General features: G+C 39.5%; 2 protein-coding genes across 2 annotated transcripts in view; both read left to right on the top strand.

The window, feature by feature from the left end:
- Positions 1-2588, top strand: part of b2m (beta-2-microglobulin) — a 3271-nt gene extending 683 nt beyond the window's left edge. Inside the window, exons 2-4 of the mRNA XM_008401554.3 lie at positions 221-493; positions 1769-1800; positions 2212-2588. Coding sequence (XP_008399776.1) covers positions 221-493; positions 1769-1782 — 287 coding nt within the window. The 3' untranslated portion in view covers positions 1783-1800; positions 2212-2588. The remainder of the gene's footprint in view (positions 1-220; positions 494-1768; positions 1801-2211) is intronic.
- Positions 2589-7856: 5268 nt separating this feature from the next.
- Positions 7857-99006, top strand: mpped1 (metallophosphoesterase domain containing 1). The gene is made up of 7 exons (XM_008401555.3): positions 7857-8213; positions 25973-26318; positions 27862-28043; positions 49923-50148; positions 82517-82632; positions 96100-96213; positions 97597-99006. Exons 2-7 carry the CDS (start codon positions 26140-26142, stop codon positions 97713-97715), a joined length of 936 nt encoding a protein of 311 aa, XP_008399777.1. The 5' UTR covers positions 7857-8213; positions 25973-26139; the 3' UTR covers positions 97716-99006.
- The last annotated feature ends 22890 nt before the right edge of the window (positions 99007-121896 follow it).

A 121896-nucleotide genomic window follows, 5' to 3' on the forward strand; every position in this document is an offset into this window, starting at 1 on the left:
CATAGTATAACCTTTTTGATGTTTAAGCGAAATAAAAGTCAAGCTTTTGAGGATCTCTGGTTGTATTGAGAGTTTATTTTATATGTTAGCAGCCTGACAAGCTTTTTCATTACCTCAAAGTCTAAACTGAGACACTGAGAAGGAATTATTTGCAGAAGTAATGTGAATAACTACCATAATCCTGTAAAATGACAAAAATGTTTTGCCCTGTTGCCTCTAGCTCCACCCAAGGTTCTGATCTACAGCCGTAACCCTGGAGAGTACGGGCAGGAGAACACTCTGATCTGCCATGTGAGCAACTTCCACCCCCCTGACATCACCATCGAGCTCCTGTGTGATGACAAGCCGCTCCCCAACCCCGTGCAGACCGACCTGGCCTTCAAACAGGACTGGCACTTCCACCTGACCAAAAGTGCTACCTTCACTCCAGAATCTGGCAAAACATGCATCTGCAAAGTCAATCATGCGGGAACATCCAAGCCATACACTTGGGGTGAGTTGGTCATTTAAAATCTTTCTGGAATAGATATTGTTTTGAATCAGGACCAAAGTCCAGGAATTCCCCTCAGTCTGCTTTCGATTTCCCTCTCTGCGACATGCCTGGTCACATGACTGCAGCCAACAGAAACCTGCAGGGAGAACAATGGTTTCATAAAAACAATCATTTAAACCTGGGGAAATGTACACACATATTGTTATATCTAATTTATTAAACCTCTATGATAAAAGTATACCCATTAGTGATGGGGCTTATGGCTCTTCAGGATCAGTTCATTGCAAAGAGCTGTTCAAAGTATCCATTTTTGAAAATGTAAATTTTACAATTAACAAACCATCTTATTCACAATATAGTTTTATTTTAATTGCTTTTGAGGGTAAAGTTTACAAACAAGATGAATCATCTGTAATAAGTAAATAACCAAAGTATGCTCTTACAGAATATATTATGTATATATTTTCCTACAACATAAAATTTCAAAATATACTTGTTAAATACTCATGTAGCTTTTTAAATCAATGTTGTGTGTATTCATAATGTTTTAGTGCTTTTTGTAATATTGAAACAAAATTTAAAAAATATTTAACAACGTAGAAGGAAAAAGTTGACTACAGATGCTGTGGCAGAAAACACAAATCCTCTTCTGGACTATTAAATATAAGAATTAATGTGACTATACACATTAACCAAAGAGCAACAAGGAAGAATAAACCAGGAAGAAGGGAGCGTCCTCGTCCTCTCTGCCGCTGCATGAAGCCTGTCATGCAGAGGCACAGCCGCCATGACACGACGAAAACAAACCCAGAGCGAAGTGCTCTTAAACAAGGACTTTCCTCTGTTTTATTTATTTGTTGGTTATATAAATATATTTTACATTAAATATTATAATAAGAGCTGCTGCAGTGTGTACAGAGCACTGTTAGCAAGTTAAGTTATGAAAAAAAAAAACAGCTCCCAGTCAGACCTGAGTAACGCCGTTCCTAGTAAAGAGCCGTTAAAAGAGTTGGATTGTTCGTGAACGTCACATCACTGATGACCATACCTAAATGATATCTACAGAACCTGGAGAGCAACGTTTCCGGCTTTTATTTTTTTCAACATTTGTTGCTGTTGTGCATACAATAACCATGTCAGAAAACCAAAAATGTTTTGCTGAAAAGTATTGTCCCCAGTAGAGCATTCTGGGAATGTGTTTTTTTTCTGGACATCAACCTGGAAACTCTCAGAAACTCCTCAGATGAGTAACAGTTGCTGTGTTGTGTTTTACAGAGCCCAACATGTAACTACTGAAACCCAGACAGGTAAGTTTCCTCATGTTAATCCACAGTAAAATCATCAGATAAAGTTCATTACTAGGTTATTATTTCATTATCACCAACGTTTTTCACACTGAAAAATTCTGTTTATTCATATTTGATATTTGTAATTTTGGTAAAATCCTGTTCAACACGCTTTGACTAACTTCAAGATCAGATTCAGCTTGATTACTTTTCAAAACGTTTCTTATGCATTTTCAGATAGATTTTAAAAAATACGTTTCTGAAATTGAAACTTGGAGAACTAAATTCTGCAGCATGTGTCCTAGTGAGAACATCGTTTTAAAAATGTTGAAGTTGAAACTCTTTGTGAAAACAACATAGAAATAGATCAGAAAGAGTTTTTATCTTGACTGCAGGATCATCTCTTATTAATGCTGTCATGTTTCTTTTCAGAATGTCCTCTGCTGCAGAATCATCTGTTCACCATCCCATCAATCAGCAGCATCAGTTTTCTTCAGTTTGCCTCGCCTCTTGACTGTCTATTGAATATAGTTGGGTAGAAAGGTGGTGGGTCATTTTCAGTCTTGTTTTTGTTAATACAAACAAGTCTGCAGCTTATACAACATGTCGTGATTTAAGTATGCTGTGTTTGATTTCTGTTTTTCATCCTGTAAATGATTGTACCCATGTTAAATATGTAAACTCTGTAAGTGAAACTTTTTATTTCATAATTGGCCAAATTGTCTGGGAGGTTTTTCTGTTTTTCTTACTGATTTATGGCTTGAAGTGATTGTCAAAATCCTGTACTAAATAAAAGCCTCTCAGTAAGACTTTTCTGTCATTAATTAAGAAACATTACAATAGTTACAAAATTATAGCTTAATATAAAACAAAGTACCTGTAAACTGTTGCTTTATTTGATCCCAAAGGGAAAATATATCATAACTCAGAGCTGTTAGTTGAAGATATTTAGTCAAATATCTTCAGAGAATTCTGTCAGTGTGAATTTATTCATAAAGTACTTTAAAAACAACTGTTAACCCGTTAAATCCCAATTTTTTTCCTGCAAAATAAGTGCATGCATTTCAATCCTTGGACCTCCCTAACACATGATATTTATGAATTATTACATTTTATGTTGGTTATGTTAGTGAAAATACAGGTTGCTGGTGGGAAACAGCATAGTATGAATTACACTAATCTGGCCTATTTATACATATAAAAAATAGGAAAAATCATGACATGCATAACCTATTATAACAAAGAATGGTTACAGGAGTGTTCAGAAATATTTTAGAAACATAAAAATTCAATGCCACATCCAGCAGATGTCATTGTCTCAATGTGCTGAGTGACCTTTGACCTCATTTAGTCATTTCATCAATGAGGCAAAATCAGGTAAAACTGTCATCTGAGAGGACATTGTCCCTGTTCCACCAGACCAAGCAGTACACCTTGGCTCTGACCTAAACAGTTGGTGAATTCTGCTTCACAATGATAGGAAGAGCCGACATCGAAGGATCAAAAAGCGACGTGGCTATGGACGCTTGGCCGCCACAAGCCAGTTATATCTGGTAACTTTTCTGATACCTCCTGCTTAAAACCCAAAAAGTCAGAAGGATTGTGAGGCCCTGCTTTCACGGTCTGTATTCATACAGACGGTGCCTTGGCTCTGTCCTAAACAGAGCCAAGGTGTTGGCTCTGTTGTGATGCCACTACAAGTCGTGGCATCATGAATTAAGTGTGGCATCATCTTGTAGTCGTCATTCAATACATAGGCCACATTTTGTGGAAAGAATTGCCTTTTGGAGGGATGAAACGGGAGGGTTTCAACTGTGGGATGTAGAAGACTTCATTTTGAGGTTCCTTCAGGTCTAGAAGATCTAAAACATTTGATATTTTTAAGCTGTATGTGAACAGTAAAGTAGATAGAATAAACAGCAAAGTTATGGACATGTATGTACTGCTGTCTATGTATTCTGCTAGCGGCAACAATTGTTGCCACACTTATATTTACCCTTCTTATGATCAAAAGATGAATGAAGGGATACAATTTTCTTTACTTATCAGTAGAAGACACTTGAAAGAACATGTGTTCAAAATATTTTATTTATATTTGTTAATTTAAATATTTTACTGACTTCCTCTTGTACAGGTTTGTGACTGACATTTACGTCCAGCGTCACAGGCAGGAAGTAAAGAGGTCTGGCCATGTGACCTTTCACACTAGATACATGAAATTGACATTGCTTTGAGTAGACACTCTATTATTTGATTTAATAATTTCAATTAGTTGCTAAAAGTCAAAACAATTCTTCTAGAGGTTCCAGAAGTTAGAAAAAATGTCTGGCAACAATTGTTGCTAGTGGGATTAAACGGGTTAAGTACACCAATATGCTGTACAATAATTCCTACAATTGCGGATGCTAATGGAGGGAGGATCTCCAGTAACAGTCAGTCTTTCAATGAATGAGAAGAGTCCTCTGACTGAAGACCGTTGTTGTCTGACAGTCATGACATGCTAACAGCAGAGCTGGTCTTCCACAATAACACATCCAGGGTGACGCCATCAGTTGTTGGCAGCTCTGCTGATCCATCTCCTTTGCTTCTGCTGCTCTTCAGGTTTCTGTCTGGCCGTTTGGTCAGGAAGCTGTTCAGAGAGATGTTGCACTTTTGGATCTGACCCTCGCCTGTTATGATAGATGGAAGAGTTTGAACTTCCTCCATGTCTCTGCTCCCTGCAGATTCTGTTTTAACTCCTCTGGGATGTGGGGTCAGAGTTCAGATGTTAGTTAAGCTTTTGAGAACTTAATTAGCAATAAAAATGACACACCATGACAGCTGTGTCTCACTGTATGTGAACTTCTGGTTTCAGTTATACTTAAGTACTATGAACTCACTAAATAATGTTAAGGCATATGACTACCTGGGTTTACTGGACTAACTGTTTTAGCTTTGTCTTGATCCCACAGCCTGTAGTTTGTCTCTGATTGACAGAGGGAGTCTTTATCAGTGAGGCAGAGTTACAGCCTGAATCGTACTCTAACCGCTCCGATGTTCTGCTGTAACTCATTCAGCATGTTTGACTCAGAGCAGAAATCTCCATGATACTTCCAGTCAGATGTTACATTACACATACTTTGAAGAGTAGGCATCATCTTTTCTGTCTCCACAGTCCAAAAGATGATTTTCCCTCAGTAACATGGAGTTCATTTTCATCATTCATGATTCAGCAGTCCAGTGGAAAGGAAACAGTTATGAAAAGGTTTCATATTTTAGTTGTATTTCATAAACTGTGAATGCGTCTCAGGATATGGAATCATCTTTTTTTAAAAGTTTTATTGGATCTAGTGGCCTTTATCTGAGAGTTGTCAGACAGAAAAGTGGGTAGAGAGAGAGAGAGGGAGGGGTCAGAAGTCATCAGGCCAGGACTCAAACCTGTGATGTTGGGGTTGAGGACTAGTCCTCCATGTGTTGTGCGTTACTGCTGTGCCACCGCAGCATTTCATTTTAGGCCATATCAAGATCATGAATGTCCTCAAAACATGGCAGAACGTATTAATAAAACTACTCATTAACAAATGGTTCAAATATTATAGAAGTCTCTGCATTTGAAATTTAAATAATATTGAGCAAATTTCTTATATTGATGTAGTAATATTTAAGCACATAAACTGTCATGTTTATAGTTCCTTCTCATGTGGCCCTTTAGCCCATCCAAACTTATTGCAGGTAACAGCGTCCAGGTCTGCCGGGGTTCAAGCACCAAAACGTTTTCATTCATGGTAAATAAAACTTTCTCATTGCAGTTTTTTCAGTGTGTGAGTCTCCCCTGGGTGAATTAAAAACTCCTTTACGCTGCACGTGACATACAGTACACTGATTGACAAATGAGTATCAGTATAGGGTTCAGTGCTCAAGAATAATGCAGCATGTCAGGGAAAGAAGTCCAGTCAAAGTAACAAGTGAACTAAAATTGAAAATTGCCAATTCTTCCCAGGACTGTGTGGATGAAAAATCTGATTTGTCAAGCTCTGCCTCTGTAGTTTGTTAAGGAAGGATCATAGTAGAGCATGTGCTGCAGGGCACAGCTGGACGTCCCAGCAACTTCCTCCCACACTCAGAACAATCATTTAAAGACCGAATAGAGATATGATGGAATCTTCAGTCCAAGATATATTTTATTACGAAGTACTCCACGGTCTAATTTTCTACAAAAAACAAAACCACACAAAAACAAAATCTGAATCAAGTATAAATGAAATGAGAGAGGTGACCAAATGAAAAGGGGTCAGTTTTATGTGGGAGGAGGTGAAGCAAGATGAAGGAGCTTTAGATCTTGCATAATCCATCTCCAATTGTCAGTTCTGCATTTCCAATATGTCCACCAGATGGCACTCTCGTCCCGGCTCCTGATTCAGACCACTTCCATTCTGAAGGTGCTTGTTATGGGAGCGTGGCTTTGAGCTTCAGATTGGGCTCTCCTGATTGAGCTCATTACCAGCTGCTGACCTGCTGGTTGATGGAACAGAGGAGGTGATGTGCTGTAATTGTGTGATTTGGCTGATTATTCCTGTAACTGTTCAGAAGCGCTTTGCTTCAGACTTGGTGTTTCCATCTGAGCTCAGAATAAAATTATTTTTTTAACTCGTTCTGCAAAAAAACTAACTACCATCCGATAGGATGGTAGTTGGACAACAGTAATTATTAAATGTTATTGTATAAAGCTTATTGCATTGGTTGAAAGTCCATGTACTTACATTTAGAATTTTTGAAGTTTAAACTATATATATAAATATAAAGTTCATTTTCATAATTCTGGCTTGCAGTTAATGTAAACCTAATATTCAGTTTATCTGAAACTTACAATATTACATCAGACAAACAGGCAAAAATGTGTTAACATAAATGTTTACCTGCTATGTTAATGGTTTATTCACCACAAAAAAGGAAACTAAACCTGTTCTAAAATGCTGGTGTGACAGTATTGGTATGAGAAAGCAGGCTATGTGAAGCGATCCGAGGCAGTTGCAATTATAGACGTTTACAGTAAAAAGTAAATTATGTAAACCAAAGTGCAGAATGCTTTTACATCCAGCAATGACTGTAAATTCATGGTTTTCCTTTCCCTTTTTTCAGTAAAGCATTAAAATTCATGGGCAGGTGTTTCTGTGCTTCATGTACACGGTTAGAATACCAGATGAAAAATATATTTTATGTTCACTTAATATAATTCCTCAGCTGCTGCGTGAAATGACTGGATCAAGCAACAGCAGCATAATACTTCAGAATCCAGGAAAGATGTGATGGAATGAAATCATCCTAATCCAGCCTGTTCAGGATTATCAAGTCACTGACTTCTAACCTGAGGTGGAACAACCCAAACAGCTGTCTGTCAGAACACCATTATTTATTAGTCTAAGTGAAAACATGAAACTAAAATATCTGCTAATTGTGTGACTTAGTGATTCAGTGAAATTAACCGATTTAAAAAATGGTGAATAGGCAAATTCTCCACCAATAATTTAGATTTATATTCCACACAAAAAAATAAATAAACAAATAAATAAATAATAAAAACGAACAGGTGAATCAGTGAATGAGGGTCCAAACATGTTGTTTGTGGCTCAGTGGGAAAAGTGGACAAGGAGCTTTTAATGCCCCAGGATGGGGCATGCTGCCGGTCAGAGCTTTGTGTGTGTGTGTGTGTGTGTGTGTGTGTGTGTGTGTGTGTGTGTGTGTGTGTGTGTGTGTGTGTGTGTGTGTGTGTGTGTGTGTGTGTGTGTGTGTGTGTGTGTGTGTGTGTGTGTACTGGAGGAGCTGATGCTGCAGGTCATTGACAAACTTTTTAATCAACTTTCAATCATTAATTGAGCTCATATGGTCAATTGGAATGTATATGACTGAACTGAAATTATTTTTTTTAATCACGTGCCTTGAGAAGTGAATTGGTGCTCTATAATTGAGTCCGTCTGTTTTGCATGACTCCGTCCAAATGCAACTAATGGAGTTCAAATTGCAACCCAGTTATTCCCCATGTGTCCCTCTATGATGGACACGTCCTCATGGGAAGGAACTCCTCGTGAGAAACTCGGACAGAGACCGGGTGAAAATGTCCAGATATCCCAGCAGCAATGTTGCTGCTGCCCTCTGTCTTCATCTCTGTGTCTGTTGGATGAACTTCAGGACTTCAGCCTGTGCTGAGTTCTGTGGAGATGCCGCGGTCTGTCCTTCCTCCTCCTCCTCCTGGTTCTCTTCCTCCTCCTCCTCTTCCTCCTCCTGCTCCTCTTTATTGTGCAACTAAATCCGTGGCGGATGTCCCTTTAACAGGCAGAGGCAGCCAGCAGCAGAGAGGAAGCAGCACTCTCCTCCTTCAAACTGACCAGCGCGTCTTTCTGGCTTCTTCCGGCCGGCGCGGACCAGAGCATCCAGTCTGCAGCTCTCCCCCACAAGCGGTACGTTTCCTCAGCATCTTCCTCGCCGTGTGTAAGCCCGGGCCATGCCCGGCAGCTCCGTGTCTCACGTTGTGAAGATGTTGCGCTCCGTGTCCGTGTTTTATTCACGTGTCTTTGTGGGATTCTGCGCTGGACTTGAGTGCTTTTCATGTGCAATATGTAAAGGCATCTAAAGCTCGGATGTGTCAGATTTTGCTCTGAACGCTGTCCAGTCCGGTCCGTCACGTGCCAAGCACAAGGACGACATTTGGTGGGACCAAATGGTTGGAAAGTTGAAATCTAGATGAGTGAACGGCTGTGGAGGCAGGGATCTTCTGCAAAGTGAGCAGGAGGGTGATCTTTGACTAGAGCAGTTCTCAAGTTGTGTTTGAACTCTGCAGGGGAATCAATACTTAAAGTAACTGAGGAGCAGAATTAGATGGAAATGAGATTAAAAAAAATAAAAATAATAATAATAAACTACAGGTCTATTTAGGATAAATACAGGCGGGTGTATTAAACAGAGATCAATTTAAAATTTACAGTTTCTCTGACATTACTTATAGATGTTTTAGTAAAATAGCCATTTCTGTTTAATTTGATGAAAAATTAATCATTAAATTATTTCAAATATTTATTTGGAATATGACCTCATATAATGCGAAGAGGGCTATCTGATATTCAGTCTTTAAAACACAACAGTGATGTTTCAGAAATCAGTGTGTGGAGGAAGAATCCAGATTTTCATCCTCTTCTCTCCTGATCGCTCAGCAGATCCATCCGTAATAAATGTAGAAAATGTTGGAAGTAATTTCATTATTTTTCCAGAACCGGATTTTTTCCACTATGGATATTTGGTTCCTTTTAGTCTATTTATTTGATTTTATAAATATATTGTCACTTAACTGTTCCATGTAGAGTTACTGCTCTTGATTTATTTTATTTTATTTTATTTCTTTTGTGTACGCATGTAATAGGAAAAAGTGATCAACCAGAAACAACATACATTATTATTTCATTCAACTAATATACAAATTAAGATTTGAAATGTTGAGAAATTCATAACAAAGAGAAGCAGTAGGTCTGATGAGCCGTTTACTGACACATCTGTCAGTAAACAGCTTTTTTACCTATGGTAAAAATATTACCGATGGTAAAAATATGAAATATTATACAAATGATTTAAAACATTTATAACTAGTGAAAAATAAAAGCATAAAATAAAACAGATGAAGGAAGCTGTCAGAAAGGAGTTCTGACCAGAACTGGACTTACAGAAAGGAGTTCTGACCAGAACTGGACTTACAGAAAGGAGTTCTGACCAGAACTGGACTTACATCAGAGACAATCAGACAAGTTAGAAAACTTCTAATCTGGCATTTTCATACTCAGTGTAATAATCCCAATATAAAACGTGCAAATCTAAAATTATTAAAAACATTTACAACCGATAAAGATATCCATCAGTTCAGCTGTGAAATAACTTGATCTGTGAAAAAAATGTTCACGCTTATTTCTTTAGATGATAAAAACTAGGATTTAAAAAAACAAAAACAACAAACCACGGTTATGTTTGATCAGAATCTGATGCAGTATAATTACTACTGACACTTAAAGGTAAACCGACATTTTGTCAATATTAGTAGATATTTAATTGAACAGTTCTGCAATATTTCACAATTTTATATTGACTTTGAAGTCAGTGTTTACATGCTTTTTAATTTTTATATGCATATATTCTCTTATATATAAATACATATTCTCACTCACACACACACATGCGCACACGCACACACGCACACACTCACACACACACACACACACACACACACACACACACACACACACACACACACACGCACACACACGTGCACACACGCACGCGCACACACACACACATATATAAATCATTTTGAAAGTAAGTAAGTTTTTGGTTTTTCTCTTGTTTGTTTTAAGTTCTGATATTTGAGCTGATCAAAGAAATGAACTCATTTGTATGACAGCAGTGAGAACACATAGGAAGTTGAAATAAGTGTGCGGATCAGAGTTCTGTATTAAACAGCAGCCGAGCGTAAAACAAAGAGAAGAAGATTAGTTCTTTCATTAATAAGGCGCTGCAGGACTCTGCCGAAAACACACACATTCTTGTTTCCTTCAATTCAAGAAACCATTTAAATGAGAAAAATAAAGAACATGCAGAACTAAAAAGTCAAGCAGTGAAAATAAATCATAAATGAATAACAGCGTGATAGTAGATGGGATAAAGATCTACATGCATGTTGCCAAACCCGGCTGGCAATGCAGCCGCCGTCCTCTCGGCCGGACAAGGAATTCCATAACAGGAGAGGAAGGAAGTCAGCTCTTATTATATGTTTCTATTATAAGGGCTGCTGCAAATGTTGATGAAAAGAAAAGTGTAACAACGATTCTGCCTCATTTATTATCAGAGCAGCATTGTCAGTCAACTTTATCAGATTAGTTGCTGTTTTCTCAGGTCTTCTACAGCACAGTTCTGTTTCATACCTACAGACAGTTTGATTTATTCTGCTGTATTTTTTCTGTTTTGGGGAAATTCTCCCGTCAAGAATTCAGCAGCTGCCTTGTTTTCATTACTGCCATAAAAACAGACCAAAAGTACCTGCATTTAACTTAGAACTCATTTAGATTTTGATTCAAGGATGCAAGTAAAGAGTGAGAGCAAACAGGTGTGTGTCACATATTGTTGCCATGGTATTGAAAATATTAGCTATTGTTTAGATTAATGTGGAAAGCCTCATTTTATCTGAGGTATTGAAAATGAAAATGAGTGTCATCAGGTTTCTGCTGGAGAGAAGCCCAGGTTATTAATTCCACCTCAGCAGTCAGCTGGTTACATTAACTACACAAACTGTGTCTCTCATGGCTTCTTTATGATGTCGAGTTCAAAACAGCGTTTCTTTAGAGGGGTCAACGGGTGGTTCTCTTCTGATAACCAAACCATCGCTATGGGTGTTTTTTGCTACCAGAAACAGTTTCAAACAGAGCGCTTTGCTTTTATAACTCCATAACATCTGTTCTGAGACTGAGGCTTTTTTCAGAATATGTTTCTAAATAGTCATCAGTGGTGAAGCAATGCCGTCCACGTTGTCTTCCCTGCTCTTTCTGACTGCGTCCCCTTCCACTGGCGGGTGCCATCGTCATTAATGTGCTTTTGTTGCTGTCATTTTTATCATGGCTCCATATTGTGGTCTGTTAGTTCAGGCGGGGAGCTTTTTCACCTTCTATCATAATATTAGTGAGGATGAGGACAGCAGAATCAACCTGACCAGGCATCCTTTCCTGCTGAAAGGAGCACAGGTTTGCTCTCTCTCCTGTTTTAAGGAATGAAAACAGACCTTTCTGAAATGATGCAGAACCCAGTTTTGGTTGGTTTAAGATGGAAAATCAGCGGGTCTTCTCTCTTTAAAGAGGCAAATTTTATTCATTCAGGTAGAAAAATGTAACTTTTGCAAGGGAGATGCGATTGCCTCAGCTTTGTTATCGCCATGGAAACCTGTGTCTACATAAGAAACAAACACAGTGACACAGCTCTGCTATCAGGCAAGACTTGAAGGTATGGATCATCTTAGTAGTGTTAAATGTTAATTTAAGAAAATATTTTCGAATGTGTTAAAAGAATGAGCGCTCACTCTGGGTCACATTCATCAGACAAATGAAGCTCTTCACGATCCTAATGTGTTAATCCATATTTAAAGTCAGAATACAAATTACAAATTTAACTTATTTGTAATTTTTCATTGTGAACTGCATTTCTGATAAATTATCCTGTAATAAAGACACATTTTCCTTAAAGATATCATTCTGCTAATAATATTAGAGATGTATTAATTTTTATTGCTTGTAGTCATAATTCTCAGCTTCACTCTGCAGAATTTTTTAGATAATTTTGGTCACCTATGAATAACGGGTGTATAATAAATGGTAAATGGACTGATTCTATACAGAACTCTTCTAGTCATCCTGACCACTCAGAGCATTTCATAATCCAGCCACAATTACATTCATTCCTTAGTCTAGTGCCTTGCCCAGGGGCCCATAGACATGACAGGAGAAATCTGGAATCAAACCTACAACCTTCCAACCTTCCAAATGTAGGACAACCACTCCATGCCCTGAACCACCAGGTGCGCCTAATAACCAGTAAAATATTATGTTAATTTAATGAAGTTAAAGTAAATGTGGTAAAACGTAACCACATTATAAGTCAGTGTGGTTTGGAGTCATTCATCTGAAATGATTATGCTTCTTATTTCATCATGTTTGGTAAAAAAAAAAAAAAAAAAAAAAACCCTGACATTTCCTTTAGTATGCATTATGTGTCGTAAAAACATAAATCCACACTGAGAGCTCCTCAGTCGTGCAGCTGATCTGATGACCTGTGTAAGCAGGCACCTTTTCACCGCAGCTCCTCATTCATTTTCCTTCACCAGAAACCACAAGGCCACCGTGCCTGGAGAAACTGAAACGGCATTTTAATGAAGCATCTCCAAATTAAAATCATTTTAATTCAGGCAAAACCTCGTAAATTAAATGAAGTAAACTTGTGATTCATTTGCTGTCAAAAATAATTAAAAACACAGCGCCGCGCAATTCGTTTCTGTTAAAAAACGTAATTGCCTGAAAGCCGTACTGTTTTATTTAAAAGCTTAATTTTTCAGAGCCAAGATGTGCAGCAGAAAGAAAAAAGATTCAGCTGAATGTTAATGGGACATAAAAAAGAAGCGGGCTGCGGTGCGGCAGTGGCGCTGGGGTCCTCAACTCAGCCACCGGCTCTAACGAAACCTTTAACAGAAGGTGTTCTAAAACTCAACATGTTGTCTGATGTCCTGAACAGGCTCAGAATGAGAAGTGCAGCAGGGCCACTGCAGCTTCTGTAGAAGCTAGAGGGGCTCAGGGCTCCGATGGCCGGCCAGCTTGCTGCTGGTCACACTGTTGCCATGCTTCCATCCTGTTGTCATGCAAACTTAGAGCAACCTTTTAAAATGTTGTGAAAAAAATAAAATAAAAGTTAATTAGGTGCTTTTCCATGTACGTATGAATCAATCAGGCTACGCAAAACGTGATTTCATCAGATGTTGACGCCATGCATGGTTGTAAAAAAATAAGATGTAGAAAGTTGTAGACATTTTTCTGAGTTTTGTACACAAACCCACCAGTGGATGGGAAAGTTTGCTATATCAGAACTTATTTGGCAAATGTGTTTCCATCCGGCTTTCAGCACATGAACTCTTTTTCATAAGAGCCAAAAAAACGTGTCAAATGAGCATAAAAACTCTTTGTGAAATCGAGTAAGTTTTGTTTCAAAGTTTGCTGTTTCCATCAATTTTTTCTAATGTAACATCTCAACATGCGCATAATAAACACAATTAGTAGCTCTAGTAGCAAATTCAAATTTTTTTACTGCTTGATCATTTGGAACAAACAATGCAGAAAAATCCATAAAGCATAATAAAAATAAAGTCAGGATTTCCCTCTGACTTCTCTTTAGCCAACAGGTTTGTTTGAGCTGTGGCTCGGGGAGGAAGGAGATTGGTCTGTCAGCAGCTTCACCATCACGTAACAGTTCCACAGTTTGTGAATGTATGACCACGGACCAACCATGTGGGATATATGGATCATTTTATTGCAAACATACAAATGATCTCAAAGTTCTTTCACAGAATAGATTGGTTGGGAAGCTTTTCACTCTTCAAACTGAAGTTTTAAGCACATTTTAAACACAGTGCTAAAAGTGTGTGAATGAGTGTGTTTCCAGGTGTTAAAGACATCTTTGATTTCAGGCACTTGCCCGTTTTGAAGCAGACAGCTACAGAATAAAACCCCGGCTGCTGAGAGCAGCATGTTTCGAGCTGCAGCGCCAACCTGCCGCGTCTGGAAGTGAAAAGAAATCTGGGAAAACTGATGACAGCTTTGGTTTCTCCTATGGGTTATTTTCTGTTTACAGTATCTTACTAAAGTATTCACACTCCTAGAACTTTTCCCATTTGCCCCATTACAGCTACAAACTAGAGCTGAAACGATTCCTGGAGTGATTTGAGTAACTCGATTATTAAAATTCCTCGAGGAAAATTTATCTGCCTCGAAGCCTCGTTAAATTCTGTTTTATTATTTAGCGCACAGTGTTCCGGCCGGGTCGTTATTTGCGTTCCGCTGCGCTCTCACTTCCGTCTGTGTTGTTGACTAAAGCTAAGTGTTAGCAGCATAACGTCCAGCTTTCAAGTTCGGCCTGGGAGGATTTTACTGATTTATGATAACGTCCGGGTTTTGTCTTTTTTCGGGGGACCAATACACATCCTTAAAATGATGGAAGCAATGCTTGGAATACGGCAGCTTTTCTCCTCCCGGAGCGGCTGGTTCAGATCGAATGGTGGGATTATTTATACAGGTTAGCGGATAGACTGAACACTGCGCAGCTTTTGCTTTAGATGCGTAGCTTCAATGAAAATACCGGAAAATAAATTTCATATCATCCCGGTCGCAACAAATGGGTGGCGAAGAGCATCGTGACGTTACATACCAGGGAGATGAGTTTCTGTGTGTGACAAATGCAGACCGTGTCAAATCCCGTTGTTAACATAAACACAAACACTATTAATGGCTGGGCAAGGTGAGAGTTCATCTATTAAACTGACAAGATTAATACATAATCCAAAAGCCAGAGAATAGACATTTTTTTATAATAGCCTCCTCACAAATTGGCTATTTGTGAGGCTGCCTCTTTATTGTTAGGGAAGCTCAAATGTGGAAAAATTGGACTGATATTGATATGTGATAGTAATACTGCTGTTATGTTAGATTTACCAATGTTTTATTTGATCTTTTTTTATCCGATTACCCGATTAATCGTAAGAATAATTGATAGATTACTCGATTACTAAAATATTCGTTTACAACAGCCTTACTACAAACCTTTGGGTATTTTATTGGGATTTTATGTAATGCTATGCATAATTGTATAAGACAAGGAAAAATTTTGCCAAAATGATTTTACAGATAAATCCTTTTGATCTGTACTGTGTTCAGTTCCTTTACTGTAACACCACTAAATAAAACTAGTTGCCTCCAGAAATCACCTAATGAGGAGGCACAGTCCACCTGTGTGTATACCACATGTGCATCTCTCTCTTTGTGTTGGTCTGTCACTTAATATCTCAGTAAAATGATTTAAGGCTTATGGCTTTAAAACAAAAACAGGAAGCAGATCAAGGGCTTTGATTCATTTTTATTCACTCTCATAAATTAGAACTAAATGCCAAAAGGTCACTCTGATACATAGTAATAGTATTGGGACTAGAATTATTTCCACTCATCCAGGAGATGATAACAAAAAAACAAACAAATAATTACAGTAATAAGGTAAGACAATGGAACCACAGAACTAGGTATGTTGCAATAAACAATAAATCAATTATGTGATCAATTAAAACTCAGTAATCTTTATTTTCATAATTTATAGTTTTTCTCTTTTCTCTCTTTCTACCAAAAAACTGGATGATAAAAGTCTTCAGTCTGGTGCTTTTGTCTTAACTAGTCCCTTGTTTGAAGAACAATCTTGTTTACAGAGACTTCATTATTCATTTTATTTGTTGTTTTCTTTGTTTTGTCTTTTTATTTTGGGTATTTAAAATCTCTCCCAGTTCCAGTGTGAAACCTTCATTAGAATTGAAAGCTTCTGGGATCATTTATGAACTTGTTATTGTGGCAGGCCTACAGAACACATTTCATCAGATGTTTTTTCTTACTTTAATTAGAGATATGGAATAATTCAAGTTATTCTATCAGGCATCAAACAGGATTAAATTACAAGAGACATAGAGGAAAATATCTGCTTTCTAGAACATCAACTTGCAATAAGGTGAAAACATTCAGCAAAGAATAGTAAGATTCCAGTATCCATAAACAAGACAATATACTTCCAGTATTTAATTATACAGATGGTGTTATGTTTGAGTCCAAAACTGATTTTCAAAATGACTTAAACCTGGGAGGAGAGTTGACATGGGAGTCTGTAAAACCAAGATTCAGTTGTTCTGAGTCGCGTACGTGATCAAGACAGCTGCATCTGAGCCCAGAGTGTTAGACACTCAGCATCTGCTAATGCATTTCTCTGTCTGACACTAACAGTGTGAGGGACTGTCACTGTCACATTCATGACAACAGAAACACTTTTAAATATGCATGCACAGGCCTTCATGCTCATCCGCTGTGCACAGAATGCACACACACACATCCACCAGCCATGCTGGGATTCGCCTGTGACAAACAACCGCAGTGTGAAGTGTGAAGTGTGTTTCTGTCTCATCAGTGGGCTGTCAGTGTGTGAGGTTGCAGTGAATGATGAATCGAGATGGCACGCCGACATCGCGCGGCGGTCCAGGTGGACTCCGCCAAGCCGCCTGTCCCCAAATTATCGCCTCCTTCTTACACTGTTGCCATCATTCAGCACCTCTCAGTAGCTGCGCTCTGCTTCCAGCAGCCGGTGAAAAATGAGCTGCAGGATTGAATCTGTGTCTTAATAGATGAGACGCACGTAGACGGGCCTAACTCCAGGGACAGGCAGCGAAATCTACCAAATCCTGTTCAGGCTCTAGATTGTCAAAAGCTGTATTCACAGGAACTAAATGTTGCTGCAAATTCATAACATCTTAGAAAAATGTGAAAGCATTCATTAAAACATCTGTAAATATGAAATCATTTGAGAGCTGAATAAATTGCTAGATTTATTTTTCATTCAGTTGGTCGAGTGAAAATATGGAAGGTTGTGCTTTCTGAGTGACTGAAAATGTAGCTGCTGTTAAACCTTTTATTTTTTATTTTTCTACTTGTACACTTGTAATGGAAGACAGCAGCAAAATCCGCTGAATTTAGTTATAAACTTTATATTAATATCAGAATGACACTGAAAGCTGATATTACCAAAATACATATTTTCAACTTAACAAACATACTACTATTGATAACATTATTAATACTAATGTTATTAAATGGGAAGCATACAATCTTTCAATGAACTGACTAATCAAGGGAAACAAGATTCTGAATAATAACTCGGAACAGGCACGTGCAGGGTGGCTGGGGGTGCTTGACCACCTACCCCTTTTGCTCCTTGCCCCCAAGTGCCCTTTTGGTCAATTTCTTTTTTTTTTGTTTTGTTTTTTTTTTTGTATTATTTTTCTAAGCCCTCTTCTGACACATAATAACATGTACTAAACATTTTTGTTTTTTGTTGGGGTTTTTTTGTACAACATAATAAGCCCTCCGGTCACCTTGTTACTTTTGACCTTTTGCACGTGACGCATGATGCAATTGCCTCTCGCAGTGAGATGAGGCGGCTTACTGAAGCTCAAGGTAGCAAACGTTCCAGATTACAGAACAGTTTTTAGTGAATTAAAAAAAAAGTTTTTGGTGAATAAAGTGGAGTAGACTTGCTACTTGTCAGATGACGGAAAACGTTGAAGTATCGTTTCTGCTTCAGCACGGAGTAGCGGTTTAAGCAGAGAGGTAATGAAATACAACAGACACTGACAGGCCTCTGCGTCTGCCTTTCTCCGAAGAACTACTGAGCGGGAGGAGACAGCCAGGTGAGGAAAAACTGTTCTTATCTATCGATTCAGTATTTTTATCAAACATATGTTAGGCTGTTGTTGTGCTATTAGCTAGCTGCTAGCTAATGACTTTGCTAACAAAGCAAGATAACTAAAAAGCTTCTTCCCTGTATCGTTAATGATAGCAGTCATTCTTCAGTATCGCTTATACAATAAGGGCACATCCAAACCCCGATCATCTCCATAATGGACATATGTCTTCTAACTTCCTTTGCTGCATATTGTACATGTTATTTATTCTGGCGTTAGGTAAATGTATCTTGAAGGAGGATAGCACTTAAATAAAAGTCCAACAAGGATATTCATTTAGAATTTAAAATAACTCACCCTGACCTTAACAAACATACTACTATTGATGACATTATTAATACTAATGTTATTAAATGGGAAGCATACAAGACATAATGTAAGTAATAAAAGCGTGTCATTAATGAAGGGGAAAAATCTCGATCCAGACTTTAAGTAAGTTTAGGGACTGGTTCGCAGAGTATGAAGTTAATTGTTTTTCCCCCAGTTATTCAAGGAAAAAAAAAGGTTAACTAAAATTTTATTTTACTTAACCTGAGTTTAATCAAAACCTTTGGAATTGTAATGATTTATTTATTTTTTTTAAACAAAACGTTTTGTTTAATTTTTTAAAATTAAATAACTCATTTTTGTCTTGTGAACTTAAAAAGTTATTTGCTAAACATAAACTTTTATTTGCACACATCAAAAATCTTTTGTTGTGATTTTAGGCCCCACCCACGGCGTCATGTGAGAATCACAAGCAAAACTTTGAGTCACAAACAAAAACTTAGAATAGCAAGAAAAAATGTATGACAAGCGCAAATAATTTTGTTTTGAAAATAATTTTTTCACTTCATGAAACAAAAATGTGTGATTTTAATTTTTATAAAAGTTTTTTAAGCTTTTAAGCTGATTTACATATCTTGCTAAATTGAATATTGCAATACTTTCCTATAACAAAATAGACCTGCAGAAAGAAATTACTAAAAATATCTTACATGTGCATAGTTGTATGCTTTATATAGAGATTTTTAGAGATGTGCCGATCAGGTTTTTTCCTGCCGATACCAATCACCCATGATCACTGATACCGATCACATAATTATTATTATTATTTTTTTATCATAAACACTACCGGTTACATTATGTGGAAAAAGGAACCATGAATTCACCTTAATTTAGACAAAAACTTGTTTTTAATAACTTTTTCCAAGAAGAAAACTAAACAAAACAGGCATTCTGCAAATTGTACTGCTATCAGTAATACTATCTTTAACAGACTGATAACATATGAAGGCTCTGAAGAGGCTAAATAATGCAAAGAGCCAAAATAAAACCTCTCAACATTGCCAAAAAAAATTCAAGTATAAAACTAACATTCAAAGGCAAATACAGGTTCCATTACAGTAAACAATTCTGAGTTACTGAATGAAAACTTCCTGATAGCATGGCGGCTAGCTGATTACTGCTAGTTCTGATTGGCTGTTTCTGACTGAACGGAGTAATTATGCAGAACAGGGATGAGATTGATTCTTTTTTCAGAGATTACCTGTCTCATGTTAGGACAGCGAAAGTTTTAATACGTATGTAAAAGGTATTTTTTTAGGTTAGATGCTGCAGCTTTAAACAGAGGTTCAGTGTGAGAGTCACTACCAGGTGGAGCAGAAGCGGCGCTCCATCTGTGAAATAGCGCGTAGCAGCGGTTCAACAGCGAGAGCAGAACCAGCGTCTTACATCGCAGCTCGAAGACTTTAATAATTTTGCGGGTTATTTGTTTAGCTTTCTGACCGTCATGCTAATCCGGGTGAGTGTTTGTAGCTGTGCGCTGCTTTACCTGCTATCTGATCCTCCATGTCTTTTTTACTGCAATGAGCCTCGATGTAGCCAAACTCCTTCAAGTATGGCATTGTTTTTATGTCTTATTAGTTTTGTTGTGTTGATGCATTTTGACGTGCTTCAATTTTCCTCCGCAACACGCAAACGTCCCCATTCACTCAGTGCGTTATAGTTACCCATCACTTAGGATTTGTTGCTGCGCGTTTGCGCAGTGTGAAGGAAAGAGGAGACCAGCGGCACAGGCAGGCTGCGAAAAGAGATGCAGGTGATTGGTATCGGCAACAAGAGCCAATGATCGCCGATCACTGATCATGCACTTTTTCACGAAAATCGGCCGATTATGATCGGTGACCGATCGATCGGCACACCTCTAGAGATTTTCCTTAGCTTTGATTGTATATCTCACAATTTTGTGATTTATCATTGTTTATTAAACTCTGAAAGCTGTGTGGCTTTGTTAATATTCTGTCCTAGAAGGCGGTTAGATGTGCCCTTTTTTTTGAGCACCTGCCACTTTAGTGGTCTCTGCATGGCCCTGACTCAGAAGGGGAGCGGGGTTTTCAGATGGATGAATGGTCAGTTCAGACACAGAGCACCAGTAGAGTTAGTAGGAAATCAGTGGACTTGCGTCAAACACAAGGACTCTGAAGAAAAGTGGTGCTGATAAGGTTTGATGTGATGAGATGACAAAGAAAGCAGAATATTAGAAAAGAATGTAAAACTGAAAACCTGACAAATACAGACTGGAACAGTAACAATGGAGACAGCTCACAGGTGCAAAACAAGAAAAAGGAAAACAAAAAAACTGAGGTATCAGAACAATCAAGGAATCTGCAAAGGTATTATTCATCATGTCTGCCTGTCATATGGAATGAATCACTTTTTTATAGCAGCTTGTCAATGTTCACTGCTGCCAGGGCTGCACAATGTATTGCAAATTTATTGTTATGGCAGATTCATTCTACCCAATATGCATGTTGCAAACAATTGCAACAACTTCAAATAACTGTTGGATAAACATTTAAGGACCACACATTCAGATTTTCTGTGCTTATGCTGAGTGGTGCTCAGCATAAACTGGTGGAGCTGGTCGTTCATAAGAGTTTAAAAATGTTTAGAAGATAAAAAGGTGATCAGATCACTTAAAACTGCGACTAATTTCACTGCAAAAACAGCAGATGTAACCAACAACTTCTCTTCTTGACATTTCCAAAAAACATATTGCTGAGATGAACATAATTAATTTTACTGTATTTTTTCCAGTAGCTGGACATCATATGTTGTTTTGCAAATATCATGGAAACTCTTCTATTCAAAAGTTTATTTTCATGCAGAAAAATAAGCATATAGAAATAAACTGTTATTTTAAATCAGATCTAAATTTACATTAGAAATTAGTATAAAATGCCAAGACTGGGAATGAGAAGGTACGATTATAGGGTGATTCAAGGAACTCGGGAATTCAAAAATGAAAGGCTTCTTGTATCTTTCTCTGAGTGAGTATTCCTTTGCTTTTGTTGTTGATGAAAGACTTCTTCAAAATACCACTGGAGACTAAAGGATTTCTCAAACATGCATGAAAGAATCAAGGCAACATTTCGGATGTGTTTTTGATGAGGGAATAACACTATAACATGATGTGAAGCTATAGCAAATAACAGTCATATATCCAAGCAGAACTTGTGGACACCTTTCAAAGTTCTTCTTTTTGCGTCTGAAGAATGTGTGTGTTTGGACCAGTGACGTGCGGTGAGGTTCATGGCTGGTGAGGCACTGACTTATGACTTCGACACCATGCATGTTGTTGGACCTATGGAAATTTCGCGCATGCATACAACGCTGGGGGGCAAAAAGATTAATCTTTTACATGTCATCCATAGCCGCGTTAACTCAGTAAAACTTAAAAATGTAGGTATTAATTTCGTGCTATGATCCACAGCAAAAATGATCTGTATTCGCCAAGCTACGCAGACTCGTTGCCATAGCAACTGACATCAATGCCACTTCATGTTTTAGGATTTAACACCAAAAACATTCAATAATTTTGCATACAGAACAGAACATTTAGTCTGTTGTTGTAGTACGTTTTAGGCTTAATGTTTTATTAATAAATAATTGCTGTGGTAGATTAGCTACCACTTCTACTTTACTGAATTATTTAAACATTATCTGTGGCCCACAAAACGCACATTTAATTAGAAAAACAAAACAAAAACATCGTATTGCTGTCTTACCTATACGTATCAATGAAATCCACGCACTGCTAATTCTGCCCAAAAAATACCCGTTCATCCAAAGCCAACTCTATCCTCGGCATGTCTTTTCTACTCTGTTTGAGAATCATCAAACTGTCTTGAAGTAAAATTTCAGCTCCGGTGTTGGTCTTCCTTTAGTTATCATCTCCTGCTTCAATTGAAAATCCACTTTAGAAAACTATTTAAGTGTAGAAATGTCTTTCATGTTGACGTCGGAAGAGAGAAGAAAACAAATATATCGCTGTATTTACTGTGTGGCTAGCTCCATGGATACCTCACTGTTTCTTACTCTGCAGTTGTGCAGTCACAATGTCTGGGATCATTGTGACCCAGACATTGTGACTGCACCCTACAGGGTGGTCTGTTTCATCCTCTGAGCTCGGGTCCTCTACAAGAGGCCTGGGAGCTTGAGGGTTCTTGGCTGTGCCTAGAACGGCACATTTCTGGACTGAGATGTCTGATGTTGTTCCTGGGATCTGTTTGAGCCACTGCTCCAGTTTGGGGGTGACTGCCCTGAGGGCCTTGATGACCACAGGCACCACTGTGGTCTTCACCTTCCAGGTCTTTTTCAGTTCCTCCCTGAGGCCCTGGTATTATATATATATATATATATATATATATGTAAAACTGTAAAACAAGGGGAACGGTATCTGATGGGTGGTTTTAACATAGGGGGAACGGTATCTGATCGGTGAAATATGGCCATCACATAGGGTTCCCCCACTGTAAAACAAGGGGAACGGTATCTGATGGATAGTTTTAACGTAGGGGGAACGGTATCTGATGGGTGAAATATGGCCATCAGATACTGTTCTCCAACTGTAAAACAAGGGGAACGGTATCTGATGGGTGGTTTTAACATAGGGGGAACGGTATCTGATGAGTCAAATATGGCCATCAGATAGGGTTCCCCCACTGTAAAACAAGGGGAACGGTATCTGATGGGTGGTTTTAACATAGGGGGAACGGTATCTGATGGGTGAAATATGGCCATCCGATAGGGTTCCCCCACTGTAAAACAAGGGGAACCGTATCTGATGGGTGGTTTTAACATAGGGGGAACGGTATCGTATGAGTGAAATATGGCCATCAGATAGGGTTCCCCCACTGTAAAACAAGGGGAACGGTATCTGATGGGTGAAATATGGCCATCAGATACCGTTCCCCAACTGTAAAACAAGGGGAACGGTATCTGATGGGTGGTTTTAACATAGGAGGAACGGTATCTGATGGTGAAATATGGCCATCAGATAGGGTTCCCCCACTGTAAAACAAGGGGAACGGTATTTGATGGGTGGTTTTAACATAGGAGGAACGGTATCTGATGGGTGAAATATGGCCATCAGATACCGTTCCCCCACTGTAAAACAAGGGGAATGATATCTGATGGGTGAAATATGGCCATCCGATAGGGTTCCCCCACTGTAAAACAAGGGGAATGGTATCTAATGGGTGGTTTTAACATAGGGGGAACGATATCTGATGGGTGAAATATGGCCATCAGATACCGTTCCCCCACTGTAAAACAAGGGGAATGATATCTGATGGGTGAAAAATGGCCATCCGATAGGGTTCCCCCACTGTAAAACAAGGGGAATGATATCTGATGGGTAATATTGAGCATTAAAATGCATTGCCCTGTTTATATACATATATATACATTTATAATAATTATAATATAGGTGACATATGTGTTTATCATTACTATTATTTTGTATTATTATTATTATTATTATTATTATTAGTAGTTGTATTACTATTAGTTTCCTGCAAAAACGTGAAGAAAGTGTAACAACTTTGCCGAAACATGTAGTTTGAGCTTTCACGGTGTCCGTAGTTCCTCAGACAAGCGCAGAAGAAGCGTGTGCTTTCTCAGTGCTCATCACGAGCACGCGCGTATTTTGCCGCGTGGGCGGGGCGGAGCGGCAAGAAGACGCCGGGGGAACCGTATCTGATGGGGAAACGCGGGTTGACGTAACACCGGCATACAGACAGGAGGAGCATGCTCTAATAGAATGGCAGCCAGTGCAGTTAGCGTGAGGTTGCGCAATCGCAGGTGAGCCTCAGCTCCCTGCTGCCTCGCTTCTGAGCATTTGAATGGGAAAATGCGACAATACAGCGATTTTTAAGAAAAAACTAATCAGAATTGGTTGAGCTAAGTAAAAACTTTATAGTACAAACCACAGGGTGAAAATAGCAATATAAATGATTTTATTATTATATATTATCTTTCCATGATAACCGGTGAGGCTCTGCCTCACCTGCCTTCCCTGACCACACGTCACTGGTTTGGACGGCCAGGAGGATAATCAGCACACATCTCACCCGAGTCGCACTGGGTATATTGGGAATGTCATAAACCATTCACCTCGTGCTTTACTCTACAATCCTGTTAAGACTGTGATTACGTCTTGTTGAGGGTGTGGTTAATACACCACAGCTTTTCCTTTCATTAAACCTTATATTAGCATGCCTACAGAGGGCCGACTAGTTTAGCAGTCAGGATGTTCTCAGACAGCTTAAGGGAATCATTGGCAAACAAATGGAGTCAAATGATGCAATATAAAGATATTTTGTGTGTTCTTCAGTAACTGTTTAGAAATAAGAGGAACTTCATTAATCTTTTTAAACATGTAATCAGTACAGTGAGGTAATTTGCAAAAAATTAGTCATTCTGGTTGTAGAACAAGTCGCCCCATATTAAACATGCAGAGCTAGTTTTCTGTCGTGCTCTAAAAAGAAGCAGATACCAGGATCACCTCCTGTTCTGCCACTTTTCTGGAGTGACTCTTGTATTGGTTCTGATTTGTTCTGTTTGTTGACTTTTCATGGTTGCTTTGGTTGATTCATTGCTTGTTTGGACCGTTCTTGACTTTGCTTTTGGATGCTGTGCAACTGGAAGGATGAGCAGCGCCTCCATGGCTGCAGCCCCAGGCACCTGTCTCCCTTTGGATGGGCTCTGAAATGAAATTGTGTTGTGCTTCTGCAAAACTAAATGAAGCACTCTATTCTATTCTATTCTATTCTATTCTATTCTATTCTATTCTATTCTATTCTATTCTATTCTGTTTTGCTCTTACTTTGTTTAATTTACTTTTGAACAGTTATGTTGCATAACCAAGAAAACAAGGTATTGCTTTTACAACTGGGAGCTGCTGATTTGTATCTCAACAACTTAACTAACACGTGACCTCTGACCCCAAATCTTCAAACCATCTCTTCCATCCATCATGATGGACCAGTCAGTCTTTCTAACCAAACAGCCAGACAGAGATTTAAAGAGGAGGCGGATTAGCATTTCTTGATAAATGGGGGTAAAAGCAGGACATTGTCATTGAACAATATTTGCTGCTCAGATATTAAGCTATTAGCATGTTGTGACAATGATGAAACTGTTATACAGCAGCAGTCTTGGTTGTAACACTGACTGCTACTGAAGATCCTTCCTGCCCACAGCATCACCATCCACAATGACGGAAGATAACTGGATGATATGAATTACAACATTTTATTATGAAATTATTTTTGACTTGAATTGACTTGCTGGGACTAAGTGTGCCTTCTACCACCAAAGGGTAGAAGATACTCGTATAATACTGCACAGACAAACCGCACTTCAAGAGACTGAGGGGCAAAACTATGGTCATAGTTCTTAGAATAAAAAGTCACTGTTATTCATCGGTAAGCAGGGTTTGTATAAAACATGTTTGGGTCCACATTTGGTTCACATTTATCCCATCCATTATGAATGAAATTCAAATTTAAAAATACTTTATTGATCCCACAGGGGTATTAAATGTTGTAACTCATATGATGATGAAGGCAGACATTCAGGGCTGAAGGAGTGGCCCAAGAATTTGGCATAATTAGTGTAGCAGCCATTACTAAATAGTTATTTTAAAACTTCAGCAAAACTCCAGTTTGTCCCAGAAATGTGTTTGTGTTTTGGGAAATACCCTCTCATGTAAGTGTTTAGCTACAGATCCCAGCTATCCAAAGCTCGGTGGGTGAATTCTGTTCTTTGTAATCCCTTTAGGTGCTGAGGAGCTGCAAGTAAGCAGAAAAAGAGACCATGTTCCCGCCACAGATCACAGCCACAGTGAGCTCTGCGTGTGTTTGAGGACAGGAGTCTCCCCTCTGGCCCGTTCAGTCCGCTCGCTGTCCAGAACCAAAAGCACCAAACAGCTGACACCACAGACAGCCATGGCCTTCACTCTGTCGGAAATCATGGCGGCAAGGCGGCAGCAGTCCCAGGCCCAGTCACACACTCAGAGAGGCAGCAGGGCAGCTGTGGAGGTAGATGAGTACAGCACCAACCCCACACAGGCCTTCACCTTCTACAACATCAACCAGGGCCGCTTCCAGCCACCGCATGTACACATGTGAGTAGACTGGAGAAGAAAAACTGCCGCCATGTTGGCCACCAAGACAGGATACCACTGCAATGGGTTTCCAAATATTCCACAGTCAGCTGTTAGTGGTATTATGATGAAGTGAAAGTGATTGGTAACAACATCAACTGTGCCATGCAGTGTTAGGCCTCAGAACATGACAGAGCAGTCAGAGGATAACAAGTTACAGTCCTCCAAGTTTCTTGTAGTCTTCACATAGATAAAAAAAAAACAGCAGAGAGCTTCATGGAAAGGATTTTTACTGCTGAGTCATTTCCAAGCCTTACATCACTGAGTGCTCTCTGTCCATCACTGGACTCTGGAGCTGTGGAAACATGTCATGTGGAGGAGTCAGGGTTTGGACGTTAGCAGCAAAAATGTGCTGGGCTGAGTAAGTGAGTATGGTTTGTATGGGGTTACTGCAGGAGGCAGACCTTTTATTACAGTAAAAAAAAACTTTTAATGTTTCTGCTTATAAAGAGACATTTTGGGTAATTCCTCTGTTGTAGGGATGCACTAGTTGCAGTTCAGCAGACCCATCCAGCAACTGACTCGTCCTCTCTTGACGGTGCTAAGGCCCTCCTCCTGACTCTGATTGGTTGTTTCTGACTGGGTTTCTGTAGAAGGCAGTAGAACCAGAGAGAGGAGACAGAGTAGCTCGTGTCTTTCTGACTCATTCCATGCTGTCAGGACATGGTGGTTTCAACACATATCTAAAAGACATATTTTTTATAAAAGTTACTGCAGGCTAAGAAATGATCTAATATAGTTAATAGAGTCTGAAGCAACCATTGGAGAATCTGCCAGTGTCTGTGTAATGAAAGTAATTACAGACAGAATAAAAAAATATATATTTGATGTGAGAAAGTAATTCTGCCAGTTAAGGCCTGTGTTCATTAGCATGTGAGTGGAAAGAGAATGTTAAAGTGAACTTTAGCCTTTTCTTACTGCGCTTAGTTTACTTGTCATGACTGTCTGAGATTCATGTAGAAGATATCTGCTTTTCACCAACACCCTGTTTCTTACATTCTAGAAGCTGGATGGTGGGTGGTGGTGATGGGGGGTTAGGGTGGTGGGACAGCAGTGTGGAGGAGAAAGGGCTGTGTGGAACCGTACCTGGAGGAAACTTCCTAAAGTGGGCCATGGTTATTCACCAACTCCCTGGTTCCCTGGAGACCACATGAATGTACCAGCTCACTGAAAATCCCATAGGACTCTACACTTTTCTATATCTGTACTTTATTCTTTTTCTATTTTTGTACATTTGCCTCAGTGTGTCTCTGTACTGTGCTTTTATTGTGGCCCCTCGTTCCCACCTCTTCCCAAGTCTCCTGCTTCCTTTGCTTCCTCAGTCTGTGGGGATGTTTTTTTTTTTCTTTTGGTTGGATACTAATTTAAACTTCTTTTCCTGTCAGCCTGCTACTGCAGAACGTTTGCGAACACCGTTATTTACCTGCACACATTACACATGCAGTGACACTTTTATCATGGCCCTCAAACTCAACCTTGACTTTGCTCATCTTTTCTTTCTCAGGGTGGACCCGATGCCCCACGACACTCCCAAACCTCCAGGTTACACACGCTTTGTGTGTATTTCAGACACTCATTCACGCACAGATGCCATCCAGATGCCGTACGGAGACGTGTTCATTCACGCCGGAGACTTCACCGAGCTTGGGCTGCCCTCTGAGGTCAAAAAGTTCAATGACTGGCTAGGTTAGTAAAGACTAGTAAGCACTACTTTGCCTCAGGTGTGAATTTCACCACTAGGATTATCATGGGTAGTTTAAGTACAGATCACATGCAGCACCTTTTAAAACTTTGGAAGTTAAACAAAAAATCACTGTTTATTTCAGTGCATTTTCTCAGCATGATGTAGTTTCTTGTGTATTTTGTAAGTTCAGCTCTTATCTGATTTTATTTATTCTGTTATAAGCTCAAGGACATATGAGTATGCTCAGAGAATTTTTAGATTCAGGGCAGAATCTCTGATTTCTTATATTCTAAACCTTTAAACAGAAAAAAAAAACCTTTGTTGCATCCAAACCTCTCAGATGTTCACTGACTGAACTGAAATGACCTCAGTTAACAGTGAAAACTCTAACAAAAGGTTTACAAAATGCTCAGTTTGTTGAGCGTATCATTGTTGGCTGAAATGTGAACCTTCAGGTCAGATTTTAGCTGGTGTCGTTCATGGGCACGAACGTCAGATGAACTTTAGGCTTTTAAGAATCAGTTTAAGTCAGATTTCACTTGATTTTGCCTAATTGGAATTCATTTCACTCCAGTGGATTTACAGTTGAATCTGTTTTGCATTGTTTTACAAAATGTAAGCATATTTCAATACTTAATTAAATCCAGTTGACCAGTTTAGCAAACATGTAGCAAGAGAAGAGTGTGCCGAGGGTCCCAAGCAGGCAGGTGGCAGTTCAAACAGGATCAACAGTTTTTAGCTCTGGCCAATATTTGAATGGTGGACCAAGAAAGACAATTAAAAATGTTATGAGTGAATGTGTAAAGAGCAGGAGGATCCCAGTTTTATGAATGCCTTAACATTTCTAATAGGAGTTTGTTGTCTCTAAATATTTTGTGAATTTTTTTTGTAGTTTTGAGAGAATGCACTCAGAGCTTTGATTTTAATTCCATTTCAGCCTTCTGCTCTGTGGTCCTCCACCTAGAAGCATCTCATCTCCACTGAGTTAGCAGCTGCTGGAAGTTTATCAGCTGTCAGAAATGAAGAGTCTTTGAACAAAACTGGGTTACAAACTGGAAAATGAAACAGCAGCAGCTCGATCATAATTATTGCTGCCTCAAAAACCTTCCCAGGTCTGTTATGTGAGAGTCTGTGTGCCTCTATGTGTTCATCTCGTTCTCTGAGGGAGGAGGGGGGGAGGGGGGGTCATCCTGTCCTTCCCCTGTTTACCCACTCACGTATATAAGAGCTGCAGGGAGTGCGAGTTGCTTGGTGAGTTGCTGTGCTCCAGCAGCAGGCCAGCCAATGGGAGAGATGGGGATAAGAAGGTAAAGTGAGCCAAAAGCACCTGCTGTCACTTCTGAAGTTCCACTCATCTCTCTCTCCTTTCCTTCATCGCTCCTCTCCTTTCCTATTATTTCCTCCTCCCCTGCAACTCTGCCGTCTTCCTCCTCTCATATAAATATTTATGATGTGACTCTGTTCGCTGCTTTTTCACTGATGAATGCGACTCCTGCTGCTTTCTGTGCAGAATAGATTCAGAGTGATCAGCTGTAGTCTGACCCTTAACCCCGGTCACAAATGATTCTGCTCCTAAACTTTTTTACCTTCTCCTTACTTTCATTGGCTTTTCTCTTTTCCACCCATTGTCTCTCCTTTTCATTCTCCTGTCTCTACCTCCTTCATTTTTTATTTTCCGTAGATTTTCTATTTTTCCATTCCTCTTTCTCCCTCACATTTTCCAGCTAGCTTCCTCCCAGTCCAGTCCTTCCCCATTCTACTCCCTCTCACTTGGTACAATTCTTCTTTTGGCTTTTATTTTTAGCAGGAAGTCAGCCGGCGCTGAGGGTGGGGGAGCAGGGGGACTGGCATCCACTCAAGGCTTTTGTCAGGGGATGGCAGCTTTGCTGGAGAGGCAGGCAGAGAGAGGAAGGAGAGGATGAGTGAAGAGGTAGGAGTTGAAATTTATGCAGGGACAGTGATTGGACATGGAGGAGATGTTGGGACTGTGGAGGTAAAGTAAGTCTGGTCTTTTTTTGTATGTGAAGGAGCTCAGAGTTTTAAAACCTAGAGGTTGATTCCATGATCCCCCAACCCCTATCTTTGTCACTGTCACAGAAAACCATATAGTTACTGCTGTCAGTCACTGAGAAAAGGACACCGTCTGGGTGTGTGTGCGTTTAGCATTTCTCACTTGGAGGCCCATTTTTCTGTCAAATGTTATGTTGTGAGGACCAACTTCACCTTATGGGGCCCAAAATCTGTTAAAAAGAGATTATGTTTGTTTCTGGGTCAGGGGTTAAGGAAATGTGCATTGGCACAGTTCTTGTGAAGTTAGAAAGATATTCTGTATGTGATGTTATAGCATTCTGGGCTTCTGGCTGTTGAGAAACAATTGCTTCCTGGAGGCATGGACTGTGTTGAAGTTTAAAATTGTACCTAATCTCTAACGTTTGTCCGTGATGTATGTAATGCACCAGTTTGATGATATAAAACTTGTTCAGCGCTCTTATCTAGAGAACTACGGATCAGCCCCGGCTCCAGAGAAGTTTAACAGGGGGGCATCGACTTATTTTGGGGGGCAAAATGAGTCTACGTAGCTGAACATAGACAACAACACCAGCAGCCTACAGGCTACTTGTTAACAAGCTTAACGTGCTGTATTTATATTAGCTAGTCATCTTTTAGCTATCATCACCTGCATCCAACAGCTTTACTCAACTCAGTCGGTTAGTTCGGGGAAAAACTGTGCCAAGTTATTTACTTTTTGCTGGTTTGCTGCCATGATTCTAACACACCTGCGCAGCAGCAGGTCTCCTTCGCTGCCTCACAGGTGTAAACCCAGTGCGAGCGTCTCAGCTTTCATGTTGCGTTTGAAGGCGGCTCGGAAAAACAAGTTACGACTTGTTAGCAACGGATTAAACTGTTTTAACTGCTGAAAAATGGAACAGAGGAGACAGATATGGGACATGCGGGAACTCCTATTTTATCAAATTGATATAGGAATAACAGACTGTTGGCCATTCCAAGGTAAAAACAATAAACAGCTTCCAGTCCGTGGCTCGCTACAGATACCGTGAAAGCTCAAACAAGGTGTTTCAGCAAAGTGATCCCACTTTTTGCAACTGCATGAGCCCTAATCAAATGCACACAATGCGTGTTTTCTCACGCAAATCCACATGCCTTCAAGTACAACTTTTTTTTAAACACGTGCACTTTCAAAGTTTCAAAGAACCTAGCACCAACTAGGCGCAGCGAGAGCATTACACGTTTTCGAAGTGTACCGTTACTGTGTAAACACGGATCGTAATTAGAACGTTATCGTGTAAACGATCCAACAAAAACGGAACAAAAGTGCCGTTTTTGTTGGATCGTTGTCGCGTAAACGCCCCCTTAGATAATTAGTTAGTTAGAAGTTATCAACTTCATTGTTCACAACTTCAGTAAGAATCAATCAGAGAATTTGACCTATTGACTCAAATGGGTTTGACTCAAACCCATTTGACTCAATTTATTTTTAGTGGAACTGCAGAGGTTAGTTACACTTTAAACAGTTTCATTTGATGAAACAGCCTGATTTCAAAATAATGGCTGTTGATTTTTATCAGTTTAATGGCTTCCTATTAATATCTATCAATCTATGGATTGTTTGTATCTATAGATCTATATGGATACATATCTATCTATCTAGGCAGCCACACAGCCACACAGACACACCCACTAGAAGGAAACAAAAGTGTTCTCAAGGACCAGGAGGCTCCCACCACACAGTACATTACCTTCATTATACTGGCTGGAACCAAAGCTACTTTTTTATTTTGAGAGAGAGGGCGAGCTGAGATTTTTGCAAGCAAAAAGTTAATCCATGAGGAGGGAAGTTTTGCGCGCAAGGAAAAAATCTGAGTGCGAGTACAAATATTTGAGTGAGAATATTTGAAAAAGAGCAAAAGTTTTGAGTGCGTGCATTACAAGTTTTGAGAACAAACACATTTCTGTTTTCAAACTGAAAATGTGTATTGACTTACGGTTAGGCATGTCGCGATAAACGATAAATCAATTAATCGGACGATAAAAAAACCTATTGAGATCATTTTAATTATCATCTTTATCGTCTCTTCCTGCCTTTTTTTCTTTCTGTTGATGACGCTGAATGAAAAAGGCTCAGCTCCGGTGCTCTCCACTGACCCTCCCTTCCTCATTTCCTTAGTCTAATGTCCAGCGCACATTACACGAGTTGTCGGCCCATTTTCAAACCCTGAAAGACACATTAGCCGACAGAAATCCTAGGTATAACGGTTCGATCGAGTTCGTTAGCTAATGAAGCTAACTTAAAATATATGTGAAAAAAATATTTATATAAAAGGGACATACTGCAACTTTAATTTCATTCAGGAGAGAACAGGTCAGGAGGGACGTGTTTTAGAGCGTCTGCTCACTCAATCATCTGTTAAGTGGTAAAAGGCACAGGGAACAAGTTAAATATATTAATATGTTGGTAATTTTTTTTCCTTAATTCATTAAATGCTAGTGAAAATGAGACAAACAGTAGTTTGTAGCTAAGCTAATTATGCTAAATGGTCGATAATCTGGCTGCACAGTGGCGCAGTTGGTAGAGCTGTTGCCTTGCAGCAAGAAGGTTCTGGGTTCGATTCCCGGCCCGGTCTTTCTGCATGGAGTTTGCATGTTCTCCCTGTGCATGCGTGGGTTTTCTCCGGGTACTCCGGTTTCCTCCCACAGTCCAAAAACATGACTGTCAGCTTAATTGGTCTGTCTAAATTGCCCCTAGGTGTGAGTGTGCATGGTTGTGTGTCCTGTGTGTCTCTGTGTTGCCCTGCGACAGACTGGCAACCTGCCCAGGGTGTACCCCGCCTCTCGCCCGGAATGTTAGCTGGAGATAGGCACCAGCAACCCTCCCGACCCCACTGAGGGACAAGGGTGCAAGAAAATGGATGGTTGATAATCTCACAGTCTACTCACCTCTCTTGGAGAAAAACTGAGTTATAAATTAACACTCTTGCCTTTTTATCTCTCTCTCCCTCTATTTTGTTTTAAAAAACCTGATTTTATAACTTTTTTGAGCAGCATAGTAACTGCCACAGTCACCGCTGTATTCAGCTGCAGCTTCAACTGACTGTAGCTGCATATGTCACTGTTAAGCGCTCCAAGCAGGAACGAACCATTTAACGCCAATAGGGGCAAATATGGATGTGTGTTTTTTGGTCTAGGAGGGGCAACATTAAATTTTTACTGCTAAAAACAATCTTTGAAAATACAATATGATTAATTTTGTATTTGACAGGACCCCGAATTTTTTATTTTATGTCTATGAACAAAATATAAATAATTAAATTGTGGAGGGCCCCATGCTGGTCAGGGCCCCTAGAATCGTCATCACTTTTCACCCCTTTACCTAGCCCCTGGGTGTGATACCCTACACTCTAAGAAATAATCCTGTAAATTTACAGTAACATACTGACATCTATAGACGCCAGAAGTTTACTGTAAATGCACAGTAGCTGTATCTTTACAGTAGTATCTTTACATTATACCAAAATTAAACTTTTATTTCACAAAATTCACTGAAATACATTAAAGAAAGAACAAAAAGAGCATGTTTTAATAGCTTTAGGGAACTTACCTTGTTATGATAAGCTCCAGACAAGACGCCATACTGCTGTCTCCAGGGCAAACGTGACGTCACAGATACGTTGCGATTGTGGGAGCAACTCTTTATCAAACACCATCTCTTTAGGGAAACTGACAAACCGATCTTTGAATTTGACTAAACAAGTGTTTAATTAACATTGTACTTTTAAAATTTTTGGTATTCTAACATTTTTGATTATGCTCTGAAGATTTCGATTCATTCCCTAAAAGATTTATTATGGAAAGTATTTTTTTCTTTCCGTTTAATATTGTCTTTAAATGCTGCTTCTCTAGATGCAAATACAAGTAAAATGTCTTGCCTAGAAAAAAAACTGTATTTTACAATTATTTTGCGGTAGTTTACTGCCAGTCGTCAGTCTTGATTGTGACAAGAGAAGAAGACATTAAATTGACAATATCCTACCGTATTTTGGAATAACAGTATGTTACTGCTGGAATTCCGCCGTAAATTTACAGCCATTTCTAAGAGTGTAGTATAGGTTTTGATATGACAATTTCGGAGTTACAGCCAAACCTCCAGCAGCTGCCTGCAGGTCCTGCTTTCACATCTGGAGCTCACTGGGTTTGGTCTTGGTCACAAATGCTGTACTGTAAAAATGCTGCTTTGATTGTCAAATACTATGATCTCTTATTCATGCATGAATTATGATCCTTTGTGTCAAGATGTTTTTTCATTTTTTTATTTTCTTATGGCATAAAAAAAGGTACAAAAATTTTTTTTTTTGTACAAAACATTTTTATTTTATTTTATTTATTTTAGGTGATCAATTGTATTTTCCTCCAAATACGAAGTTATTTGAAAAATACATCAGTAGTATTGTTCTTTAGGGGTTATCTGATGTCACAATATTTTTTTTACCTGCAAGAGTCGTCTACAGTAGAAGGAGGAACAGGGTCGGTTGGTATTCTCTTTTGTCTGTCGGCCATATTGGATTTAACAAAAAGAATTTGTTGCATTTGCAGCTGATGGCCAGTAATTGATAGTGTATTTTATTATGCATTAGTGTCCACTTCAGTGGTCTATGTGCATTTATAACATAAAAATCCACAAGAAGAACAAGAAAATGGCTTTTAGATAGCTGCCCACTGTAGTGACCAGTGACCTATGCATGAAAGGGAAAGTCACTCGACTGTGTGCAGTGGAATGGGACACTGTTTTAAATAGATGCAGAAAAATGTAACTTTTTGTCTATAAAGGAGAAGATTTTCACTTACTCCTAAAATACTTTTGGTCTTTGACAACATGAGATTTGATGGTTGCTGTCACTGCTTTCTACTGTCTCATTTTGTTCTATTAAGAACTCATCTCTTCAGCTCCTTGCCACAAATGGATGTTTTGTCCCTTAGTAGCAGTAAATAATGAGACACTCTGACATGAAACACATTATATCACTTCATTTTCAGTATGACCATTCAGGGTTCGTCTTTTTGCACAGAAGATTTGTGATGCAACTTTGTCATGGAGTTGTACTTAGATAGAACTAACTTTCCAAGTTATCTTTTGCTATTCTTTTTCAGTTTTTAAAGTTTTAAATATTCCACATATTGTTGTGTTCTTATAGTTCTGGACTACAAGTGATCAGCTTATCATTTAAAGATAAATCTCTAAAAATTAAAACATTAGTGAAATTGGAATTTATTTCAGAGTGACATAACCATTTCAAGCATTTATTTGAGGATTCTTGTGAAGAAAACTGATTTTTAGTTTTTCATTAGCTGTAAGCCATGATCATTTCAATTTATAGAAATAAATAGAGTAAATTCAGTTCACTCTTTACATAAAATGAATTCATTGAGATGCATCTACAGTTTTCTTTTCAGGCCAGTAATGCAGTGCTAAAAACCCTCCATAAAAATGTGGTTAAATTGGCAGAATTTCTAACTTATCATCTTGAAGAGTGTGTGTTTGGATACACAAGTTATTTTGGTGTAGAATCACTCAGGAGCAACTATCATTTTGCTTTTTGGTGCAAATTCCATCCCAAGATGAGGTCAGAGAGCTGCAGGGCATTTAGTGTTAGACTGTGTCTGTTTTACTCTAGTTTTCATTTGCCACTTGCTGTCCATTCACTTTCTGTTTAGTAGCATTCAGACAAACAACTTCTACCCCTTTTCCTCTGGCTCTGTGCAGCTGGACTTTGCTCCTCTCCACACAGAACCTGAACCTGTTGTGTTTCCATTAAGAGGCTGTCGGCTGAAGTTCTGGCTTGAAGGCCCACCTCCAGCTGCGGTAGTTGTTCTCTGTTAACTGTTACTGTGTGCAAGAGCTGCTTCATGGTGGTTTTGGGGGAATGCTTTTGCATTTGAACAGCTGATTTATTGTTACGGTGTAGTTCAGCTGAGTTGTAAATAGTAAAACTTTACTTGGGTTTTACCTGCTCCTTCCTTTGTGGTTCTAAATATTATTATAGTCTCTCTTGAGTTTCATGAACCATGCAGGTAACAGCAATCTGTTCACATCGAACTTCAGCCGTGCTCAAAAAGCCAGCAGAAAACCAGTAATGGAAATGCTTGCATTACTCTGACAAGAAGAAGATTTATTCAGTCCAACGATCTGAAGACGTTTAAAAGCTTTGAAAGCTTAGTTGGTGAAGTGAAGTGAAATTGTGGGTGTGACCATGACAGACTCCTGCCAGTTTACACATTTAACCTCAGTTATTGTAAAAATATTAGTGTAGTTTTGGAATAATATAACAAAATCGTGGCACAGTTTCCCACAATTAGTTTCACTGTCCTTCTGTTAGACGTGACTCTGCTTTGTGACTGGAGACTGCAGGGTTCATAGCCTTTAGCATCTTATTTAAAGCCTGCTCTGTTCCTTTCTGTTGAATAATAAATGAGCAGAGACTGTGATGCAATCACCATGCAGGCATTTTAAATGCAAGTACGTATGGGTAGTTGTATTTTTCTGGTCAGAAAAGGGAGAGAGTTCTTCCTCTGTATATCTTGGCCTCTCCAGCTCCATCTTTGGGTTTTAAACTGTTTTACTTCATTTCGTTATATCTCTACTTCCTTTTAGCTTCTTTATCTTTTCTCAGTTTTCTGCTGGATTGCTTCCTTTAGCTGAAACAGTGAGGGCATTAAACTTTTATGCTGTCTTTTTATGGTATGTTGTACTTCTGCCTTCCTCCTTTTCTTCCTGCCCTTGTCACACATCTATCTCTCCTTAGTTTGCCATTTTCATGTTCCTATTCTTGGGTTTCTCTCCTCAGCTAGGTTCCTTTATGTCTGCACTTCTATACTCCATTTGTCTTCATTTCTAATTTCACTCTCTACTTATTTCCTCCCGTTAAATTTAAATAAGCGAATTTGATAAAACTTCATTCGACTGTAGATTTAGCTAGCCATTTTGCATTTGTCCCTCAGGGCTTCTGTTTGTTCTGTTTGCATTTGTACAAATCTGTGCTTCTTAAATCTACTGTATGTGCATACAGGAGGGAAAAAGATTCAATTGGCTGTGAAGCGCTTACAGAAACATTTTCACTATTTCTTTTGTAAGTACTAAATTTTTTATAGTTCAGGAAACATATAGGAGGAGCTTCCAAGAAAAACATTTTCAACATGATGGATATATCTTTCCTTGTTTTTAGATTTTCTGTTGCAGAGTTCTGAGTCAGGATCATTGAATGTATGTTTTGTAATAAATGTAGCTTTTACACCGTCTGTAAAGGAGAGGGAAGCCTTTTACAACCCGAGGCCAAGCTGCTGGAGACGTTAACACGGAGCAGATGAAGGAAGTCAGAAGCATTGCAGCCCGTCTGAGTGTAGACAAGACACAAGTAGATGATTTCACTTAGTGTGGCGTTGCATTTGATAAAAATTAAGGGATTCACCTTGGAGCCAAATATATATCATGACTTCTTAGTGAAGGAGCCGGATGTGAAATCCCAAAACAACTATTTTTGCTGATAAACTGTTTAAACAGGTTGTTTAGGGTTCTATCTTTATGTTTCTGTGCAAAGTTTGACATTTTTGTGCAGTTTGTTTAGTTTGCCTGAAACCGTCTCACTTCTGGCCTCTCCAGTCAAACGATTCTTAGGCAGTTGAATTTTCCTCTTGTTGCAGTACGGCTTGGTGATGGTGAAATCTAAATTTGCTCTAAATAGTTCTGAAGAACAAATAGTTTAACAGAATTCAGCAAAGTGGCTCAGCGTAAACAAGTTGTTGTTTAACACTGATTTAATTTGACATAATAGAAACCAAAATCCAGGCCTGGGGTGGATGGCGCATTCCCAAGTGCCTTTAATTCATCAGCATTCATCAGAAGCCCACGCTACTTGTTGTGAGAGTTGCAGCTTAATCTTCCACCACATTATCTTGGAGGCGACGTTTGTCACACCGAACAAGGAAGTGGAGCAGACAGAATGAAAGAGAGAGATGGAACGCCAGAGAGAGAGAGGAGACAGACCACCTACGAGGATGCTTGATGATGCGCCGTATCTGTCTTTGTCACTGCCTCTGTGTGAGCGTCTCTGGATGTGTCCGTGTGTGAAATGCATTATGTTTGCTGTGGATATTGTGAAGTGTTAGGAAGTTCTGCTGGACTCAGATAAAATGATGCTTTTGGATGCGTGGCGCAGTAGGTGGTGTTTGTGTGCAGTTCCTCATAATTACTCGCTGTCTTTGTTTTGGGTCTGCTTATTCAATTGTGTGTGTGTTTATGTGGGTGTGATGGAAGCTGCAGTGTGCGGGTGGTGCATTAAATGAAATGTGTATGAAGTCTGAGTTGAGGTGGAAAGGCAAAAGTTCTTTTATCTTCCTTCATTGTGTACATTTATCTCTCATGTCTTCTTTTTCTCTTTTATATGATATATTACTTTTCTCGCCCATTCAGTCTTTCATCTCTGTGCTTCTCTCACTCTGTGTCATAAAACCACCACTGAGTGTGTAATTTATCTGTCGCTGAACATCAGTTGTGTTTTGTCTGAAGCTTCACTTTGAATCCAACTGTTCTTTTTATTCTGGATTGTGCCGCAGGTTCAATCCAGAATAATACACAGTTCTACAGGGCCGTGCAGAGGCCAATAAAGGGGCAGGTGCTCAACAACAAAAAAAGGGCACATCTAACCGCATTCTAGGACAGAATATCAACAAAGCCACACAGCTTTCAGAGTTTAATAAACAATTATAAATTACAAAAATGTGACATATACAATCAAAGCTAACAAACATCTCCATATAGAACATAACACTATGCCTATGTAAGATATTATATTAGTAATTCCTTTCTGCAGGTCTACTTTGTTATAGGAAAGTATTGCAATATTCAAACCCGCAATTTAGCAAGAAATGTAAATCAGAGCTAGACCACCAGACATATTTTGTCTTTACAGAATTACACTATTAAAAATATAAACAAGAGCACAATGCAACCTTTTAGTGACTGTAATCTATAAAACAAAGAGCTGCCTGTTTGCTACACTTGCAGTTGAGTTGAAGATGGTCCATTCAGGAAAGCAGAACTGCATCAAACTTTATCGTGGAACTGCAGAAAAACGAAAAAAAAAAACAACAAAAAAGACAAAAGGAAAAATTGAATTGTTAATGCATGCCACCATGAGAAAAGCCTACTGAGTTTTGCTTAAAAAAACTTAAAAAAAAAAAAAATTTAAATCACACATTTTTGACTCATGAAGTTAACTTTCTTTTTTACAAAACAAACTTATTTGCGCGTGTCAGAAATCTTTTCTTGTTAAGTTTTTGTTTGTGACTCAAAGTTTTGCTTGTGACGCCTTGAGCAGGGCCTAAAATCACAACAAAAGATTTCTGATGTGTGCAAATAAATGTTTATGTTTGGTAAAAATCAGTTAATTAAAAAAAAAAATCTTTTAAACAAAACTTTTTTTTTTAAAGGAATCATTACAATTCCAAAAGTTTTGATTACAATTTTATTTTACTTAACTGAGGTTAGTTTTTTTTTCCATTGAATAATTGGGAAACAAATTTAACTTCATACTCTGCGAACCAGACCCTAAACTCTGTGTTGAGTTTTTTCCCCTTCATTAATGACACTTTTATTACATTCATTATATCTATCATGGTAATTCAGGGTGAGTTATTTTTAATTATAAATGAATATCCTTGTTGGGCTATTATTTAGGTGTTATTCTCCTTCAAGATACATTTACCTAACGCCAGAATAAATGCAATGTACATTATACAGCAAAGGAAATTAGAAGATTGGACATATATTCATTATGGAGATGATCGGTTTTGGACGGGCGATGTGCCCCTATTGCATAAGTGATATTTCATGACTGATATCATTAAAGATAAACTGGAGAAGCTTTTTAGTTATCTAGCTTTGCTAGCAAAGTCGTTAGCTATCAGCTAGCTAATAGCACAACAACAACAGCCTAATATCTGTATGATAGAAATATTGGATCGATAGATAAGAACAGTTTTTCCTCACCTGGCTGTCTCCTCCCACTCAGTAGTTCTTCAGAGAAAGGCAGACGCAGAGGCCTGTCAGTGTCTGTTGTATTTCATTACCTCTCTGCTTAAACCGCTACTCCGTGCTGAAGCAGAAACAATACTTCAACGTTTTCCGTCATCTAATAAGCAGCAAGTCTACTCCACTTTATTCACCAAAAACGTTTTTTTAATTCACCAAAAACTGTTCAGTAATCTGGAACGTTCGCTAAATTGAGCTCCAGTTAGCTGCCTTATCTCACTGCGCGAGAGGCAACTGCGTCATGCGTCACGGGCAAAAGGTCAAAGGTAACAAGGTGACCAGTTTATTATATTATACAAAAATGAAACAAATAAGCAAAGAATTTTAGCACATGTTTTTATGTGTCAGAAGAGGGCTTAGGAAATAATAATAAAAAAATACATACAATTGACCAAAAGGGCACTTTGGGGCAAGGGGCAAAAAGGACAGGTGCTCAAGCACCCTCAGCTCCCCCCTCTGCACGTGCCTGAAGTTCTACACATAAAGAGAGTGTTCAGAGTTAGACAGAGAGTGAAAGAGATGGCAGTAATAAAAGGAGTTGAACAATCAAATTCATCTAATGTATGTATGCAGTGGACTCGTGGTATAGGAGAGGTTTGGGACCTCAATCAGAGAGTTGAAATCCACAAATACTTTCGATTTCAGACCTCCAGAACATTTATAACTGCATAGACATGTATTATACACTAATATGCATTGAGATAATGAGAAGTATAAGATGATATGAGCCAAACTGGTACGTGGCAGTGATAAATGTTGAGTAAAGGTGATGATCCTCTTACTAAGGCAGTTCCTTTACCAACTGCTTTTTTTTAGGAGGTTTTGCAGAGTTCTTCTTCATGGGTATTTCAGCTTCTGAAGCAGCATTTTCTTTCAAATTTTCTGGATATTTTTAACAGCAACAACAACAACAACAAAAAAAATTGTGCAAATAGGCAAATTTTCTATGAATAACTCAGAGCTAAAGAAAAATCTGTGAATATGTGAATTTAGGCTGGGGTTCACTGTATATGTGTCAGAGCATCAGCCCACTGCAGCAGAGACCTCCAGATCTATGAAGGTCTGCCAAGGGATGTGGCACAAAACCATCAGTACCTGATCATGTAAATCCTGGATGCTGTGAAGTGGAGCCTCTGTAGTTCAGTCTCATTTGTCCAGATGTTGGACTAATGGGAGGTCGGGCCAGGTCAAAACCTTAAACTTGAACTTGCTGTTGTGCATCTGCAGACATTCTGCATTGAAGCATGTGGCAAGAGGCCAGTGCCATTCAGGAACATGGTCTCCATAGTGAGTTTTGATTAGTCAGCAACAATGCTTAAACAGGTGGTAGGTGTCCATGTAAAACTCTCCTAAATGACAGGAAGATAAGTTTTCCAAAGCATCACTCTGCCCTTTCTAGCTGACCCTGGTCCTCCCTTGAGGACCACATGCCCTTATGCACAAAGACAGTAATGATGTAAAATTCATAAATAACTGTTAGTTATTGGGTAATTAATATTTGTCTAGTAATAATCTACTACTCTTTTAGGAATCCAGCCATTACCTACCAGTGGGTTATTTATGAAATTAACACAAATGAGATACCAGCTAACAATAACTAGAACATTTCTGAAGAAATTTAAGAGTCAGGCTAAAGTGTGTGATTCTGGACCGAATCAGATGTTCTGATTAGGAGTCAGGTTCAGCGGGCCTCAGCTCAGATAGTAAAAGCCTAAACAACTTAGATTAACGTATAGTTCATTAATTATTAAACAAACACGATTTTGTTCCAGTTAGTTTCTGCATAACAGCATTTTCACGATTTTTTATTTATTTTTTTTGGTTGTGAAGTCTTTCCAACATTACAGAGCTCCTATGGATCTGGAATGTTAGGACACACTGACCACCATATACAGGGAATGAGAGACAGTCTGTTCTTGACATTTAAGTAGCCTCAAAGTATTCAAGTAATATTGATGATTTTCTAAATGGTTTCAAAGGATTTTGATAAAAACTTATTTAAATTAATGATGTAGAGTGGGGATAGAGATAGAGAAAGAGAAGACCGGATGAAGGTTTAAAAGAACCTGAGTTTTCTTTTCATTTTACTTCAGAGGAAAGTTTGAGTGCTGCCACTTCCTTATTTATTAACTCCTATGGAAACACATTTCAGGCTGGCAGGAAGTATTTGGCCCTTATTTTTATGCAACTCCACACACTCCCAGAATTCCCAGACATACACTGTTATTAAGTTATTTGGCAAGATGTTTTGGCTACTGCTTTTTAATATCGACATGTACACACACACACACACACACACACACACACACACGCACGCACGCACGCACGCACGCACGCACGCACGCACGCACGCACACACACACACACAAGCACACACGCGCACATGCACACAAACACGCACACACTTTGGAATTAACTCTGTTGGCAGGCTGGATTTTTTTTTGCCTTTCTTTAGGAATCTGTGTGCATAAACACACGTCAGAGCACACACATGCACACACACAATGGGCAATAATCCGCCTGTACATGTGGGAGCTTTGGCCAGACCAGGGATTTTCCTCTTCAAAGAGCAGACCACCCATAGCAGCAACAGAACAATGATGGCTGTGCTCCGGAAGATTTCCTGTGGGTGCAGTTGGAGCCCACACACACACTTAGCTAGCTCCATGCATACGGACAATCTCAGGCATCTACATATACAACACACAAAGATTACGCATGGACACAAAATCATAAACATACCTGCAGAAAGCATAGTGCAACTGTGTTTATCTGGAAACCACCAGGTAGAATTAGTAGCAGGATGTCACACACTTGATTTTGAACATGTGCAGCTGCAGGGAGGGCATGCAGCAACACAACGGACAATACAGAAAAAGGACTGAAAAATGTCAAAGAGAAACTAGATGGTTGAAGGGATAAAAAGAAGAGTTTATCCGCAGTGTTGTCAGCTAACTGCTACAAAACTAAACTGAATGATGTAGGCAGATCAGTACTAAGTAACTTGACTATAATTAGAACTTTGTTTTAGCACATGGGCTGCCTGGACCCTGAGATCATCTCTGAGCTTTCATTTAAGACTAAATGATTTCGGCAATGTGGAAAAATCAGACGGAATCACAAAATTCGCCAAACAAAATTGAAATCAAAACATGTAGAATTTACTGATAGCAGTGATTTGAAAATGTTATCTGGTTTCTGTAGTATTTTGGCCGCTGCAGCTCCTGTACTTTTCGTCACCTGGTCCACGAAGGAATAAAATGTGAGCCATGGTAAAAAAACAGAAGAAAAAAAAAAATTGAGGCTTAGCGCAGAATTAGCAATTTACATGAATTTGAAAGGCACCTTCTCTGTAGGTTTTATTTCTGTCCTTAAAGTACACAAGCTCCAACTTGACGCATCTGACACATTTTTGATACTTCAGTCTGAACGCAGCATTAGATATTTTGATCAATTGGTTTCAAACTTGGTCAATTTGCTCAGACGGTGAGTTTTTGAGCATATTAAAGGGGCGTGGCCAGACCTGGGTCGCCATGGCACCAAGCGGCTGGCACATGAGGTGTTCAGTAAGGTTCTTGCTCCATTGCTGTAAAATACCATCTTCTCATAATCCTTTACCAGAAACTAACTTCAGTAATCCTTAACTACTGTAATCCTTTAAAACGTCCCCTATCTGGAAAAGTTGGAGGCACACTCGCACATCACGTCTTCTCTTTTCACTTGGCTTTTATCACAGAAGCAACAGTTCTTAATATTGAATTCCATGAATGTCCCTTTTTCTTTCCATGGACAAACACAGTAAAAGACCGTGTTTAATTTGTCTTTTCGTTGTAAAGTAGTGATTTTCATATTGACAGCTTGCCTTTGTAAAAATATTTGGTTTTATATCTTGTTACTTTGCTGCAGGCCCTAAAAAAAGCTTCAGAAAGGATCAGTAACATTAACTGTTGGTTTTCTTTATTAAAAAGAAACCTGGGTGCTCAGAGGTTGAATATTTTCACCAGGTAAATTCTTATGTTGCAGCTGGAATCTTGTCAGCTATACAGTGCAGCTGGCCATAACACATAATAAGTAACTGATACAACCTTAGTCATTTTTGGAGTTGTTTATTTAATTTAAATCACTAACATTTTCATCTTAATCTCCCTCCAACTTTAGCTAAATCATTCTTCCTCCACTAACATCTCAGCAACAAAAAGTTCAAACCTCATGTCTGTTTCTTGCTTAACTGCAGTTTACCATAGGAAATGTTTCCAGGGGCAGAGGCCACTAAAGGGGCAGTTGCTCAACAACAAAAAAAGGGCACATCTTACCGCGTTCTAGGACAGCATATTAACAAAGCCACACAGCTTTCAGAGTTTAATAAACAATGATAAATTACAAAAATGTGACATATACAATCAAAGCTAACGAACATCTCCATATAGAGCATAACACTATGCCTATGTAAGATATTTTATTAGTAATTTCTTTATGCAGGTCTATTGTGTTATAGGAAAGTATTGCAATATTCAAACCCGCAATTTAGCAAGAAATGTAAAACAGAGCTAGACCACCAGACATACTTTGTCTTTACAGAATTACACTATTAAAAATATAAACAAGAGCACAATGCAACCTTTTAGTGACTGTAATCTATAAAACAAAGAGCTGCCTTGTTTGCTGCACTTGCAGTTGAGTTGAAGATGGTCCTTTCAGGAAAGCAGAGCTGCATCAGACTTTATCGTGGAACTGCAGAAAAACGAAAAAAAAAAAAAAAAAAAAAATTGAATTGTTAATGCATGCCACCATGAGAAAAGCCTTCTGAGTTTTGCTTAAAAAAAACTTTTTAAAAATTTAAATCACACATTTTTGACTCATGAAGTTAACTTTCTTTTTTCCAAAACAAACTTATTTGCGCATGTCAGAAATCTTTTCTTGATAAGTTGTTGTTTGTAACTCAAAGTTTTGCTTGTGATTCTCGCATGACGCCTTGAGCAGGACCTAAAATCACAACAAAATATTTCTGATGTGTGCAAATAAATGTTTATGTTTGGTAAAAATCAGTTAATTAAAAAAAAAGTATTTTAAACAAAACTTTTTTTTTTAAAGGAATCATTACAATTCCAAAAGTTATGATTGCAATTTTATTTTACTTAACTGAGGTTAGTTTTTTTTTTCCATTGAATAATTGGGAAACAAATTTAACTTCATACTCTGCGAACCAGACCCTAAACTTGCTTGAAGCCTGGAATGAGTTTTTTCCCCTTCATTAATGTCACTTTTATTACATTCATTATATCTATCATGGTCATTCAGAGTTATTTTTAATTCTAAATGAATATTCTTGTTGGACTATTATTTAAGTTATTCTCCTTCAAGATACATTTACCTAACGCTGGAATAAATGAAATGTACATTATACAGCAAAGGAAATTAGAAGATTGGACATATATTCATTATGGAGATGATTGGTTTTGGACGGGCGATGTGCCCCTATTGCATAAGCAATACTAAAGAATGACAGGGGAGAAGCTTTTTAGTTATCTTGCTTTGCTAGCAAAGTCGTTAGCTAGCAGCTAGCTAATAGCACAACAATAACAGCCTAATGTCTGTATGATAAAAATACTGAATCGATAGATAAGAACAGTTTTTCCTCACCTCACTGTCTCCTCCCACTCAGTAGTTCTTCAGAGAAAAGCAGACGCAGAGGCCTGTCCATGTCTGTTGTATTTCATTACCTCTCTGCTTAAACAGCTACTCCGAGCTGAAGCAGAAACGATACAACGTTCAACATTTTCCGTCATCTGACAAGTAGCAAAGTAGCAAGTCTGCTCCACTTTATTCACCAAAAACGTTTTTTTTTTATTCACCAAAAACTGTTCAGTAATCTGGAAATTTTGCAACGGTGAGCTCCGCAGTAAGCCGCCTTATCTCACTGCGCGAGAGGCAACTGCGTCATGCGTCACGAGCAAAAGGTCAAAGGTCAAAGGTAACAAGGTGACTGGCTTATTATGTTATACAAAAAAGAAACAAAAAAGCAAAGAATTTTAGCACATGTTTTTATGTGTCAGAAGAGGGCTTAGGACATAATAATACCAAAAAAAAAATGGACCAAAAGGGCACTTGGGGGCAAGGAGCAAAAAGGGTAGGTGGTCAAGCACCCCTAGCTCCCCCATTTGCACGTGCCTGTTACTACATGTATGTGGACTGTGAAACATTATTTTTGTGAAATGAGAAATTTTGACTAAACTTCATTTACTTCTGCACTGGCCACATCACCAAGGCTAAGTGTGTCTAAGTCTTACTTACAGTGAACAGCAGCAGTCTTCCTGTCAATTTAAATCCACAATTATCTCCATGATACTGGAGAGACTGTTTGATCTTGTAATTCATTAAAAATATATATATATTCAAAGACGCTAAAGTAGAATAGTCTCACCATAACACAATGTTTGCTTTAAGACTGGCTTAAATCAACACAGAACTGCTGGATAAAGTAAATCTGACTGGTGAACAGTCACAGACAATTCTGTTGTTTTACAAAAACATAATTATCATAGACAGAATATCCTACAGATTAAAAACTCATCACTGTTCTCCTGGTAAGGACCGCTGCCCTGGATGGAATTATTTTTGGAAAAATCACCCCATCACCATGGATACCTGCAGAACATCTCACTTCATTTTTTTAGCCACCCCCCCAAAAGTAACAAATAGAAGGATCAAAAAAATCTGCATAATTTAAAGAAATTATACTTGAACTAACCTAAACAAATTATTTGATCAAAACAGCATTTTCATACATCCATCCATTACCATATATTCTTATCTCTAAATGGGGTCACGAGGGCAGCTGGTGCCTATCTCCAGAGGTCAACAAGTGAGAGGCGGGGTCACCATGGACAGGTCGCCAGTCCATCTCAGGGCAACACAGAGACAGACAGGACAAACACCCACGCACACACACACCTAAGGAGAATTTAGAAAGATCAGTCATGTTTAGAGAGGTCAGTCATGTTTAGAGAGGTCAGTCATGTGGGAGGAAGCTGGAGAACCTGGAGAGAATCCAGTATGAACAGGGAGAACATGGAAACACCATGCACAAAGATATTGGGGCCAGGAATTGAACCCAGGACCTTTTTACTGCAAGACAACAATGCCTTAGTAACATATATTCAGGGGTGAAAGTAGTTTTAAATTCTTGTTGGTGCTTCAGAGTTTCTGTGCTGATGATTTTTTTTTATGAAGCGATAAAAGCTGGGTAGCTCTTGAATTACTGCAAAATAAAGCTGTATTTCCCTCAGCCCACTGGCTGCAATGTTGACACCACAAGATGCCATGAACCATAAATTCTGAACATCATGGCATGGAGTGCATCCCAGTTTTCCATGTCTAGCATATAACCATTCATTTTAGCTTTTAAACTGGTTATATTGATCCTGTGTCCAGACAGAGGGGTAATCAGTAGGCCTAGCATCATGACCTGTTTGTTCTGAAGATCCTGCAGCTTCCACTTCTCTTTCTAACATGGCACTTCCTCACCCTGACTCTCATACTGACAGGAGGAACCACAGAGCTCTGTTAAGTTAAAAGCACATCTTCTGAAGTTGGGATATTTTTCCTCCAACAGATTCCAGAGGAATCACCTCAAACCAGATGTTGGACTGGATTTTATTTCAACGTCATTTGTGAATGTTAGAACCTCAATTTCAACAGTGAAGCTTTAAGGTTGAAAAAAGGTTATAATTTTGGAGAAAGTCTCATCAACATCAATACTTCCACTAAATAAGAGGAAAAATTGCACCCCTGCTCTAGTAAAGTATGAAGAGTTCAGAAACAATCTGAAATGGGATAAAGCTATTTATTAACTTTATTGATAAACTTTATTTATGTATTTATTTATTAAGTCGTGTTTTAGGTTCTTGAAAAACGAATCAGTCACGGCTAATACAATGAACCCATTGATATTTTACAGCAGACAGCCGCTCCTCTCTCTTGCAGGTACTGCATAACCCCGCTAAATCTTTCAGAGGTACGCAGGGCCAGACCGTACCCTCCTACTTTCGCCCCTGCATATACTGTATGCTACCAATCTAGATTTTGACAGTGAAAATCAGAATTTTGACTGTCTTCATTTCTGATAAAAATCTGATCTTTCAAGTTTTTATCATTTGAAAGATCAAAATTATTATAGTCTATTTCTAAAGCAAATGCTCCTTTTCATGTACCAGAAAATACAAAATAAGTCACTCAAGTCTTAAGTGCTGTTTCCATCACACATAACATAGAGAAAATAAAACAATACAATCAATATAGCAGAGCTGTTTTAACAAGAAAAAAACAAATAAAAAAATCAGATCACGGTGTTTTGATGTCTCTTAGCTGTTTGTTCCATCCCAATACAATTTACAATTGATGCCAAAGTTCTTTAACAAATGTAGATGTTTTTAGACAAAAAGGAATCAGAAAATGAGTTTGCTGTGCATTGGTTTTGTGTGTCCATTTGCCTTTGGGGAAGTACAGCCCCTTGTTTATGGGGCTTTTTTTCTGTGTCTTTGTGACAGCTAAACACAAGCCCTTTCTCCAAACAAATGGCAGTTAGGTATGAAGAGACGTCGGCCTGGGCCCAAACCGTAGAGATGGCTTCTCTTTGACAGCTGCTTTCATCTCGTTATTATTCCTCCTTCACACTCAAGAATTTTTGGGCTTCCCAAAGTATTTCTTTTGCCGTCTCCTTCCTCTCCCTCCCTCTGTCCTTCCACTGGCACTGAGATGTGATTGGCTGTTATGACAGACTTGTCGCCTGGCTGTCAGCTTCCTCTGAAGCTCACTTTAATTACTCCTTTTCACTAACATGACATGTTCATGCACAGATGCATGCAAACTTGTGCACACATTGGAAAGTCACTCACAAACAGACCCGCTGATACACAAACTGGCGCGTTGAGCTGCACACTGTGCTGTGCTGGCAGTAATAATGTAATAAGAATGGTGATTGAACTCTCTGCCAGCCAAGCTACCTCACACAGCAGACCTCCAGATGTTTGTCAATGTTGACTCTGTTTCTTTAGTCAAGCTTTGAAAATGTCATTTGAAATTGTGAAGACCCAGACACTGCTGGGCTTGATGAGCTCAGATCAATGTGGCACCCTGCTGTGCCGAGCGTTGAATAGCCAATTAAAGCCATTGAAAAGGAGGAGAGGATAAAGGAGTGAGGGTTTGATTAGAGGAAGATGATGAAAGAAGATGGGGTAAAGATCCAGCAGTGATTGCTCTAGCCTGTAAATGTTTAATATTCTGCATCATAAAAGTGACAGTGATGACCCATTCTGCTTTCCTTTCTTCTCCCCCCTGTTTCGAGAGGGACACATTCAGCTTTGCTTGCTTTAACAAAAGGCAGCAGTGCACTGGGTTGAGACCTTCACTGATTGAGGAAATCTAAGACAGATGTACAGATTTACTAGGAACAGCGAGGAAAACGAGAAGAAAGTCTTGTCACATGTAAATTTTAAACCATCTGAGAGGGGTTTCGTATGGTCCTCAGTTTCTTCCTCCGCTTTGCTTCCTTCTGTCTTCATCTCTGTTTCTCCTCCTTTCCTACATTCCTCTTCATTCCCTGATTTCATACTTTTTTTCTCCCATGTACAGGTTCTTCATTATACTTATTTATTATTATTAATGTATTTATTTCAGTTTCCACATATCTGCCTGGCCACTTCTTAACTGTCCTTCCTTTTTCAGCCTTGTATCTATCCTTTTTGGTCATTTGTCGCTCTGATATTCCTCTCTTCTAACCCAGGTACTCTGCCCTACGACATCAAAATAGTGATTGCTGGAAACCATGAGTTGACCTTTGACCAGGAGTTCATGGCAGACCTCATCAAACAGGACTTCTACTACTTCCCATCAGCCTCCAAGCTGAAGCCTGAGAATTATGAGAACGTCCAGTCGCTGCTCACCAACTGCATCTACCTGCAGGACTCTGAGGTCACTGTGCGAGGCTTCAGGATCTATGGCTCTCCATGGTGAGTAACTGCAGCTCTCTGCATAAGTCAACAAGTCTGAAATGTGTAACTGATGATCTCTGTCCTGCTTGGCTGCTATGCTGAGAATGAGACAAAGAATGTGATGCGATGAGGGTGGAGGATTACTTGGTTGGGTGAGTGAGTCCACAGCCAGTTTCACAAATGAAACCAAGCGTAAAATTAAGAGTATGTATGTTTAGGCAGTTTCTTTTCATTTTGATTTAATTACAAATCAGTATAGTATATTTACATATACTACACACAATCATTTATTAATTGGGTTCATTCTTAATGTCAATAAATGCTTTGTATCACAGAATGAATGAGTTAAAGGGAGCTCTGCATCTCACTTACGGATACAGAGACACCAATCTGAGAAGAATTCTCCACTCAGATGTTGTTCTTACAGTTTTGAGGAATGCTTCATCAGATCAGAGTCAAGAGGTCAATTTTTAATTAAAATAATGATTTAAAAAAATACTTTTTTTTATCATCTCCATCGACTCAAGAGCGGAATACAACAACCAGACATAAAAACAAGTTTACATCAGTTAGACTTGTTGGGCCTGTTTTCATCTGCATGTGTTTGGCACAATCTGCTTTGTAAGTCTCACACAAAGCCTCAATGTTTTCTTTTCTTATCCATTAAATAGTCAGGGTACGTCTTCATTTTGTTACTAGTGGATATATTAAAGTGACCTCATTCAGTACAGTGTTGTAACGAGTGTGTCCCGCCTCTTCACATAACCTTATGTATGTTCTGTTGAGCACTCCATGACGTGCTGAAGTTCATAATCATCATATCACTGATGATGACAAGTTGGTTTGGGTCATCATCATTAAGAAAACCTGGAGAAACATGCCAAGAAACACATATTTCCATTATTCCACTGAGGTAGTGTGTGTTAGACCTGGTGAATTTTGAGGTTACCCACAACGGTGGTGTGTGTTAGACCTGGTGAATGCTTTAGGACTGCCAGTAAATTCTTGGCCTTAAAGAAATCCAAAGCAGTGTTGTACTCAGACGGTATAAATTCTTAAAAGAACATATTGATAATATGATGATGATGCATTTTATTTCGGACAGATATTTCACCAACGTAGTAAAAGTAAAACCTTCATATGAACAATGTTTGAAAATAAGCTTCTTTTTAGACGCCTGGAAAAACTTCATTTTTCCAGACGTTTAATTTTACTCAAGTTTAAGACATTTATGAAAATGTTGCTTGTTCTGTTCTGTTTGGTAGATGTCCCTCTATGCTCAACTGTTTGCATAAGATGTTTTTAAAAAGAAGAGCTCTCTTTCACCTTTGGCCTGGCTTTTCTCTCAGGCACCCTGTGTTTCCAGTACGTCAACAACATGAATTTGTGTGTTTGGTCCTTTATGTGTGAGTGTGTGTTTGTGTGTGATACAGGATAACTTGAGTTGGTGTAATAGCAGGTTTCCCAAAGCGGTGCTTAAGCTGGTGTACAGGGAGCTGGACAGTGCAGCAGAGCTGCGAGTCAGAGTGAGAGGATAAACCACACCTTAAGGTGTGGTTTAAGCAGCACAAAGGCTCTCTAGCTGGTGGACAGGAGACCACCTAGGCCTGTCACAATAAACGAGCAGGCAGGGTGTGCTACTTGCCCCCAAGTGCCCTTTTGTAGGCCTGTCAAGGTAACAAATTTTGCTGAGTGATTGCTGAGTCTAAAAAATGATTGTGATAAACAATAATACTGTTTCAAGACTTTTTGACATTTATCTAATGGAAATGACTAATAATGCATGCTATTTCCTGCCATAGATAGAAACACTTTATTTTCAAACAAAAAGTCTGGATCGAGTTTTTTCCCCTTCATTAATGACAGGCTTTTATTACATACAGTCAGGGCCAAAAGTTTTGAGAATGACACAAATATTATATGAACAAATATTATACATAAAAATGTCCACAGCATTTCAGTGGCAACAAAAGTAGTCCTTACCGATTCTGAACACCAAATTGTAGTTTGTAAGTGATTGACCGAGATTTCTTGTAAAGCTGTCTATAATTGACAGAGATATTGGACATTTGTTTGGCTGGTGGGCATAACATTCAGTACCAATGCTATGCCTAAACATAAATGCAAAAATATGACTCGATTTCAACTACTTAACTACAAAAGCCTAGAAGAAAGGATGAATGAACTAAGCTCAAGTTCCTGCTGTCTTGATATCCTACCCACATCTTTTCTTAGGGGGCGTTTACACGACAATGACCCAACAAAAACTGAATTTTTGTTCCGTTTAAGTTGGATCAAGTACATGAAAACGTTCTAATTACAATCTTTGTTTACACAGTAACGGTACACATCGAAAACGTGTAATGCTCTCGCTGTGCCTAGTTGGTGCTAGGTTATTTGAAACTAAGTGCGCATGTGTTTAAAAAAATATGAGAGGCTGCAAGGGCCAAAACTTACAAACTCTCTTACACATACTATCAAACTCTCTTATACGTACTATCAAATTCTCTTACATTCACTATCAAACTATCTTACATTCACTATCAAACTCTCTTACATTCACTATCAAACTCTCACACTCACTATCAAACCGGAGATGCGCTTTTATTTTGAATAGAGAGCGCCATAACTTGTGCTGTTACACACATTAAAATCGAGTGCAGGCTGGCTTTACTACCACTTCCGAAGAGGCGGCTAGCTTTATCCCACTGATAGGTGGAGTTTCCGATGCTGTCGGCTTCTAAACACTTCTGATAATGCTGCCATTACTGTAGGAGCGCTAATAATGTCATTTAAAATATTAGTTGCCTCTGTGAGTCGCTGCCGCTCAGCTATTTTCTGTCCGTGAAAACCCGCCTACTCCTGCCTGGGGTCCAATCAGAAACAAAATTTTAAGTTAACTTCCGTTGCAATCAAACTCTGATCCCATAACAGTAAGAGTAGAACTAAATTTAAATAATAAGAATATAAAGCTTGGGAAAAAGTTAAATTTTAAAAAGGCACACTGGATTAAATTTAGATATTTGAGTCAAATAAACTTAGAAAAAGTAGATATGAGTATGGATATAAATGCAAATTTAATAATTTGTAAGATAATAATGGAAGCAGCAGAAAATTCTAGAGAGAAATCAGGGAGTAAGAATGATAAGAAAATGTTGTAATGGTGGACAAATGAGTGCAAAGAAGCAATAAAGTTAAGAAATAAAGCATTTAAGGTACTCAAACATGATCAAATTTATAAGAATTTAATTGATTATAAAAGAAAACAAACAATAGTAAGGAGAACTATAAAAAATGCGAAAAGAGAATATTGGAGAAATTTTTGTAATACGATAGGGAAAGAAACAAAAATTGAGAAAATTTGGAAAGTAATCAAAAGAATGAATGGTATAAAAAGAGAGTTTGAATATCCTATACTAAAAATAGATGATACAAATATAAGAGATGAAGACAAAGTTTAAATATTGGCAAGAACGTTTAGTAAAATTCATGGTTCAAATAATATTAGTGAAAAGGGAAGAAAAGGAAGAGAACATACAAAAATTATATATAAAGATTTATTACAGAGCGTTGAAGAAACAAATAATTTGTTGAATGTTGAGTTTAGAAAAATGGAATTGAATAATGCACTTAAGAAAACTTTGCTGAAACACCTTGTTTAAGCTTTCACAGTGTTCCTAGCGGGCCCGGCGGCATGTGCGTGCATCGTTGGACATTGATCCCCCCCAACCTCCCTCCCGTATCCGTGTCCTATGTCACCTTTTTCAGCAGTTAAAACAGTTTAATCAGTTGTTAACAAGTTGTAACCTGTTTTTCCGAGCCGCCTTCAAATGCAACTTGAACGCTGAGACGCTTGCGCTGGGTTTACACCCGTGCGGCAGCAAAGTAGACCTGCTGCTGCGCAGGTGTCATGGCAGCAAACCAGCAAAACGCAAATAACTGCACAGTTTTTCCCCCCAAACTAACCGACTGAGTTGAGTAATGCTGTTGGATACAGGCAATGATAGCTAAACAATGACTAGCTAATATCAAAACAGCACCTTAAGCTTGTTAACAAGTAGCCTGTAGGTTACTGATGTTGTTGTCTATGTTCAGCTAAGTAGACTCATTTTGCCCCCCAAAAATAAGACGATGCCCCCCCTGTTAAACTCGTCTGGAGCCGGGGCTGATCCGTAGTTCTCTAGATAAGAGCGCTGAACCAGCAGCCGTGTATTTTGCCACCTGGGCGGTGCGGAGCGATGAAGGGATGCTGAGGGAACCATATCTGATGGGGAAACACGAATTGTAGTAACACCAGCTTTGTGAGCAGCAGTTTCTTCTTCTTCTGTGGATTGTAGGAAGCAGCTATGTTTTGCGTCATACTATGCATGAGCTAGGGTTTCTCTGGAAGAAAAAATCAATTTTCTCTGTTTACACAACAACGGACTTCGGTATGTTTCAGAAACATCGCACTCTGGAACCCGTTTTCAATCTGTGCTGTTGTCAGAGAAAACATTCGGTGGTTTTGTGTAAATGTACAGAACAAATGCAACAAAACTCTTCCGTTTTCACCCGAAATAATTGTCGTGTAAACAGGGCCTTAAGAGCCTGCCTGTTATTGTAAATGATCTGAGTCAAATAGTGAACTCATTTCTCTCATCATGAGTTTTCATCAGTAGGAAAGTGTTTAAATGTGCAGATGATGCAGTTATGGTTAGTCTGCTGAGCAGCGATGAGGCCTATGGTGGAGGATTTTATCATGTGGTGCGAAGCTCACCTGTACCTGCACATTGAAAAACAAAGGCAGTGGATTTTATGAAGTCTCCTCATTCTCTAAGACAGTGCTTCTCAATTCCAGTCCTCAACAAATAAAAAATATTTTCATTTGTTGGAAAATATTTTTGAAACCTGTTACTCAGAAATTTAATTATGTTTTCTCTGAAATTGCATTATCCATTCTAAGAGTGCCACAGATCTGGGCTCTTCACTAAATTAGAAATGTGTCCTACTCATAATTTAGCAACTTAGATTCTCAGAAACATGGCTGTTCCTCAGCAAATGACATCTGAGTCATTAATAATAATGAGCTACATGGCAGGGACATACAGTTTCACACATTCTTTTGTGAGACCAAACACAGAAATGAGTATGCATGTCTCATTCTGTGCAGTTATTTCATTAGCAGCCTGTTAACTTCACACCCATGTCTTACGATAATAAGAAGAAAAAAGTCATTATCTTTGCTTAAAGAAAAATTTCCCTCCAGTCTGAATTTATGTGAACCTTAAAAGAATATAGAGCAACTTCCCCATCAAGAATCAGCTTCTAAAAAGTTATTCAAGTAGACATGAAAAAAGTTAAAGTGGCTGTATTATGTATTTTCTAGGCACATAGTCCAATCTCATAGCACAGTCAAGTAACTATGCTACCTTTGTAGAGGAATTTAAAGGCACAAACTCATTTCTCTCTGCTCATAGATAAACAGGAAGACATTTAATGCACATCTGCGGATTCACACATTACATTTTCATCGTCTCATTTTCATCGTCTCAGAATCCAAAATGTCTTGTCTCTTACTTCTGACATCGAGTTCTTATACCATTCCAGTCCTACTGTTGTGTATTGGAAAGCGTTACTGAACCTCGCTTCTGGCTCCGTCGTCTTACACTGGATGTGTGTTGGAAGTTCCGAGAATTCTGGGACTGACCTCGTGGAAGTTAAATCTGCTCCATCAGAAGACCATTAGTCAAATTGTTAGTTCTTATCTGTCCAAACAAAGATTCTTTTCCAGTCCTGGCCGACTTCTTCGCACGCAAGCAGGGAAAGACGTTTGCCAGAAGTTTCTTGCACAACAACTTAACCTTTTCCTCATTGGTGATTGTTTATTCCACATCTCTCCGATCTGAATTCCTTTCTGACTTCTAGGTCAGATTAACCCACTACATTTGACACAGTACAATTCTTTTCAGTAAAACATACCTTAATGTGAATCAACCAACAACACTATTATATTATAATTACATAACTATTATTATAATTATATTCCTCTACACCTTCAGATGATATATTAAATATGGCTTAAAAGAAATTTGACTTTGTAATTAAATCTTTGAAACTCCACTTTCAGGAAGCCATTTACAACATGGCTCCTCTATTAACCATTTAACAATGTTTTACCAGCATTGAGCTGAGAAGTAGCTCCTATGAGTTTAGCAGATGTGCAGCTCCACCAGGTGTTTACTAATTGCTGCTGGCTAATCTGTGTTAGGGTTCAACTTCCCAGATCCTATGATATTAAATTTTTTCATTTGTCAAATTCTGTGACAAATAAAACCTTGTCAATCCTGACTTTGGCCTGGGCCGGGATTGAAATGTTCAGACAGCAACTGCTGTATTAGACCTTTGCAGATGCTCAAAATTAGTTTATTTTTTGTCTTTCTCATTGAATATGCATCCAAGATCCTTGAGAATATGAAATTCTCAGTCAGCTGATTTAGAGGACAGGAAAGATGTCCAAATATGTTCATAGTCTCATATATATAAAAGGTAAAAGGAAACAGTCCATTTGTGGATTGGGGATATGAGTGACTGGAGAGGCAGAGCTGGAGATCCTGTTTTCCTTTTTAAATGAAAACAGCGAAAATGTGCCGTTCCCCACTGCTCCATGAGAAATAATTAAGGATGGAGATGCAAAAGACTCCTTAATTAGATTTTTTAATTATTGAGGATTCACTTCTCCTTCTATAGTGTCCCAATTAAGAAAGCTCATCAAAAACTAAAGAGATGAAGAGAGACTGTTTTTCTTTCTTGTTCCTCCTCCTTTCTGTCTTGTCCCCTTCTCCCCCTCCTTCTCTTATTCCTCGACTCTTTCATTTTACATAAACAGACTACCTGCATTCTGTCTGATGAACTGTCTGCACTGATGAGCAGGAAATAGAGGAGCTTCTTTCCAGCTTTAATTAACTTGTTTTTTTCATGGTTATAGTTAAAATAAAGAGAGGAGAGTAGGGGGATGGGAGGAGAAGTAATGGTGGCATGAAAGTGTTTCCTTTAATGATATTGAGTCTAACGATGGTAGTGATGGCATCAACATTAAACTGTTTCTCTTTTTAGATATTCATTTTAGACTCTTGCTGACCAAACTTTCCCAGAAAAAACAGTGAGTGCTGGGAATTATACAGGATTCTTTCAGTTTATCTTGGAATTTGAAACTTGGAATGAGATCAGGTTAACAGTTTTTCATATTGAAAAGTTCAACACATAAGCTTGAAATTTGATAATGTCACTTTCATTGGTGTGGTGTCTCCTATTCCCAGTGTCTCTAGCTATAGTTACAATAGCATTTCTGTAGTTTCCATGGCAACTGTGTGGTCTATGAGTCTACATCTGTTTTTCTGAAGACTGTTGGCATTTTTTATAGCATAAATAAAGATTTATTGATCAGTTGCTAACAAAATGTGTACATAAACTCTGTCACACCTTTATCTTTGCACCAGCCATCTTGGGTGTCGTGGTCGGGGTAGCTCATGAACATCCAACATTCTGACCTGGAATTCCAGCTTCTGAAACCATTCAGTCTCAGAAATTCTGAGTATAAATAGAACTAATAGGAATGTGCTGCAGGCCGCATGGCAGAGTAGTTGGTAACAATGCTGTAGATGTTTTGTTGGTTATCTGAGTTCGGACATTCCCAGTTTGTTCCTACAAACTTGTTACAAGATTATCTACAGTTTGTGATGCATGTTGCATGTATGCATTTGTAGTGTTTAATTTGATCTGTATTGTACAGCTACAGTAATGAAGGAGTGGACAATATTAATATGAGGATACACAGGTTAGTTTACAAAAAGACAAAAAAGTACCTTGATTGATTTCAAATTCAACATTAACAGGATTTAACCTGGTTCTATTATTTTTATTAAAGCATAAATACCTATTTATATTTATGCATTTCACTAATTTTCAACGTGTTAAAATAGCGGTTCTCAACGTAGGCGGTACTGCCCCCCAGGGGGCGTTCAGAGGACGGTAGGGGGCGCTGGCGGAAATTTTTACAAAAGGGGAGTCCTCTGGGGGGGTTTGGTCGAAGGTAAACTTTACACCTTAAATGCACAACAATGCCAGTTTAGACTTTGAGCAACTTGGTAAAACTGTATTGTGTAACATTAAACCATGGTTGGTTGCAATGCTATCGATGGCAGCTCTCCTTCTATTCAGTGTTTGTTAGCTTCTGTTAGCTTCTTGGCACAGCTCCGCTCATGCTACTGGTAGCTTCACCGCTGCTGTGATTCATTTTGTCTGGTATTTTTGTACATATGTTTCGGCAGTGCTTTGATCATGTCAATTAGCAACTTATATTAAAAAGTGCTTTATTTCCGTTTGAAGGCTGCACACTTCCATGGAAGGACAACAGAAAATCGCTCTTATAAACATGTAATTACTAAAATCACGATACCCTCACTGTGTATCCCTCTGAAAAATGAACCTATTTAAATAAATAAATCTCTCCATGGGTGATTCCACGATAGAGAGCGTTCATTTTATAGCGTTAACACCGTTGCTGTAAGTGGTCCGGTATGAAACGGGTGTGATAGAACAACGGTACCACAGCACTTTTAAATTTCAATAATCAGAATACCGAAATTGTTTCAGTTGTTTTAAAAGGTTTATGTTAGTCTGCCTTTTCCCCATCGATACGCCCTGCACCTTAGTGGGTAAAAAAAAAACAAACAAAAAAAACAACATCAAAAATGACGCGCACATTCCGCAAAACTCTGAAACAGGAGAAGCAGGACATAAATCGGAGCAACAAACTAGATGTGAATTATGGCATAAAAACAGAGAGTCCGACGCTGAACAGTGAAAAATCAACACATGATGTGAAACACATGACGATTAAGCGGCGCAGCAGGTGATGAGTAAAGATTCCTGATGGTGAGCGTCAATAAATGATCAAATAAATCTATCAATAGGAAAGAAACTAAAGTGGACATAGAAATAAACCAAGAGAGGATAATACTAATCAAAGGAAACTAAATGGAAATGAATGAAGAACAAAATGCAAGAATAAACTAAGAAACTAAACTAAATACAGAGGAATAAACTTGTATGGCAAGACCTTTCGAGCAATACTTAATACAGAGGAATGTATGGCCAGAATAAACAGACACTTTTTCCAGATAAAAGGAAACATGTTGCCCTGCGACATGTTATTGTCATGAGGCTATTGAAGTGCCATGGGTTTGTTGAGACCACATCTAGTACTGAGAATAAATATATCTTACAGGCCATAACAGTAAAGAACTTATCACTTATTTATGTTTTTAATTAGATTTGATGTATTTATTTCTTCAATAGGGCTGCACAGTGGCGCAGTTGGTAGAGCTGTTGCCTTGCAGCACGAAAGTTCTGGGTTCGATTCCCGGCCCCGGTCTTTCTGCATGGAGTTTGCATGTTCTCCCTGTGCATGCGTGGGTTTTCTCCGGGTACTCCGGTTTCCTCCCACAGTCCAAAAACATGACTGTTAGGTTAATTGGCCTTTCCAAATTGCCCCTAAGTCTCTGTGTCTCTGTGTTGCCCTGCGACAGACTGGCGACCTGTCCAGGGTGACCCCGCCTCTCGCCCAGAACGTTAGCTGGAGATAGGCACCAGCAACCCTCCTGACCCCACTGAGGGACAAGGGTGAAAGAAGATGGATAGATTTCTTCAATATTATTTTTTATGTCAGTGTTATTGTCATGAGGCTGATGACTCCATGACACTTTCAATTTGACTCATTAGGATTTGATTAACCCCACCCCATCTCACCCCACTGGTCACAATAGTGACCAAGAGATTTTTTTCACTTTCAAGGACTCTAAAAAGCTTCCTGATTAAATTTTCAGTTAATGTTCAGCAAACATTGACAGTTTAAAGTGTTTGGATAATACTTATGCAGTATCACGTTTAGAGTAAATTATCACATGACCAGAGCTGATTATATCCTGGTTGCACCTTGGCGAGAATTAGACTGTCACAAACCTCTCAAAAGAAGAGACTAGTAATGTATGTTAAGATAAACATACAACAAAGATTTTTGGTGCACATCATCTTTAAAGTGTCTAGTTATGATAAACACCTTTACATTTACAAAAATTAGTTTGGTGTGTGAGCAGGATGTGTAAACATGTTGACGGTCACAATAGTGACCGGTGGGAGAATGACCTAGGTGACGTTTGACGTAATGACGTTTGACCTAGGTGAGCTTATTTAAATACATACCATATTCTTCCAATTTCTAACTTTTTCCATTTTAAGATTAATTTTGAGTGTGGTTCTTGATCTGTTGGACTTAGTAATGGCCAGACAAAGCATACAACAATGTAGTTGTGAGAAAAATAGAATTCTTACTGATTTTGATAGTGGTGGCTTAGACATTGACTATATGGGGAAGATGGTTCATTTTCCATGCCCGATTTTGAATGCATATGATCAGTTCATGGGAAAAGAGGATAATCTGACCTTTCATCAGTCATGTGGCACTCTGTTACCACCTGCAAAAGTTCATGATGAAGGGACAACTGTCTCTCTGATGTACCCTTTAAAAAATAAAGAGGATCTTAATGATGTTCCGACACAAGATGAGAAACTGCTGATCCACTAGAAAAACAACAATATTTTCATAGTAGAAACAAAGATGAGAAAGAACTACACAGAGACTGATGTCAACTAGATCAATGAGCACATGAGAAGTGTAGACCTTAATGACCTAAACCCCTCAATATTCATTGTCATGGTCAGGTCCAAGAAGTGGTGGTGGCCCATCTCAAAAGCACACTTGTAAATAGGGTGATGGTAGCCTAGGAGGTTGGAGTTTATCTTGTACCTGGTGGGTTGCCTGCTGGAAGCCCCACTTTGTCTGTGTCAGTCATTGTGACCTTGATCAAGAGGACAATTCGCCCACCATGCCAGCCGGTGGTAGTCAGAGAAGCCGGTGGTTCCAGTGAATGACTGCCTTACTCCTGTCAAACTGTGCCAGGGAAGCTGTAACTACAATCTAGTAGCTTACTGCTATAAGTGTGTGAATGTGTGTGTGAATGGGTGAATGACTAAATGTGGTGAAAAGTATTTTCAGGTCATTTGGACTTGATAAAGATCTATACAAGTACAGGCCATTTACCTTTCAGATATTTTACAAATGTGTCATAGGAGGAACGACCGATTTGCTCATCATGGGTTGTGACTTATTATCTTATGCAAAGGTTTGGTATAAGGCCAGTAGGTCATGGAAATAGATCTCAAATGGACACTTCTCTTCAAGTTATGACAAGATGTGACCAAGACACTTACTGGTCAGTCAATGCAGAATTATTTCCAGAGATGTTGCTTTTGCACCACCCATCCCTTGGAGAAATTCATGGCTTCATTGCACATTGAGTGCTTCAAGAAAGAACATGGAAAGTAAGGAGGGGATGAAATAACCCAAAATTGACGAAAACCAAAGTCACCAAATGGTGAGAAGGAGCCATACAACTCTCCTTTAATTCAAGACCTGGGGGTCTGGTATCCTGCAACTTTCAGGTGTGTCCCTGGTCCAACACACCTGAATTGAATGTATCACCTCCTTAGTATGCAGTTCAGTTGTCAAGAGTCCTGCTAATCACCTGATTCAGGTGTGTTGAAGCAGAGGCGGAAGGAAAAGATGCATGACACTGGCCCTCAAATCCTGGAGTTGGAGACTCCTGGACTAAGTCTTTTGAGTCTTACTGTATGACAGTGTGACAAATGTTCATAATTTTCAGAAATATGAATGAAAACCTCTACTGTAGATGTTATCTTTATGATCTATGTTACTGAGATGACACTATAACTGACTGAAGTTCAATATAATTATGCATAAACACTCAAGCACTCAAATTTACCTTGGTTTAGAATATATCGATAGTCAAATTTATACTTTACAGAGCAAATGTTGCACTAAAGTAATGCTGTGGCAAGATATATTCCAATAAAGAAACAATGTTCACATATTATGATCATGTCTATTTGGAAAAAGCACTTTTAGCTCATCTTAGTATAAGAACACCATATTATCCCACCGGTCACAATTGTGACCGATCATAAAACACACTTTTTCATATATTTTTCCACAATTTGTTAAATTATTTCCCCTTGATTAGTTCAATGACATCTGATTTTAATATTTTCATGCATGTATGGGAAAAATTTGGGATTAAATGGGTTAAGAACCAGATTTGTTCTTTGTAACTTCTGTCCAGTAAAACTATTAATCTATAAATCAATAGACAGGTCTATATAAAGATATAATCTATGTTTCTGTCTCATATTTGTATGGCATTAAAAGGATCTGGAACTTTGTTTTTCTAATGAAAGCTCTGGTTTGAACAATAAATGCCATGAGGGTGAAATTTTATGGATGATACTCTGATGTCCCATTCTCCTGAAGGCAGCACAGAGCTGCACCACCAGAAACCCACAGAAACACCGAAGAGAAGAGCTATGATTAATGTAGTTACAGTTCTATCCATGTTTTAATGTTGCAGAGCTCAGTCATTTTGCAAATAGTTCAAAGTTTAAACTGGCATGTTGTACATCTTTTATCTCCTCATTTTGTGTAATATTTAACAACTAGAAAATGGCAAAGAATAATAATATCTTTCCACTCTGATTGGCTGCTGTTAGGCTTACAAATTTTAAGTTGAATGTTCATTGCATTTTTCATAGACACCTGTGAAAATAATTTCTATTCCCATGACTTTTTTGTTCTCTGGGAAATTCTTTTTGATGATAAATACAAAAACAAGCATAAAAATCAAAACATCTACAACAGTGATAGTAATATTAATAATAAAATAATGGTCAGTGCAAAGTAGCCTACAAATTCTTTGGTGGGGGGCGGTGAGGGACCTGGATAAAGGCTAGGGGGCGCTAGCCCAAGAAAGGTTGAGAAACACTGTTAAAACAAGTTGCTTGTAAATGGAACACTGACCAGTGTGTTTGTGTATTGATGATTTTGATGATGACATTTGACTAAATGTAGAGTTTGTTACTGGTTTCACAATTGGTGACTGTATAATGTGTTTATGATGTTTCTGCTAATGCACTTTAAACTGCCATGTTGCTGAAACATGTTATCCAAATATACTTGATTGAAACTTAATTGATATACATGGAGTCATCAATACACTTGATAGGATGTGGAGGCAAGTCAAGACTTGACACTAGAGTTGAACTCCATCTTTGGCTTAATTTCTTCCACTTTCATTTCATATCCTTCTGCCTATAAAATCTTCATAAAAGAGACTTTGAATCATGAACATCAATAAATGCGCATGGAAGAAAAAAAGACAAACAATTGTCTTTTACCCGTTGTCCCCACCCTCTCATGGCTCTTTCTCCACCTCCTCCTTCCTTATTCTGTTTTCTAACTCCTCTTCCATTTCATCTTTATCTTCCTCCTAAATGCTGCCAGTCTGCCAGCCTGTTGCCGAATAAACAGTTCTGGAAAGCAGAAAGAGAAGACAGGAGGATGTTTTAGTGTGTCGTTTCCCTGGAGGGGTTTCTCTTTAAATTACCTGCTAAATGGCCTCAAGGGGCTGAGCTTTAACATGCGTGGGTGTGCATGTCAGCATTTGTGTGTGCTTTTGTGTTATGGCCCACTATGGGGCATTTTCCTCTATTTCACACATGACTTCACTCCCCAAGGCATGCGGCACTGTTGATGGGGGAAGGAAAGGAATTAAAACGATTTTGTCCTTATGTTCCTTTGCACCTCCCCTTCCTGCTGCTACATGCACGACACACACTCTGTCTCACACATATGAAGTGACGTTCATTAACCGTGTAACCAACCAGACCCAAAGTAACCATAATGTTTGTGCTCTAAACCGAACGCCTTATCAGCAGTGATTCAGAACCACACAGCTAAAAGAAACAAGATTCCTTGGAAACTGTCCTATATTCTGTACACAGGGATGCAGTATAGGGGGGGGGAAATGATGACAATTCTAGGGACCCTGACCAACAGGGGCCCTCCACAATTTATTTATTTATTGTTCATAGAAATAAAAAAAAAATGGGGCCCTGTCAATTACAAAATTAATCAGATTGTATTTTCAAAGATTGTTTATAGCAGTAAAAATTTAATGTTCCCACTCCCAGACAAAAAACGCACATTCATATTTGCCCTGTTAGCGACAGACAGTGGAAGACACGAACGATTGTGGCAGTTACTATGCTGCTAAGAAAAGTTATAAAATTAGGTTTTCCAAAAAACAATAGAGAGGGAGAGAGAGAGAAAACGGCAAGAGTGTCAATTTATAGCTCAGTTTTTCTCCGAGAGGTGAGTAGACTGTATGAGATTATCAACCATTCAGCATAGTTAGCTTATCTACAGACTACTGATTACCTCCATTTCACTAGCATTTAATGAGTTAAGGAATTAAATTACCAACATATTCATATATTTAACTTGTCCCTGTACCTTTTGCCACTTAACAACATATGAGTCAGTCAGCAGCAGCTCTAACCCACGTCCCTCCTGACCTGCCCTCTCCTAAGTGAAATTAAAGCTGCAGTATGTAACTTTTATATAAATATATATTTTTTCCACATATTTGTTAAAACTGTTATTATGTTGTGACATTATGGTATGAGAGGTAATCTCTGAAAAATTTATTTCCTCTGCTTTCTCCCTGTGCTCTCTAAAAACAACCAGTCAGTGGCAGGAGAGGTTTAGTGCTGTCAATCACAATCTCATGTGGCTCATCCTTTCTCCCCCTTGCTCTGTGCTATTCTGCAGCTAGCTTAGCCTGTTGTAAATGCTTAGTCTACTAAACAGTGATAGCAGATAAACGATTTTCATGTGTAACAATCAGTTGTTTCTCCACCATTAGCACATTTAGCAGTGAGTGAATGAGGTGGTTGACAGTGCTAAGAGCATCCTACTGGTTCTGATTGGTTGTTTTGGTCAGAACAGTACATTACTTTAGCCAGTAATAGTAGTTCAGGAAGAAGGTGGAGATTGATTGTTTTCAAAGATTATCTGTCTCATAACAAACTGCTACGACATCGTGACAGCTTTAACAAATATGGAGGACACATTTTTTATTAAAGTTATATACTGCAGCTTGAATAAAATGCAACTACATAGCATTTTTTGAGAAGTCTGGATTGCTTCAAGTATATTTTGCATGTTGCCGATGACAGTTGCTCATGGGGAGAGACATTTCAGTAATCTAAAACTAATAGAAAAAAATTAAGCAACCTACTTGCATACTGTATGCAGACTATATGTATACAAAATTTTACTCTTGCATGTAAAATTCACGAGCAGTAAATATTGTACTAGTTATCAGTATTGGACCAAAGAAAGCAAAGCAGTTACAAGCCTTTGAAATTATGACACTTTTGATGGGTCAAATAGACTCAAGAAATTGTAACAGCAGCTGCGTGACGGGGGGCCCAATTAAATTTTTTGTCAGGGGCCCCAAGATTCCTGGCAGCGCCCGTCTGTACATGTATGTCATTGGATTTATCACACAGTGCTGTTTATTGTGAGACGAAGCTTACTGCCTTAGCTTGTTACACTGCATATTACTTAGCTTTCTCCTGTGCAGGTTTTCATATTACAGCGAAATTTACAACTAATAATCTATTCAGTACAGAATATGAGTTTGGATAAATAGATTTTACTCATTTCAGCCACTTTCATACATACATTTAATAATAATGATCTAAAATCTTCAATCACTGTGACTCCTGGTATTCGTTGGGATTAGTGACCACAACTACCCTTGAGTGGCTGAAATCCATGAATACTTGAGATTTCCTCAACAGCTGCCCATGTTAAAAGGTCAAACACCAAATATACCTTGCAATGTCTACTGCTTGCTAACTGGAAGTCACCTGTGGTGTTCCTCAGGGCTCAGTCCTTGGTCCCATCTTCTTCATCCTTAACCTCCTACACCTTGGTCAGATCATCAACCTGGTCTGAATAGATTTCTAGTTCCTAGTGTCTTCAGTTATACAACATATTCTATGAAACTCAGAATTTTTATTTTAATCTTTCTTTTTAATAATGTTAAGTTCTAATTCCTTCAGTTTGCACAAATACTGTAGCATCATCATTCATTTTCACCAAATCCTCAAATCCCCCAAATTATAAGTGCTTCTTGCTCAGCTATACTTTGGGGAATTTGATGCTGGATTTGAATATAAATACTGTTAAAATTGTTTTAACCTCTTCAGACCTGAATTTATTCTAGTGGACCAAAAAATTTTTACTCAGTTGATTTTTACTCTACTTAAGCTTAGAAATAAAAAGAAAAAGATAAATTTTTCCTATCTCATGTTTTAATATGTTTTTTAATGTCTGGACATCTCGACTAAATGAGCATAGAATGTCTTGAAAACTTCTATACTTTTCCCCATAGATTTTCATGCAATATCTAATTCGGCAGGATCTCAACCTTTTAAAGTGGATGTCTGCTTTTTTGTTTATCAGTGTGCATGTCTAAATAGAGAATATATAATACTAAATATAGTTTTGACTTCAGTCATGTGTCAAATGCGTTGGCATGTATTTGTAGTAATGTAAACGGATTACAGTTACTAAACAGTTGAGAAAGCATCAGCTTGCTGGGTATTTTCATGTAATCTCTCATTTTTGATGAACATCCTTGAAGCAGTTTCAGTGTGGCACAAAGCACAGCTGGATTTTACATGTGTTATAGTTGAAGTGCATTTTTCCTGTGTATTTTGGCTTTTTGCATCTGCTGGGCACTGACTTTTTTTCCAGATTTTTGTGTGGTACAGACTACAATTTGATTTACCAGGACAACACCACTCATTGATTCACTGTATAGCTTGAACACCTCTGGATGAGACACTTTGAAAAACTAGGACTGCTTTACTTCTCAATTTACCATATAATTCCTATTAGCACATGGCTTATTTGCTATATCCAAGGACTCAAGATCTGATATCTTTTGATGTACAGTCAGTTCAAGAAAGTCTGGGAGTTTGTTTTCCATCATTGAAAAAATAAAATAACATAAAATCATTAACAAATCACAAAATGGCTCATATATGCTTCTTTCTTTGCACTGTAACACTGAATAATTAGGCATTGTACAACATACACAAACTCCTGATGTCCACTGGGATGGACACTCAACTTTAAAAAAGTCATATGATTTCATGATAGAAATTTTTTTTTAAAAATACCTTCAAATACTCTGACTGGAAATACTTAAAATTTTACTGAGAGTAATTTTTTAAGCTGCTATAAACATAAATTAATATTTTTGATGGAAAACAGATGCTTACTCCTCATCGTCTCTCATTTCATACACATGCTCGTCTTGTCTGATGCCTGAAACACACTAGTATCAAGTTAAGAGTCTAAACTTCATTGTTTTTGTTTAATAAGAAAGCAATCTGTAAGATTCATCATGCAAATAACAAATTCCTTAATTTTCTTATTGGTTTAATCTCATAAAAATATAATGTCCATTACAGTATACGAGGGGTCTGAAGGAGTTTAAAACCTGTACGGCATTCCTTATGTGTTTTCTGTTCAGCTTCACTTTGAAGTGACTTGTCTTTTCAGTGAGATGGAAGGTTGTGTACTATGACTTTATGAATTATTGTGACTATAAAATTACAAGTATTGCTGCTGTTTTGCATCTTTTTGCATGCCACATTGACCATTATTCTGACTTATTTTTCTTTCTGTTAGGAGAAGCTGTCATGAGATCATGTGATGGTGAAATCTTGTGATGTCATGTGAAGAAGGTTTTTTGGATTCATTCCTCTGATATTTTGGTGATGTACAGCAGGCAGAGAACTGCTGACTAAACAAAAAACCATTAAACCTACTAAAGAATTATCTTCCGTGAATTCCTTAAAGAACCGTACATCGGATTTGCTTGAACTTTGGTCTGTACTCACGAACAAGCACCTCAGTTTTCCAGAGTCACATTAAAAACTGTTTGAGCTCATTCATTTGCTTTAGGAGTTTTAGGATGATGCATCCAATATTGGGCAGTTTTCTGGAGCATCTTATTTAGTCCTAACAACACAAAAAATATTTGACCATCTATCTTCAAGTTGTTAGCACCTTTTGGTGTAGGTGTTGCAGCTCCTCCAAAGTAACTATGGATCTCTTGGCTGCTTCTGTGATTAATGCTGTCCTTGCTAATGAGGTCAGGTTCTATGTGTTGTAGGTCTGCAATGGGTCCATCTTCTCTTCTTCTTCAGAAGATGGATTGATCAGAGCTCTAGGATGCTGTTGAAGAACCTAAAATGTTTTAAACATTCCCTCCAAAGTTATCCCTGACCTGTCTGCTCTGGTCCGTGGTGTTCATGGTGCTGCTTGTTCTCTAGGCAAGTGGTGATGTGATTTAACTAGGAGTACACATGCTTTACAGATTTCAATTTGTAGGTATATAATCTATATAAAACCATAATTTTTCTTCTGCTTCATAGTCACATGCTAACTGTGTTGCTTGTGCTTAAAATGGTTCTAATGTAATGAATGTGAAAAACTTCAGGGGTTGTACATACGTTTATAAAACACTGGCAGATTATGGTGCTTTGAGATAATCAGATTAAGTACTGATTTTTGAATATCAGTACTTAATCTTCAGGAAGACTTCATGCTCTTTGTGGATTACTGGTTCATCCTAGTCACTCTTCCTTTTTTTAAAGTGTTTTTTTGGGTTCTGTTGGAGGTTATTTGAGAGGTAACGACAGGAAAGTGGATTGTAGAGAGCGAGGAGACATGCAGTAAAGGTCAATGTTTCGCCATACACAGGTCGGACTAGTCACATTCGTCTTACTGAAGCACTTATGTTATTTTATCTAGTATGTCATTATTATTATTATTATTATTATTATTATTATTATTATTATTATTATTATTAGTGTGAACCTACATATCTACTGTTAAACTCAAATTTTGCAAAGTTTGCAAAATTTGTTGGTTTGCATGCTGTCTAATAGAGAAGGATTTACACATGGAGAACAAAAATAAGTTGAAATGAAATGTTTGTTTCCGGGTGGAGACCAGAGGAGAAGCCCCAGCTCCTTCCTGGAGGCTGCTCAGGCAGCAGTTCGTCCCGTCTGCCATGTTGGCACCGGGGATACACTTCCTGTTTCCACCTGTCCCGGAAGATGGAGATGGAGCTCCCCCGCCTCCGCCTCACCTTCCATCCCCAACATTTTATCCACTTCCCTTCCAAAAGCCGCTGGTTCTGGCTGAACTGGCTAATCTCCATGATTCATACACAGAATTATAGGCAACTGAGTAGGGGAGGAATTAGGCAAGGAGAAGACCTGGGGAGGAAGGGGGCAAGAGGGGCAGTTACATTTTGTCTCTTTTTTTTCCCCTCTACGTTTCTCTTCCTCTCCTCCTCCCCTCCGTTCCCTCTCTACAAGCAGAGAACTTTGAAATAATTTGCGTCTCGTGGGTTTTTTACACATTCTAATTTCCAACTAAATGGGACATCTGTTTGAGAGAAGAAAGATTTGCCATGGTTGCCAAGGCAACTATCACTGTGAAAGGAAGAAAAGGGGGGGAGTGGGTTGTGAGAGAGGGAAAAAAAATTCAACTGCTTTTACAGACAAAATTAGACTTTGGTGAAATGTTATCCTTGCATGACAGCAGCAGTCGCTTCTTGTTTTTCTCTTTTTTATTTTCATCTTCACTCATTCCACTTTTTCTCTATGTATCAACTCTTTGCTTGTCATATTTCACACATTTTCTTTGTCTTTGCTTCCTGTTCCCTGATTGCCCCTAACCTTAATGTTGCATCATGAGCCATAGGTCTATGGATCTGCCTCCAGTCAGAGTCCTAAAGCCTCTCTGCTGCAGCTCCTCTGTCGTTCTCTAATATGTCTGTTATTTGTGTGTACTACAGTGTTACTAAATGCAAGATAAATTAGCTGGACGTATGCAGAAAAGATGAATGGTGTCTGCATGGAATAACTACACACTACTTTTGGAATCCCAGGTTATTGAGGCATTAATATGAGACCAAGATCAATTATTTATGATTTTTTTTCCCCATCTCTTTTATATCCTGTGCAATTCAACAAAAATAACAATGAAATCCTGTTCACAGAAATGTTTTTAAATTTAAACTAATAACTTTCTTGCTCCTGAGTCTTCGATTGCCTCATTATATTAAAATTGGTCATATTTTTACTGTTCTACTTTGCAAACATTCTGCAACTCTATCAAATTGTGAGGAAATCTCTTGATTTTTCTTCTGTGAAGTCGTTCTTTGGATAATTTGTATGTTTCCTTGGTATGATCTTTATAGCAGATACTTGAAGGTTTTGGTCTCAAACTGTTCTGTAGAATTGATCATAAATCCGTCCGCCTTGAAACAAACCCTAATTCTATTCCAATGAAAGTAAACCCAGATCATAATGATGCCACCACCATGTTTAGCTGTGAGTCTGGGGTTCTTGTTAGTGATGTGTAGTGTTTCTGTGTTAAACATACATGTTGGAATTATTGCCCAAACGTTAAAGTTTAGTTATACTAAAATGCAGTTTTCCACAAGGTTTTGGGATTTTTTATTATACCTACATGTTTTCTTTGGAAGCAAAGGATTTAGTCCTCCAGCCGGACGTCATGGTCCACATATGTGTCACATGTAGAGGACAACAGTCAGTGAGAATTGCAGCAGCTCCTTTGGCTCTTTTACAGGCCCCCCAGTACAATTCACAACCTAATCTAAAACCTGACCCAAAACCCAAAAACAGCAGCTGTTTTTAGGAGGCCTGGACTTTGAGCCAGGGAGCAGTGGGTCCTCATAATATAAGTATTTGTTAGGAAAATGGGCCTTACAATGTGAGAAATGCTAACACACACACACACGCTCGCAGGCACACGCATACACACACACACACACACACGCACACACACACCCACACACACACACACACACACACGCACACACACACACACACACACACACACACACACACACACACACACACACACACACACACACACACACACACACGCACACACGCACACACGCATGCACACGCACACACATGCATACACACACTACAGCCTCCACCAACTGAGTGAAGTTTACACAGTTCTGAAAGCATGTGCTCAGATCCAGCTCCTCCTAATCCCCTGCACAGCCAGCAGACGCTCTGTTCATCTGCAGACTCATCGTCCGTTCCTCATCATGTCTGTTTGTCCATCTGTGTCTTTACATTCTTCTCCTGTCCACTGTTTTACTTCCACACAGCCCTCAAAAAGATTTTAAACTTAAATTATTGTTCTTATGTACTTTTTTATTTTATTTTTAATACTTTAACAGCTGATTAGCTCATCATTTAGGTTTTTGCATGTCGTAAGTCCCTCCTGTGTAGTGCTGTTTCCGTTGGGAGCTCATTATCGCTGAGCATGAAGTTGACTGTCAGGGTCTCGGCTGATTTGCCGCATCCCGGCTCCCTGCTGCTGTCGAGCCCTGCTGACGGAGGGTGTTGTTGAGCAGTCCGTGTGTTTCTGTGGGTGGTGAGTGGGCTGGAGCTGCTTGAGTCGGAGTTGAGGGACTGTTCAGAACTCTCCGCTCTGGGGACCATCACAAAGCATTTTGCTCTGGCTGTGCATGTTGCTGTCTTGTTCCACCACAGTGACTTGCATCAGCAGCAGGGGACGGAAACTACTGATGTCGTACATGTTGAGATTGTTTTCTTCAGGTATTTATCATGTGTCTGGTGTTATTTTTAGTAATCTGTGCTGGTTTGTTTATTTATTGGTCGTAATAAGAATAAAAACAGCATTCTGGTAGTAGAGCTCATAAGATGCAAGGAATGGCTGTGATGACAGTGAAAGTTAGCATGTTTTATAATTCTGACAGATGTGTATGTTACAGCAGGGAGGCCAGCACCTTTAGATGTAAGCAGACATCGTCTTGAAAAGCAAATTCAGGGAAAATCACTGGTGTCTGACCTGAAGAAATGAACTCTTATTGCACCTGTCAGCATATTTATCTGCTTTGCTTACGCCACTGCTGTGACAAAACAAAGTATATTCTCATGTATTATTGATGTGGGATTTTTCTATACCTTTAAATCCCTAGATGAGTTTTGAATTATTGGTGCTCCTTCAGTGACTGCTGCATCCTAGGTGCACAAAGCAGTGTTATCACAGGTCCTTCCTCCCAGCAGCTGTTAGACTTGACCATTTTGTCCCCACAAATTGGAACAGGTGTTGACACTCCTGCTGTTATGTGAACACCCTCGCTGATATCTGTCTCTATATGCACCCTATATGCCCAAAAAGATGATATGGTCAAAATACTCACCTGCCTAATAATTATGCACAGTGTAATAGGCACTTTGTGATTTTTATCTGTGAAGGTGCTGTATAAATATATAAATATTATTGCATGTTGTATGTTTCACAGATGGTGGTAAGTTAAAAAGAAGAGCTTCATACAGTCTTATGGTTCTGTCATTATCCCCTCTTTCCACCCACACAAAGGAATTTGCAGAGCTTGTTTAGGCCAATTTTACAGTAGTCAATGTATTGTTCCTGGATAGTGTGTATAAAGACAAACTGTACATGTGTGTCTTAGAGCTAACATAGCCTGTGATGATGCATGGTGTGTGTGTGCAAGTTTTTGACTTTATCTACCCACTCAGCACAGTGGGGTGCCAAATTAGAGAAACTCTATGAGGATTTAATAGGATGAAAAGCTTTAGCCATTAATGTTTTATATGCTCTCAATCTTTAGCAGAAAAATGAACTTTAATGAAGATCCCTTATGAAGAAAAATAATTTTGGACTTGGTTTTCCCTCGCCCGGACGCGGGTCACCGGGGCCCCACTCTGGAGCCAGGCCTGGAGATGGGGCACGATGGCGAGCGCCTGGTGGCCGGGCTTTTACCCACGGAGCCTGGCCGGGCTCAGCCCGAAGAGGAGACGTGGGTCCCCCTTCCAATGGGCTCACCACCTGTCGGAGGGGCCAAAGGGGTCAGGTGCACTGTGTTATGGGCAGCGGCCGAGGGAGGGGACCCTGGCGGTCTGATCCTGGGCTGCAGAAGCTGGCTCTTGGGACGTGGAACGTCACCTCTCTGGTGGGGAAGGAACAGGAGCTAGTGTGTGAGGCTGAGAGGTTCCGGCTAGAAATAATCGGCCTCACCTCAACACATGGCTCTGGTTCTGGAACCAGTCTCCTTGAGAGAGGCTGGACGTACTTCCACTCTGGAGTTGCCCACGAGAGAGGCGCCGGGCAGGAGTGGGCATACTTGTTGCCCCCATCTCGGCGCCTGCACATTGGGGTTTACCCTGGTGAACGAGAGGGTAGCCTCCCTCCGCCTACGGGTGGGGGGACGGGTTCTGACTGTTGTCTGTGCTTACGGGCCAAACAGCAGTTCAGATTACCCACCCTTCTTAGAGTCTTTAGAGGGGGTACTGGAGAGTGTCTGTGGAAAACACCAGTTCACTGTACTGTGCCTTGTAGGCCTGTCTGGACTGTGACTGGCTCATCAGCCTGTTAATCATGGTTGACACCAACCTATCAGAGTCTTAATGTGTTGGAACTTTCTAGAACGTTTTTGTTTTTGCAGTAGTTCAACAGCTTAGCAACTGTATTATCAAAGAGGAGTTATAAGTGTGATGTTTACTGATTGCTTAGTTTTGTTTGCATCAAGAATTGTAAGTTGAGCGACAATAAAAAGACGCCACATCTTTGAACGGAATCCTGCAGTTTTTTTCCGATACAAATCACCACACCCTTTAATTCAGTGCCCCTCCTGGGGACTCCGTTGTTCTACTGGGGGGACTTCAACACTCACGTGGGCAATGACAGTGAGATCTGGAGGGGCGTGGTTGGGAGGAACTGCCCCCCCGATCTGAACTCGAGTGGTGTTCTGTTGTTGGACTAATGTGCTCGTCACGGATTGTCCATCACAAACACCATGTTCAGGCATAAGGGTGTCCATATGTGCAATTGGCACCAGGACACCCTAGGCCACAGTTCGATGATCGATTTTGTCATTGTTTCATCGGATCTGCGGCCGTATGTCTTGGACACTCGGGTGAAGAGAGGTGTGGAGCTGTCCACTGACCACTACCTGGTGGTGAGTTGGCTCCGGTGGTGGGGGAGAAAGCCGGTCAAACCTGGCAGGCCCAAACGTGTAGCGAGGGTCTGCTGGGAACGTCTGGCAGAGTCCCCTGTGAGACGGAGCTTTAACAAACAAAGAGTTAGTCTTAAGCAAACCAATTAAACTTTAAGTTGATATAAATATATATGTTAACCAAATGTGCGCGCTAACAAAAAGAACAAATGTATCCAAATCAACTAATAAATGTTTTACTGAAACTAAAGTGTTGTGTTTGTATGAAAAAATAAATTGTGCATAAGAGTTGCCAACTTCTGACTTCAGAGTGTGGCCATGGATTTGGCCATCATAGTGGATATTTAAAGAAGAAAGAAAAGTAACAAATGTCTAAAATCATTTTATTTCAAAGCTCCAAATCAGCAGAATTAGTTTGGCTTTGGGGTCAAAAATTTGGAAGATTAAGCATTATGGATAGTTCACAATCATCAGGACTTATTGTTAATGTAAGTTAAATAACTTAAGCAAACAAAATCCTAGACATCTGTCAGTGTGAAAATGGCTAACATGCATTTTCTGAGGCTCTGTGACCAGAAAGGGATGGGAAATGTAGCAAAAATATGATATCACAGTTTTTCAACTCTGACTGATGATTTATCACAATCCTGCTACATAAAAGGCCAGAGAGCATTTCTTAAAAGATTTTAATCAGTTTAAACAGTTTGGTGAAGCCACACTGCCTCAGTCTCTCAAATTCTGTCAAAGCTGTCATATTTAACAAACACAGCTTTTTCTGAATGAAGTCATGTTGGTCATTAGCAGGATGTGTGTACTGTAACTCTCTGCAGGTCCTCACAAGTAAATTCACAGACATGTGAAACTGAGTTCAGTCCTTGTCTCAACAGTTTCTGTGAGGGAACATACTTGTGTTTGTGTCATAATGTGTGTTTGATGGTGGATCCAAACGTGGAATGGCAGAGACATCGCGCAAATAAAAAAAATGTTTTATAAAAAAATGATGGACAAACTTAACAAAAATCACAGGAGCCAGAGCAGAAAAAAACCATAAGTACAATAAACTCAAATATAAAAATCAAAAATCCGATTAATAAATCTTGCAGGACAATCTGTAAAAATACAGACAGAGGAGTATCTTCATTCGACTCTTGCTCAGACTGGTCATGCAATTTTTGCTTAATTTTTTTATTCTGTTTTTCTTTATTTCTTGAAATGAGATTTTCTGAATTTTCAAAGAACTAATCTTTTTATTTAAGTATTGTAAAATGGCATCTTGAATTATTTATTTTGTATTTTGCTTTGCAAACAGTCACTCTACAGATTTCACTAAAATAAATCAGAAGAATCCAGCGGATCTCTCAAAATTTCCAGGGTAGGTGAGTAGAAGAGGGTTCCAATGGATCATTCTAATTAACTGCTTGGGTTTCAGCAACACACAAAATAGAAACCAGAGTGTTCCTAGAACCATCTGGAGGTTGTTTCAATCAAAAAAATGAAAATAAAATGACAGGAAAAGTTTGTCCAGCTGGAGAGGCAAGCATACAGAAACTCCTCTGCTGAAACAAATCTTCCTCTGCTGGAAGGAGGACGTGTTTTATCCCCCATCCATTCCTCCAGTGAGTGCTGCCACTGCCAGCTGCCTCCTACAAAAATCCTTACATCCATCACACCAGCCTCCTTTCACTGAAATTATCCATCCATCTGGATGAATCCAGACTGTAGTGGTGGAAAATCTGTTTGTTTGTTGAAATGCTAAAATATTACAGCATAAGGCTCAGATCTACTATCTGCAAATAAACACACACCTGGTAGGTCCCAGTCTCCCCAGTGCTTCCTGTTTTCAATAAGAGCATCGGCTGTCAGCAACGGACGGAAGATGTGTTAGGGTGGGGGATAAGCAGCAGGGGTGGGGAGAGGCAGACAAAGAATAGGAAGCAACCCAAGGAAGAATGAAAAGAAGAGAGATTAAACTCTGCCAAACAAAGAGGCATGTAGAAGTGAGACAGGGAAAACTGGAATACCACCGGACAAGGGGAGGGAGAAATGAGATGCTGGATTAGAGACACATGAATAGTTGAGTCCCTTGTTGCTCTGCCTTCCTACTTCTCTGAAAATCATATTCTCCATTTTTTCCCTCTTTCCCTTTTGTTCACCAGTCAAATCTGATATCGAGGGAGCCAAAAGTGAGGCTAGTCATCCTACAGAAGACGGATTTATGTCACGCAGTCTAACTTCACATGATGCTGGCCCACAGGGACTCTGGTCTAGATGTTTGCTCCATGGTTCATACTGAAACATAGACTTTGACATTGATGTGGGTAATAGTTCCACTGATGGGACATCTCACACAGAAGTCACACACACACACACACACACACACACACACACACACACACACACACACACACACCCCACACACACACACACACACACACACACACACACACACACACACACACACACACACACACACACACACACACACACACACACACAAATGCACACGCACACACGAAAGAAAAAAAACTGAATGCTATACATTTTGTTGCAATTTTGGAAATAAAACAAAGCCACCGAAATTTGCTTGTATTATTTAAATTTACATATTTATTCTTGTAATCCAAAATAAACTAGTTTATATATATTTGTATATATTTTTTGGCCTAAAATTGCATCACTGCATAATATTCTCACTGATATTTCACACGCATAGACAGAACTCAATTGCTCTAACTCTAACCTAACTCTGTAAAGAAAATTTAAGTGTAATACATGCCTGATGTGCACTCGCATGATTGGCTTCACAAGTTGTTGTTTTTTTATTTGTTTAATTCATGAAATTACTTTAGATTCAGAAACATTTGACCTTTTAGAAAATGCTTTTTTATCTCCAAAACGATGAGTTAAAGTAAAGCATCATTTGGAAGAAGCTGGGTGAACTAATGAATGGGAAATAAATGGAGGTGAACAATATTCTGAACTTTAATCTTGAAGAATATCAGGAAGCTGTTTCTGTCAGCCTTTGGAAATGCAGGAATGAAATGAGCTTTAGGACAAACAATCTTACTGCATCAAACCAAATCTCACATTTGTTTTTGTTTAAGGATCAATATTATATTGGACCTTTAAAAGAAACTCCTGGTAGCAAATATGGTTTACTGTCAGCAGCCAAAATGTGAATATTGGTCTCTGGCCAGTTTGTCTGCTACAACAGCTACATATGTTCTCAGGACGTTTACCATAAGTCCTTACATCTGGCCCATGATGCTAAATTCCTGGAGTTATATTGTTTCTGCTTGTTCATGTTAGATACATGTTACAGCAGTGTTTAAGTCAGAGACCACACAGTTTCATATTTTCTAATTTTAATAACACATTTATTGTCTCAAAGAAAGCTGAACTTTCTCACTCATCTGTGGGAGGAGCAGAGGAGAGGTCATCTTCAGGTAACCAGCAGATCCTGTCACAATCAGAGGCTCTCGGGAAAACACCAGGCTTTTCTGCCCTCACTTTATTTCAAGCATTTCCCTGGTGATGTTATTCTAATGAGCAGAACTCATATCTGTGTGGTTATGAAGACGGGAATGTTTCACATCTGGAGTTGTAGAGAAAACACTACATGAACAAATGTATGAGCAGATACACCTTGCTGTGTGTGCACCATGCTAACCATGGAGGAAAGCAGACTTGATTGCGCGCATGTGTGTGCATGTGTATATGTGTGTGTGGGTGTATTCATGTGCAGAGTGTTTTACTCCTCTACTACCCCTTCCAGGCTATTGGGGTCATTAAGCTGTGAGTAGTTAATTAAATCTAGCAGAGGTGATTATGGCTGAGTGTTTCCAGTGTGTCAGTACATGAAACGATTAACATGGATCTGTTAAACTTCAGCTGTACTAAATTTATCCATTTTTCCCTCTATTCCAATCACCACATTTTATTGCCTGTTTATTGGTACAACATGTATCAGTAATGCAGTTCATAAGAAAGCAACATAAATTCAATACATTGAACATTGATTTAGGATAACTGATTTATGTCAGTTACTTTTGTCAACCATGAATAGAGTTCAGTATTTCATAAATACAGTTTTACATCATGACAGTTTAGGAATCAAAAAGATATTCAGAATTGTGCTTTTATTTATTTTTTTCCATGACTGATTAAATTGATCCCTCCTTTCAAATATTGCAGATTGCAAAAACCAAGTCTTCCTACTTTGAAGCAGTACATTAAGAAATTTGAATGAGTTAAATTTGAATTCATTTTCATTTCAGCTTCTTTCTTTTCATAAAATAATCTAAGTTAATGGTGAAAAAGGTCCTGATTATTCCAGGAGTCAATGCTTTTTGATGTGTTCAACAGAACAAACTATACTGTACTGACAAAATCATTGCATCAATATCAATAACAGGTATCGGACATCAAGGATTGCAACAACCCTAATGAATATAGATAAATGCTGTGTGCTTGTTCAGAAAGATGCTGGTCGTATCTACAGCAAAAATAAGTTCTTAAAAATAGCCAGCATGCATTTCTTGCAAAAGGCGCAACTAAAGTAGGATCTCAGCAGCTCAGCCCTCTCTTCCCTACCTGGAAACTCTTTTCTCTTCCCATCTGGACAGCTATGCTTAAAAAGTGCGGCCCTTCATTGGCCACGGCCGTGCTAGCAGGTCGTTTTCTTGCTAATGAGGTGAGTCAGGGGAGTAAATGAGGAGGGAGTGAGAGCTGGGGTAATACGTCAAGAAGAGACACAGGCAAATAGGATGAGAGAATGAAGACAAGAGAGAGAATGAGGGAGAGGAGATGACGGCCTTGCAGTCCTCAGCAGAGGTATTCAATGATTCATGGACTTAGTGATATCAGTGGATCTGCGATAGTGAGACACACACAAACCCAGTTAGGTTCAAATATGAAAGCTAAAAGCCCTGCTGTCCTCTGTTTGTGTTTAAATAGAGCGAGCTAAAGAGAAAGTGTTATGTTTGGCTTTTTGTCTTGTTTTGAAAGGCAAAGCTTGTTTGTGAAGAAATGAGGTAAAAGCAAAGGTTTGAGCTGCGTCTCTGTCCCAGCGGGCAGCCTAAGGAGATGCTTGGGGATTGTGTCCTCCAGCATAAACATCTGTTTTCTCTTTTTTGTGAAGCCCACAGCAGCAGCTTGGTACATTACCATAATCCTTAGCTTGCTCCACACTTCTCCTCTGAGTTAACACACATCCCTGCACCAGTGTAATCCCTTACCTGATAAAAACATCATAATGCTTGAGCACGGTTATTATCCATGAATTACATTCAGTTATTTTCTGCTTTTCACATCAAACATGGAAGTACGGCTGATTTCCTGTCAAAGATAATCTGGGCGCATATGTCTACAGTTTGTAAACACATTTCCTGAAAACTATGACAAATACTAATCACCCATTATACTGCAAAAAAACAAAAAAACTTTTCTGATGTCCACAAGAGAATCACATCATGATTGACAATGCAAAACCGAAATTATGCTGCAGATATTTTAACTGGATATTTTTATTGTTAGCTGACAAAATGGCTGCCAAAACTGTCAGTGGTTGTTTTTACTCCTTTTACTCTGTCCCACAGGAGGCCAGAAATACTGGAACTTCCTTTTGGAACATCATCATGAAGAAGAAAAATCTTAACATCACTGAGCCAAAATGGCCACTAGCGTTTCTTCGTTTGACACCTGTTATCAATTATTTAGCTCCATCACATGCACTCTTCCATCCCAATCACGGATATAAGATTGTGATGGAATCTTCTATCCCAGTTGGTATTGTATGTCTTCTATCACTTGATACAAGACAGAGCAGGATGTTGGGACAAGTCCCATCTACTATTACAAACACAGCTCTGGCCTATCAGCTCTGAGGCTGATTCTTGCACTACATCCAATTAAAGTCCTGCCATAAGAATGACTGGAATATGAAGGTGAACAGGAAATGGGTTTCATAAACCATGAGTGTAAAGCATGTTTATTTCTGCAATGTGAATGTGTTACCTGACCTCATGGGGTGTGTTGATATACAAGTCAAGTAAGATGTTCTTCTCAGAGACTTCAGACCCAACCCTCCAACAGTTCCAAACATGCCACACTTGCTCACTCTATTTCTAATAGTTCCCACACTTAATATTTAACATGTTAACTGAGATGGAACTCTGATTTGTTTTTCTTTTCTGGGAGTTAATTTGGGAATGACACAATCTGATAGTATGATCTTGCTGTGATGTCTTTTTCTCAAAGTGGTAAAAACTACCTGTGAAAAATCTCTGTGAAGAAAAATTAATTTATTTGGAATTGCTTTTAAGGACTAACGGGCAGCAGCAGATGTTTCTCGATGTTGTTATTAAGTTATCTCAGATTCAACAGCTCCAAACAAGCTTTGCTTTTATTGAAGTTACTGAGTCCATTTTGTTCTTTGTGGTCTAAATTATTTTTGTAAATATATTTTGCTTTTGTTCTGTTAATCAAATAATACTTTTGAAATTTTATGGGCAAGATTATTATTATTTTATCTAAATAAAAATGGCATTCAAACCTTTTTTCTGGCTGTGTGTACATTTGCTAACCCTGTCCTGTTGCCAACACTCGTCTGTCTTCTAACATTTCCGAGTCCATTCATGGAAACATTTTATCATGGTTCATTCATGATTTGTTCAGATGAATTACTTTATGCAACTCATGCCTTTTTCTTTTTCTGCTGTTACTTCATTCCTTCCTTTACTCTGGAACTAAGGAGCATCAGTTACACTGCTGAGCTCATTCCATTTAATTTAGATGTCCATGTAAAGATGGACATAAATATTGCATTTCTGTAGCCTATTAATATGCTGAGCCCAGTCTAAATGTTTTAATATTCGCTGTGTAAATTATTGAAAGTGTATTCTCGGGCCACTTCGGATAATTTGACAGAACTGTTTAGTCCTGGATAAGGATCCAGGACTAAACAGTTTACACAGAGATAAAAATGTAATTAAGAGCTGCTGCAGAACCATCATGGTCCTTTGCCTGGACATGACCAGTCCTCTGCACCTGTGACCTCCACATTACCATCCACAGCTGCTCTAAATGGATGGATATATTATTTTGCCAGCCCAACTTGCTTTTTTCTCTAAGTTTCTTGAGCCCCTACACACACCCCTCCACGCAGACACACACGCACACACACACACACCGGATATTATTCTAAAAAATCCTCATCTGATGTTCCATTAGACACAGATGCCACTGCAGCTCCGGCGATAAAGTTGGCGTTTCAAGTGACTGAGCTCAGCAATTTATTAAAAGCCGGTTGAACGCCGGCAGTGACAGACGCTGTCGCCTGCCGTTGTACACACACGTGCGCTGTGTGTTGTGGCTGAAGATGGATCGGAGTACAGATTGTAAGTGACATGTTAATTTCTTCTCCGTCACTCACGGCCGAGGCATGAGCTCCTGCAGTAAAGGAATGGCATGCTGAGCCATAAAGGATTTCTTCCTCCTCTGTTCTTTCCTCACATATCCCTTTTTCTCTCCTCTTCTTCCTGTCATGGTCCATTCCATCACTGTTCAGGATCAAAGAAATGTTTCATTTATCTTTTTGCCACATGGCTGCAAACTACTTAATGTTCTAAAGCGTGCTCTTCATATGACCACATGCATGTTTTTAAAGTCAAGGGCAGACTACATGCCTGGACACCGAGAGGACACGTCCCTCATGTCAGAACTGTCCTGTAAGATGCTGGTCAGTGTTACCAGTCAGCCTTGATGAAATCTGAAAATCACTAAGTGACTGAGGGGAGTTCAGCTCAGACACACACACACAGAGGAATGCTGCTTTACACCAGCTGTCTCCCATTTCTCTAATGCACTTCTTTCATGTGAGCTGTTTTTTTCTGAGTGCTTTCCTCTTTATTGTATTTCAGTTTAAGGTCTTAAAACTGTACATTACATTCGGCTCAGATCCTGATTTTGATGCTGTGTTTGTGTTTCAGATGGATGTGTGATAGTTGGAGATATTTCATGTGTTGTAGTCAAATAAGTGTGTGTCGATATGCTGTGTTTAGTTTTGGATTCTTGATATTTTTGTGTTTGCTTTGATGATGATATTATGGGTCATAAATATAAATGTCAACATCCTGCAGCCTTTGACTGAGACCATGTCTGTTACAATCTTTATATGAAACTGAATTATTTCCACTCACTCTGTGTGTTTGTGTGTGTGCGTGTGTGTGTGTGTGTGTGTGCGCGTGTGTGTGTGTGTGTGCGTGCGTGCGTGTGTGTATGTGCGTGTGCAGGCAACCATGGTACTACGGCTGGGGCTTCAACTTGCCGCGAGGTCAGGCTCTTCTCGACAAATGGAACCAGATTCCAGACAACACGGACATCCTGGTCACACATTGCCCCCCACTGGGTGAGATATGCATTACAGTGTGGCCCCCCATTCCCTCCCTCAAGGGACACACACATGCACACGCACAAACCCTCAACCTAAGCTCAATTCACAACACAGCTCTCACCTTAACCTCTAATCCCCATGAATACTGGGGGTTCAATGTCATTTGTTAATTTTCTGCTTACACTGTAAAGAATGACATATTTCATAATTCTACTTCCAGATGATATTTTCAGTAAGTCAGGGTGTGATTACTTTTCACTGTGGCTGCATAGAAACTCTGTTTAGGACGCGTTTCCTCAGGTAAAGGTGTGCTGATGAGTCACTTTTCAGTTAGCAAATGTTTGGGTTCAACTTGTTCTGAGTTCTGCAAATGCTTCCCCCTTCACACACACAAACACACATGCGCACACACACACACACACATCACACACGCACACACACACACACACGCACACACACACACATGCACACACACGCGCACACACACGCACACACACGCACACACGCACACACACACACACACACACGTACGCACGCATGCCCACCCTACTGGAATAGCCTTATTTACAAGCATGTTAGGAACCTCGGAGCTCACCTTTCAGCTGCTAACCACTGTACCACACATTCCCATCACAGAGCAAAATGCTTAACAAACAGATGCTGGATCGCAGGCTGACTGAGATCTTGCTCACACACATACTAGTGCACACACACTTTCACACCTCATCTCCTGCTGCAGCTGTGCTGCTCCAACAACTGTTTATGATTGATTTCTATGTCTGCATCTCTGCTTTGAACACTATGATTTATTTTTCACTCGGCTTAGCCGACTGTCTCCAACTATCTGATCACAAGCCACCAGCATATGGAGCAGCTCCAGCAGGCTACTTGTGCATGACACATTTTCACTCAGATGCAAAAGCTGGGAGGAAGGGGGGAAATGATGCTGATGACATAAACTTTTCAAATGTTTTAATCTCTTAGTAAAAAAAGAAATTAAAACATGTACGAAAGAATTGATGAAGAACAAAGCAGAGTGAGCAAGACATTGGCAGAGCAGTGCTCCTTTCTATATTTTAGGAGGTGAGATAAAACAGTTTATCTGAGGGCAAAGATAAAGATATGGCCCCTTTGTCTGGCTGTGAGAACGAAGCCAACATCACAAAGAGACTAAGTGAGAGTGAGACAAACAGAGGAGCAATCCCTGCCCAAACAGCAGCTGCTTTAAACAAGAGGCACATTACAGTGAAACCCCCGGATCCCTCAGATATTCTCACTTCACTTCCACTACAAGAACAACAATAAACTATTCTATGTTGATTAAAATGTTTTCCCCCATATATACGTTGGCTTAATGGGTCAAGAAATCAGATTGATTCACTTATTGAACTCAAGCAACTTAACAACACAGTAAAATGTTGAAAGCCGTGTTCCCATATGGCTGCAGAATGGTTTTACTGGTTTCCCCGTGCTGGGAAAACAGCTGAAATAGGAACCAGGTGGGTGACTCTGAGGAAATACTGATTTAGAACTTTTCAAAGATTAACTTAGATGCTTGATATTATATTTTATTACAATGTAGACCATTTGTTCATTTAAACATTTATTTGCAATTAAATACATTTTGAAATGTTTTTATGAAGCTTGTGAAAACCTCTTTACTGCAGCAGTCTGAAAACATTTACACTAAGAGGAATAATGATTGGACTTTTCAGACATCTTATGGAATTTTTAGTTGCTTTCAGGTTCAGATTGTCTGTATAAGTGAATTTTCACTGCAGAAGAAAGCAGGTGTAAAACTACAGGAGTTCAGAACCAATAAAATACTATTTCTTTTCTTCAAATTCTGGTGATTCTGGTGATAGGAATGACACAAACCCAAAAAATGTGAATTTCTGTCAAACACAAAGATGATGTTGCCTTCTGTCTGTGGTCTTATACAAAAAATTAAATACGTTTCCTGCAATATGACATGTGAAATGGGTGTGAATAAGTTTGCATTGATCTGCAGATTGTGGGGAATTTATCCATTCTCCATGCTGAGTTCTTGATGTTCAACTTTGGAGATTTTAACCACTGCAGTTTAAACAAGTTTCTGCCTGTTTTTTTCCATTACGTGACGAGCAGTACAAGGAACTCTAACATCTTAGATAAATGTTATGGCAATATTAAGGATGCATGTTCAAGCTAGAGCTAGACCACCTCTTGGCAATTCAGATCATAATGTGGTTCATTTACTCCCTGCATATTGGTCCGTTTTTAAGTCAAATAAGCCTGAGCTCCACCAGGTGAGGGTGTGGTCCCAGGAAAAAATGGAGGAGTTGAGTTGCTGCTTCCTTAGTACAAACTGGGAAATATTTTCTTGGATACAAATCTCAACTGTGTCATTGAGGCAATTACTGCCTACATCTCCTTCTGTGTGGACTATTATACCCCAAAAGACAGTAAAGAGGTATCAAAATAACAAACGATATATAACAAAGGAAATAAGGGAGTCCATTGCCAGGAAAATATCTGCCTTTAAGGCAAGGGACAAGGCTGGTGTTAGAGCAGCACAAAAGGCTTGTCAGGATCAATCAGCTGCTGAGAACAGCACGGTGGCAGCATAAGGAACGAGTGGAACGTAAACTGTCTGACTCAAACACCAAGGGAATGTGGGATTCTATCCAAGCCATGACCAATATGGCTTCCAAGTGGAAGGCCCTAGCTGCACTAAATGAGAACGCAAAAGCAAACAACTTAAACAGTTTCTTTTTACGGTTTGAAACTGAAGATTTTAAGGAGTGTTGGCAAATATTAGAGAAAGTAAATTGTGGAGCTGAGAGCAGAATTGTAATTGATTTACAGTCAGTGCTTAGCAGGGGCGCAGTATAGGGGGGGGGAAAGTGATGACAATTCTAGGGGCCCTGACCAACAGGGGGCCCTCCACAATTTAATTATTTATTTTTTGTTCATGGAAATAAAAATAAAAATCAAGGCCCTGTCAATTTCAAAATGAATCATATTGTATTTTCTTTTTTTTTTTTTTTTACATTTTTTATTTAGAAAGACAGATTTCCATTACAATCGCTAATTACAACTTAACCCATTTAAGGTTGTGCATAAGGATAGAGGCAGAGAGTCAAAGTAATTTCTTACATACATACTGCCTTTCTGGTATTTTCTTTTACAGACTGTTACTAATTTTAGTTGTGAACGATAACAAAAATGAACAACATTGAACAAAAATGGGGATTGCACCAACTCGAGCCATAAAGACCACATGAACATAAAAGGGCGGGACACATAATTCACAAGAATAATCAAATGAAGTCAGATCTAATTGGTTTTACATACTCAGTCCATTTCGTCCAGATCTTATAAAATGTTCCTATTTCAACTTGGAGGGAAAAAGAAATCTTTTCCATAGCATAAATTCGGTAAACAATCTCAATCCATTCATCAATAGTGGGTGGGTCTGGTTTTAGCCATTTCCTTGTGACGGCTTTCTTACTGGCTGCCAGTAGAATTGCCAGCAGTTTTTTGTCCTTATTGGTCCATGAGTCCAGTTGTAGATTGCCCAGGTACAACGCTTCACATTTGAATGGGATGTTTACATTGAATACATTTTCAATATGTTTGTGGAGCTCTTCCCAATATGGTTTTATTACCTGGCAATCCCAAAAAACATGGAAGTGGTTGGCTCCCTTAGACCCACAGAGTCTCCAGCAGGCGTCTCCGTTTCTTTGATATCGTCTCTGAATGGGTGTAGCAAAAAACCGTGTAATGTTTTTCCAGCAAAACTCCCGCCATGTGTTTGAGCCGGTCGAGATCCACTGCAGTTGACATATTTCCTCCCAGCTTTCTTGTGAGATTATTACCTTCATTTCCTTTTCCCATTTTCTCTTTATATACTCTGTATTCTCTTGTTTAGATAGCTGTATGGCATTATATAATTTAGAGATAATTCTGCTGTCTGATCTGGGCTTAATTAGTGATAGAAATACCCCCATGAAACTTGAATCACTTTTTCTCAACACCTCTTTTACATTTTTAGTAAAATAATGTCTCACCTGTAGGTATCTAAAAAAAATCATCTTTTCCCAGTCCATGATCCTTCTGCAAGGTTTCAAAACTCTTAAATATCCCTTTGTGAGCGAATGAATAATATGTAGTTAATCCTTTTGAGATCCATAACTTGAATCTGTTATCAATTCTATTTGGTGCAAAATCTGAATCGTAGGCACACCACCTCATAATTTTGGATGCATCTTCTATTCTGCAAATTTTTGTCAATTGCTGCCAGGATTCGAGAAAGCTACCTGTTATGGAATCTTCTGGGATCTGCTGTTCTTCCTGTAACTTATAATCACTAAGTAGGGCCGTTATTGGTATTCCTTTTATTGTTGTTCCTTCTATTTCCTTCCATGCTGCAGTGTATGATGGTGAACACAGGCAGATTAAAGGTCTTAGCTGGGCTGCATGGTAGTATTCCTGTAAACAGGGAAGGCCCATGCCACCCTTTTCTTTTTTTAGTTGTAGAGTTCTAAACTTGATTCTGGCCTTTTTACCCTGCCACAAATACCTCGCTATTAATCTATCCCATTCTAAGAACTGTTTAGGTGGGATTCCGACTGGAAGACATTGAAATAAGTACAGTAACTGTGGAAGGATATTCATCCTGATAGATTCTATCCGGGAGCTTAAACTTAGAAAGGGAATAACATTCCACCTATGTAAATCTGATTTTATTTTCAAATTTAGTGATCCGTAGTTTTGAGTAGTTTCGAACAGTTTTGAGGAGTCCCTCGATAGTGAAACACCTAAATATTTGATAGATTCAGCCTCCCAATTCCAGTTGTACATAGTTTTAATTGAAGATGGTGGATTATAGTTAAATGTTAATACTTGAGTTTTATTTATATTAATTTTGTAACCAGAGATTAAACTAAACTCTTCGAGCAACTTCATCAGTTTTGGGATCGTCTGTGTGGGCTGCGTTATACTTATTAGTAGATCGTCAGCGAACAAGGATAGTTTTTGCTCCCCAGATGTCATTGTAACCCCCTTTATATCTGACCTCTGCCTGATCAGTTGGCTCATGGGTTCAATAAATAAGGCGAAGAGGAGCGACGACGCACAACATCCCTGTCTCGTTCCTCTTTCTAGACTGAATGAATTGGTCAAATCTCCATTAATTTTAATTCTAGCCGTTGGTTTGGTATATAATGATTTAAATGTGTCAATTATCGCTTTATGAAATCCAAATTTTGAAAGCACTTTATATAAGAAAGACCACCCCACCGAATCAAATGCTTTCTCTGCATCTAAACTTAATATCAGTGCTTCTAGTTTTTGCTGGGTGACTTCCCTCATAATGTGTAACGTTTTCCTAATGTTGTCTTGGGTCTGTCTTTGCCTGACAAAACCAGTCTGGTCTTTATGTATTAAAGCTGGTAATATTACTTCTATTCTTTTGGATAATATGAAGGTGAAAAGTTTATAGTCATTGTTTAGAAGACTTATTGGACGATAACTCCCACATTCCAGTTTGTCTTTCCCTTCCTTCGGTATGACTGAAATCACTGCCTCTCTCCATGAGGGGGGAATTTCTTTATTTTCTAAGACCCAATTGAATGTTTTCTCTAATGTTGGAATTAGTTGGTCTTGCATAATTTTGTACCATTCTGTAGTGAATCCATCCGTCCCTGGAGATTTTCCTTTTTTAGTTCTCTTTATTGCTGATTGAATTTCCTCTTTTGTGATTTTGGATATTAATTTCTTATTTTGTTCATCAGTAATCTTTGGAAAATTGATCTTTCCCAGAAAGGCATCTATCTGGTTGTCGTTGCTTGTCTGTGATTGGGAATATAGTGTTTTATAGTATTTTTGCATGCAGTTTTTGATTTCTTCCTGATTGTTTCTATTTCCTTTGTTACATTGTTTCTAATTTTATGTATAGTTCTGCAGGCTTGTTGTTTTCTTAACCTATATGATAAAAGTTTCAGGGATTTCCCACCTACCTCATAGTATTGTTGCTTTATAAAATAAGTTTTTTTTGGATTTCCTGAGTATTTATTTCTTCTATTTCTTTTTTAGTTTTATAATCTTATGTTTGGTGTTGTCATCTTTGGGAAACTTTGCATGTTCTCCCTGTAGTCTTTTAAATCCTCTTCTAACTCCTGGAGCTTTTTTCTCTGATTCTCTTCTCATATGAGGTTATTGATATGATTTTACCCCTAATCACTGCTTTTAATGCATCCCAGATTATAGGAGGGGTTACTTCCTCATTATCGTTATTTTCTAAATATAAATTAATTTCCCGTTTTAGTTTATCTCTAATGATCGATTTGTTCAGAATGTTAGAGTTCAGTCTCCACAGAGTGGACCTTCTCTTATTATTCAGGCAGATTGAGATGTAAATGGGACCATGATCTGAAAGAGTATTGGGACCCATTTCGCAACTTTCTACCCTAGAAAGATCTCCCTTAAACATAAAGAAGTAATCTATGCGGGAGTAGACGTTGTGAGCATGAGAGTAGTGTGAGTAATCTCTACTCTTCTGGTTTCTTTCTCTCCAAACGTCCACGACTCCCACCTCATTAATCCAGGTATTTAATCTTCTACCAATGTTTTTTGCGTCGGGTTTTCCATTTGAAGAGTCAATTTTTGGGTTTAATCGGACATTAAAATCTCCTCCACATATTAAAATCCCCTGACTTTTTGTTGTCATTATATCGACTATTTGTTTATAAACGGCCCAGTCACTTCCAGGAGGGATATACACATTTAGAAGAGTTATCACAATTCCTTCTACTTTGCCTGTAACCATAACAAATCTACCTTCATCGTCGTTATATTCTGAAATATGCTCATAATTTACAGTCTTGGATATGAGGGTCGCCACTCCTCTCCGCCTCCCTGATCCATGTGAAGAGAAGTAAACATGTTTAAATCCTTGTTTATTTAATTTGAAATGTTCTGAATCGTTGAGGTGCGTTTCTTGCAAAAACGCAACTTGAATGTTATCTTTCTTTAATTTTGATAAGATTCTTTCCCTCTTAACTGGATTGAGTACTCCATTTATATTAAATGATGCTATTTTTAAAGATCGGTTTTGCATCTATGTGACTCTCCCCCCCATCTCACTCAGATATCTGGTGCATTTCCCCCTCCCCGCGAGAACCGACAGGGAACAAACAATTAACATCACACACATAAAACTGAACACAAATTGTTCATGTAACTTCCTAGGTAGGGGTCTATTAACCTGACCCTGTTGAGATCCCACAAGGGGCTCGAAGGAAAAAGTCCCCCTCTTCGGTCCAGAGGGAGAGGCCCTTACCTGCAACAGTCGCATGTCGGAAAAAAAGAAAAGTGTCCCAAGGAGAGAAAAAAGGTCCCAAACGAACCGGGTTATTCTATAGTTTGTATCCACCACTAGTTACAGATTTGGTTGAAAGTATTTCACCATTCCTCCCGCCGTCTTCGGTCTGGAGAAGGTCCTTTAGGTTTCGGAGGGGGCTGCAGGTGTTCTCCTGAAGGCCCGCAGCTTCTCCTTGTAACTGGAGCCCCGCCCGGCTTTAAATGCGCCCTTCGTCCCTCGTCGGTCCACTCTGGTCCAGGACAGCTGCTGCACCTGCTCCTTAAGCGTCTCCGGAGGTTTGATGGTTGATACGGCGAAGCCTCGTCTCAGCAGGTCCTCTGATGCCTCCTCTACTGTATCATAGGTTTTGGTTCCATCTTCATATCTAACACGCAGCTTCGCGGGGAAGAGGGTCTGGAAGTGGATGTTATTTTCCTTCAATACTTTACGGATTTCGGTATATTCCCTTCGTCTTTTAAGTATGAGAGGTGGGTAGTCGTGATCCAGGTTTATGCGATTTTCTTGCCAGGTAAACCCCTTCCTCTGCCAGGCTTTGCGGAGTATCATCTCTTTAGTTCTGAAGCTTAAGAACTTGATAATGATGGAACGTGGTGGCGCGTCGGTTGGTGGCTGCGGCCCCAATGACCGATGAGCTCTTTCAATATGGAGGTCGGGGGTGTCCTCATTTAACTCAAGACCTTGACGGAGTAGGGTTTCGACAAACGAGATCATTGTCGATTCCTTCTCGGATTCCTCCGGTACCCCATACATCCTTATGTTCTCACGTCTGGACCGACTCTCCAGATCCATCAATTTATCCTCTAGCTTAGCATGTAGCTTTAGCATATCCGTGATGACCTCCTCTGTATTTAGGATCCTTTCTTCCACCTCCTCCATCCTGGTGTTCACCTTCGCAATTTCTTCTCTTATCGTCTCAAATTGTTCTTTATTTTCTTGGCGAAACCCTTTTAGTTCTTGCAGGATTAGTTCGGTGTCGGTCATTTTTAGACGCTGCTCCTCGTGGCTTGTTAGCTTCGACCCGCTAGCTGCTAATTGTTGCTACGTCTCTCTCGCCCCCTTAATTTCAGTCGGCGTTTATTTCTCGAAGTAGTGGTACGGTACGATCATACCCCCTTTTTAATTAATATATTGGTATATTCACTTGAGTTCTAAGGGGGGAATTTCTCTAGTTGCTCCGGTTCAAAGAGGAGCGCTCTCACTATGCGACCATTGTGATGGTGGTCCGATCCGGAAGTCACCGAATCATATTGTATTTTCAAAGATTGTTTTTAGCAGGAAAAATTTAATGTTCCCATTCCCAGATCAAAAAACACATCCATATTTGCACTGAACCCCCCCCACACACCTACGTTAAATGGTTCGTTCCTGCTTGAAGCGCTTCAGAATGACGCTGTTAGCAGCAGGCAGTGGACGACACGAACCACTGTCAGTTGCAATGCTGCTAAGAAAAGTTATAAAATCAGGTTTTCAAACAAAAAAAGAGGGAGAGAGAGAAAAAGACAAGAGTGTTAATTTATAACCCAGTTTTTCTCCAGGAGAGGTGAGTAGACTGTGAGATTATCAACCATTTAGCATAATTTGCTTAGCTACAAACTATTGTTTGCCTCCTTTTCACTAGCATTTAATGAATTAAGGAAATAAATTACCAACATATTCATATACTTAACTTGTACCTTTACCACTTAACAGATGAGTCAGTCAGTAGCAGCTCTAATCCACGTCCCTCCTGACCCATCCTCTCCTCTCATGAGTGAAATTAAAGCTGCAGTATGTCACTTTTAAATAAATATCTTTTTCACATATTTTTTAAAACTGTCATTATGTTGTGACAGTATGGTATGAGAGGTAATCTGTGAAAAATCTATGTCCTCTGCCTTCTCCCAGTGCTAGAAACAACCAGTCAGTGGCAGGAGAGTTTTAGTGCTGTAAATCACAATCTCACGAACAAATTTTCTGTTAGGGGGCCCAAGATTCTGTGCTTAGGGTCTAAGGGTTTAAACACACAAAAAGCAACTGGCCCAGACAATATGTCTGTTTTCCTTCTCAAGAACTTTGCAGAGAAACTTTCTCCAATTTTCAGATCTCTTTAGACACTCATTTGTTACCAGATATTTGGAAGAAAACAATTGTCACTCCAGTTCCAAAAATTGCATGTCCTCAAACTGATGACTATCGCCCAGTAGCGCACACGTCTATTGTAATTAAATCATTTGAGAAACTCATATTGGAGCTATTACAAGTGAAGTGCAGCCATTTCTGGATCCCTTCCAATTTGCTTATGCTAAGGGTCGTAGACGTAGTACCAGTGATGCTATTTTGACACTGTCACACCTCGCACTAAAGCATCTGGAGAACTCCGCAGCATATGCCAGACTTCTTTTTGTCAATTTTAGTTCAGCTTTTAATTCTATCCATGTAAACATTCTTCTCAGAAAATTGGTACAGTTGAAGGTTAATACTTTTTTAACTAAGTGGTATTATTCTTTTTTTATCAAAAAGATCTCAGCAAGTAAAATATAATTCAGTTCTCTCTGATTCTATGTTAAGTAGCACAGGGACCCCCCAAGGTTGCGTCAGTTTGCCTTACCTTTTTATTTTGTACACAAATGAATGTGTCAGTTCTCTACCCAATCAGTACATTTTCAGATGATACTGTTATTCTGAGTCTCTGACAATCCCGACAGTCATAAAGCTGCTGTAGATAGGTTTGTTTTATGGTGCGACTCTCATAAGTTACAAATAAACACCTCAAAAACTGCTGAATTATTTCTGGATCCTAAATCAATCAGTGACCGGAGACCTATAGCCATACATGGCTGCCACATCAAACAGGTTGCATCTTTTAAATATTTAGGTGTGCACATAGATGGCAATCTGAGTTGGCGCACACATGTGACAAATGTATGTGCAAAGGTTCACCAGCGTCTCTATTTTCTTAGACGACTTCGATTGTGTGGTGTTTCTAAAATGATAATGTTGATTTTTTTTTTTATAGGGCAACCGTTGCGTCTATTCAGATATGGCATCACTGGATGGTTTGGAAATCTTTCTGTTAAATTAAAAACTCAAATTCAAAGTCTGGTGAAGATGGCAAGTAAGATTATCAACACTCTGGATCTATCTTCTCCACAACAGCTGTTTGAGCAGGCTACCATCAGGCAAGGTTCTGACCTTGCCTGATGGGTCATCTTGTCTGATGGGTCACATGTGCTTGCATCAGAATATGTTCTTATGAACTCTGGGAGAAGGTTCAGGGTCCCCCTGTGCAAATATAACCGTCTGAAACATTCATTTGTACCACTCTCCATTAATCTGATAAATGGCAGACTAGGGGGCCTGGACAGAGTAATGTATAGAGCAGTGGTTCGTAACCTGGGTTCGATCGAACCCCAGGGGTTCAATGAGTCGGTCTGAGGGGTTCGGCAGAGCCTCTGCCGCGGAGGTAAAGACACACTTGTGTAAAGTCATGATGACGCTCCCCGCTTTGCCATCACTTGCTCCAGAGGATCACGTTGGCTTAGCTAATCAGTGCTGCGGAGGAGCACTGATTGAAGAAGTTCCACTCTCAGCATGGATTTGAACTTTTGTCTTTAATTACTTCAGCAAAGCTCACAGTTTTTACCAAATTCTATAGTCTAAATCTGCTCCTTAGTTGCATCTTGTCGGGGTTGGTACTGCCTCTAGTGGTGTGGGGGTGGTTACACAGCTAATATAATTACATTACTAAATCAGAATACCGCAAAGTATTTTGTGTGTTGGGGGGGGTTGGAATAAGAAGGGCATATGCAACTGGGGGGTTCGGTATCTCAAAAAAGATTAAGAAACACTGATGTAGAGGATGTATTGGGGATGTACTCCCGATCTGACATGTTTCATGTCAGATCCCGTGCTTTCATGTTTGTTTTGTTTTTTATGTATTTATTCATGATTACTGTCTTTTTGGATGGGCTTTTATTGTTGTATTGCAGTTTTGCCCCTGCTTCCAAGATAAATTTCTCCTATGGGAGACTATTAAAATTATCTTATCTTATGTATGAGGTTGAAAAAGAGTCAGTGAGTTGAATTCATGAATTCCATTTATTAATACCAAACAACAGCTGGTCCATTTCTCATGCCACCTTTAGGGAGATAGCAGGACAAAATGGCAACAATCAACACTTGGTAACTTCCTTTGTTAGCCTCTGTCCAAGCTACGCCCTTAATAGGGCGTTCCCTAGTGTGTCATATCCTTTGACCCTAGCTTTTATTTGCATTTCCTCACGTTATTTCCTTTAGCTTAGCAACTAGCTAAAAGCGATAGAAGGAAAACACAGAATTATTTATTCTCAACAAGAACCAGGTAGATGTTCATCAGTATCTGAAAGTGACATCCTCGTCTTACTTGCTGCAATAACGGTTCTGTTCAGATTGTTTCCGAAATTCACTTAATTGGATGTTTGATGGCTTTGGGTTGATTTCCTGTGTTTTCACTGCTTACATGCCTGAGTGAAGGTTATAAATCCACCTCCCCTCTAATGGCAATGCATCACTTCCAAACAAAGCTTTTCATTCCGGGCTGTTTGTGGGATGGTAAACTGCTCAGCACAGCACAAAGGGTAAAAAAAACAGGCTGTCTGAAAGCAGCCATATAAAATAAAGATCAATCAAAGCCACACACAGACGCAAACTTCACAGTACGTGTGACAAGGATGAAGCATGGAGTGTGTAGGATTTAATGGCTGCGCAGTGAGGAGGCACGCTGCTGACGCTGAGTCAATAAAAGCATCAAGTCGGAGGAATAAAATGAGCGAAGGGTATGAGACTCCATTTTTCGCATCCTGTCACTCTTTCCAGACAACAATAATAAAGTGGAAACAAAAGACAAGAGAAAAGCAGCAAAGAAGGGAAGAAAACAGAAAAAAAGACCAATAGAGGTTTTAAAGAAAGAAAAATCAAACAGCATTTTTTAGCAAAAGATTAATTTTAGTTTTTAGATAAAACCTTGGTTTAGTATAAAAATATTAGTTTTTCTCAGTTAGTTTAATTAATTTCTCAGCACAGAATTCAAATTCTCAAAACTTCTTGTTCAGTTTTTAGATCACCGTGTTGCTGGTGCTCATCAGTTTCTCATTTCTGTGAACAAGTTGCAAATGCTTTTGTGCATCCATGTACAGTACTGTACTATTTCCTCTATTTTCTTTTTGCTTTTGTCTTGCTGATCAAAATGCATTATACAGGTCTCTTGAATAATCAACCTCCGCAACATTTAAACATTTGTGAAAACATAGGTAGGCAGGGCCAGTGTATAGGTATAATTGTATAATTTTTGTATCTAATTAAGAATATTTTGAAGCTTTCTCTGTCACATAACTTCCTGAGATCTATAAGAGTCAGTCTCCCAGCAACCAGCACAGCCAAGCCCCGTCTCAGTGTGCAGTGAATATGCACTGTGGACCTATACCAGGCAGTATTAATTGGTTGTTGCAGTAGCAGCATGACATGAGTCTAATAGGCATGCCAACAGAAGCACTCCAACAAGCAGCCTGAACTGCTGCCAGGGTGATGTGGGTGTGATGAGCTTGAATCCTGAGCATGAGGCCTGTGTGGCCAAATTCTTATAGCCCAGCAGGGCTGAAGGCCCAGGTCCTCATGTCACACTGTTCCCCCCAAACAGGCACAGTTCAATGATCCAACAGAAGTTTCAGACATGTTCAAAACTTCACTCAAATTTCCCCGTTGTGGGTTGAAGAACCCACTTTGATTTTGACACCATTGAAGAATTTGTTCTGCCAAGACCAGGTGTACATTTCCTCATGCTTGTTGTGACATGCTATTTGTCGTAGGAAGCATTTCTTTTCATTGAGTTGACTTATGTGGATATGCTATAATAATTTCTACATTTTAAGGTGATACCATAAAACTTCTCCTACTTGATCCAAAAAACAACAGTCTTAAATAAGATTTTGTACATTTTAATCAACCAGTGTATTCAGCTGTTACTTTAGTATATCAGTGATTTTCTTTCTTTGTTTGTTTTGTATTGTTTCTGCTGTAACCCAAACATTCTATAAATCAGTTGATGAAACATCATAGTGCAGCCTGGTGATTCTGCTGATTCACACGTTTGATTTCTTCAGGTTTCCTGGACTGGGTTCCTAAGAAGATGCAGCGTGTTGGATGCATGGAACTGCTCAACACAGTCCAGAGGAGAGTCCAGCCCAAATTGCATGTGTTTGGACACATCCATGAAGGTAAATCCTCTGCTTTTTAAACCTCTTCTAGGAGGTCATGGAACGATCCATCATGTTTTCAATCAGTTTCATCCAAAAGTCATTGCTGATATATTTCCATTTTGGCATTGTGTTTTCACCAGGGCTCAACTGTTATTTCCCTGTTACCACTGATAAATCATCCATTATTTCAGTAAAGTAATATTTCACTACATGATATTAATAACTAAGCTGTAACACCTGCAAGCTGTAATTTTATGAGTAAGCTAAAATTAAACCAAATATACTTATAGCATTGTTTGAAAACAAAGGCTATTTAGTAAATATGCCTTTCAAATACTTTTACTGTTTTTAAAATTTAAATCTGTTGAAACTTTATTTTTTTCTTTATTTTTTGCCATTTCTGTTTTAATTTCCTAGTTATTATCATAATATCCCCACTCTCACTTGTCCTCCTCACATCCCTCATTATGAACATTTCGACTTGACGAACACTAACCTGACCTCTTCCCCAATCTGACCCTGGGTCAGGTAGAAGGGGACTCCTCTGAAGAATCCCCCTAATTCTGCCTCCTTCTCTGGCCCTGAACCTGCCATGCATTCAAACTTGTCAGGATCAAGCATATTGATTATTCTGGCTCATTTTGCTTCATCAGTTGCATGCTTTTTAGCCTTTCGTCTTGCAGCAGTTTGTCCATTGCCACACACTTCTTTCCAAATCCAGTCAGCCCAAACGACAAAATCTGTCAACGTAGAACTTTGGTCAAAGGACACAGGAGGGGGTGACCTGATGAGGGCTGAGAGATTTCATTGTGTTAGCCTGATGTCCATAAAGAAAATCAACCAATGGACCACTACAGTCAATACAAGTGATTTTTGATTAAATTACGATTGGTTGGCCCAGTGGGCATTGCCAGACCACCTCTGACCAACACTAACCTGTACAGTATGCCACTGTACTTGGCTTCTGCTAGGCCTATTCAGGCTCTAAATAGATGACTACAACCAACACATTTTAAATCAGTTAGAAGAAATGGACATAGGATACTTACTAGTTTAAGTTCAGTTTACTGAATGAAACTTTTTTTTATCCATGTTAGCCTGACAGAAAATATTTGACTTAAATATACTTAAATTGAATATTCTTTCTGAACTGAATTGTTTAGGTTTAACTTAAAGAGTTTAAGACAATCAGTTTCCTCACATTGAGTTTGACTAACTTAGGTTTTACAGTGCACCTCAACTCCACAATGACTAAATAGGGTGCTCTCCAGAGGAACATGAGAGACACCAGAACTAACAATGAAATATATGTAGCCTGTGTGGAATGAATGTACATGCATTTCATTTTCATCCACTTCATTTTAAAGTTCTTTTAAGTTCTCTTTATGTCTTATTGTACAGGTTATGGCATGATGACAGACGGCACCACAACGTTCATCAATGCCTCAGCTTGCACGGTGAACTTCCTGCCCATGAACCCACCTATCGTCTTCGACCTTCCCAACCCCAGGACCACATGACTGCAGACGGCTGGAGCCCAGACCCTAGCCATCCGCCAGGAGAAAGGAGCCCAAAGAGGAAGTTGAGTGTGAAGGACTGGACAAATGGCGGTGTGTAAATATAATACTGGTGTGTGTTTCACAGAGTGCCATAGTGGCAGACTGATGCTTCCTCAGGCTTTCACCAGTATTCCATGTGCCATAACTACTTCTTCATGTTAACACTAGGCTTGAAAAGCAGATGCATGGACTCATGGAGAGAAATGCAGACAATTTGTAACATTTCTGTGTCCTTGCTGCACTGACAATCTGATGCTGCTGTCGGAGACAAAAGAGACTTCATTGTCAGTTCATTAAAATGAACAGTGAAACAGTCCAACTCCTCATGTGCACCAGAGCCTTGGCTGAGCAGCGACGGAACGTTTGCCAAGAGGATTTCACACCACTCTTCCTACTTTTCAACTTTAATTTCCCATGTCTTTCCCAGTCCCCTGCACACACACAGACTGTCCTGTCTCCCCTTTTATGCCTCTGCTTCCTCTCGTCTCCTTATGGCCAAAGCATGCTGGAATGTGTTTTCTGTGTTTTTTTTTCTTTTTTCCCATTGGCATGTTTGCACATGCAAGATATCAATGGAAGTGTACAAGGGCAGCGAGAGGTCTCTGCCACAGGCTGACAGTATGTTGGGGTGTCAGATGTGTCGACACTAACTCTCTGGGGCTCATTACAGCCTCAGGTGATTCTCTTAACCAGCTGAAAGGCAGAAACAGGGTGTATTCCCCCCCCCCCGTACCACAGCTCCCCCATCCTCTTCACCCCTCCCGCTGTGACTAGCTCAGAATTTAGCTGGTGCTGTCTGAAAGCTGAAAGGGACCACCATTAAACCTGAAGGTGCTACACGCTAACACTGCTGTCCATTCAAGACAAGCAACGCTGGAACACCAGAAACAGCGGCTGGTGTTTCAGACTCCTCAGTTACTATGTTTGTAGGAGGACTGGACAATCTAGTTTTTTCAGTCAGGACAGGAGAGCTGTAACAATACACTGTAACCGATATTTGTAAAGTTCCTCCCTCAGAATAAAGAAGATCTTGAAGCTCTTAAATGCTGTTGCAATGCTATGCTTTTTCATTGAAAAAAAAAAAGTAAACAATTGTGGTTGTACATTTTCTTTTGGTCTATTTCTTAGCAATGTAAATGCTTACTGTGGTATTTATTCTTTTTGTTTAGCTGTATGTATTGATGAACTCTTTAATGTCTTTTGTATTTTTAAAAAAAAGTAGATGCAAATTTGTAAAGTTGTTTGGATTTTTTCAAGGTTCTATCTTGTCTAAATATGCTGAGCATAATAAGACCAGGTCACTCTACGATCTGTCTGCACTCCAACGATGTGTGTGAGCATTCCTCAGTTTATTCCTCTTCATCCTCTCCTGCTTCTTCTTAAGTCTAAGTCAATTGCACTACTATGACGTCTTAAGGAAAGATGGAGAATGTGTTAGATTTTTTGAAGTTATGAATATTGAGTATTTTACCAGCAACATATAACTGTTTTACTCTACTGTGCTTTGACAAAGTGTCATTGTGCTTTCAATTTCAAGGGCCCTTTAAATCAGAATTAAAACGTCAGAAATCAGAAGTCTCAGATTGGTTTCAGGCTCACATCCAATTCACTATCTGCCACAGGTAAAACCTACGGAAAGTTGCAGTTACAGTTTAAGTCTAAATTCTATCCACCTTATTCTTACGCCCCATGATACTTTGCGTACACTTTCCAGTGGCAAGTTGCTCTCAATAATAGGTTAATGTGTGATTCAGTTCGGTTCTAGTCCAGTGGGGAGATTCAGCTGTTGCGCAAGATCTTGAAAGCAGCAGCTGCGGTTATTTCTCTGCTGATTTGCAGCGACACTCAGCAACGGAGTACCTCAAGGTTTTGGTTCTGATGGATTAAATAAATCCAGATATTTTATTTTGTCTTATAAATAAAATTTCTAGGCCCGATCATAATGATAAATACTCAGATCATGAGCTTTATTATTTTTTAAATTCAAACGAAAAATAAAATTCACATCACACCAAGCTAATATTGTGTAGTTCTGGTGTTTCACACTGTCGGCACACCTCAGATCTATGACAGCTCTCAGATCTTATCTGCTTTCTCTTTATTACTGTCAGTTCTTCAGAGAAACGAGCTGTTAGCAGCGCTGCTAATTCACGGTCATTTCGTTACAAAACTTAACGATCTTGTTCGTGTCGCTCCCCGTGATTAAACTCACAATTACAATAATATGTACTGAGCAGCTCTCTGATAGCAGACGGTGTGTCCGTAAACAAATTTTACTAAATATTGTATTATAACCGAAAAGAGAGAGATGTAACTTCTATCATGAATATAGATTAGCAAAAAAAACCCTACAAATTCTGCTAGCCGCCGGTGTTATGCCCAGAAACGCATGCCTGCCCAAAATTGCATCCCCTGTCGCGGGAGCGTGCATCGCTCTAAGCTCTCGCATATTGACGAGAAAACGGACTGAAATTTGACCGAAAAGGACATTTTAAAGATATTTGTAACATTATCACGTTTCTTAACCATGTAGACCCTAAAACGGTAGGTTTTATTTCGCAAATTACTTGAAATAAATACAGCTTTTACACCTTTATTGACACGAACTTTTTTCAGTCCGTGTCTGTTGTAAATGTTCTCCGCAAATGGTTTGAAATTCTCTGCTTTGTCTTTTGATACCATAATAGCTTAAAAGCATTACAAAACAGAGGCCCATTATGTAGAACATTGTTTATCATGCTTAACTTTCTAGTCTGTTAATGTAGGAGGGAATGCATTTTAATTTATGAGCCTGAAAATATTTTCATCCGTCTTGTTGATATGAAATTTATAGCATTAGCTCAGAGAACAAGTGTTATTACGTAGAAAAGGTGAAATCCTTTCAGCTCTTTATTTCCCCCAATAAGCACAGGGATGCATTTTTTGGCAATATGGATTTTGAGCCTGCCAAAATATGCATGCCCTCTCTATTTTCCTCAAATATTATTATAGTGATTTAAAACTTATATCAACAGTTCTTGGAACTATTCTGGTTATGTAGAAAAAGTTATTTCACTTTTAACTCTTTACTTCTCAAAGTTAGCACAGGGATGCGTTTTTGGGCAATATGCATTTCCAGCCTGCCAAAATATGCAACCTCTCTCTATTCTCCTCAAATATATATATATATATATATATATATATATATATATATATATATATATATATATATACACACACACACACACACACACCTATAAATTCAAACACACACTCTCTCTCTCACACACACATAGTTGCTTATGGTCCTAGAATTATTTTTACCTCACGTCAGGAACATGATGTCGCCTTCTCAAAAAATTATCTACCAAACAAATATTGATGATTAAGAATAAGCTTTATGTTGACAAAACCCAATATCAGCTTTAGTATACAAACAAGAAACTAAAAATATTCTTTATGTTGTTATTTGACCATTTTGATTTTTATATTTACAGATCGCATGTGACAGATGCAACTGGTGGTACCACCAAGGCTGTGTTAAATTCCCACCAACCGACACAGACTACTGCTGTGCAATGTGCATAAAGATGTTATGTTTGCACCAGCATTCTTTAATTAATACGGTTCAGTTCATTTGTAGTTTTAATTTTTAAAATAAGTAAGACCAAAATAAAAATTATTTGTACATGCTATACATTAAGCAAGGTTGCATATCAAATTTACTTCCTTCAGTATCTTTGCAATAGTGATAATAAAGAAATAACTTTTTCTACATAACCAGAATAGTTCCAAGAACAGCTGTAATAAGTTTTAAATCACTATAATGATATTTGAGGAAAATAGAGAGGGGATGTATATACTTTGGCAGGCTGGAAATGCATATTGCCCAAAAACGCATCCCTGTGCTAACTTTGAGAAATAAAGAGTTAAGAGTGAAACAACTTTTTCTACATAACCATAATAGTGCCATGAACTGCTGGTATAAGTTTTAAATCAGTAGGATAATATTTGAGGATAATAGAGAGGGGATGCATATTTTGGCAGGCTCAAAATCCATATTGCCGAAAAATGCATCCCTGTGCTAATTTGAAGAATTAAAGAGTTAAGAGTGAAACAACTTTTTCTACATAACCATAATAGTTCCATGAACTGCTGGTATAAGTTTTAAATCAGTAGGATAATATTTGAGGAAAATAGAGAGGGCATGCATATTTTGGCAGGCTCAAAATCCATATTGCTTAAAAATGCATCCCTGTGCTTATTGGGGGAAATAAAGAGCTGAAAGGATTTCACCTTTAATGACACTTGTTCTCTGAGCTAATACCATAAGTTTCATTTCAACAAGACGGATGCAAATATTTTCAGGCTCATAAATTAAAATGCATTCCCTCCTACATTAACAGACTAGAAAGTTAAGCATGATATAAAATGTTCTAAATAATGGGTCTGTGTTTTGTAATGCTTTTAAGCTATTATGGTATCAAAAGACAAAGCAGAGAATTTCAAACCATTTGCGGAGAACGTTTACAACAGACACGGACTGAAAAAAGTTTGTGTCAATAAAGGTGTAAAAGACGTTTTTATTTCAAGTAATTTGCAAAATAAAACCTACCGTTTTATGGATTACATGGTTAAGAAACGTGATAATGTTAGAAATATCTTTACAATTTCCTCTTCGGTCATATTTCAGTCCTCTTGTAACCCCCATAATCGTTTCCTCAGTAAGACCCCCAGGAATCAGATCAATAGGCTCATCTCATATCAGATTTAAAAATAGAAATGCACAAAGCCTTTGTTATATCTGGTCTCACAAGGGTGGTTTATTTATAGAACAGCATTCATTTCATACACAAGAAAATCCCAGATCTTCTTTAGGGCATCAAAGTAAAGACAGAAAGAAAATAAATCATAAAAGCAATGAATTGAAGATGTTAAAATGTGGATATTTAAGGCATAAAGGAACCAAATATTTCAAACAGTCTGATATTTTGAAAAGTTGCTTTTAAATCGTGATGTTTTCTGCCCTGATTTAAAGGAGCCAACAGTTTCCACACACCATAAGTTGTCATCGAGTTTGTTCCAGAGCTGAGGAGCATTGAACCTCCATGCTGCCTCACCTTGTTTAGTTCTGTTCCTGAGAACCATCTCTGGTTTCTACAGACCTGGAATAGGAACATCACTTGAAGAGGGAGGACTGGACAACTTCTTTTTTTCAGTCAGCACAGGACTGAAAGAACCAGGTTGTTATTCGCAGACCTGTGTCTACATGGTTCATACTTGACAAGCACCCAATGAAGTTGCTGCCACCAGTCCTTTGTGCTCATGACTAAATCCAAGACAATATTAAGAAAACTCATTCAAGATTGTGAAACTAGTCAGTCTTGAAACCAATGGAGAAATCATGGAAGAGTGGACCTTCAAATGTTTCTCTAACCACAGAGACTCCAAGAGCTAATTATGTCAAAGAGACTAAATAAAAAGAGAAAACAGAATGAATCTGTAGGGCAGCAAAAAATGTTTCCAGGCCACAGCATCTTCAAACTGGGAAGCCGCTGTGGCCTGGACACTGCTGTGAAGCTGCTTCACTCTGGCCCAGACTGCTTACAATATATTCAGTACATCACTGGTCAGTGTTAAACAGAACTGTTACCATGCTGAGGTGCATGTATGTTTCAGTTAGCTGAATAGCTGAGAAACAAAAAAAAACCTCATCATGCATCAACAGCTTCCTAAAGGTTCCAATCATCAGAATATTAAAGGATTTTGGTGAGCAGTGTATTAAACATAGTGACAATTTAAATGTTCAAATTACTTTAATAATCAGTTTAAGAAAAATGTCTTAATGAAAGTTTCCTTGGTTTGTATTTGGAAACCGTTGATGTGAATGTAAGGAAAACCAATTTATGAAATGATGTTTTTATGTCAAGTCCACCTGCAGGTTCCTGTGTATATTTACCGTCTGTCTCCTCCTGAACCTGTTATGCTTCAATAGCTGTATTAATGTGCTTCCTGATCTATCCACAAAGAAACAGACTGGTTATTGGTTCATTTCTCCAGACATTTTTCATTCCGGAGAAAAAGAACAATCTTTGTGTCAATGTTTAAAAAAAACATGGATTTTTTTTTTCCTAGTGAAATAAAGGAGAGCCTCCACAGGCAGACTGAGGTACTGTAGCAGTGGTGTGATTTAAAAGGGAGTCATTTTTGTCCTGTGACAGTTTTACTTCCTGGACATTTTATGTTTCAATATTACTGTATACTTATGCCCATTTATAATGAATGAATGTATAGCATTTTAAAGATGACAAGAAGTTTTGATGCGGGCGCTGTACCGGTCCGTCGTGGGGAAGAGAGCCGAGTCACTAAGCTCTCGATTTACCGGTCGATCTACATTTCCACCCTCATCTATGGTCATGAGCTTTGGGTCATGACCGAAAGAACGGGATCACGGATACAAGCGGCCAAAATGGGTTTCCTCCGCAGGGTGGCTGGGCTTTCCCTTAGAGATAGGGTGCTCGGTCATCCTGGAGGGACTCAGAGTAGAGCCGCTGCTCCTCCACGTCGAAGGGAGCCAGTTGAGGTGGCTCGGGCATCTGGTAAGGATGCCTCCTGGACGCCTCCCTGGTGAGGTGTTTCGGGCATGTCCCACTGGGAGGAGGCCTCGGGGAAGACCCAGGACACGCTGGAGGGACTATGTCTCTCGGCTGGCCTGGGAACGCCTTGGGGTTCCCCCAGAGGAGCTGGAAGAAGTGGCTGGGGAGAGGGAAGTTTGGGCCTCCCTTCTGAAGCTGCTGCCCACAAGACCCGACCCCAGATAAGCAGCAGAAAATGGATGGATGGATGGAAGAAGTTTTGATTTGCTGTTATATTTTTTTCCATCATTGTTGGAACATTTTGTGTACTTGGATAAATTATAATCCATCAGCATCTGGAGACATCTGTAATGTGAAGTACCTGGTGTTTCTTGAAAAAAAAAACAGATGAGACTCTGTTGGTTCACTATTCAACAATCAAATAAAAACCTTATCTGTGATCAGCAGATCTCGTCTCCCGACCCTTTTTTATAAGATTTGCGGAAAAAGAAATTGAGGAAGTGAGGTAAGTTTTCACCAGATGTTTCCCTTAGAGGTATTTGTGTCTATTATCAGTTGTAGATGTCAGATGTAACAGTTAAGGGCTAGGCAGCTAACTGCGGCTACAAAAGCAGCATCAGAAGATGGTTCTTTAAGGAGCCTGACGTGTGAATGAAGACACGAAGCAATGGTTTTAGTTGTGTATACATTAGTGATTTGAAAGGGAAAAACAAACAATTACAAATACACAGTGAGAGACAAGTTAATTTAAAAAAAATAAAATTCAAAGATCATAGAGTTCTTTTCCTTTTTCCTAGCTCGCCACCTTTGGTTCAGAAGAGGATCTGATCCATCATAAATAAAAAAAAAAAAAGACCTAAAAAGGCCAGAAAACCCATCAAGTGTTTTATCAAACAATGTACAAACATACAAATGCAACAAATATCAAATTCAAATGCAATTTAATATCTCATAATTAAACTAAACATTTCAGTCAGGTTAAATTAATCAATTTAAATGAAGTAAAAAAAAAAAGAATAATATCAATCATATTTCAAACTAATCAATTTAAGGTTAAAGTTGAAATCAATTATTTTTCAAAAAATTTAAATTTCAAAATTAATATTTTGAAAGTTAACTTTGATTTCAACTTTAACCTTAAATTGATTAATCAAGGAAAATAAAATAAATTGACAAATACTCAAGCAAAATGAGGAAAATAAAATAAATATACTGCGCAATATCAATTTAAATGTAGCTACATCCCATTTTAACACAACAGTGCCAGAACACGCACAATACCAGCGATTAGGTTACCTTTGTGAAGAGAGTGGGGCGTACCAAACTGCGATCAGCTGTGACAGTCTTGGTGACGGCCCAGGTAACAAACGCCAACAGTTCTAATAAAACAATGCTCCAATGAGCAATCAAGCAGAAATTGCATGCTAAACCAATACTGCTATGCTACGAACAAAACTCGCCAAAAGATCACATCAATGGATTCAGAGATTTTGGGTGAATTGTCAGGATTTATTGTTCGCAAGACGCCAAACAGCCAGCCACAATCACAGTGGAACAGGTGATGAAGTTCAAACTGCGCTGGAGGCGGGGCTTTAAATAAGTTGAAGAATTTGGGGCAAGACAGGAAGTGAGCCCGCAAAAATAAAAGTCTTTACTAATTGCGGGTTACACAGAGCAGGAAGTTAATTTCCAGTAGCTAAACATTCTCCTTCCTTTGTCTCGCTCACATTTGTTCCATAAGTCCTTCACACCCTTAGACATTCTAATGAGAATCCTTGTTCAAATAATTACATTGGTAATCCGGAGGGAGAGGAGGCGAATTTTTCACAGACTGTGTTTTTCTTTGCCAGTAATACTACTAGCTCTCATACGCTATGTTAAGGAAGAATTTTTATATTACAATTAAATTTAGCAAAACTCTGGCTCTGATTCTTCCTTTTGATCCCGGGTTCTCTCGCGTGGCCACGTGTGGGGACAAAAACACAACAATACGTGTTGACGTCACAGAATTACAGAATTTAATCCAATCAGAAGAAAGTACAAGATAGTACAGGAAACTGAAGAAACACAGATACAAACATTGTTACCTGAGACAAGAAGACAAAGAAATATCAAGGACGTCCTTGGAGAAAGAGCTGGTGCAGAAGTAAAATAAATCAGCTTTTTTCTAAATTGTTTCCCTTGGGCACACACTTTTATAACTGTAGGTGTGTTTTCCTCTTAATGTATTCAAATAAGGCGTATCTACTTGACTAATTGGAAGGCCTCTCGGGCCCTTTAGAAAAGTCCCTGCAATTTGTTCACAAGATCGCCTTTTGTTAAATAAGTTAGAAGCAGACTCTCCGAATTCATAGTGGTTTATGGCTTTCACAGATCAGTGTGAAAAGCTAAAACTTCCTACTGATTGTTTCCAGACAGACAAAGGACAGATCAGAGATAATAGCAAACAATCTGCTTTAACTACAGTAAAATATAGATCAATAGGTCAGAATATGTTATCAATTTTAAAACTATAATTATGGTATTTCAATCAAGTCATGATAAATTCTAAAACTAACTTATTTTAAATTTATTTTCTTAACACTATCCGGCCTCCTGCGGCTCTACAGCCATCTGGGCAAAGAGAAACAGATGAAGGAACCTCACAGGTAGCTGTGAAATTCTGGTTTCTCTCCCGCTCTGCCAGAAACAAACCTTTAATACTGTACTTTTAATTCAATGAAAAGTTCTCCAAAAACCCAATTTGTTCTTCTGCACTCAGCATCTCCAAAGTTTAGTCCTGATATCAAACCAAAAGCAATAGATAATATCAACAGAAAATAATGAAGTACAATTCCTGTTTCTAATTAGGAATTAGAAACAAATAAGAATCAAGACATTCATTCACCATAAACCTAAGTATTTTCTAATACTAAACAAAACATTTTTATTTGATTCTAATATAGTCAGAAATAATATAATTTCAAATACATTCATCATTGACTAAATTAATTCTAAAACAGGATAATACAATTTTTAGTCAAAACATGTTATTAATAACTAAGAAAAATGTCTTACAAATTAAATGTTAGTGATTTAAAACATTTTATGGTATATTCAGTTTTTTCACCATGTCAGATGTTAGTTTTGGAAGACTTCTCATCCTGGTTACGTGAACCGACCAAAGTTTCCTTTCTCAGAGTAATTCAAGTGATACTGTCCTCCACCTTCCTGCATATGTTAATTTATGACCTGCTGTCTTTAATGATAAGATCCCAGGGGTCTGAGCCGAAATTCTCCTGCAGATCTCTATTCTCCTTTGTACTTTAAATGCTTAACCCAGCAATAGTTCTTCGGGTTTTAAATCACTAACACAAACCTGTTCAAGATTAAGAAATTAGTTCTAGAAGGTTTAAGCTGTGTTAAACACTAAAAATAGTCATTTTTCCTCAACAGCTATAACATCAGCTTCTTGTTCCATTTTTCTTTCTCACTCTGCCTCTCCAACTACAACTCGGTAATTTTTTTCTAACTTCTGATCACCTCTTTCAAAATTTTGTCTGCCAGTCCTATTAAGGGCTCTATAATGAGTTACAGCTCTCTGCACGTTTCTCTCCTCGAAGTAGTGTAGGTCCTGCAGCATAATTTTCTTTGGAAGACCAGCAGGGTTATTCTGCTCCCGTTCATTTATTCCAAATGATTTAAAAACGTTCTCACAGATTTTAATAAATTCTGAACAAAATGCTGAAACTTTTCAACAGAAATCAAAACGCTGTGTTTTTTTTCTTTTTTTCCATCTTGACGTGTGAAAGCGGAAACAGTCGGCCATTTTTAGAGAAAAAAAAAACAAAAAAAAAGACTAAATGAGGTCAAAGGTGAACCACGGAGGAACCTGGAGGAAGCTCAGCATGTGTCTGATGGACAGGAAGTGACTCCAGGCGGTGATTGTCCGGTCGGTGTGCAGAGTCTCACTGGATCCCTTTGATTCCTCCTCCTACTCCTCGCAGCGTGGCAGTGTCTCATTTGCTATTAAATTTCTTTAGGTTGATGAATAATGTGTTTCTTTTTGAGCTCTTTTGGCTTATTTCATGCCAATGAATATGTTTTATTTAGGCAATGCTATGTTGCTTATATGTAGAGGTAACCAGGACCGTGGTTGGCTAGTGAAATGAAACCAAAAATATAGCCATTTGATGCTAAATTATAATTTTAACAAGAGAGTAATTTTTTTTTCACATACAGTCATATGAAAAAGTTTGGGCACCCCTATTAATCTTAAATTTTTTTTTTCTAAATATTTGGGTGTTTGCAACAGCTACTTTAGTTTGATATGTCTAATAACTGATGGACAAAGTAATATTTCAGTATTGAAATTAGGTTTATTGGACTAACAGAAAATGTGCAATATACATTAAAACAAAATTTGACAGGTGCAAAAATTTGGGTCCCTTCATCATTTTATTGATTTGAATACCCCTACTTTTCACTGACTTACTAAAACGCAAAATTGGTTTGGTCACCTCAATAAGCTTTGAACTTCATAGCCAGGTGTAGCCAATCATGAGAAAATGTATTTAAGGTGGCCTATTGCAAGATGTTTTCCTATTTGACCTCAAAACAACTCTCAAATGATCTGAAAACAAAGATTGTTCAACATAGTTGTTTAGGGGAAAGGTACAAAATGTTATCTGAGATTTCAGCTGTCAGTTTCCACTGTGAGGAGCATAGTAAGGAAATGGAAGACCACATGGACAGTTCTTGTAAAGCCCATAAGTGGCAGGCCAAGAAAAATATGAGAGAGGCAGAGAAGAAGAATGGTGAGAACAGTCAAGGACAACCCACAGACCACCTCCAAAGACCTGCAGCATCATCTTGCTGCAGATGGTGTCACTGCATCGTTCAACAATTCAGCGCATTTTGCACAAGGAGAAGCTGTATGGGAGAGTGATGCGAAAGAAGCTGTTTCTGCAAGCATGCCACAAACAGAGCCATTTGAGATATGCAAATGTCAGGGTCTGTGTTTTTTCCCCTTTTTGTTTCTTGGTTTGTTTTCCTTAGTTTTGTTTTTGTTTATTACTGGTCTCTGAGCCGCTATTTCTCAGACACCCACGAGGTGTCACCCATGTGCTATCCCTGGAAAGCGGCGGGGTTCAACCTGGGCGCACACCTGCAACTCGTTTAGAGGGCGTGGATCCTGGATATAAGCAGCAGCGTCGCTCCTTCTCATTGCCTGAGTGTTTGCTTACTTTGGTACTGATCGCTCCAGAGAAAGGCCCTCTGTGATCTTCGCTGTTTTCTAACTCTTTGTTGTCTCCCTCGTCAGATTATCCAGCCGTCTCCTCGTTGTTCCCAAAAGACCAGTTGTCCCGAGTTTTGTGTGAGTCTGTCTCCCCGCTGTGGATCACCTACCTCCTGTGTCTCTCCCCGACGCTACCGGTGTTACCGGTTAGACGCCACTCCTCGTGTGTTCGCCTTCCCCTCCTCGTGGATCCTTCTCCGGTGGATTCCCCTTCGGAGCGTTCCGGGTCAGGAGACCCACGTCCGAACCTCACCGGAGAAAAGAAAGTACAAGAACCAGAACCTACGCCGCTTCTCCGATCGTGGACTATCACTGTCCGCTCTCCAACAAGTTCAAACTCGCACTAGCCCAAGCCGATCACCCCACCTTCCTCAAGTAAGCCCTCTCTGATTATTTCCGGATAACTTCCTCCACGCAGTGTCTAACCTTGTGCCTCTCATCGGGAGTAAGACGACCTGGTCCTCCACTCCAGTATTCTCCCCCTTCTCCATCCTTCCCCTGACTTCAATAAATCATTATTGTATTATTTTCGTCTCTTCTGGTCGTGTTCTTGCATGTGGGTTCGAAAGATTAATACCACCATGACAGAACACTCAGGCCAGTTCTCGACCTCTTCAGACGCGATCAGAAGGGCGATCTCAGATCAACACACCCTCATTCAATCCCACGACGCAGCTCTGAGGGAGCTGGGTACCCGCCAAGCGGAAACTAACCAACGACTAACTGAGCTGTCCCACTTCTTACAGAACTCATTTCCTCAAGGCGCTAACCACCCTTCTGCCTCCCCGTCTGCTCCGTCGGTGACTCCGGATCCACCGGTCCGTTCTGGGATTTTTGAAATCCGCCCGGCAACTCCAGATAAGTTGTCTGGTGACATCAAGAAGGTTAAAGGTTTCATACTCCAATGCACCATAGTCTTTAACCATTCACCACAGAGCTTTCCCCATGATGACAGTAAGATCTCCTACGTATTATCCCTACTAACGGGTCGAGCCTTAGAGTGGGCAGAATCCCGGTTTGTTACGGCTTCAGATTATGGATGTACTTACCCTGAGTTCTTAGCCGAACTAAAACAGGTGTTTTGCCAAGAGGCCGGGGAAACATCATCTTCCAGAGATTTGCATGGGCTAAAGCAGGGTCAGAAAAGCGTCTCTGACTTCGCAATAGACTTTAGAATTAAAGCGGCCGCCTCGGGCTGGAACGCCGTAGCTCTGAAAAGCGCATTTTTTTCACGGCTTAAACGAGCACATCAAGGACGAACTAGCCACGTTAGACGAACCCGAGTCATTAAGTGACTTTATCACCCTGACCATAAAACTGGATAACCGAATCCGGGCTCGGGCTAGGGAACGCAACCGCCGAGTCACTTCACCACTAACCTCTCTAACCAGTAATCAGTCGTCCGCTCAGCCATTTTCCTCCTCTCCACAGACCTTGGATTCTGAACCCATGCAGCTGGGGAACGCGAGGCTCACGCCCGAGGAACGCCAACGAAGGCTCCGATCTCGGCTCTGTATTTACTGCGGTGAGCCAAACCATGTGATCGCAGATTGTCCCTCACGTTTAAACCCGCAGGTCCGGCAGTAGGGACGGGGAGACTGCCGGCACCTTCCATCACCAGACCCCGCCTCACCGTATCAGTCACCCTGTTCACCCAAAATGACTCACTTCCCGTGTCGGTTCTCATTGATTCCGGTTGTGAACAAAATCTCATCAGCTCCGACATAGTTACTCAACTCTCCGTGCCCACGGAACCCCTACCGGTTCCTCTCCGTGTCGCTGCCCTGGACGGTAAGGGACTACCCCAAATAACCCACCGGACCAAACCCCTGCGCCTGCTAATTTCAGGCAACCATACCGAAGAAATCATTTTCTATGTTTTTCCCACAGCCAGCTCACCCATAGTTCTAGGGTTCAACTGGTTGTTCACACATAACCCCCAAATAGATTGGGTCGAGGGAAGGATTAGTTCCTGGTCCTCCAGATGTCACTCTGTCTGTCTCCGTTTCGCAGTTCCTCCACTGTCTCAATCGCCCACGATGGCGGAGGTTGAATCGCCCGACGTCACGTCCATCCCGAGTGAGTACCATGATCTAATCAGTGTCTTTAGTAAAGACAAGGCTCTCTCTCTCCCGCCTCATAGGCCGTATGACTGCGCTATCGACCTCTTGCCTGGGGCTCCTCTACCTAGTAGTAGGCTGTATAAAATCTCCAGGGCCGAACGCCAGTCCATGGAGGAGTACATAAGTAAGTCTCTAACTGCAGGTATCATCTGTACCTCTTCTTCCCCTTTGGGTGCTGGGTTCTTCTTTGTGGGAAAGAAGGATGGTTCGCTGAGGCCCTGCATTGACTATAGAGGCCTCAACCAAATCACCATAAAGAATAAGTATCTGCTACCTCTACTCTCCTCAGCCTTCGAGCCTGTTCAGGGGGCAACCATCTTTTCAAAATTGGATTTAAGAAACGCATACCATTTACTCCGCATTAGGGAGGGTGACGAATGGAAGACTGTGTTCAAGACCCCTCTAGGGCACTATGAGTACCTGGTCATGCCTTTTGGTTTGTCTAATGTCCCCTCCTTCTTCCAGGCTCTCGTGAACGATGTCCTCCGAGATTTTATTAATGTGTTTGTTTTCGTCTATTTAGACGACATCCTTATCTACTCCAAGTCCCTCGTCGAACACCAAAGGCATGTCCGCCTAGTTCTCCAAAGACTGTCGGAGAACAAACTCTATGTGAAGGCCGAGAAATGTGAGTTCCACCGTCAGTCTGTAACCTTCCTAGGATACGTCTTAGAGAGCGGACAGGTGAGAGCGGCTGATGACAAGATCAAGGCAGTTCTGGATTGGCCCCAGCCCGAGACACGCAAGCAACTACAACGGTTCCTAGGCTTTGCCAATTTCCATCGACGGTTCATCCGGAACTATAGCCAGACCGCCTCTCCCCTCACAGCTCTTACCTCCATAAAGAAAGCATTCACCTGGACTCCACAAGCCGAAGCAGCATTCACCGAACTTAAGTCTCGGTTCTCCAAAGCCCCCGTCCTCGTACAACCCGACCCAAGTAAACAGTTCGTAGTGGAGGTTGACGCCTCTGATACAGGGGTCGGGGCTGTACTGTCCCAGATCACAGAGCTTGACCAGAAATTACATCCGTGCGCTTTTTTTTCCCGCAGACTCTCTCCTGCCGAGAGGAATTATAATGTGAGAGACAGAGAGCTGCTGGCAATAAAACTGGCCTTAGAAGAGTGGCGTCACTGGCTGGAGGGAGCGGAGCATCCCGTCCTCGTATGGACGGATCACAAGAACCTGTCGTACCTCCAGTCAGCGAAAAGATCCAACCCACGCCAGTCACGTTGGTCATTGTTTTTCGCACGCTTTAAACTATCCATCTCTTATCGTCCAGGTTCCAAAAACGTCAAGCCAGATGCTCTCTCCAGGGTCTACTCCCCGGACGATTCGGAGGAGAGTCTGGCCCCCATCCTTCCACCAAGCTGTACAGTCGGAGTACTGACTTGGGAGATGGAAGACATCATCCGCCAGGCGCAGGAGACCGAACCTCCACCTGAATCCTGCCCCCCTGGTAAGATCTACGTTCCCTCAGCAGTCCGTGCCCGTTTCCTACATTGGATTCATGCTTCGAAGTTCTCCGCTCACCCTGGAGTCAGCCGCACCGTAGGGATGGTGAACCGCAGGTTTTGGTGGAGGTCGGTCCATAAGGATGTTAAGGAGTATGTCTCCGCCTGCACCGTCTGTGCACGCAACAAGTCGTCCAACCGACCCCCTGCGGGCCTCTTGCAGCCTCTACCGATCCCCAAACGACCATGGTCCCACATCGCTGTTGACTTTGTAACTGGACTCCCAGCGTCAAAAGGTATGACCACCATCCTAACCATCATTGACCGTTTTTCCAAGGCCTGTCATCTCGTTTCCTTGCGCAAACTACCCACCGCCGCTCAGACGGCTATGTTACTAATAAAACATGTCTTCAAGTCACACGGGATCCCCCAGGAGATCCTCTCCGACCGTGGACCCCAGTTCATCTCTCAGGTCTGGCGCCAGTTCTGCTCCGCCTTGGGTGCCAAGGTGGCTCTCAGCTCCGGGTACCACCCCCAAACCAACGGGCAGACGGAGCGCATGAACCAAGAGCTGGAGGCCACCCTGCGATGCCTAACTTCCACCAACCCTGATGACTGGGTCCAACATCTACCGTGGGTAGAATATGCACACAACAGTCACATTTCAGCTGCAACGGGTCTTTCCCCTTTTGAGGTAGCCCTAGGCTATCAACCTCCACTCCTCCCGTCAGACGAAGACAACATCTCGGTCACGTCGGTTCAGCACCACATCCGTAAGATCCACAGGATCTGGAATGACACCATCTCTGCCCTAAATAACACATCTGCTACCAATAAACGGCTGGCCGACCAACGAAGTGTCCCTGCGCCGACTTATTCCGTCAGACAAAGGGTATGGCTGTCGACACGCGACGTCCCTCTAAAGTCCATGTCCAGAAAATTGTCTCCTAGGTTTATCGGACCATTCGAGATACTGGCACTCGCTGGCCCCGCAGCAGTGCGATTACGACTCCCTCCGTCCCTGCGCATCCACCCGACCTTCCATGTGTCCCAGATAAAACCAGTACACTCCAGCAAAAGCATGACAGCAAAAGCACATTTGGACGAGCCAGCTTCATTTTGGAATAAGGTCCTGTGGACTGATGAAACAAAGATTGAGTTGTTTGGTCATACAAAAAGGCGTTATGCCTGGCAGCAAAAAAAACACAGCATTCCAAGAAAAACACTTGCTACCCACTGTAAAATTTGGTGGAGGTTCCATCATGCTTTAGGGCTGTGTGGCCAGTGCTGGCACTGGGAGTCTTGTTAAAGTTGAGGGTCGCATGTATTCCACTCAATATCAACAGATTCTTGAGAATAATGTTCAAGAATCTGTTACGAAGTTGAAGTTACGCCGGGGATGGATATTTCTGCAAGACAATGATCCAAAACACCGCTCCAAATCTACTCAGGCATTCATCCAGAGGAACAATTACAATGTTCTGGAATGGCCACCCCAGTCCCCAGACCTGAATATCATTGAACATCTGTGGGATGATTTGAAGCGGGCTCTCCATGCTCGGCGACCATCAAACTTAACTGAACTGGAATTGTTTTGCAAAGAGGAATGGTCAAAAATACCTTCATCCATGATCCAGGAACTCATTAAAAGCTACAGGAAGCGACTAGAGGCTGTTATTTTTGCAAAAGGAGAATCTACTAAATATTAATGTCACTTTTTTGTTGAGGTGCCCATATTTTTGCACCTGTCAAATTTTGTGTTAATGCGTACTACACATTTTCCGTTAGTTCAATAAACCTCATTTCAATACTGAAATATTACTGTGTATATCAGTTATTAGATATATCAAACTGAAATAGCTGTTGAAAACATCCAAATATTTAGAGATAAAAATAATTAAGATTAATAGGGGTGCCCAAACTTTTTCATATGACTGTATAGGTAGATGGGTTTAGATAGATTTGTCTTCATTTTAAAATTGGGTTTTACTTTTATTCAAGTTTTCTTTGTCTGATCTTAAAATTAGTACTTCGGGATGTTTTTTGTATGAATAAATGAGTCAGATCCGTTGCTCATTTTTTGATTTTCTACCATTCTTCAACACAAACTCTCTGCAAATCTTACAAGTTTGCAGGTCCTTACGAAGATTCTGACTTTTTGTCTTTTCTATGGAGACAAGTCAAGTTATCAGTGTTATCAGTGTAAACTAGATGATACTGAACTGCGCATAAAGCAGCAGGATCATTTTCTGAATAAGAACAGATTTCAGATGGTTTCTTTGCTTTCTTTACCTTTTTGCTCTTCTTCTTTTCTCTTCTTCTGTTAACTATTCCATATAAAATTCCACTTTGTTGCACAGAACATAATTCATGGGAAAACTTGTTTCAGTTTCTTTGTACATGCAGATTACTTGGATCGTTGCATTCCCTGACAGTAAAGCAGTGCGCAGCATGTTTTATTTTCTGGCTAATGCAGTAGAAGCCGAACACTGAACAAAATTTTTGTTAAAACCCTGTCTCCCTTTTTTTTTCCTGATGTTTTTTTTTTGTTGTTTGTTTTCTCTTTGACATTCAAGTTTTATATTGGAATTGGACTTTTTTCTGGCATTCTTAATTAAGTTTATCTTCTGATCCAGTGTAGCTATTTCATGCCTGCCCTTAGCAACATTCTAAAGTTTTTTTTTTGTCAGGTAATTGTTGTCAATCCCAACCTATTTGAAAAAACATAAAAAATAAAAAATTTATTTGTCTTTCTAACTGTTTATTCTCTGTCACATGCTGTTTTTATTTTAATTATGTAAAGCACTTTGAAATGCCTTGCTGCTGAAATGTGCTATACAAATAAAATTTGATTGATTGATTGATTGATTGATTGATTGATTGATTTGCTGGCACTTCTTCTATGAGATTATCTTTATTAGGAATCACAGCCGAAGACATAAGAATAATCAAAACACTGGGGTTGGAGACTGGGTTGGAGACCCAGTCGAGGTGAGAGCCTCTGCATTTTCAGAAAAATGTCACTTTTTACAAGTGTTTCTAATTATGTGATCAGATAAAGAGGTTTTGTATTCAAGCTAATGCACAGACGCTATTAAATTAGATACCACGCAGTGAGAATCTGCAATTTTACACAGATGGTGAGATTGTTGAAAACAATGCAGGTCTTTGTGAGAAAGGTTTTGGTTTGGAAGGTTGCAGCTTGTGGGTTGCCAGATTAGGCCCTCTCCCACACGCTTCACTAAAGCTGGGGGTTCGACTTAGCCACTCAGCAGGATTTCTTTCAGAGTGTGCCCACCCGTGTGTCATTGTTCAAAGCTTCTTGTACACCTCTTGGTGCCAGAATAGCAGCAACACACCAAACTTGTCCAATTTGCCCATCATGGGAGGTGACAGTCGAGAGCCTGAGGGTGGGAGGTCCCTGCTGTGTTTACACAATCTGGCAACCCGCTGTTGTCCATCACCACCCCCTCACATTCCACCGGCAACCTCTCCCATCACTTTACAGTAACCCAGTTTTGTTGACTTTGATGGGGGTGAAGACGATAGAAAGGCTAATGTTGCTCTAGGGATGTAATATAAGATGTACAATAACCAGTAATAATTAAATTCAGTTTATTTATACAGCATCCAGTATTTATACAGCTCCAGACAACAGAGGTCGTCTCAAGGAGACTCTGGGGAAAAGTCGTCCACCGGTTTCTACCCCACATTCACACCCATTTGTTGACATATTGTCTCTTCCTACCTCTGTCTCATCCTTATAAACAAACCAGTTCACATTTTCCTTCACCATATGTTAAGTAATATACAGTAATATTCAATTATTTAGATCATACATTTGATTGAGGTCCATTTGTCAGAGTACCTTATGAAAATAATTACCTCTGAACAGGAATTAAACATGTTTCATTAAGTTCACACACACACACACATATATATATATATATATATATATATATATATATATATATATATATATATATATATATATATATATATTTCTTTTTTCTTTTTTTTTTGCTTTTAATAGTCTGATGTAATATTCTAATCTTAAATATATTAAAATCCTGGTAATGAGCCACTCATTTGATTCAGGTGTGGTGGAGCAGGGTTTCATCTAAAACAGTGTTTCTCAACCTTTTTTGGGACAGCGCCCCCCTAGCCCTTATCCAGGTCCCTCACCGCCCCTCACCAAAGAATTTGCAGGCTACTTTGCACTGACTATTATTATATCATTAATATTACTATCACTATTGTAGATGTTTTGATTTTTATTCTTGTTTCTGTATTTATCATCAAAAATTATTTCCCAGAGAACAAAAAAGTCATGGGAATAGAAATTATTTTCACAGGCGTCCACAAAAAATGCAATGAACGTTCAAGTTAAAATCGGTAGGCCTAACAGCAGCCAATCAGAGTTGAGAAAATATTCTTATTTTGTGCCATTTTCTAGTTGTTAAATATTCCACAAAATGACCAGATAAAAGATGTACAACATGCCAGTTTAAACTTTGAACTATTTGCAAAACGACTGAGCTCTGCAACATTAAAACATGGATAGAACTGTAACTACATTAATCATAGCTCTTCTTCTCTTCAGTGTTTCTGTGGGTTTCTGGTGGTGCAGCTCTGTGCTGCCTTCAGGAGAATGGGACATCAAAGTATCATCCATAAAACTTCACCCACATGGCATTTATTGTGCAAACCAGAGCTTTCAGTGGAAAAACAAAGTTCCAGGTCCTTTTAATGCCATACAAATATGAGACAGAAACATGGATTATATCTTTATATATCTCTATTGATTTATAGATTGATAGTTTTACTGGACAGAAATTACAAAGAACAAATCTGGTTCTTAATCAAATCCTAATGAGTCAAATTGAAAGTGTCATGGAGTCATCAGCCTCATGACATTAACACTGACATGAAAAATAATATTGAAGAAATAAATATATCAAATCTAATTAAAAACATAAATAAGTAATCAGTTCTTTACTGTTATGGTCAAAGATATATTTATTCTCAGTACTAGATATGGTCTCAACAAACCCATGGCACTTCAACAATATTATTTTACCTTTTATCTGGAAATAGTGTCTGTTTATTCTTGCCATACAGTCCTCTGTATTAATTATTGCTCTAAAGGTCTTGCCATACCAGTTTATTCCTCTGCATTTACTTCAGTCTCTTAGTTTTTTAATTTTGTTCTTCATTCATTCCCATTTAGTTTTATTTGACTAGTTTTATCCTCTCTTAGTTTATTGCTATGTTCACTTTAGTTTTTTTCATGTTGCTAGATTTATTTTATCGTTTATTGACGGTCATCATCAGTAATCTCATCACCTGCTGCGCCGCCTAATCGTCATGTGTTTCACATCATGTGTTGATTTTTTTCACTGTTCAGCGTCGGATTCTCTGTTTTTATGCCATAATTCACATCTAGTTCGTCGCTCCGTTTTATGTCCCGCTTCTCCAGTTTCAGAGTTTTGCGCAATGTGCGCGTGGTTTTTTTTAAGCCCCTAAAGTGCAGGGCGGTCGGGATGCGTATCGATGGGGAAAAGCCAGACCGACATAAACCTTTTAAAACAACGGAAACAATTTCTGCATTCTAAGTATTGAAATTTAAGTGTTGTGGTACCGTTGTTCTATCACCCCCGTTTCATACCGGACCACTTACAGCACCGCTATACAAATGAACGCTCTCTATCGTGGTGTCACCATGGAGGGATTTCTTGATTTAAATGGGTTCATTTTTCAGAGGGATACACAGTGAGGGTATCGTGATTTTAGCTACCAGTAGCAGGAGAATAGAGCTGTGCCAAGAAGCTAACAGAAGCTAACAAACACTGAATAGAAGAAGAAGAAGAACTGCCATCGATACCGTTGCAGCCAAGCATGATTTAATGTTACACAATACAGTTTTACCAAGTTGCTCAAAGTCTAAACTGGTATTGTTGTGCATTTAAGGTGTAAAGTTTACCTTCGACCAAACGCCCCCCAAAGGCATCCCAGCGCCCCCCTTTTGTAAAAATGTCCGCCAGCGCCCCCTGCCGTCCTCTGAACGCCCCCTGGGGGGCGGTACCGCCCACGTTGAGAACCGCTAATCTAAAACAAGACAGCAGATCTACAGGGCTGGAATTGAAGACCCTGCTCTTGAACATGCATTGAACATTCATCTTAACTGAAGACAATAATTATTTACTTGGGAGTTATTTATGTGTGCAGAGCGAGGAGAAGTTCACGGCCTAGGATCCATAGAAATTATACCAACATGCAGCTGTTGTAAGCTCTGCCCCACACATACTGCTGTTGTGTACAAAGTGTTCACAGATTCACCCTAACTTTATGTTAAAAAGCAGGTTAGAAGGACTAGAGAATAAATACAGCCTCATAAATGCAGCTTGTTGCTTGTATAAGTAGAACATGTTTCAGTTACTGGGAGGTTTGCTGGCAAAATGCACTGAGTTTTTTCATGAATAACATTTCTGAGTCCTATTCAGTGTAAGCTCATCTGGAATGTTCTCCTTATGGCAGGGTTTCCCCCAGAAAACTTGCTAAGCCCGGTGGTCAGGCCGCTGAGGCGGCCCACCGGCAGTCCACTGACGGTCCACCGTGTTTTGGTATTAAATGTTAAGTAGACAGGAAAAGTAAAAATATCACTGGGTAATTATATGCTATGGGAAAACATCGTCAGTGAACTGCTATATAAACCCACAACTAGTCTTAAAAACAACCAATCAAAAAAAATACAATTAAAATAAATATTAATTATTTCCACTTTTCTTAAATTCAAATTAAGTCAGTGGCTCCCCATCACGCCTCCCAGGGCTTCAGGGGCCCCATAAATGCTAATATTTTAACACAGACCACAGATATATAAATGAAACATTTGTTTATTGAGATTATCAATGCTGCTAAATTTGACATAATGGTTTCAGCATACATAAATCAAAAGATTTTAAATTTAACATTTATACGTCCTCTCCTCGGGCTGCCACCTTATCATGGTGGAGGGGTTTGAGTGTCCCAATGATCCTAGGAGCTATGCTGTCTGGGGCTTTATGCCCCTGGTAGGGTCACCCAAGGCAGACAGGTTCTAGGTGAGGAACCAGACAAAGCGCAGCCCAAAGACCCCTTATGATGCACAACAACCTTGGATCTAGCCTTCCCTCGCCCGGACGCAGGTCACCGTGGCCCCACTCTGGAGCCAGGCCTGGAGGTGGGGCACGATGGCGAGCGCCTGGTGGCCAGGCCGGGCTCAGCCCGAAGAGGAGACGTGGGTCCCCCTTCCAATGGGCTCACCACTTGTCGGAGGGGCCAAAGGGGTCGGGTGCAGTGTGTAACGGGCGGCAGCCGAGGGAGGGGACCCTGGTGGTCTGATCCTCGGCTGCAGAAGCTGGCTCTTAGGATGTGGAACGCCTCCTGGACGCCTCCCACCGGGAGGAGGCCTCGGGGAAGACCCAGGACATGCTGGAGGGACTATGTCTCTCGGCTGGCCTGGGAACGCCTTGCGGGTTCCCCCGGAGGAGCTGCAAGAAGTGGCTGGGGAGAGGGAAGACTGGGCCTCCCTTCTGAAGCTGCTGCCCCCGCAACGCGACCCCGGATAAGCGGAAGAAAATGGATGGATGGATGGACATTTATACGTAAGATTTTAAGGAGCTGCCAAGTTTACTTTGTAAAAGTTCAAAGAACAATACTCATAGTCAGATTGGTTTGTTACCATAGCAACCATCTGATGCTATGAGTTTAATCTTTGAGTTTCAGCTCCGTTTGTTCACAAATACAAATTAGTAAACTGCAATTATAATGTATTGCTTTTTAGGTTTGCCAGTTAAACTACTACCCCAGTCCTAGATTTCACTAAATCTATCACAGAAGCTGTTAGGTGCTGATGTTTTTAGCAACAAAAGAAGTCCCTAAATCAAATTCTGCTCCAGGCCTCATACAGCCTTGGACCGAAGCTGTATGATGAGGTAATCCGCTGCACTGCGCAGAGATGAGCAACAAACGGGAGATTTAATTCAATGCTGCTAATGTGGCTTTAGTAGCTCTTTCATTTCGTGTCTGCTGAGTTTTTAACAAGGGGACACAGAAACTATTTTGGTTGGTCGAGTTTCTGGACGAGTTTTTCAGATGTGCGGTGGCCACGCACATCAACTCTGTCTGACTCAGTGGACAAAACATTTGATACGATTTGGTGCTTACTGTAACCGGAAAAATAATACCAGTAATAATAATAAAATAATATAAAATCAGCGTGATGCGTGACTGCGAGGAGAGCGGGAAGCTCCTCACCGGGTTAAACCTGCACGATGAGGTTATCGCTGGGTCGTTAACCACTAACGCACGGACCAACCGCGAACACAGACCTAAACTTTAAAGGGAACACAGGGCCAAACGCTGGGCAGCGTGTTGAGATGTAAACGCTGCATAATGTTTTGTTCACAAATATACATCATTCTCACCGCTCACTCAAAACACCACTGAAAGCGCGACTACAAGTTATTCCTGCGGTTCACGTAGCTGCGCAACCTGAGCTAACGTGGTGGGTTTAAATCAATAACTCCTCATAACTGATCACAATTCCTCACAGGGGGCTGATGTAAATATCCATAGCGGTCAGCCCATTTCGAGTGAAAGGAGGCGCGCGCGATCCGCGCTGAGGTAAACTTAATCCAGCTACGGTAGCGCGCTGACCAATCACCTCAT

The sequence above is a fragment of the Poecilia reticulata genome, chromosome 23, assembly GCF_904066995.2.
Source record: "Poecilia reticulata chromosome 23, P_reticulata-male-v2, whole genome shotgun sequence".
Taxonomy (NCBI): domain Eukaryota; kingdom Metazoa; phylum Chordata; class Actinopteri; order Cyprinodontiformes; family Poeciliidae; genus Poecilia; species Poecilia reticulata.

Coding starts and splice junctions, on each gene's coding strand:
- mpped1 (XM_008401555.3), top strand. CDS start 26,140: ATGGCCTTCACTCTGTCGGAAATCATGGCGGCAAGGCGGCAGCAGTCC. Junction 28,044..49,922: donor AAAGTTCAATGACTGGCTAG/GTTAGTAAAGAC, acceptor CTTCTAACCCAG/GTACTCTGCCCTACGACATC. Junction 96,214..97,596: donor GTTTGGACACATCCATGAAG/GTAAATCCTCTG, acceptor CTTATTGTACAG/GTTATGGCATGATGACAGAC.